General features: G+C 39.5%; 3 protein-coding genes and 1 long non-coding RNA gene across 5 annotated transcripts; 1 reads left to right on the top strand and 3 right to left on the bottom strand.

Annotated features, from left to right (window-relative positions):
• Window positions 1-4,416: 4,416 nt before the first annotated feature.
• LOC105022990 lies at window positions 4,417-6,927 on the bottom strand. Its single transcript, XR_828946.3, has 3 exons — window positions 6,806-6,927; window positions 4,694-4,833; window positions 4,417-4,573 (listed from the first exon to the last, which is right to left on the bottom strand). It is a non-coding gene; the product is annotated as an uncharacterized LOC105022990 (long non-coding RNA).
• A 23,559-nt stretch (window positions 6,928-30,486) lies between these two features.
• Window positions 30,487-37,317, top strand: si:dkey-8e10.3 (serine/threonine-protein kinase SBK1). The gene is made up of 4 exons (XM_010891818.3): window positions 30,487-30,692; window positions 31,872-32,052; window positions 32,229-32,431; window positions 34,861-37,317. Exons 2-4 carry the CDS (start codon window positions 31,890-31,892, stop codon window positions 35,515-35,517), a joined length of 1,023 nt encoding a protein of 340 aa, XP_010890120.2. The 5' UTR covers window positions 30,487-30,692; window positions 31,872-31,889; the 3' UTR covers window positions 35,518-37,317.
• Window positions 37,318-46,134: 8,817 nt separating this feature from the next.
• On the bottom strand, window positions 46,135-68,474 carry LOC105023005 (scavenger receptor cysteine-rich type 1 protein M160). 2 transcript variants are annotated; one of them, XM_020051429.2, is made up of 18 exons: window positions 68,404-68,474; window positions 66,727-67,041; window positions 58,283-58,402; window positions 57,685-57,888; window positions 56,929-57,153; window positions 56,425-56,736; window positions 55,946-56,254; window positions 55,438-55,737; window positions 54,790-55,086; window positions 50,891-51,190; window positions 50,113-50,400; window positions 49,545-49,814; window positions 49,161-49,448; window positions 48,761-48,889; window positions 48,303-48,410; window positions 47,926-48,087; window positions 47,675-47,831; window positions 46,135-47,371 (listed from the first exon to the last, which is right to left on the bottom strand). In XM_020051429.2, exons 1-17 carry the CDS (start codon window positions 68,459-68,461, stop codon window positions 47,677-47,679), a joined length of 3,840 nt encoding a protein of 1,279 aa, XP_019906988.2. In that variant the 5' UTR covers window positions 68,462-68,474; the 3' UTR covers window positions 46,135-47,371; window positions 47,675-47,676. The 2 variants fall into 2 exon arrangements, with proteins under 2 accessions (XP_019906988.2, XP_012991778.2); XM_013136324.3 differs by having other exon boundaries at window positions 46,135-47,831.
• Window positions 68,475-71,932: 3,458 nt separating this feature from the next.
• Window positions 71,933-121,542, bottom strand: kcnd1 (potassium voltage-gated channel, Shal-related subfamily, member 1). Its single transcript, XM_013136392.4, has 7 exons — window positions 121,365-121,542; window positions 118,472-120,374; window positions 85,575-85,737; window positions 85,257-85,340; window positions 74,994-75,089; window positions 74,520-74,767; window positions 71,933-74,012 (listed from the first exon to the last, which is right to left on the bottom strand). The coding sequence occupies exons 2-7, from the start codon at window positions 119,584-119,586 to the stop codon at window positions 73,811-73,813; spliced, it is 1,908 nt and encodes a 635-aa protein (XP_012991846.3). The 5' UTR covers window positions 119,587-120,374; window positions 121,365-121,542; the 3' UTR covers window positions 71,933-73,810.
• Window positions 121,543-125,667: the final 4,125 nt, after the last annotated feature.

A 125,667-nucleotide genomic window follows, 5' to 3' on the forward strand; every position in this document is an offset into this window, starting at 1 on the left:
CCTTTTCCAGATTGTGTGGCATGAAAGACCTCGTCTGTTTAGACTCCAGCTGGAGGCAGGACCAGTCAGAAACAGAGACAGCGCAGGGAAACACCAGAGTTGCACTCATACTTCAATGAGGAATTATCAGAACGGTGTGAATTCAGTCATATGTTACTGGAATGTGACATCATGAGGAAGCAAAAATATGTTCCAGTTCTTTTCTGAAAATGTGTATTTAAAAGCATGTGCATGTCCTTACATTACTCAGGAAAGAACAGTTATCAGTCATCCAGTATTCCTCCTTTGAAACCAATTAGCTAGTTACATCTTAACTTACCATCTACTTATTTCAGTAAATACCGATTCCAGAATTATACAAAAGAATGTCAAACAGCCATGATTGCAAAAGGGCGACTGTTAAGCACAGGTTTGTTTTACCTATTCCAAATAACTCAAACGTGTAAAGGTAGTATGATGCAAATGACAAGACCAAGAGAGCATGTTTAGAAAGGCTTGGTTCAGGGGGTGTTATTTTCTATTCAGCCATGGCACACACACACACACAGCCGATATACTGAATAATTCAAGATGTCTATCTAGATGGCTGCAGCTCTGCTTTGTTCCACCAGTGGACCTGAAACTCTGACAGTCTGTGTGCTACGAGGGGATTCAGGAGACCCTCCTTTTAGTTAGGATCAGTGGGAGTTCTGCTTAAAGCGTTTAACATCGCATTAGTCACTAGTTTAAGTGTCTTAGTATTTAATGATACCATAAGTGGTGTTCTTTCCATGTAGTAAATCATCTGGACGTGGCTCGGCCTTACACTAGATAGCTCTGATGTAGGAAGGAATCCAACTGCAGCCCAGTGACGTCTAAGCTCTGGTTTAACTGGGTGAGTATGCAGCTGTCCACTTCTGCACTTACTGGAGCCCCCAAAAACAACAGAGGATCCAACCAGCTGAGTCAATGCAGCAGTGGGTCTGAGAAAGCATTACAACAGAGGAAGGGGCTGTAGTTTTGAAAACCACCGACCAACCACAGGCTGAGGCCGAACAATAACAAACCTGGCTCAGCAACTGTTGGTATGTCGACCGTGGAACAGGTGCAGAAACCGTCCGAAGTTGATTAAGGTAGTTCGCTACCTTGAATTAAACAACTCCTTAAAATGGGAAAAATCTTCCCAGTATAACTCACTTCAGTAGTGATCACAACAATGTCTTAAAGTAGCACAGGGTCAGGACGGTATCAACGATATGTTTGCATCTTTTTGCAACAGCAGAGGCAACATCAGAAACCACACAGCCAGATAGAGGAAGTGTTTCAGGCCAGGAACCACAATGGGTTGTGTCAGAGTCAGCCTGCTCGTCTCCATGACTATCAGCCCTCCCCAACCTGCAGCCGGACACACTCACTCCCCATCTCTATATATAGACCTTCCTGCCCTGCCTGCCTGCCAGGACCTGCTAAAATTAGCCATAGTCTGCTCTTCCTCTCCTTTCCTGTGGTTTCATGACACTCTGAGAGCCCATCCATTCCTCCCTCTCAGTCCGGCTATCTGAGAGCCAGGTGAGGGGGTCTGGGGGTGAACCAAGCAGATATCAGCACCGGGTTACACTGGTCCTGCACAATAGGAACAATACTTCTACATAATAGATGGACATTTTAGTAATTTAGAAGATGCTCTAATCCGGAGCGGCTTTCATTTAGGGCATTCTTCTTAAGACACGCAGATAGGCCAATCACAGCTCTGTAACGTAAAAGTCTGTTCATAAGGTTATTCACAACTCTACGACAGAAAGATTGTTTCTAAGGGCAGATAAAACTCTAAAACATAAAAGACTGTTCATAAGGTTTGGTAATCTACCAAAGCATAAGATTGCATTTGCCACACTATAGATTTTTTGTGGATATGTGTGTGAACAGTATGATTATACAATTAAGAGACCACTGCACCTTTTTCTTTCCTTTTAACCCTTCTGTTCCTCACTCAAAACCTTCCTTTTCAACTTTTTTGGAAAGGAAAGAAAAAGGTGCAGAGGTCTCTTAATATTTTCCGGAGCTGTATATTAATGAATTCATTGAATTATGTACTTACTATTAATGGGTCGTGTTACTGGTCCACCTAGATTCTTAAAATGTATGCATTAACGGTTAGTTGCTCTGGATAACAGCATTGGTTGAATGACTATATTGTAAATAAAGCCCATAACTAGAATTGTTCTCATTGTAAGTATATGATTTGACTTACTGCTATATGATCATAACAGTCTTGTAGTAATATTACAATAAGGGAACTGCTTCCCTAAGTTTAAATAGATTCTGGAGTCCGCCCACATTTATTAATTATTACAATTGTACTCTTAATATGTTCAGCCGGCACAGCCAGAAGAGGACGGGTCACCCCTTTAAGCCTGGGTCCTCTCTAGGTTTCTTTCTACATTTTGGCATTTTTAGGGAGTTTTTCCTAGCCACTGAAATTCAACACTACTGTTGTTTGCTCCTCGGGGTTAATGCCAGATGTTTTGTAAAAGCACTTTGTGACAACTGCTGATGTAAAAAAGGCTTTATCAATAAATCTGACTGAACTGAGACGTTCTGCTAAGTTCAGAATGTAGACATTGACTCTGTGTTAGCTAAGAATGTAGGGAAATATCTTTCTCCAGCTGCTGAGTATTACATGAGCTGGGTTACAGGAAAATCACTTGCAAGATAAGTCTCCCTTGGTATCAAATACGGCTAAGAGACAGCTTGCTCTAACTCCATCCTCATCATAAAATAATAATGCATCTCTTCTACCAAGACGGTAATGAAATGTCTTCATCATTTGAAATAATGACAAATTTACAGGAAAAGATCTACATTCTATTCTATTCATTATTGTTTTTAACCGTCCCTGTGTATACGATAAAGAACAGTACAAATTCGGAGCAGATGAAATTGAAGGACATCCTTCATTATGCTGTAGCGGTTTCTGTGAGAGTCGAGCTCCAGGGTAGGATACAGTTCTATGGCGGTAAGTGTGTGGGCAGATGGGTGCTAGGGCAGCAGGGAGGATAGAACATTCTTGGGTGTGAAATGGAAATGAAATAGAGCCTCTAGCCGCAGTTGTCACTTGGTCAGCGGGGACTTGTAGGGCAGTAGGTTATGGTAGACAGCTACAAGCATAGCTGAGTGAACTCAGGCCCCATCTCTATAGACTACAGGAGCAATGAGTGTATGCAAACTGAAGCTTTGATGTCATATGCCATTTGGTTTTTTAATTATAGCATTTCGGCACCGAAAGAATATCCCACACCGCACCTTATCAGTGCCTCGGCCTGTGCTCTTGGCCGGCCAGCTTAGTTTTGAGGAAAGGCTGAGAGGATTAGGTGTATGCACGTGCTAATCCTTAAGCCAATTTTGTCAGAGTAGAGCGTGGTTTATGAATTATTTGCCATTGCGGGAGATGTTAGCTGCCAGGTCAGAGCATTGTTCCCCTGCCTCAGTTTGCCTCCAGGATATGGGATCTTGTCAGGGTATAGGGTCCTGTCAGGGTATGGGTCCAGTCAGGGTATGGTCCAGTCAGGGCATGGGTCCAGTCAGGGTCTAGGGTCCAGTCAGGGCATGGGTCCAGTCAGGGTATAGGGTCCAGTCAGGGCATGGGTCCAGTCAGGGCATGGGTCCAGTCAGGGTATGGGTCCAGTCAGGGTATGGGTCCAGTCAGGGTATTGGTCCAGTCAGGGTATGGGTCCAGTCAGGGCATGGGTCCAGTCAGGATATAGGGTCCAGTCAAGGCATGGGTCCAGTCAGGGTATTGGTCCAGTCAGGGTATGGGGTCCAGTCAGAGAATGTGGTCCAGTCAGAGAATGTGGTCCAGTCGCTCCGACTAGCAGTAATATTATGTGGGGAGCTTAGAGACAAGGATGGACAGAAGGGAAGAGGTAGATATCGATCTAATGAGAGTCCCAAGAATAAACTCCAGGATGTAAAAGTCCCATTAGGATCTCCTCTGGGCTATTAATAACAATAAAAACCTCTACAATCAATAACATGACTTCCTGAATCAGAATCCATTTAACATGGCCAGGCCAGAGGGGGCTGAGAGCAGTGTCCTCTTGATGCAAGGAAAGTGATCACATGGAATATCTTCCTGAACCCATTAGCTGAGTAGGAGAGTCTTCGACCTCTGGCTGCAGAAATCAAGAGCACTCCTTTAGGAGTAGATGGTATCATGGTTTTTTGAAGCAGATGCTCACATCGATCTGTAGACAGAGGTTGTAGACCCTCCTAAGGACAGACAACAAGCACACATTTTAGTTTTATATATACAAAAAAACAGGATTTAATGAGATTGTCACAGATCCAACTAAAATTGAGAATGCTCTTCATACCTCTAAAATTAAAATAGTACTGGGGTTAAGTGGTAACCCACTGATACCCCTTTTTAAGGCCAACTGTTTCTATAAGTATACTCTGTGAGGCGGTGTTGGTTGTGTTTGCTGGGGGAAGCGGGACCCTGTGGCGTTATCTCACATCATCCATTTCTCTATGCCTCCCCAGTCTCTCTGGCAGCCTCCCCAGATGTCACATCACCCCCTGGCTCTGAGCACACCTGGGGAAAAAAAAGAGAAAAATACTATTGGAGACTTTGAGCACTGAAACTGTGTCATTTGAGATAAGGGATCCCCCCCTGTCTTTGCTCAGGCAACAAGAATCCTAAAAGTTAAGATACCTTTCAGATGTGGGTATGTCTCAGGGATGGGTTTTGCTGACATTGAAGCGCGGAGGCTTAATTCCATCAGTGTGGCCAGTTCCGCGGTGTCTCTATGTCCATTATCTCCAGGGTTGTAATCCGTTACAGTTACAAGTTACCTGTCCACATTTGTAATCAGTAATGTAACTTTTAGATAACTCAAAACCAGTAACGTAATCTGATTACTTTCATATTAAGAGGCATTAGAAAACTAATAGGAATAGCCTATAACCAGTTGAACACCCTTTGCGGGAACAGTAAGTGTAAGAGTTTACATAGCTGGCCAAAAACGGAATTTACATTTTAAATGATGGGTTTATACAGCACCTTTGGAAAGTGTTTCCAAACCATTGCTTTCTACTTCAATATGATTGGGCTACATCTCTACATTACACGCTAAAGGTCTGTCAGATATTCAGTTGTTCCAATTAGTCCAATAACCCTCGATCTTCCAGAATATGGCTGTTTATCTGAACATAACCCCAAATCGAAGGATGTGTTAACATTTTCTGTTATTTGTTTTATTCATGTTTCTAATTTGTTTAAAACATTGTTGAAAAATAAATGGCAATTTCTCAAAAAGGGTATTGACATCATTGTATATAAAAATCAAGATATCCGCAGCTTTTCGCCCATACATTAATACAGTAGTCTGATGTTTTGCTCCACAACCACCAACCTTGTCAAAACGTTGCAGGAACCCCAGGCACACAAACACACGTTTGCAATTGTGAACACCCGCACACAAATACATTTTTACCCGCGCAAACGTAACATGATTAATAGATATAAACTGTGATTATACACCTGCACTCTTAGTTTAAAGTCAATATTGTCAGCAGCCAATGATAACCAATGGATGCAATATTCTGAGATGCAAAGCAAGCAGAATCACATGGCCTACCTGTATGGACGGAGTGGAGGTGGTTGCATCAAATGCACATATCATCCTTTGGCAGAGTGAACACACCTTTTCTCCTTAAATATAATGATTAATTACATATAATGTTTTATGTTGAAGGCTGCCCATACATTAAAGCTATCTAACAAATAGTTGCCTAATCTTTAAAAACATTTCCTGTCTGAGTTTTTCAGGGCACCTCTTCTTGGCTGTGTTGTTCAGTGCATTTGACAAATAAACCTTGAACGATATAATATATAACACTTCAACTAATATTTAACACGATCGAGATAGGCCTGTCAACTAGCGCTACGTCATTCATTAAATGCTTATGCGTGTCCATGTTTTTGTGCATGATGATCACACAACAACTGAGGTGCTCAATTGTTATTTTGGTTTGAATAACAATGTTTTTAAAGCATAAAATTAAAAAAAACAAGCATGCAGCCTGTCATAATTATTTCGCACACCTATTCTTTTCAATTGAAGTAATCCAAAAGTAATCTTTTTTTTCCTCCAAAAGTATCTGTAATCCGATTACAATATTTTAGTTGGTAACGTAACGGATTAAAGTTACTGTTTTTTTGTAATCTGTTACTCCCCAACTCTGATTATCACACACTAGCTAAAGCACCTTAACAGCCAGTAGGAGAGACAAACGAGTCCCACTACACTGTCATCCTATCTTACATATAAAAGAGAAGAAATAGGCAAAGGAAGGTGTCCAGTTAAAACACCTGTCTTTACAGCACTTCAGCCCACCAGCCATAAGCGACCACTGTCTCAGTGGCCATGGGTAGAGGATGACACTGTAGTGGATAAACCATGTACCTGTCCTGAGTGGTGCTGCGTTATGGAGTATAGGAGTCTGACATGTTAAAGTGACTGCATACCCATATAAATTAAAATAATAGAAATTCGGAATGAACACAATAACATATAGAAATGCTGCTCAAACGTATATGCATATGCATTCAAACACACACACACACACACACACACTCCCACACACACACACACACCTTGAGTCCTGCCAGTCAATGGGCTTGTTGTCAGACTGGAACATAAAGACTGAGGGGTAAATGACTGTAAAATTGATTTTTAATAGGTTTCAACCCATTGCATTTTCTGTGGCAATAGATGTCTATAAACAATGGCTTCCACACCCTATAATCCACTTTCTGTCATACCTGGTCACAATCCAGTGGAGGAGAAAGTTGAGGAAACCTCCATGGATTGGGTTTTCTCATGCGGTGGCTTCCTGGCCAAGTAAGCCTGGCTACACAGGGAGAATATTCCTAATGACATGACAAATGACATGCCAACCTTGAGAGAAGAGCGAGTGATCGAGAAAGCAAGAGTATGGGAAACACAGAGGAAGTAAGAGGAGAGAGAAAAGGAGAACTGGGAGAGGAGAAAGAGCTGACTCAATAAATGTATTGTCATTCAGTTTAAGTTAATGTGGTTGTTGTTGCTGCGTGTGAAACATTGTATGGGAACCATGTTAATGGGTTTGTGACAGACTACATTGACCACAACGTGCCTTTTCCCTGTGATGGTTCCTCACTGCACTGGCCAATATGATGTATTAACTGTGCCTGCCTTGCAGCCTGTTCAGATATGTATAGTGCTCTGAGTTTTGACCTTCAGCTAAGAGCCCAGAGGTCAGCGGGGAATGCCGCACTTCCTGTCTTCTGCTTACCCCTCCCTCTCAATGGAAAGCACTCCCCTGCCCTGGTTCATTAAGAATTCACACAAATGCCTGAAAGGCCCAGATGTGAAGGTCCTCGGTGGTAGAGACAGGATCATCATGGGAACATCCTGTGCTGTGTTATTAGTACTGATCGTCCTTTCTCTATTGTAATGGAGTCTGTCTTTCCTGTCTGTCCTATTTGTTCTATCTGCACTGGCTGTCTGTCTGCCCTGTCCTGTCTGTCTTCCCAGTCCTGTTTTCCTTTGTCTGTCCTGGTTTGTTGATAATTGCCTGTCTGTCATGCCTTTCTTGCCTGTCTCAAGCTGATTGATCGGCCTTCAGTATAATCACACAGACAAAACACTTTATACTGACATGAAGAATAGAGCGCAGCTTAACTTGGTACAGCATACAACATGCAGTGTGATACAGTATAATCAATAGTCTGCAGAAAGCATCCAGCGAGAGGCATTATATAGGGCGTGTTCGCTCGATGAGAACAGTTTTATTGTGCCAGTGTGTGATTATGCTGTGGTCTCTGCATAGTGAGTTTACTGGAGGCTTACAGCTCCTCACAACAACACTGTCCACACAAAACCACCATCATTAGGGGAGAATGGACAGAGCAGAATGTAACGAGCGTCACAATCTGCCCGTCTACTCGTCTGTCTGCCTGCAGCCAGCAGCCATGTGTGGAGAGAGGATGACGGGGGGGGGAGGGTGGGTGGGGGGGGGGGTGCAGCACTGCGGAGATGCTTTCGTAAGAGACTGTGATGCTGATGCAGAGCAGAGGCTGGGGAGGGTCGGCTACACCGAGGAATAACCTCACCAGTCCACTCGGTTCTGCCGCAGAGGGAGGCGCGGCAGACATGGGAAGGGCAGCAGAACACCAGGGTCCCCCGATCAGAGGGGCGGTGACGCAGAAGCTGCAGGCGCTGGGCACGATGATGACGCAGACTGTCGACTCGAATTTGGCCCGAACGAGCTCAACAACAATTGCAACAGATGTAAGTGTGGAGGGTGACAATGATTTAACAGGCTGACAGCATTATGAGAGTGGTTACGGAGGCACACTGTGTTCCAGGCAATTCAAGCTGTATGACTCTGTTTGGGCTGGGGGGGGGGGGGCTGCATTAAACATCTGAATCACTCTCCATGTGGGTTAGATTATGCCCTGCCCTCCTCTTCTTTAACCATGCACTCGGGAAGGGCGGAAGTGGTGGAGGGGGGAGGGAGAGGGAGCCCTGGGGCTCCCAGCGGTGACCCAATTCCCCACCTTCACCCCACCACATTGCTAGTACCACCTACAAGTGGAGTTTTAGAAGTTGAGTGGTACTCTTCTAGGTCCCTGACCACAGCCTCTGACCCCTGACCTCAGACCCTTTAGCTGTCAATAGCAATGCCCATCTCTCTATCCGCAGTGCCGTTAAGCCATTTTCTTTATTCTTTTTTTAGGAAGCTAATAAGGGCTTAATCACAGGGTGACCTTTTGCTCTGTTGCCCATCCCCCACCCCATCAGGCAGGCATGTTAACTCCCAGGAGTAACGTCTGAGGAGAGGCACAGCAAGGCTGAAATTTGCTCATTATCTCCTGATTTCTCAGAGGGTAGGCAGGACACATTCCAGGATGCTGTGATATCAAAAAGGGGGCAGACTGAATAGGAACAATGATGGAGTTGTCTTTTATGGGTTCATTTTAAACCCTGTGCCACTGGAGACAGCTTCATTTTCTGGGTACACTTAAAGTGGAATATGGCATGGTATTTTCTTTCATAGGTGAGGAAATGTTGTGGAGGCTGATCATTGTGATTCAGTAGTTGGTGAATGTAATCCCAAATGCCACAACATCATTCAAACATCAGAGTATGTTGTCCCACATAAACAAGCCAGGGTGAGGGTGACAGCCTAGTAGATGGATGAGGTCTACAGCCATTGAATGGGTAAGGTCTACAGCCTAGTGGATGGGTGAGATCTACAGCCTAGTGGATGGGTGAGATCTACAGCCTAGTGGTTGGGTGAGATCTACAGCCGAGTGGATGGGTGAGATCTACAGCCGAGTGGATGGGTGAGGTCTACAGCCTAGTGGATGGGTGAGATCTACAGCCTAGTGGATGGGTGAGATCTACAGCCGAGTGGATGGGTGAGATCTACAGCCGAGTGGATGGGTGAGGTCTACAGCCTAGTGGATGGGTGAGGTCTACAGCCTAGTGGATGGGTGAGATATACAGCCTAGTGGATGGGTGAGGTCTACAGCCGAGTGGATGGGTGAGGTCTACAGCCTAGTGGATGGGTGAGATCTACAGCCGAGTGGATGGGTGAGGTCTACAGCCTAGTGGATGGGTGAGGTCTACAGCCTAGGGGATGGGTAAGATCTACAGCCTAGTGGATGGGTGAGATCTACAGCCTAATGGACGGGTGTTCAGTGGCGAGAGGTAAACCACATGATAGTACCTGGGATTCCCTCTCATCCTTCACAGGAACAGTGTTCAGTTTTAACTCCACTAAATTATTGACCAGAGAACCCCCTAAACAACCTACAATTTTATAAGGCTAATGATAACCCAGCGGAAGTGTTATCAAGCCATAAAACCATTAGATTTCTGTTGCCTCTTGACTAAATGAGCACCAGCAGTCAGGGATGTAAGACTTCCAGGTGGTTACAAATATCTTCCAGTTTCAGGTATACCTCACCCAGTTCTATACATATGTATACACAGCTCCGGATAAAAATAAGAGACCACTGCATATTTTTCTTTTCTTTCCAGAAAAGTTTATTTCCGTTCAATTTGCAGTGGTCTCTTAATTTTAACCCCTCCATTCCTCACTCAAAACCTTCCTTTTAGACTTTTTTGTAAAGGAAAGAAAAAGGTGCAGTGGTCTCTGAATTTTTACTCTTCCGTTCCTCACTCAAAACCTTCCTTTTCAACTTTTTTGTAAAGGAAAGAAAAAGGTGCATTGGTCTCTTAATTTTAACTCTTCCGTTCCTCACTCAAAACCTTCCTTTTTGACTTTTTTGTAAAGGAAAGAAAAAGATGCAGGGGTCTTTTAATTTTAACCCTTCAGTTCCTCACTCAAAACCTTCCTTTTCAACTTTTTTGTAAAGGAAAGAAAAAGGTGTAGTGGTCTCTTAATTTATTTTCCGGAGCTCTATATATATACATATTGGCTATGCTTTCCTGGGGTAATATGACCTAATGGACAGCTGTTCACTGTAAGCACTTGGTCAGGTTTCACTGTGCAGTGGCTGGAGCTGAGCTTAGCTCTTCACAGAGGGATGACTTATTTGGCTGAATGGGAGGGTGGGGGATGGGGTAGGGGAGAGGCTTCACTTCTTTATCCCAGGCAGGGTGACTTCAAACCTGGCACAACTGGTGGCCTCCAGAGGGTCATACGACAAACAACCAGCAGACATGAGCAGAACAATTGTGGAGTCAGAACTCTGGGTTTCTATAACATATTTACATTTCTGTAATGGCTTTGTTAAATATTTTTGATATATATTGAAATATATTACATCAACACAAGGTATTATTAGTTAGGAATTTCTAGCATGTGACGTCTTTATATCACATGCGGTGCCTGCATCTTACTGAATGCGCTTGTCAGACCAAAACACCGCTTATTTTGGTCTTTCGCCCTAATGCTGAGTGAACTGAATATCTCAGATCAACTTTCTCTTCCTGGGAAACCAGTCTTACTAATAATAACAACAAGACTTGAATGAGAGAGTTCCTTATATGGTTTTGAAGAGGAGTCACAAAGCGTGGAGCCCGTCATTGCTTTCAACCTGACCTTCAAACTGAAAGGCTGACTGTTAACAGTGAAGGGGAGTCACGAGCCAGGAATGATGTGGTCAGAGTAGAGCGAGCAGCAAGGCTAGGCTGGTGGCGAAGCCACAGAATGCTACCCTGGAATGCCGGGAATGAAGGGAAGTGGCATGAGGGACACGTGGATGCTGTCGGCTTTGATACGATCATGCGGAACTAAGGAACACTTATTCTGGCCCTGATCGGCTGCTTTCGCCCTGTGATTCCTCTGGTCTCCTGACCACATGGCAACAGCCGTCAGACCAGTCAGGAGAAAAAACTGAACCCAGAAGGAAGCATTTGGTTACAATGCGTTTGCATTGTAACCACTGGCATGCATGTCCTTTAGCAATGTGCAAAGCACCCTTGAGTACCTTTCTGCTTCCGGATAATAATGTTCTCCAAAACCTGCCCACAGTATATTACAACAACATTCCATGTATATAAAATCATGTGCTAGTGATTGACAATCAGTGCTTGGGATAGACAACATGGATGGAATACACTAAATCTACAAATACAAAGGAGACATAAATGGGTGGTGATCATGTAAGATAATGTCATATGACCTGTGACTTTGTAATTATACATGAATTTAAAGTTTTAAGTGCAGTTAATTGAAACTATTTGGTTTACTGAACCTCTAGAACCGAACCTCTAGAACTCACATGATCCAGAGCCGATTAACTTACCTGTTAAGTCACCTTGAATAAAATAACCTAGGCGCATGTTGAGGACCAATAAAACCATATTGTGTACCTCGATCAAAGATTGTGTCATCCTGAAGTGCAGTTAAAGCATGAGCTAGGTAGATGTAGCTGGATACGTAGAACACCCTTCTGGACTGGGCTTTTTACCACAGAATCTACAGTGGATATAAAAAGTCTACACACCCCTGTTAAAATGCCAGGTTCTTTTGATATAAAAGAATGAGACAAAGATAAATCATGTCAGAGCTTTTTACACCTTTAATGTGACCTACAATGTGAAAAACAAACTGAAATCTTTGAGGGGGAAAAATAAAAAACTCACAATAACCTGGTTGCATAAGTGTGCACACACTTAATCTAATACTTTGTTGAAGTACCTTTTGATTTTATTACAGCACTCAGTCTTTTTGGGTAGGAGTCTATTAGCATGGCACATCTTGACATGGCAATATTAGCCCACTCTTCTTTGCAAAAGCGCTCCAAATCCTTTAGATTGCACACCCCTCTTCAGATCACCCTACAAATGTTCAATTGGATTCAGGTCTGAGCTCTGGCCGGGCCATTCCAAAACGTTTATCTTCTTCTGGTGAAGCCATGCTTTTGTGGATTTGGATGTGTGCTTTGGGTTGTTGTCGTGCTGAAAGGTGAACTTCCCCTTCATCTTCAGCTTTCTAATACCTGAAGGTTTTGTGCCAAAATTTCCTGGTATTTGGAACTGTTCATAATTCTCTCAACCCTGATTAAGTCCCCGGTTCCAGCTGAAGGAAAACAGCCCCAAAGCATGATGCTGCCACCACCATGCTTCACTGTGGGTATGGTGTTCTTTGGGTGATGGGCAGTGTTGTTTTTGCGCCAGACATTCCTTTTGGAATTATGGCCAAAAAGTTCAACGTTTGTTTCAGCAGACCATAACACATTTTCCCACGTGCTTTTGGGGGACTTAATGTGGGGACTTAACTTCAGCCGGGCTTGGATGTTTTTCTTTGTAAGAAAAGGCTTCCGTTTTGCCACCCTACCCAATAGCCCATTCATATGAAGAATACGTGATGACAGGTATGTAATGACTTATATTTAACACGAGTTTGAATGTGATTGGTTAATTCTGAACACAGCCACATCCCTATTTATAAAAGGGTGTACACACTTATGCAACCAGCTTTTTGTACTTTTTTTTTTCATTTTCGCCCTCAAAGATTTCAGTTTGTTTTTCAACTGAATTGTTCACATTATAGGTCACATTAAAAGTGGAAAAAGTTTTGACATGATTTATCTTGCCATTTAATCAGGGGTGTGTAGACTTTTTATATCCACTGTATGTCCTAGATAGTGCCCGGTCTTGTGTCCTAATTCAACTGGAACACGCAGGGTTCCGAGCTGATGTATCGCACTACATTGGGAAAAGGGTGACATTTGTAACACGATCCCTTTGGATGGGGCCTAATGGGCTTCTGAAATGACCGTCCCACCTTCAACAACTCATGCTTCAGCATGCACCACCCTTTTCTTACAGGTTTAAGGACATATATAATTTCTGGTAAAATTACAATTAATGACATGGCAAATTGTGGAGAGGCTGTGAGGGAAAGTTGTTATCTGTCCCCTAGTTGTGTCCACTTTGGGACAGGTAAACCTGGAAATAAGTGGTCAGGACAGAATCTACCTTTGTTACATGTGGTTGAATATGAAAAATGGAATGAAAATATCCAGATAATGACCAAGTGAGTTTGACTGTGGCCTGCAGATGGTAGTCTGTGCAGCTTGTATGTCGGTAGTAGTACCTGACCACGTGTGGCTGGGGGCAAGGCTGTATTGTTATATGTTGTTAGAGAGCCTGATAGGCTCTGGCCTGATTGGTGAACATAAAGATCAGCAGGTGTAAATGATAAAACCCAATGGCAGTAGACGCCTACTGTAGCTAAGTACATCATTTTGTCATGAGCATGGTAGACTGTAGCTGGGAAATGGACAGAGGGACCACTCTGCAAAACACACCAAACGCACAAAATGATACTGACAGTGTTGCCTTTCACACGCCTGAACCAAAAATGTTTTTTCTCAAATGTGCCCCACAAATCCATAATGGCAACCTCAACTCGTGGCTAACATTTGGAGGGAACTGCTGATCGAGAGGCAGGCACTGAGAGTGGGCCTGCCTCTGAGCCACAACCACTGTCAACAGTTTGGATGTACCACACGGACTGAGAGGCTTTGTACCACACATCCACATGACTGCTGCTGAATGGGGGTATTTACTGACAGTGATACCCAAGGCTCGTCCAACACGTGGCACAGGACACAGCTCTTTAACGCCTTGTGCCAAACACTGGTGTTATACTTTGAAGGCCCAAAATGTTCATGTCCCCATTGACATGGACCAGCGCCAGTCGGCTAGTCAGCCATGGCTTAGTAGCCCGGCTCTCAGCTCTTACCACCCCCCCATTAACTAGGTTGTACAAGTTCATTTGTCTTCTTTTGGACATATTGAGTGTTTTTCCCAGTTAAACAAAGGGATCACCTGGATTGGAATGGAAAACGGCATGGTATGTGGCCCTATCATTGCTGTGCCTGAAACTAAACTCAAATATTGTGTGGCATAAATAAAACCACTTCATACACTAGCTAACTATTACACCAACTATTTTATTTGTGGTAATTATCCTTAGTTAGCTACCATGATACGAATACACAGAAGATACATTCAGTTGTATTCAAATTTGTATTTTCTGTTTGTTTGTTTCTGCACTTGGTTCATACAGATTTAAACAACTGTTGCGGTGCTCTGAAATGATTGTCTGGTAAATTACTACTGTAAAGCTCTAACACATTTTTTGCGGAACCCATAATCCGATGCAGACAACTTTGATGCTGAACAGGATCTGCGGCCACCAGAACAAGTTACAACGAATATTTGTCTATGCTTTTGTGACTAACAAACCTCTGTGAGTGGTTCATAGCCTGCAATTTGAAATATGTCTATATGTCTAAAATGTAGATCAGGTTCTAACACTTTTTGTTATATATATTTGTATCTGAAGGAGAGGCAAGGCGAACTGTCGGAAAGAAGGTTGGAGGCCCAGCTGACTACCACACAACAATACTGGCTCCAAAAGCAAACTACACAGCCCCTAAGCAATCGCCCTTACCACTTTCCTTAGAGGGAATCCCCCTCAAAACTGGATGGAAGTTTGACATCCATCTTAAGTGCTGGTCCAATTCACAAAAGCTTGATTTAGCTTGAGGGGATGAGTGAACAATTTTGCCCACTTGCAGGGTTCCATCACCCCAAAATCCAATGTGAACTATACATCACATCTCTACATGTACACTCAGATGTGATGACGGAAAACTACATTTAAGGGCAGAGGGTTTAGGGGTTGTCTACTATGCTTTTGGAGTACAGCCACTGTATATATAGGAGATGGATGCCAAAAAGGAAAAGGGGCATCTTTGTTTGGTTCTCCAATCCTTCTCCTGACCTCTATAGCCACAATGGTAACCAGCAGACAGGATGCGAGTTAATGGAGTGTAGAGGTCCATAGGGTCTGTTCAGCTACCAGACAGGGTTCATTGGACCAGTCTGCCCCAGACTCTCTGGGCTGATGGGATGACTGACAACAGTTGCAGGGCAGCAGAAGGTCATACTGTAAAGTCATGTGCATGTTGGGTGCATGCGGTTGTAAAGTTCTTTCATCCAGCTATGATAACCGAAATGCATTAACTGTAACTCACAGTTGTTAAGAACACCTTGCTAAATGTTTCTTTGTTTAGTATGCACTCTACTCTGTAATGTGGCAGTGTTTATTAAAAGCCTTATTCTAAAATGCATAGAAAATCTACAAATCATTATCTCTGTGCCATTTACCTATCTATCACTCTGAATATTAATTTGGCAATGACAACAGATACACAGTAGATGGATTGATGGGCTTAATTAAACTGGATGGACTTGAAATCCCTTTCCTGTTTTTTGCCCTTTCCCTCCCCCACCCACTGGAGTGAACCCTCTGCTCTCTTTTTGTCACCCCCCACCTTTCATTATGGCGTGAGGATTACAACTGCAGCATCACAAGATGGAGGAAGACTAAATACAGTCACCGTTACTGTGCCAACCAGACAACACGTACCCATCCGTGCACACAAGTAAATACTTAAGAGATTAACTTATTAATGCATACCCATTCACTGCATTAAAAATGGCACAGAAACAAACCTATTGTATTTACACATAGATTCACCAGAAACATTTTTATTCACCAGAAACAAGCTAATTGGTGTTATTGCACTGTGGTAGCAGTTTCTATTTGAGTATTTCTGATCATATTAATAATACCTAGAGTATCTACATTAATTAGTGTATTTTTTTTTTTTTACATTTAATAAGTAACTGTATATTCCTATGTACACAACTGACAGGAATATTTTGGTCATTTATATACATGTTTATATGATGATTCCTTTTTTTAAACATGCTATTATGCTCCCGTAACTCTTTATATTTTTGATAACAATATTGAATTTCTTTTGCATGTCATTAAACCCTCGTTCAAACACATCTCTTTTTCATCCACTCTAAGGAAAATCATATTTTTCCCTCAATATGCACTTGGCCTTTGCATTTGCCTGTCTCACCACATTATCACTGATGGGCACTCCTTGGGGCCCCAACTTAGTGGTAGTTAGGGCTTTATTACTGACAGACTTTAGAAGTCAAGGCCTCATTACTGACAGACTTTAGAAGTCAGGGCCTCATTACTAATGGACTTTAGAAGTCAGGGCCTTATTACTGACAGACTTTAGAAGTCAGTGCCTCATTACTGATGGACTTAAGAAGTCAGGGCCTCATTACTGACGGACTTCAGAAGTCAGGGCCTCATTACTGATGGACTTCAGAAGTCAGGGCCTCATTACTGACAGACTTTAGAAGTCAGTGCCTCATTACTGACGGACTTCAGAAGTCAGGGCCTCATTATTGATGGACTTCAGAAGTCAGGGCCTCATTACTGACAAACTTTAGAAGTCAGGGCCTCATTATTGACAGACTTTAGAAGTCAGGGCCTCATTGCTGACGGACTACAGAAGTCAGGGCCTCATTACTGATGGACTTTAGAAGTCAGGGCCTCATTACTGACAGACTTTAGAAGTCAGGGCCTCATTATTGACAGACTTTAGAAGTCAGGGCCTCATTACTGACTGGCTTTAGAATTCAGGGGCTTATTACAGACAGGAGGCCCCAAATGAATTTACTTTTATTCCCGGCAACAGGTGGAGAGACCTCTAACCAGACCTAATTTGATAATATCTAACCATTAAGCCATGGCAAAATGTGTAGGAAAGCAGGCCATTTGCTTTAAAACAACATCTTCTCTCACAAGCATATTATATTTAGTTATACATATACAGGGGACTTTTAAATGTCTGTAACCCTCATTCCCTAAAGGAAGGAATGAGGCACAACACCTTGTTTGTCACATGCCATCTAGACGAGAAAAAAGGTGGGACTGAATCAGAGGTGAGGACTGACTTGTGATTATATCACTTTGAAAGCGAGGCTTCCTCAGGGCTCAACTCCTCAGTGGCCTTGAAAGGTGTGATTGTGGTGTGTGCAGGTGTGCGTGTGATAAGAGAGTGCATTTCTTGCCATTTCTCCTTCACCGAATCAGGGTTATAGACCAAAACTGAAGTTTTATTAACTTGGGCTAGAGTCCAGGGGAAGCTGAGCATGGGTCTCAAGGCCAGGGACCCAAAAAGGCCCATAAAGACCATAAAGATCTTATATGGAAACATTACCTTTTTAAAGAGTACCTAAAATAGGTCCACATGAAGCCTTTCCTCCCGATGAAGACTTTGCCACCCCCATGAAAATGTATTTGTCCTTCCAGTACTGACTTTTTCTAAATACTAATTGAGTAGAATTGACTTATTATTAAGTTGTGCAGTTGTTCCACCATCGAAAAATGAAAGCACTAAAGTTGCTCTTGAAGACTATTATGTAAATGTAAATCTATGAACAACATTACCTAAATAGATTGGGTTTCCCCCTGAGATCTCTCAACATTTCTGTATATCACTACTTTTGAGCTATTATACAGCCCCATAGACACATTTTTGTCTTTAAGAGTTGAGTATCTTACCCCATTATGTAGCTGTTGCATTTATCAAAGCTGTGTCTTTAACCTTTTATCAAATTTGACAAGTTTTGCCAGTTCCCCCCTGCCCTCCCCCCCTCCCCCTTTACAGCTTGCCATTGAGACCTACTGGCTGTGAAACAAGATCGGGGAGTGAAGTGGCGGGAATACTGGTAGACAGTGGGGGCTATCAGGACCACCCTTCTCCCGCCACGGAGCCCCTCTCCCGCCTCTCCCAGGCAGCAGGGACTGGGGAGTGTTGATTGGTGGCAGTACGGTGCCATGACCACCTTAGCCTCCCAGTGCCAGCATGAAGGAAAGGCCAGCCCTTTCTGTAATCCCCATTGTCCTCCTGGTGTTGCCGATGTCCTAGCATCTCCCTCAGCGTGTCCTCACAAACACGACAAAGGAGCAGGTTCGTCAGCTCCACTGAGCAGCACCTTGTCCAGAGAACTCCTCACTCGCCCCAAGGTCAGCAGTATACACAGCCCCCCAGCCTGAGAGAGGACTGAGCCTCTCCTGTAATTGATTACCGGAAGCCCAAGGAACGCGTGTGGAAATGCTTTCCGTCCTAATGTTTCACCAGTCATTAGTAAAAAGTGGCCATGCCAAAGAGGATTTATTAAACACTCTGGATGCAGTTTCTGAGTGGATGTGCTGTAAGGCTCCTTTTGCTCAAGTTGTGTACAAATCGCATCTGTGTGTGAGAGAAAAAGGCAATCTCATTTCCAGTCTGCTCATGGAGATGATTCAATAAGAGACACTTATGATTCCAAGCCAGAGAATAATGCATCCTGGGCTTAACTCTTTGTTACTATTTCCAGAGGTTCTCTATTTTTGGGAAAATGTAATGGAACTTCATTTTTGGAAATAGCCATATAATTTGTATGTAAGCGGATATCTCAGTGAGTGTGAAAAGAAGTGGGGGTAGGAGGGTAAATTTGCACATTAACTAATTTGCATCAGTCCTTACCTGGGATGAACTGTATTTATATGCTTAACACGCTTTGACAGTAAAACTGCACATTCATGTGGAATATCTTGCTTGCATTAGCATTTTTAAACAAATGACTGGAATAATTAGTAAAGGTTTATGCATCTTTTGAATCTCCTGCATCATGTGTGAATCGCAAAATGCTGAAATATTCTTTCCAGCCCAGTTTTCCCTCCCTTTTTCCAGGGTCTTTGTGTCTCGGTGAATTTGCTTGACTTGGGTCTAATACAAAGCCCCTGAGGAGAATGGTAGCTCCTGCCACACACTTTGCCATAGATTCATTTTGAACCACCAATTTCCAATCAGAAGTCTCAACTAAACCCAGCAAATTATATACATTTAAACCTTGAATTAATGACCAGAAACATCCAATCATTGTTTCTTGTTGTTAGGGATATTGTGAGAGTCAGGGAATCAACACTACTGAATCTCACAATATTCCTCATATTGTATTCATCTACTGTCTGTTGAAATAGTGTACTGTATGCTATCATACCAATGGACTCCTAGACAATGCACTAATTCTAGTATTGGCTAGCATGATATAACTCAAACTTCCTTTATCCTTCACACAGAGACATTGACATGTTCAATGTGGTTTTAAATGACTGTCACTTAGTTTGTTTGCTGAAATGAATAAACAATAGCAGTGGAGGGCCACTTTGAGTAGTTTAAAGAGAAGGTTGTAAATAGAAGCTAAACTCTTTGAAAACCTCCTAGTTCACTTCCTTGCCTGTGACCTTGTTGAACCCCACCCACAATGCCTGGCTGGAATGTCTGATGAGTGGGCGGAACTCTGCTGCCGGCAGCATTCCATTGTTGGTATTCCGCCAGGAAGCTTTGAGAGATGAAAGGTGAATGGGGAGGGGGGGCTTCTGGTCTGGGTTACACCATAGAGTAGGAAAGAACTGGTGTTGCCAACCGTTTGCACCATGGACCAGAGCAGACATATTTTTGCTGCCCGGAATTGTTTTATAAACCATTCCTGTTTCTCACAGGTGTCACTTCTTTTCATCTGACATGTAAAGGTAATGTTTAGCTTCTAACAGGAATGCTTCATTTGACTTTTGGGGATTCATCTATTTTATTAGGACATTGTTGTGATGGCTGAACTGATTGATATTTGATGTAATCAGTCATGTGATCATGACTCAAACCGGGTTCTCAGTAATGTGACCAACAGAGTCATCAGGACCACCAATGAAACCAATGAAGTTCCAATAAGTTGACCACCTTGAAACGGTGGAAGCCCTTAATTATGATCCCTCTTTCACACTCTATGGGTTAGACAGATCTTCCCATGGCCTTTCTAGACACAAGACCCCACCAGGCCCCACACTCACATGCATCCGTCACTGCCCATTACTGCTGATAGAGGGTTCCCAAAGAAAACCAGATTGGAGGATGAAATTGGGGTCACAGCAAATTTAGAAGCATGTGGTGAAGGCCATGAGGTTGTTGAGTATCTTGTAGGGCACAGAACCACTGGAGACCATTGTCTGTCTTTTGAAACTTCGCACTGTGGTATACAAATTTGATTGACAACATTGAGTTGGAGGGAATATAGTTGTAAAAAAAATGTCTATGCCCTAAAATACAAATAATCTGAGCTGTAAAACATTATGTTTAGGATGTGCGAATAAATAGTTAAATACTTCTCTCTTACATGTGTTAAATTTGTCCAGACATTAAGAATGTCAACTGAACCTATTACAGGTTGATATTAATAACACAGAAACTTTAAAACACAAGTTGAATTTTGTACAGACACACTGTATTGATCTTTCTTTTAGCAATTCATTTCTATCAGTCTCTGAACTTTTGAATAAATATACTTAAAAATATGAACACTAGCGTTGGATCCATAGTATTACTGTGCTTTCCTACTTTTAATCAGCACTCAGACTCTGACCACTAGATGAGATAGGAACAATAACATGGGGAAACTAGAAACCAACAATCCCTTCTCTAGTTCTGAAGGAACTGTGAAACAAATACATATTGAAAAGATATTCAAGCAGGGCGTTATTTAATCAACAAATGTTAATAACGAGACGATGAATGGAACATCTATGTAACTTCATCAGAAAATTCTGAACGTTTTATAAAACCATTTAGAGATTCTGGTTGAATATAACAGATGGTTACAGAGTGATATATAGCTGCTGTATGGAACTGCAGACAAACGAGGGATGAGCATATTTGACTACCCATTATCTGTATTCTGATAACCTGATGAATGCTTCATAATCAACACTACCTATACCATTTTAACAAACAAACCCTCTTTTCTTAAGCCCACATATTGATTGGTTAAATGTAGATTTTTATTTGTGTGCATTTTACAGACAAAGTAAAATGCACATGGAAACATAGATATTACAATAAACTATTCTTAGAATTAACCTTCAAAAAGGCATGGTGGATTATAATAATATTCTGAACATTTAGGAGATGTAGGAGATTTGGAGGTGTGCTCCTGGTTGAAAAATCTCACTATCATGTTTTCCCTCATATTCTCAATGCATCTGTTGAATATAACACTTATTATAGTTATACATGGAAATGCCTAATGTTTATGTTTTTAACACTGAAGTTAACCTCACAGGTGTATCAAATGTCCCCTATTTTAACGTTCGAAGGTCCTGTTTTTTTTCCAAGAACTATGTTCTTTTTCTAATAGTAATAGATTTGTATAAGGATGTCTTGTGATTTGCTTTACTAGCTAACCTTGAGGCAGAAACTAGTGTGTGGGTTCTTCATGCTCAGTGGGCTTTCCCTGCTATGCTCCTCACTCACAAGGTTAAAAATAAAGGTTGTGAAACTGCATATGACACATCCTAAAACATACTTGTAGACGTCAGAGCTTTATTTTCAGGTCCTACAGCTAATGTCCTACATTATTCCAACCACCATCAGTCCATAGTATATACTGGACAATATTCACAGGACAAACCAAAAGTGTTCATGGGAATTATACCTTGCTTCATTTTCACATGAGATTTATAAGAGTAGTTAGAATTGACTGTTAAGTTGCTCTGGGACTGAATGGACATTTTATTTTGTCCTGTTTTAATCTAGCAACCTTTTGGTAAGAGGTGGGAAGCTGTTTGGCTTTGCCATTCAGAATGAAAAGATGATGAATGTCCATTTTCCAGATGAATGATACCACATACTCTTTCCACCCGAGACCGTCATTGTCCCAGATATTAGAATGACTCACTGGGCAGACCAAGACCTCCAGCACTATCACAGTACATTGTCTGGACCACACAAGAAGAAAACAATGAACAAGGCCTCTGCATTATTGATCATGGGTTTTCAATGTGCTACATTGAAGTAGATACTGTGTGAATATAGTTAGGCTGGTTTCTATGCCATGAAAGTCTGCACTGCAGGGTCTGGCTTCGGGCCAAATCTCTCTGTTACCTTGGAAACATGCTGCAGCCTGGCATCAGAGGGGAGAAACCCAGTTTTTGACCTGGCCTTTGTGACTGAATCTCTCCAAACTACATTACACACATTCTACTGCACTACACAACCACTCCTGTTAAGGCTGCTCTGCTTAGCACACTAATAAAGATATAAAATGATGTTCCTTGAAAATGTCCTTAATGTTGCGTTATTTGACACTACGCTGAACCCTAATGAAGTGTAATGTTATTTTACAAATGAGAAGTTGCTCAATCAGATAAGCGCAAAGTAAAACAGACCTCTATGTAAAGAGACCACATGCCTTGGAGGAGACCATAAATGCCATTGTATTTTATAGCAGAACAGGAAGTTATGTCTTTACCAAAATGCATAGGTTTCAGTTGTGTAGAACGTGCATTGTCAGGGTTAAAGAAACTGAGAACTGAGTTTACTAAAAGAATACAATAGTTAATGTAGTTCAATGCCATGTGGCTCTGTGTTGCTTTCCGAAAGACTTCCTAGGAAGTGATGTGATCAGTCCAATGGCTCAATAGGGAACTTCTCTGTGACCTTTTGAACAACAATAACAGCTGCAGCCACTGCATGAGTTATAAGAAACACATTTTTAGGCCCCTGATGTTTTCCTAGTAATCAGACTTCCTCTTTTCACACTAAGACCCAGAAATAGTTATCAAAAGCAGATTAAATCGTGACATTCCTCGCAAGTCTTTGAGGTTAATGTTTTTTTTTTATTGAAAGTGCATAATGATTATCTGATGTTAATGTATTTTCTTTGTAAGGGAGAGACACAGCACCATGTGCTGTTTCTGAATGACCTAGTAGTGCACCCTACTGGCAATATTTTACATTCACAGAGCATTGCATTAACCATTTCTCTAGGTCCTACAAATATATTGAGGCAATCCTTCCGAATGCTATGCAGGTCTGGTTTTATGAATGTACTATGAACAACACAAAAAAAAAAAAAAAAAAAAAGACACTATAAGGAAGTAGGTGGACCCTTTCCAGTAACCGACCCCAGGACTTCCTCTTTATTGTCAAGACAACCCTTCATATTTCACTTTCCAAATATGAGCATCCCACTTCCTGTTTTTACAATGTTTCACACCAAAACACACACACACACACATGTTTGTTTTTCTACCCTTGTGGGACATCAAAATCTTTCTTTAACCTCAATGACCTAAACTTTATACCTAGACATAACCTAGCACAAACACCTAGACCTAAATGTAAACAGTAATGCCCAAACATAAAAGCAATGCCAATTCTAACACTACTCAAAAATTATACAGATTTTTTAGGCTTTTACCCTGTTTTCTCCCCAATTTGATTGATCTAAATAGTCATTTCACACCCTACTTCATCGCAGCAACTCACAGAGAACCTAGAACTGGTGTCATGGTTGCATGGTAGGCCGGACACAAGGCGCAGAGCTACAATAAATCATTTTATCATTTACTGACGAAGACGAAAACAACAAAAGGAGAGGCACAACCGAGACTGAAGCACATAACACTAACAATAACCGAGACTGAAGCACATTACACAAACAATAACTGAGACTGAAGCACATAACACAAACAATAACTGAGACTGAAGCACATAACACAAACAATAACTGAGACTGAAGCACATAACACAAACAATAACTGAGACTGAAGCACATAACACAAACAATAACTGAGACTGAAGCACATAACACAAACAATAACTGAGACTGAAGCACATAACACAAACAATAACCGAGACTGAAGCACATAACACAAACAATAACCGAGACTGAACCACATAACACAAACAATAACTGAGACTGAAGCACATAACACAAACAATAACTGAGACTGAAGCACATTACACAAACAATAACCGAGACTGAAGCACATTACACAAACAATGAGGATGCTTTCTTTCTAAAAAAGGGTGACAAAATATGTATTTCTTCATGAATATTTATTTTTTCATTAATATATGTATGTATTTCTCTCTGTAAAGCATTTTTTCCTGTAACACTTATCGACTTGATGAGAGTTTTCATTTAAAATTATATATTTGACCTTTTGTATTGAATTACTTCACATGCTGTTGAATTGTTCACCCGTAGCTGTTTATTGGTCTGGTCTTCCTTCCATTAAATCACAGTGAGTAACCCCTGAGCTCTTAACCTCCATTGATTCGACAGCCCTAACTCTAATCCTAGCCCTGAACATAAAGGCTGATGATTAATCCTAAATGTAACCTCAATTCTGACACGTTACCCAATTGTACATTTTTTCATAACCCTACACCCCCAGCCCAGAAATCACATTTTCCTTACTTGTTGCCAAAAAACCCTGTTGGGACTGCTTAATTTTTAGGTTTTATAATTTTTGCAGTTCTCTATTTGTACACATAGACCCAAATTACTCACACACACACATATTTTTTGTTTTCCATTTTGAGTTTATGTTAAACCAAACCCTAACTGTTATTACCTAACCCTATGCTAACCCCAATTTTCAATGTGTACTTGCAAATGTCCCTACAAGCTCGAAATACCCTTGATTAACTATATTTCCAGTTATTTTTGGTCTTCGTAAGAAAAAGAAAACAAGGACAGACATATTCTTAAGGTAGACTGTATAGGTTAACTATAAAAGGTGACTGTGGTGAACGTGGCACCTCATAAAACTAACTGTGTCAGAGGACATAATGGCAGTCTGGGTGGTGTAGGTGTAATAGTCAGAGCTTCGGTCTTTACTTTAGATCCTTACAAAATAAGAAATACCCAGGAACTCCGTAGCAAGACCAGAAAAAAGGCACTGTTTTTACGGTACATCACCTCAGTCATCTTTGAATGGAACTCATCCATCCAAATAGAGATGAGATTGTCATCAAGAAGAGCTCTCCCTGCTGGAACCCAGGCAGGTCAGAAGACCCTGCCCACCCTGTCACTCCAATCAATGTAACTACTCCTGATAGAGTAGGGCTAGACTAGCAACAGTTGGAAACACAGTGAAGTTATATAGTGCTTATGCCTATGTTGGAGTATCATATAACATATAAAAATAAAATTGAATACACAATTGAAACAGAACGTCCAAATGTACTTGGACATAGAGCAACACAATCAGGAAGATACTAGTCTTGTTTTGTTTGAATTATAACAGTGTCATCACAGTGATCAACAATGTATTTTAAATCTTGACCACTGATGTAGGCACCAGTAGGTGAAGCGAGAGTCTAGAGTGATAGTGATGTATAAAGGGCTATGGCCTATTGTGGCCACTTCAGGTGTATCCTTCCCTCCTGCTTGTTCACAATTTAACAACAGAAACTCTCGTAGGTATTCAAGATTGTCCACATTTTATTGTGTTACAACAATTTATTGTGTAACAATTAATTACAAATTCCAAATAGAAAATAGTTGATTGCGTAAGCATTCAGCCCCTTTAGTCAATATCTGGTAGAGGGAGCAATTAGAGCCATAAGTTAATTGGATAAGTCTCTGCCAGCTTGGCACATCCGGACACAGCAACTTTTGCCCATTCTTCTTTGCAAAATTGCTTAAGCTGGGGGAAGTTGAATGGGGACCTTTGGTAAACAGCAATTTTCAAAATGTTCTCAATTGGATTAAGTTCTGGGCATTGACTAGGTAACTCCAAGATAAAGCAGAACAAAGTGCTTAGGCCAAAACGCTATACTTTGGTCTCATCAGACAGATTGACAATTGTGCCAAATTCTCTCCAATTGTTAATAATTTACCTTACTGTGGTACAGGGGATATTCACAGGGAAATTGACAGGGATACAGAGTCTATTTCATTGGGAACATTTTTTATTTAGGATATTGGTTAACATCTTGCAGAATTTAGCATGCTTCATTCTGCAAGGTTACAGATAGTTTGCTTAATGTTTTAATCTGATATGATCACTATGAACATGAGAATTTCAGAGACAGTTTGTTTTCAGTAGATGGCAGCATTTAACTGCCAATTTGATATGGCCTCTACAGTGAATAAGCAAACATTAAATTACTTTGTGTTGGTGTGTGTGTGTGTGTGTGTGACAGGAGCAGACATAATGTTGCAGATCAAAGCCAAAACATTGTTATTTACCAACAACATAATGTAGACATACCTGTTGTTACTGCTGTTATTAATGCTACAATTATTCTTTTAGTACATCCATGAAAATCAAGATTCAGATTAAGTATGTTGGGTGAGAAAGTGCTAACGCCATTGAAAAAGATGAACAAAATTCACTAAACAAAACAAATAATTAAATGAGTGTTTACAAAAAAAGGAAATTGTACTATTTTATACACAACTGCCCAAGATTGTTTAACAAAAAGACATTTCTAAATGTAGCGGCCAAAAATTCCTCTTCATCTTAATCCTACAATAGATTTTTCTGAAATGTGATAACACATTGGGAACACGTCGGGAACACAGTGGGGACAGAACTCATTGCTAAATAGAGTATTCTTCCAGATTCTTAATATACTTTACTTTGTCAGAGCTTATGGACAGTGTGTCATTAATACAAGTTTTCAAATGGGTTTCAAATACAGAGATTGAGATGTCAGTTGCTAAATGTTGATTCTAAGGGACAATTCTCCGTAAAGAGGGAGGGGAAGGCAGAAGGAGAGAGAGATTAGTATGTTTCTGTCGCCTATGTCATCTATTCAAAAGAGAAAGGCTGAGATGAACACAGGAATCAACGGTGTAAAGGATTAGAGTAGTTACCTTTGTTGCCAACATGTCACCATGACATAGGTCACAACGCTTTACACTTCATTACCAGTGCTTGTAAACTGCATCAGCTCAATGCTATAAATACTCACTTGAGCCACTGTGCTGTAGAAACGTGGAGGGATGTCAGTGACTTCACTTTGTAATGACCATGAATTGTAATTCATAGAATGTGTGTGCTATAAAAAGTAATAAAAGCAAGCTGCAATTGTCTGTGTCCTTTTTAGTGGCGAACACATTCAGGAGAGAGAAATTGAGAAAAATTGACTTTCTACCCAATCCATTTTGACTTTATTATTGTTTTGTAGTTTTTTATTATAATTATTGCATTGCTTATTCATTATTAAAACAGTGTAAATGATATTTTGACTGAACAGCAACAAGTGAAAATATCAAAAAATATTTTTTTAACAAAAGATCTCCAATCAACAGCCTACCACTGCTTTTAATTTACGCTGAAGTAAAGGCATAGCACATGCACTGAACACGATGACAGAGTACTGGGACTTTGACAAGCTATTCATAGAGGGGCTGTGGTAAGACAAGACTCTTCCGTAACGCTCTTTGTTGACAAAACAACACACGGTCCCTGTCACATGGAAGACAGAGAGGATTTATTTCAGATACGCTGGTGCCCCTGAAAACCCAACGGAACTCTTCAGCCACGCCGTCACTCAGGAATAACACCACAAGGCCCGGGTGCAGGAAGGCTCATGCATGACAATTAGCCCAATTAACGCTGCTACCACACGCCCGACTGCAGCAGGATTAGGTCTGTGGGGACTCTGGCATGTCAGAGAAACTGATAGTGGTCAGCAGCGACATGACTGAGGGCAGAGCTGTGCCATGTGCCACATAACCCGAATCCGGCCCGGCCGCGCTGGCTCCATCTCTGTTGTTTGATCTTTTCCTGGGCCGTGCTGAACACTTTGAATACCTTTATTAACTACCAAGATTTAACCCACTAGGCACTTGCAACTATTGTACGGTGTTTGGTGTTGCCGGACAAACGGACGGAAATATTGTTACTTCCTAGGTGAATAGACGCATACGACTATTCTGAACGTGTGAGTCCCAGGGGCCTAATGACTCCCTAGTCATTACAGGGCCCCTCAGAGGCCCAAATGGGCCATGCTCACTGGTATGAGTGGCATACCGGACAGATACTATCGGCTGTCTGTCTTCATCCACTCCTTCAGCAGTTGGCGCTGTGAAACCCATCTCCTTTAGAAAGGCTTTTTACACACGCGCCCTCACAAGAGCACACAGATCTGCTGCCCTCTTGAATTAATAACTGTTTGTCTGTCCTCATTTGGTGCTACTTGAAAAAGTATAATAATTACATATGACACATTGTCAGTAGCTCCATATTAACAGTAGTTGAGGGGTTTGTTCCAGTGATTTGATGATGCTGAGGTCTTGGCTTGACTAGTTCCTGCCGTAAGCAGCTGAAAGGCTCTGGGACGTGAGGTTGCTTCAGGATCTGTCAATGAGTGTGCTCTATGTAAGACCATGTGTCATTGACACTGGACAGTAAAGCTGCAGTTTATCACGATGAAGATATCTGACACCCTATATAATTACAGACAATTAATGCGTATTTTCTCCGAACAGCAGGTGGCCTGGAAGTGTGAGTGTATGTTTTGAGATGTAGGGAGACACCCAATAACCCAAAGGTCTGCTATCTAAGTATAAAAAACGATAACATACATTGTTCTACCTCTGAAGAATCGTGAACTGTAGAACCAAACTTAATACACATGCTGAACAGGCTCTGTGACTAATGTCAAGAACAGCTGGTAGTTATACACTTCTAGTGAAATGCATATTCGGGAATGTTAGCCTGATTGCAGCAGAGTTGATCTGGTTTTCTTTCTACACCACTCCGTAATCCCATTCCTTACTGACTCTGGGGATGGGTCAGCAGTTAAAGATCCAGAACAAGAGAGCCTGGGTCAACTCTGACAATTAAATATTCTGAGCATCAACCATCTAGACAAACCATGTAAACCGAGTTCTTGTAAGCAGATTAAAAAATCTAGCCCAATAGAGTTACTTCGTTGAACTTGATTTTTTTGTCCCGGACTGGGCTTAACCTGTATCTCCAAAACCGTTTGCCAGGGCCCACCAGGAACAATTACTGATGCTTTTACAAATTACAGCACATTTTAATTACATAACAGTTTTGCAGAAAAATGACATTCAGTACTTGATTAAATACACCTTCAAGAAAACATATTAGGAAATCAGATTGTATCAGCCATACCAGAAACAACAACACAGAGCATGTTGTGGAACCCAGAACAACAGGGGTGATGAGTGAGGACTCTGGAGACAACCAGACTATTCCAGGTTGCCCCATGAAGACCCTTGTTGATTTGTTTTTCTGTGTTTGAGTGCCACCGCTTGAGTGCATTCATGGCTAGCACTTCAGGATCTGCAGATAAGCCCCCTGTTGCGTTGGACCTAGATTCATTTCAGTTGGGACAATCCAGTAGAGACCCAGCTGGCCAAAAATTAATACAAAGCTGGATCCATTCGGCTGAGTGCAACACTAGTTACTATATATGGTACGCTATTTATGCATTTTTATTTTTGTAATGAATCAATTTCTTATCAATGTTCATGTCAGAAATGACAGTTTAACCACACCATGTGTGGTGTGGATATCTAGTCAGCTCAGGGATACGTGGTCTCTTCAAACAGCAAATAATCAGGGTGCTTACGTAGGCTTGGTTACAGAGCGACAAGGACTTACATACAATGTGGTGGATTTTTTTTTTTTGTGGTTTCAACTGTAAAAATGGGAAAAAAAGTGAATGCATGCTTTCAAAATCATTGCACAAATACATTTCATTTATTGAAAGCACATATTTCTATTTTATTTGTGACTGGACAGTGATAGAGGACAAACTCACTATTCTCTCTGCACTATGCTCAAGTCTGCATTAAAGATAACCCTACATTGGTGGAATGTTTGGGATTTCATAGCTGCAGGCCTGACAGTTTGGGATTTCATAGGTGTAGTCCTGACAGTTTGGGATTTCATAGGTGCGGTCCTGACAGTTTGGGATTTCATAGGTGCAGTTCTGTGAGCATTGAGTACATGAGAGGTTACATTAGAATGAGCCCTTGTACTCTTAGTTCCTTGGTGTATATTTGTGTGAGTGTGTAAATAAGCCCATACATGTATCGTCTGTACAGACAAAACCTTTAATCCTCTCACAGCAGTTACAGTGCTTCTGCCTTATAAAGCTGTGTGTGTGTGTGTGTGTCTGTGAATGCCCTTTGCAATAGCCCATTTGTAATCAGCTGTTGAAGTCGACTAGTGCCCTAGTAGCTATAACGGTAGCTAAGCAGTAGCAGCGCTGTCCTCATAGCCTGGTCCAGTCCTCCAGCCACACGGCACTCTGATCCACATCACAGCTGCAGTAAGGTGACAGAGGGACGGGAGAAACTCGCTAAACCTGAGCTCCATTACGCTAATTAGCACATGTATGCAAGTCGCATGCCAGTTGTGTATATGGTGTAGTTAGTGTGAATGTCTGTTGATCACGGCTAGTGTGATACTCTACTGAAGAGGTAAGGCAATTAATGAGTCCGTTTTCCTATGAGCTTTTCGATTTAAGTGTTTTTTTTATGATTAAGATTAATGTAATTTCAAAAGCAATAGATACATTACATATTTCTGCAACAAAAAAAATATTTTTTTTATCATATGAGTATAGGATTTGGCAATGTCCTGAGGTACCAATTTTATAATTAATGTATGCAAAATGTGCATTAATAATTCTAGCAGAAAGGGCTTGTGGTATTTCAAAACAGGATTATTTGTGATGATAATGCATAATACATAAAAAATACATGAACAAAAACACAATATTTTGTATAAATTGTTACATTTACAAATTACAGTATCAATATTAAATGTGTGCCTGTCAAAATGTCCTTAATGATTGTAAAATATTGAAAATGTCAATATTATGCTCCAACTTAACTATAAATATAAATTATTTTATAGGTAGAATTTGTTAAATGTTTGGTGTGAAATAAAATACACATACATCCATTTCAAATAAATAGCTATAAATGTTAATATTTTAGCAATAAATTGGCAATTTTAAAATAGGATGTCTAAAATAAATTTTGTTGCATAAATTCAATATATGTTGATTTTGAACATTCGGTTGTCACCATTAAGTTTGTAATATTACATTTACAATATTAGGTTACTGCTACAATTACAGCTGCAAATATCATGTTGCAACCAACAGTGAATCTCAAGTAATTTTCGGCAGACTGTGTCATTATTTTGGTATTTTATTTGAACTCTGCCTACACAAAACAAACATCTTGGAGAAGTATTTAGGCTGTCAAAGATATGCTAACATATCCAGGCCATACAGAATGCCTGTTCTGACACCCAAGTAATCCACCCTGTCATAGAAATATGCACTGATAATTCAGAACACCTGCACCATGTCTACCAAACTCAATCTAATCCCAGCAATGTTTCACGCCATGTAATACAGTAAAATGGTAGGTTTCGTAGCGAGTGCAGTGTGTCGTGCACACTGTACACAATAGAAGTAACTGTGGGATAGTGGGACAGAAGCAGTGCCGGCTGGCTGGGCAAGTGATTCTTAGCAGCAACAAGTCAGACAGAGTTGGGTAGATTCCTTATCAGGAAAGGCTTGAAAAAGAAAAGTATAAATTGACATTAACAAACATTAACACGTGGATCTCTGATTGTTTGATTAGTGACAGACAGACCGGGAGATGATTGAACTGGGCCTTGCAGACGGGAGTCTGATTGATGAACTGATGGAGCTGACAGCCCAGAGTCTGAGCCACCTGGAGATCAAAGAGCACTTCAACATTATCAAGGAGATCGGCCGGGGGAAGTACGGCAAGGTACTGCTGGTTACCCATCGTTGTAGGGGTAAGTAGCCCACTCGTAATACTGTAGAACGCAGACAGAACCAGGGCTTTTGTTTTAGTTCAGTTATACCATACATCCTTCATTGATTTAATATCACTTCAAAACATATCCTGTCACCTTTTGCTCATGAATTACGCCAAGTTGTTATGAAAATAAAAATGATGCATGTCTTGCAGGAACACCGATGGCTTTGAAAGTGATGCCAAAAGCCTCCACCAAACTCCAGGGATTCCTGCGGGAGTACTGCATCTCCTTGCATCTCTCCTGCCACCCCTGCATTGTAGGTCTCTTCGGAATTGCCTTCCAGTCCAATGAGCACTACGGCTTTGCCCAGGAGCTTGTAATTGGGAGGGACCTTTTTGCCGTCATCCAACCAAAAGTAAGATTATTATACAATACATATCTGACCTACTGTATTTATAAAGTGTTTATATCGTCAATGTACACCCGTTTGGAATGTCTATATGCATAAAACCTTTTGCAATAATAAATGTTATAATAAATGTTTCTATATGCAGTCTTCTAATTAATGTTAGAATGGGCATAATGACACCAGAGCTGTTACAACATGCTCAAATAGACAATTATTTTAGTTGGGTGGGCCCAAAATAAAAATGCACACTAAAAATATGTTGTACATATTTTTTAGAAGAATACAATGACCAGTGGCTAATAATTAAGATTGTATTTTGTGTGAATAAGATTTTGTGTGAACTAACATTTTTTGGGGCTAACTTAAACCTTCATTTGGTTAGAGAAGTGAATTATCCTTATGACATTATGAGCCAGTCTAATTAGAGAATTATCCTTATGACATTATGAGCCAGTCTAATTAGTGAATTATCCTTATGACATTATGAGCCAGTCTAATTAGTGAATTATTCTTATGACATCATGAGCCAGTCTAATTAGTGAATTATCCTTATGACATTATGAGCCAGTCTAATTAGTGAATTATCCTTATGACATTATGAGCCAGTCTAATTAGTGAATTATCCTTATGACACTATGAGCCAGTCTAATTAGTGAATTATTCTTATGACATTATGAGCCAGTCTAATTAGTGAATTATCCTTACGACATTATGAGCCAGTCTAATGAGTGAATTATTCTTATGACATCATGAGCCAGTCTAATTAGTGAATTATCCTTATAACATTATGAGCCAGTCTAATTAGTGAATTATTCTTATGACATTATGAGCCAGTCAAATTAGTGAATTATTCTTATGACATCCTGAGCCAGTCTAATTAGTGAATTATCCTTATGACATTATGAGCCAGTCTAATTAGTGAATTATTCTTATGACATTATGAGCCAGTCTAATTAGTGGCAAAATCTGAGAGCAGCCAGAGTGTCCTGTGAGAATATGTCATTAGGGGAAGCACACTTGAGATGAAGCTGTTGATCAAGATGAAACATAATTCATTGAGCAAACACTGAGTCAGGCACACAGACATTTTGGTTGAACACCAAGTCAGGCACACAGACATTTTGGCTGGGCTGCACAGAGCCACCAAAAGGTGTGCCCAAGGAACAGCGCGCACAAATTAAACTCGCAAATGTTACTTTGAAAGAAGAGAATATCAGGGCTGCACAGTAAAACATTTGCGAGCAGAACATTTCTCCTCTACTTTTTTCTAGCTAATTTATTTTGCTTAGCTTAGATCAATGTCCTATTTCCTACTTTCTTGTTGTTAACTCTTTTTCTTTACTTTCCAAGCGTCTTTCCTCCTTTACATTTTTGGATTTACTCAGATTCTGGCACGCAGTTTTCTTCTTCCTATTTCCTATTTATAGTTCCCTTTTAATTAGGAAAGAACTAAAGTAAGTTAAGAAAGAAGGAAATATAAACATGAAAATAAAGGATCAAGGGAATGTAGAAATGGAGGACAGGAAGTGGAGTTAAGAATATAAAGGAGCCTTGATGTGTAGTAGGTATTTCCTCAGGAAAACAAAAATCTTTGCTCTCAATTGTGCTACTCCCTTCCTTATTTCGTAATATCTAATGTGTGATTATGACCTAGGTTCACTCATGCAACTCAGTTGAAGATCTAAATGTTTTCACAGATGCAAATATTGCAACGCCGTTACATTTCTTCTCACACAACTTGCCCAATCAGGATGTATGTGCTGGAACCTAAGTGCCCAGAGTAGGGTATTCTAGTTTACAAATGAGCTTTCCATAAGGAGCAGCTAGACCGGGACAAGACTAGACAGACATGTCCGTCATCCACTCTTTCATCCCTGTATGGTGCTGAGTCAGTCTCTGATCCCCTAGTTCTTAAAGAAGGGTGAGTTTGTGACCTTTAACCCTGTCAGTTAAAAAATTATTATCCACAACAACCCAGCAAAATTGGAGATGTGTTTTCGCCAAGTCTAACTCTCAAAAGTAGGATGAGTCCGACTGAGTTGTGCGGAGGCCACAAAAATGGGGGCAGTGGGCAGTATGCGCCAGTTGCCCATGGTTTTGTTAGCGTATAAGCCTTAAGCGATCAAGAAGAGAGAAAGAAAAGACCAACAGTCACAGCAAAAGACGATGCTAAGACAGATGCCACAACAGTGAATCTAGCTAAATAACTACAACAGCGGCACACCATTGGTGGTGAGTTGAATCTCCAGAGGTGATTTATTGTGTTTGTTGTAAATATGAGCTGTTAAAACAGAGTTGAATCAAGTTACTCCACCAGTTGCCAGTCAGGGGGACAGAAATGTTGGAACAATGTGATGTCAGTTGGTGTTGTGGATTATATGCCATGGACAAACTGTGGTCTCGGTCTTCCCACGGTTCCACCTATTTATCCCCAGGTGGGTATCCCGGAGTGTGCGGTGAAGCGTTGCGTCCTGCAGATCGCCAGTGCCCTGGAGTTCATCCATGAGCACGGCCTTGTCCACCGCGACATAAAGCCTGAGAACATCCTGCTGCTGGACAGCCACTGCTGCCGGGTCAAACTGGCGGACTTCGGCCTGGCTCAGAAGAAGGGCACACTGATCCGCTTCATCTCTGGCACGCTGCCCTACATGGCCCCGGAGCTGTGCGCCGTGGCTTTGGAAGAGGGCCAGACGGAGGTGACGGCAACGCCGCTCAGCGTGGAGCCCAGCCTGGACACCTGGGCTTTTGGTGTGGTTATCTTCTGCATCCTCACTGGTTACTTCCCCTGGGAGCGCTGCATGGCCTCCGATGACTTCTACCAGGAGTTTGCTGATTGGTGCCAGGCACCCAATTTGGAGGATGTCCCACCGCTGTGGAAGAGATTCACCCCTGATGCCATGGAGATGTTCAGCAGGCTGTTGGCGCTGGATGCTAACAAGAGGAGCACGGTAGGAGAGGTTAGGTCCTATGTGGAAAAGGACTGGTTGATGCCGACTCTAGTGGACGCCAATGGACTGCAACCGGAGAATGGCAAGTTCAGCGCAACCTACTCCACCTCACAGAGCAGTTCTGTCCAGAAGGAGATGGAATGAGCTCTGAGACACCTGTGTAAATCACCTCCGGTTCATGGAATCAACTTTAAAGGGGCACAATGTGTGCATTTGACCCCACTCTTACAATGCACCGATAAAAAAAGGACCTGAATTACACTCATTGGCCCTCATTCATGAAATGTGGGCACAATCAAATTTGATCTTAAAATGATCTTAGGAACATTTCACCGACAGCTGGTATTCATCAATATTATATTTGTCGCTTACGATCAAACCCACGTCTGGTCGGAGACCATGTAAACCAACGTAATAAAATAAAATCATGCTTGATTTGCAATAAGACTATCATTATCACGAAAAACAACAAACAGCCACAGTAACAAACATAATAATAATAGGTATGCCTAATATAAAATAAGATGATGATTAATATAACACACAAACGTACCACAATATTAAATATTGCATCACCAACGTACGCTAATATTGTATTATTTATTTCACTTTATTCTGCATTTTCCATCTGTTTGTCCCTGGTAAGCTTCGAAATGCCTTAGTGTATGCGCTAGACAAATAAACTTGCTTGCCTTGTTTTCCCAAGTCACTCAGGCCGTATCGACATATTTGGAGATCATAAATACTCGTTATAATTTCGGTGGCTGGCATCTTGATTAGCTAAATGGTCTTAAATTGACCAGTGAGATGATAAATAAATCAGTGGTGGAAAGTGCTCAGTAACTGCGCCGATTTTGTCATGGAGAATGATAAATGGTTAATTAGCTGTTTCAGGCTACAATTTATGCTGAAATCTGTCCATTCATAGGCTGCTGATCACCACACCCAAATAAATTACAGGTGTTATATGACAGGTGCAGGGCGTTCTCGCGTCCACGGCTTTATCCGATTTACCAAGACATCTACGCAAATTTCAACCAGGTGCGACAGTTTCATGAATCACACTTAAAGATCACCGTAAATCTCTCCCAACGTTCGAATCTGAGATCTTTTCTGAGAAGGTTTCATGAATGAGGGCCACTGTCTTATGTCAGTCCCGAGAGTCATGTGAAGTGAAGGGGGAGAGCTGTGTACTGAAAGAGTTTACTGAAAGGAGAAGTATTTAATTGGGATTGAGCTCAAACCAACTCTGAGGCTGGACTAAAGTGTGTGTATAGCGGTAACCTGAGGAATGTAATAATGCAACATAAATCACAAGCATTCATACCTGCTGTGACCTGAGGAATGTAGGAAAACACCAGTTATTTATAACAATGTGTTGATGTATTTTAGAAGATCTCACCGCACTTATCGAAGTAAACTTCTCCCTCTATAATTTATATTATAGATGGAGATTGTGCAGTGCATTCAAGATGGCAGAATTAAGACGTTCACTGTGCCAGTATTCACTGAGTGTTTTTGTAGTGTTTCACATGTTTAGTTTGTTCTTTAAATCTCAGTTTGACCATGCCTGTGCTTTGATTATTGACATGACCTTGATAAATGCACACTTAAAAATATATATACAGAATATAAATCTACAGTGCAATGAATGCCAACATGAAAACAATTATGAACAGATGTCGATAATCCTCTAGTGAGACATTTTCACGTTTTCGGCAAGCCCCAGATCTTTCCTAGTTGTTTAAATTGAATTACATTTAAATTAAAGCCATGAAATTAGGAGCCATTACATAACAATGAACTATATAAATGAATCTTTGAAATCTGCTTTTTGTTTTTGTGGAAATTCAAAGACATTATTGAGTAGGGGTTGCATTTAAAGTTGTTGACAGTGTTTGGGTCTGGTTTTGGTATGAACAAATAAAGATTATTTATGTCTTCTGTCTGCTTCTTTTCATTCACCGTGAAGGGTATATCATTTTTCCTTCTTTGAATCTCCATCTATAATGTAACTGATTCATGGTCACACCACTTTCATTCCTACCCCCCCCTCCCTCAGCCGTTCCTCTCACCTAACACCCCCTCCCTCACCCCTTCCTCTCACCTAACACCCCCTCCCTCACCCCTTCCTCTCACCTAACACCCCCTCCCTCACCCCTTCCTCTCACCTACCCCCCCCCTCCCTCACCCCTTCCTCTCACCTACCCCCCCTCCCTCACCCCTTCCTCTCACCTAACACCCCCTCCCTCACCCCTTCCTCTCAGCTAACACCCCCTCCCTCACCCCTTCCTCTAACCTAACACCCCCTCCCTCACCCCTTCCTCTCACCTAACACCAACTCCCTCACCCCTTCCTCTCACCTACCCCCCCCTTCCCTCACCCCTTCCTCTCACCTAATACCAAAACAGGCATGTAGGCCTTGGTATTAAGTGAATGTCACTATGCCACTTTTCACTCCCTCACCCCTCTGTCCTACCATCCTCTCCCTCACTCACAGCCCCTCGCCCATCTCCAACAACCCTGTTCCTTCTTTACATTGAAAAACCCCTGGTATCTTCTGCAGCTGGCCGTCAAATGACGGACGCCTGGCCTTTGTTAGGTTAAGAGTGGCGCTGCGCGGCTGTCTCAGAGAAGGGGAAAGATCTGTCCTGTGAGCCGGTGGCAGGAGGTTACTTGGCACTAGGCCTGAATCAGGCAGCCCTCATGCTTTGCAGCATATTTAGGGTGTTACACTAACTAGGGTCATCTTTCACTAGAGCGCAGAGCTCCCGTCACACAGACACGGCCAATGTAAACACCCACTACGGTTCATAGCATCACATTTGACACCTCAAAAATCCCAGCTGCAATTTGTGTCACGTTGAAAAACCCCTTCAAACTGCACAACCTTTATTACAGCATTTCATACTTGTGTTTGCTGTAGCCAAATCTATGTCGATTTTACGATTTTCTAAGGCGGCTGTCTTGTTTTTCCTGCACAGTACACAGCAATCTGATAGCAAACTATGTGGCTTCAGATTGTGGTTTTCAGACTTGCAATGCAACTTGTACGCATGTGTATGTTCACATTGCATGGTAAACAGAACACTCGCAGGAAACTACAGAGATGAATCATCAGTCTTTTCATCATTTAAAATATTAAGCTGACAAAAACACTAATACCTGCTGTTGTGTACTAGGCTGTTTACGCCACAACATATTCAAGTGTTTTTTTTTATTGAATCAGACCAAACCTATAAGTCTAACATAGAAGTATGACCTATTGCAAATGTGTGCATTATACTGCCACCTATTTCAAGGCTGTTCTTGCTAAATATTTCATTGACATAAACAGCAATAGCAAGAGATTTGTATGAGCTGTACACAATTTTTTTGTGTGGTCTGAAGAAATACCAGAACAGGCATGTAGGCCTTGGTATTATTTGAATCTGACATAAGACATTAATGTATTTCATTGCCCCATTTGCTGTGTAGAGTAAATAATTCTAGAAAAAAACAGAAAATAAATTCCCCAAAACAAAATAGTTCAGAATTGTTGACGGTTGTTTTCACAAAGAAATAGTGCTTTGCATAATTTTTGGCACTAAGAACTGAGTAGAGTCATTGCCAGAGGCGAACCAGAGGTGGCTCTTGGTGGTAGCAGATTAATCTTTATTTCAACAGACTTCCATCCACTAGTTGCTGGACTGCCAAGCCTTTCCCAATTCCTCGTTGTCCACACAGTCTGAAAATGAAATTTAAAAACTCACTAACATGATTATGTACAAGCAGTGCATGTTTCCTGTAGTTCCTGACCAGGTTTGCACACACTGCAGCAGGGATTTTGGCCCACTCCTCCATACAGACCTTCTCCAGATCCTTCAGGTTTTGGGGCTGTTGCTGGGCAATACGGAATTTCAGCTCCCTCCAAAGAGTTTCTATTGGGTTCTGGTCTGGAGACTGGCTAGGCCACTCCATTACCTTGAGATGCTTCTTACGGAGCCACTCCTTAGTTGCCCTGGCAGTGTATTTCGGGTCGCTGTCATGCTGGAAGACCCAGCCACGACCCATCTTCAATGCTCTTACAGTGGGAAGGAGGTTGTTGGTCAAGATCTCGCGATACATGGCCCCATCCATCCTCCCCTCAATAAGGTGCAGTCGTCCTGTCCCCTTTGCAGAAAAGCATCCCCAAAGAATGATGTTTCCACCTCCATGCTTCACTGTTGAAATGTTGTTCTTGGGGTTGTACTCATCCTTCTTCCTCCAAACACGGTGAGTGGAGTTTAGACCAAAAAGCTCTATTTTTTGTCTCATCAGACCACATGACCTTCTCCCATTTCTCCTCTAGATCATCCAGGTGGTCATTGGCAAACTTCAGACGGGCCTGAAAATGCACTGGCTTGAGCAGGGGGACCTTGCGTGTGCTGCAGGATTTTAATCCATGATGGCGTAGTGTGTTACTAATGGTTTTCTTTGAGACTGTGGTCCCAGCTCTCTTCAGGTCATTGACCAGGTCCTGCCGTGTAGTTCTGGGCTGATCCCTCACCTTCCTCATGATCATTGATGCCCCACGAGGTGAGATCATGCATGGAGCCCCAGACCGAGGGAGATTGATTGTCATCTTGAACTTCTTCCATTTTCTAATAATTGCGCCAACAGTTGTTGCCTTCTCAACAAGCTGCTTGCCTATTGTCCTGTAGCCCATCCCAGCCTTGTGCAGGTCTACAATTTTATCCCTGATGTCCTTACACAGCTCTCTGGTCTTGGCCATTGTGGAGAGGTCAGAGTCTGTTTGATTGAGTGTGTGGACAGGTGTCTTTTATACAGGTACTGAGTTCAAACAGGTGCAGTTAATACAGGTAATGAGTGGAGAACAGGAGGGCTTCTTAAAGAAAAACTAACAGGTCTGAGAGAGCTGGAATTCTTACTGGTTGGTCGGTGATCAAATACTTATGTCACGCAATAAAATGCTAATAAATTATAAAAAAATCATACAATGTGATTTTCTGGATTTTTGGAATCCGTCTCTCACAGTTGAAGTGTACCTATGATACAAATTACAGACCTCTACATGCTTTGTAAGTAGGAAAACCTGCAAAATCGGCAGTGTATCAAATACATGTTCTCCCCATTGTATGTCAATTGAAAACATGAGCCAGCTTGTCTTGTAATGTTTGTATTACTTTTTGTAAAATGTTACCTGTTGATACAAGACCAATTTCCATATTTTCATATTGTTTGTCTGTTTAACAAAGTTACGTTAGTGTTTTGAAAATAGAGCAATTTTTCTGTATGATCTCAATTCGCATACTTTTTCAAAAAAAGTTTCATTATCCAAGGTATCTCTGTGTTTGTCTTATAAGGACATCAGTACCATATTTACTGTTTTATTGGGACATAACTGCTCTTATTTATTGCCCCCTATATACTGTCTTTAATCCAGACATAACAAATTTAGGCCCACGTTGCTCCAAGCCTACATCGATTGAAATATGAATTTTTCTTAGCAGGTTAGGCTAACATTACACATCAGTGCTTAATACAACAAGCTCCCTAGTAGCACCATAGTGCTGACATTTGTCTTTATGAGAGTAAATAGCTGATTGGTTTTGAAGTGGCATCAAATTGCATTTCTGGAGACTTGATGGTGACCCAAAGCTTTAACCAGATATAAAACTGCAGCAGAGAATAAAAAACAATAAAGAAATAGGACACATGAAAAGCAAAACAAATATTCGAATAAAAATGACTGGAGCAGATTAAATGCCAATACAGATAAATGCACATTCGGTCTGAAATAAATCGGCCATTTATTCTACTTTTTTGCCTATAATAAGCAGATTTTTGTGTAAATTCAAGCTGATTAACAACAATACATTTTTTATACCTTTTTTTGCTAGTCTTTACCAAGGGTCCAATAACTCTAGGAACAATGTGTTGTTCAATACGAGCCCATCACAGCATTAACAGATCTTAACTGTCGGTAGGGAATGTCCAGGATGTTAATTGACTGTCTTGTCTGTGGTCATCCGAGGTCAAATTAGCAGAATATTTATTTCAAGTGCATAGAATGTGTATATTTTTTCCCCAGTGTTACCCCAATGTCTGACTGACTGGACTCGCCCTTGATTCAATACTTTATTATTTCAGATGTATCTTTTCCAAATGGTTGTCATATCTGAAGTAGTACAAAGCATGTAAAACATGATCAAAATATGCTAATGTAAATTGACTTGCCAGCTAATTATTGCTCTGTCAATTACATAATATGTGGATTCCAATGTAGACATAGTGTTGCAAAAACTTGAATCTTATATATACTTAACACAACCTAATTGTGCACATGATTCAGTTATTCAATCATTTTGCAGGTTCCTTAACCATTACAACATATTGTATATCAACTTACTGTACCTCGTATACCAAACAAATGCTATAATAGGCAATAGGCAATGTGCCGGAATGGCTGATAGGAGCCATCTCCTGTTTATGTAGCGCCAGGAAGTATGAGGTACAAGTACACTCTCTGGTGCTTAGTATATCACAAGGCTTTAGCCAAGTGTAGCTTGTTACAGTAGACATAACTTTTTGTCATTCAATTTAGCAAAGGTGAATGCAAGAAATAACACAAAGAATTAGTCACATTTAGGGCTCAAATTAAGGGTTAGCGAAAACAAACAAAACATTTTTTTGATTAGAAGGATTTATTTCTGCATAACTTAGGTTTCAAAAGTATTGGCACCCCTTCTGTGAATATTTTGTGGAGCCTCCCCTGGAGTAGATAACAGCACTGAACCTCATCCTGTAAAATCTGTTGGCACACATTTTTGGAGGGATGTTTGTCTTGTTGAGAGGTCTATCACAGCCTTAATCTCTTGGTAGAGGCAGAACAAAAATATCCTGGTACGAGCCCCTGGACAACTAGTGGCAAAACAGACCCAAAGCAAAAACGATTCACAACCATATTTTACTATGTATATCAGGTGCCTTTCTTGTGTCCCCTTTTGTTACAAGACCTGCTGATGGCATGAATGGGCAAATCTTTTTTTTTGGCTCAGTATCAACTTCTTTCATGTGACCCTTACAAAGACCTTGTCGATGTGGAAATCACATGTACCTAAAATACACAATTTATTATTATTATTTTTTTTTTAATTACAGATTTTGGATACAACCTAAGCTATGCCTAAAAAACTACAAAAAAACTATTTCCAGACATTTTGGAAAATTTGGTGAATGTGGTAGAATTTATATTTGAACTTTGGAGTACATATCTTACAGTACCCATATGCTACAGTAACACTAGTATTAGATGTTTTGGAGATCATTTTTGGCTATGGCAGAAATCTCTTGCAAGATACAGTGGGAATAAATCTACACACCCCTGTTAAAATGCCAGGTTCTTGTGATGTAAAAGAATGAGAGCTTTGTCAGAGCTTCTTCCACCTTTAATGTGACCTATAACGTGAACAATTCAATTGAAAAACAAACAAAATCTTTGAGGTGGAAAGAAATTATAAAAAACTCACGTAAGTGTTGCATAAGTGTGCCCACCCATAAGCTAATACTTTGTTGAAGCACCTTTTGATTTTATTACAGCCCTCAGTCTTTTTGGGTAGGTGTCTATTAGCATGGCACATCTTGACATGGCAATATTTGCCCAGTCTTCTTTGCAAAAGCGCTCCAAATCTGTCAGATTGCACACCCCTCTTAAGATCACCCCATAGATGTTCAATTGGATTCAGGTCTGGGCTCTGGCTGGGCCATTCCACAATGTTAATCTTCTTCTAGTGAAGCCATGCTTTTTGTGGATTTGGATGTGTGCTTTGGGTCGTTGTCGTGCTGAAAGGTGAACTTCATCTTCAGCTTTCTAATGGATGCCTGAAGGTTTTGGGCCAATATTGCCTGGTATTTGGAACGGTTCATAATTCCCTCCACCCTGACTAAGGCCAAACATACCTTTTGGAATTATGGCCAAAAAGTTCCACCTTTTTTTCATCAGACCATAATACATTTTTCCACATACTTTTGGGAGACTTGATGTTGGTTTTTGCCTTCAGCCAGGCTTGGATGTTTTTCTTTGTATGAAAAGGCTTCCCTCTTGCCACCCTGCCCCATTGCCCATTCATATGAAGAATATGGGAGATTGTTGTCACATGTAGCACACAGTCGGTACTTCCCAGAAATTCCTGCCGTTCCTTTAACCGTTTGACGTGTACGGTCACACCAGTGTGATCAAGCTAGAGTGGTTCCTGAAGCGTACAATCACACTGGTGTGATTAGAACGTCTTGTTTAGAACGCACCATTAGGATGCCTAGCTACAAGTAACGTAACAATGGCTGGTAAAACCGCGCTATTATTTACTCACATTTAGCTCAAACAGTGTTTATAACTTTATTTCCTGATTGTAATTGTTTCAAGACCATACTATGATATTAACCAGGTAGAAAGCATTCAAATCGGGAAAAGAAGTGTTACTTACGTACCAACAGACAGCCAACACTAATACACATAAATTATATTAGCGACTACTACCGATCAAAACCATTGCAAAAACTTTCTAGAAGTTAAGTTACCCGTTGCATTTTATATTGTTTATTCATTTTCACTGCACTGAATTAATGGTCAGGATTTGTTAGCTAGCGGGTAGCTGACGTTTGCTAGCGGTTAGCTGACATTTTCTAGCTAGCTACAGGGGGTCGGTAAGGAATATTTACCCCCACGCTGGGGGGTCGGTAAGGAATATTTGAAACTCATGCATGAAAAGGTTAATGTTGCTGTAGGCCCTTTGGTAGCCTCCCTGACCAGTTTTCTCCTTGTCTTTTCATAAAATTTGGAGGGATGTCCAGTTCTTGGTAATGTCTCTGTTGTGCCATATTTTCTCCACTTGATGATGACTGTCTTCACTGTGTTCCATGGTATATCTAATGCTTTGGAAAATCTTTGGTACCCTTCTCCTGACTGATATCTTTCAACAATAAGATCCCTCTGAAGCTTTGCAAGCTCTCTGTGGACCATCGTTTTTGCGCTGAGATGCAACTAAGAAGATGTCAGGAAAATCCTACTAGAACAGCTGAACTTTATGATTAATCAGAGTCACTTGAAATGATGACAGGTGTGTAATGACTTCTATTTAACATGAGTTTGAATGTGATTGGTTAATTGTGAACACAGCCACATCTACAGTTATAAGAGGGTGTGCACACTTATGCAACCAGGTAATTGTAAGGTTTTTATTTTTCATTTACCCCCTCGAAAATGTCAGTTTGTTTTTCAATTGAATTGTTCACATTATAGGTCACATTAAAAGTGGAAAAAGTTCTGACATGATTTATTTTTGTCTCATTCTTTACATCACAAAAACTTGGCGGTGTGTAAACTTTATATCCACTGTATGTGGCTTCTATGTGTTTAGAAAACAAAGGAAAGTTTGCATTTAGCAATTATATGTGGCCCATTGAAATTACATCATCCTCCAGGGTCTCACTGAGCATTCAGCCTAACAGATGCTGTACATACAGTAACAGCAGTGAGCCAAAAGAGAAAAGATTGCAAAGGGCCCTCTTGATGAGACCATCCACTGGGGAGCAATACCTATTAATAGATCTCCTCTGTTATGGAAAATCACCACAACTGGGCCTTTCTCACAGCCACAGGCTACACAGTTGCACCAATCAAAAGGCACGTATGATGAGGTAAGGACACATTGTGATTTCACAGCAGTTAGCTACACCAACCTCGGTCCATGGCATACAAAGCTAGGTCTATGAAAACCCCAGCATATGGCTATGGCAGCCAAGTGATGTTAGAATACATTTTTGGAATATCTAGCAGATGAGGTTATGAACATTCTGTCCAATAATCCACGTTTAGGTGAATGACAGTGCTGCAGTTAAATGCAGGAATGTGAAGGAACCATGAGACAAATAAAATAAAAAATCTTAATAGGGTTTCTATGAATTGCACTTTAAACAAGTTAAATTATGTTTTTCACAAGATTAATTATTAAATTCCCCTCAAGCCTAATCCAAGTATTTTCAACACTTACCGTTGGCATTTGTGATGCCAGACAAAACGTTCAATGTAAAGAGATGTTATGCACTGTCAATAGCTTTAAAGAGCATGTTTATGCAATCAAAAGCAAAGTAAAATATGCATTTGCACTAAGAGATGACAGGATTGCAGAAGAGGAATTTCTGTGTACTATGGGGACTCTAGAGTAAAATCTCAAAGCGAATTAACATGTTATTCCTTCACTTAACTGTTGGTCTGTACTCCATTCGATTCCCTCCAGCAGCCTGTGTAATCCTTTCAAGAGCACCCTAGTAGGTTGGGAGGCAGGGTGTGATGTAACATGAGGACCACTATTTACAAATTAGTCCCGCTGGGTATATCCTCAGTCCTCAGACCTCAATGGCCCCTGAATAACTCTTGGCAACAAATGTCAAGCTCTCTAAATGTTGACACATGCTTGGTTACAGGATGCTGTTGTACTACTTGTCTCTCTTGTAGCGGAACATATATTAGTATTTTTGTAATAAACATGATTTTGCAGGTGTCATAGAAGGACTTCAGTTTATAGGAGTGGATGTGATGCGAGGGTAAATGGCTTTTTATGCTGTATATCAAACTATAGATGTTCAAAAACATACAGTTTAATACACAACACCAAAGCAATCTCCTCAGTGTCAGACAACTGATCCTTTTTTAGTCAGGGGGATAAGGATATACTCATACTCTTACCTGGGTCAGCATTGTCAGGAATACACAGAAACAGGTTGCAGATCCAAGCACAGCGTACTCTTAGATTTATTAACACGGTCCAAAAACCAACACAAAGTCAAAGGCACATTAAGGCAAAAACAGCAAAGGTACAAGAAGGGCTAAGTTAACAGAGGTGGTCAAAATAAGGAACAACGTCTGGTACACGTAAATAACTATTAACTTGGAATCTTAAACATGCTTAGTATGTTGCACGAAACAATCAATACCTCACACCTGAAAGGTGGAAACAAAACAGAATATATGGTGACTGAGTGAATACAGGTGGTAACAAACACAGGTGACTAGTATTCAGGTGATGAGGGGCGTGGTCAGACAGTTGGTGAGGTGGTGAGGTGAATGAGGGTAGTGACCCCGTAGAGGATGTGATACATATTTCCCTTCATATCACCCCTGTAAATTGCAATTTGTAGGGCACCGTTAACCTTAGAATTATGTAGGTAAGACCATTATAAAAAATAGAATGACAATAATTTTAATAATTTCATAATGTGACATTTTGTGTAAACATTACAGAATCAATAAAGGAATGAAAAACAGTCTCATTACAACACAGATGACATTGACACAACAGTATGTTTTTGTATATTCAAATTTTCTTAAAAAGTGAATTACATCATTTTAAAATGTAACACTGTAAAGCAAATAATCTGGGTACGTACTCTTACTAGTAATTCATTTTATCCCATTAACTTCTTTTTCTTTTTCTAATTTAAGTTGGTTGACTTTACATTTTGTATTTTACATTGAATGCGCCCCCGCACTCACATTTTCATAGAGAAAAATACTTAACTGAAACAAAATCCCTGAATGAATATTTTTTTTATATTAAATAGCATTAAAACAACATATTTCAGCTCAATGCTATTACATTTTTAACATATATAAAACTACAAAATAATAAGAAAAATGGCATAAAGGTTTTTTGAAAAACAGCTGTTGGCTTTGAAGATTGATGCAGAAAAAGAAATTAATAATTTCATGTGCATTTCCTAATGAAAGATCTGAATATTAACATTATGTTTCAGACAGTACTGATTTTGTGGTACGTCAGGTTGGCTTTACAGACAACGACAAAATCTAATACTGAACTTTTTTGATAACAATATCAAATGATATAGACACATTTTTTTTAAGTTATTCTAAGAAATTGATGTTAATGTGTATGCCATAAAAAAGGTAATGAGATGTTGTTCTGTAGGTACAGTTGTTTTTCAGAACAATTGTGAGATCCTAAAAAATAATTGAACAGTGAGACTGGATTCATGTGATGTCACTGACAAGACTTTTTAAATGACACGTTTAATACATATTAAATATCTTAAATTATTGTGTGAGAATTTTCTTTTCTATTTTATAAAACTCAATAAACCATGAACATTTCTAAAATTACAAGCTAATTCCTAAATGCAAATAACGTTTATTTCGCTCATACATAAGAATGCATCGAGCCAATGTACTAACATATATTGAAATTCATACTTTCCCTTCAATAATTCTGTTTAACAGATTATTTGAAGGCTCAACGTTGCTTACCCCTAGCCATCAGGCTCCAGGTAATCCTCATCATCATGTATCTCTAGGTCTATGGGTTTGGGTCGCTCGTGGACATCTGCAACCTCCTCTCTGGTCTCGGACAAAATATCATCGTAGCTCTCTTGTGAATCTTCCTCCACCTCATAAGTAACATGTTCTACAAAAATATTCAGTATACAAAAGCAGACATAGGAACCAAAGCGTTAAATAATGTAATGTATTCCATTAAATGAGCTTAGTCTTTATCTCACCATTGCAAGGAGCAGGTCCTGCTTCTTCGACTGGGCTACCAGTTCCATCTCTTCCTCTGGTCGAGGGTTGAGTTACGGCTCTCTCCTCCTCAATGTCATCGTAAGACTGGGATGATGCAACACTTCGCCGGCCATTCTCCTTTTCTCCAACAATGTCTGATCCTGCAGGAAGTTTTTTTCAGTATTACAAATAAGTAATAGTATGACACAATAAGACAGTACTGCACAGCGGCCTGGCTGGTCTTCTGATGATGCCTACTGTATCTGGATGAGTTCAATGGAGCCTATAGCTACTTGACACAACCTTTCTACATATCTTTCAGTATCACACTCATACTAACTAACTGTTCAATAAAGTGAAAAGTGATTGAACCCACCGTGTTGTTTCACATCTCTCATTTCCATTGATCCTAACATTTCGTTGGTCTCAACATCCTCATAGTCTCCACTCTCAAAAGCAGACTCTTTTCTCTTTGAAAATCGTGCTAGATCAAAAATATTACTCAAAATCAAAAACATTTTACAGTATCAAGAAATATTCCTTAACATTTAACTCAATGCCACGTAAGAATTATGGAGTATGCGGTAAAAGTGCTTCCTGACTGCCCTCTGGTGGCATCTCAATTATACAGCTGAATTTGTACTGTGTTTTTGATTATATTTATGCCACAGTGGGATAATTTTACATTCAATTTACAAAAATCATAGCTACACAGATCAAAATATCAACATATTACAAAGCTTCCTTTGATTTTGCCAGTATACTACAGTGGCAGTAGCTTGTAATCTCCCACATTATTATAGTCAGGCGCAGAAATGACACAAGTGCACTCACACATGACCCTGTTTACAAAGCGTTGTCGTAGGAACAGAACAAAAATAATGATCATGACCAGAGCAAATGCCGCAAGGGACAAGCCTATGATCAAGTTGTTGGGGCTCCGTGAATCTGGAAACGTATACCCTGCAATCAAAGGAAATGATACAGTAGACATATCACAAGACAATACACAGCACACATTTGACGCCCATGAAATAATTTAAGGAAAAGAGTTTACAAAAATGACAAAATAATTCTGTCCAGTGAGGACCTTTGTTATTCTCTTGCTAGATAAAGGCCTAGTGAGATCTTTGAAAGGATCTTTGAAAAACACCAACATCAGGTGTTTAAAACATGAAACATCTGAAATTCCAGGAGGAGCACATTGAACAACTGATTTAGATAATTACATTACCTGAACAGTAGATTTCAGCAGATTCTGTTTCTTTACATTCAGTCCTCTGTAAGCAGAACTTCAGAGATGTTTCATTATCATAGCATTTGAGAGTTGCCGGCTTTAGTTTTTCTTCGTAATACCGATTCTGGGTGATTCTTTGGGCTTTGCCACATTTCGTTTCTTCACAAAGCATTACAGCTTCTTTTGATGACAGGGTACTTAATGGGCATACATACTCCCGGATTCCTTTATGAAATACCTGAATTTTTCCTCCACACGTTTCAGTGAAATTAATGTGCACTGCATCTAAAAAAATACATTACAAAGTAGGACAGCTTCTGTTATGGCATTGAATACTTCTGCATTAACAGAGTGCTTTCATGTCTAACATTTAAATCTTACCTGTACAGGACACAGAAACCACTTTTTTGCAGGTTCCCTTTGCTGTTTTGCACTGTCCAAGGTAAGACTCAGTGCCCATGCAGCTGACAAAAACCTGCCCTCTACCGGTCTGACCAGGTGGGACTTCGGTGTATTGGACGCTGCTCCCACACTGACGATCCGAACATGTTATTTTGGAATGCCATTCATCCCAATTATCAGCACAGACCTCCATGCCATTTAATATTACCTGCCCAGTGCAATGGTAACTTTGTGTTACACTGAAAGCATCTGAGGGGAAAAACAGATATGCAAATATAAAGATGCTTTATATAGATGCTTCAGCCTGTACCATATCCAAACAAATATATAAAGGGGAGTGAACAGGTTTAGCCTTTGGAAGGAAGGGTACATAACTAGGGTGTGTGTATTGAGTGCATTGGCTGCCAAGTGTATACTTAACATGTTTCTATGGGACAAAAACTAAGGTTCCTTTTTTTAAATGTTGATGATCAACCAAAGTGCAAATACATTATGCGGAGCGAAATTATGCGGCGGTTTATTGATTCATCTAGTTACCGAGTCTTACCATCACACTCAACATAAACCATCATGTTCTCAGTGGGTTTTTCATTTATCTCACAGTCCCAGTTGTTTCTTCTGTTTGGTTTGTATTTACAGCTGAACTCAATGTCACCAGGATTTTCTTTAGCTGAATGGTTTTTGTAGTCCCCACAGCCCAGAGATCTGCACAGCACCCCAGCCTCTTCCTTAGTCCAGTTATGAGAGCTGACAGCTGCAACAATTGTGCTGTCGTACATAACCACCTGCCCTTCACAGGCCCCCTTTCCTTTAACCAACATCATTCGTTTCCATCCTGAGAAAGATAACAATAGGCACAGAAATTGTTGGGAAGACAAAAAGATCAGTAAATAATATATGTAAGTAGCTATTAGGATGGCATATGGGCTACAGGATAAAGAATGCAACTGCCCTACACTAAGCTTTTACAAAAAGAAACAAAGCATTTATTGCATAAACAATTATGAATTATTGAGTGTTATTTACTTCTATTTGTTTGAAGTTCCATGTTGGTCAAATTACTCAATATTTATTACTATAAACTTCAAAGTGCTGATAGTTTTCTATTCTACCTAGGAGTTCATTTCATTCACCAGCATTGTCCCATGTCCAAATCAGTCCCGGATTACAAGGCTAGAATGAAAACCAACAGTACTCTGTATATGGAGATGTTAAAAATCACTTTTAAAATGTAATTCTCATTAGAAAAATAGATATCATTATATACTTGAATGATATATATATATTCATATTCATTATATAAAACGTAGAAACTACCAACATACCAGAGCATCTGAGACCAATACGCTCACATTGGGTTTTCTCAACTATCACTTTGCACTCTGATAGAGAGTTAGTTTCACAGGTGAGACTTGCCACATCATTTCCAGTCCATTGAGCAGGAGAATTAAAAAAAGGTATTAAATCTGTAGCATTTCCACAACCCAATTCCTGGCAGATTGTGTTTTTGACATTTTGGTGCTTAAGAGCATTATTACAGACAAAGCGCCAGTCTCCTTGGTAGAACAACTGTAAGTTGCCTGAGCATGTATCTCTGTTGTCTTGTAGCATGGCCTTCACACTTCCTGCATTAGAATAATGAAATAACAATCATGGTTCAGCAACATTGTGAGAAAACACACACAAAAAAGACAAAATTATACAGTACCCATCAAACATTCAGATACACCAACTCATTCAAGGGTATTTAGTTTTATGATTTTCCACATTGCAAAATAATAATGAATGCATTAAAACTATGAAATAACATCTATGGGATCATGTACAAACCAAAATAGGGTTAGACAAATCAAAATACATTTCATGTTGTAGATTCTTCAAAGTAGCCACCTTTGCATTGAGGACAGCTTTGCACACTGTTCGCATTCTCTCAACCTGCTTCATGAGGTATAAACTGGAATACATTTCAGTTAACAGGTGTCTCTTGTTAAAAGTTCTTTTGTGAATTTTATTTTCCTCTTAATGCGTTTGAGCCAGTCAGTCAATGAAGAACTTTGAAAGTTTCTTCAAGTGAACTCGCAAAAACAATCAAGTGCTATGATGAAACTGGCTCTAATGAGGACCGCCACAAAAAAGGAAGACCCAGAGATATCTCTGCTGCACATGGTAAGTTCATATGAGTTAGTAGCCTCCAAAATTGGCAATTAACTTCACCTTAGATCAAAGCCCAAATAAATGCTTCACAGAATTCAAGTAACAGACACATTTCAACATCTAATATTGAAGGACAGCAAAAAGAACAAACAGGCTTGGGCCAAGAAACAGGAGAAGTGGACATTAGATTGGTGGATATGACTGGTGGTATGATGAGTCCAAATGTTTTGTTCCAATCTGCTCTGTCTTTGTGAGATGCAAAGTTGGTTAAGAGATGATCTCCACCTGTGTGGTTCCCACCAAGAACCATTGAGGTTTGATGGTGTAGGGGTGCTTTGCTGGTGACACTTTCTGTAATTTATTTAGAATTTAAAGTAAACTCAATCAGCACGACTACCACAGCATTCTGCAACGATACACCATTCTATGTTGTATGCACTTTAGTGGGACTATTATTTGTTTTTCAACAGGACAAACCAAAACACACTTCCAAGTGTGTAAGGGCTATTTGAGGTTAGGATTGCTGCATCAGATGACCAGGCCTCCACAATCATCCAACCTCAAACAAATTGAGAGGGTTTGGGATGAGTTGGATGGCAGAGTGAAGGAAAAGCAGCCAACAAGTGCTCAGAATATGTGGGAACTCCTTCAAAAAGCATTCCATGTGACTACTTCATGAAGCTAGTTGAGAGAATGCCAAGAGTGTACAAAGCTGTCATTAAGGCAAAAGGTGGCTACTTTGATGAATCTGAAATATTGATGTATTTTGATTTGTTTTACACTTTTTTGATTACATGTCTTATTTCATAGTTTTGATGTTTGCACTATTATTCTACCATGTGGAAATTAGTAAAAATAAATAAAAACCCTTGAATAAGTAGGTGTCTAAACATTTTACTGTTACAGTATATGTGTATATACAGCTCTGGAAAAAATTAAGAGACCACTCCTTAAATCACCATCTCTATATGTATGGCAGCCATTCCATTCCAGTGTCTGTTAAATTCCAACACAGGCACACCTCATTTTACTTAATGAGGTACTGATTAGGTGATTACCTGAACCAAATCTAATTTAAAAGGAAAAGTATAAAAACCACTGCTGTGGTCATCACTATCCTCTTGCAATAGGCAAAAACAGTGCCAGTAGTACCTCAAAGGTAATTTGAATTACAGAAAAACTATTCCGCATGACAAAAGAGTTGAAAACAAAAACTTTGAGTGAGGTAAAGAATGGTTAAATTCTAGCTTTACTGGCAGAGGGATACAGTGAGCGTCAGGTTGCTTCCATCCTGAACATTTCAAAGTCGGCGGTTCATAAGAACAAAAGAGATTTGGGACAACAACGCTACAGATTGGCAGAGGGCGAAAACAACTGTCCACTGATCGAGATGTCCGTCAACTCATTTGAATGTCACCCAACAACCGTAGGATGACATCAAGTGACCTACAAAAAGAATGGCAAACAGCAGCTGGGTTGAAGTGCACGGCGAAGATGGTAAAAACAGGTTCCTAGGGGCAGGGCTGAAGTGGTGCAAAGCTTTTCATCAATGAAAAGCAAAGAAGAGCCATGCTAAAGTTTGCAAAAGACCATAAGGATTGGACTTTACAGGTATAGAGTAAGGTCATCTTCTCTGACGAGTCCAATTTTCGGCTTTGCCCAACACCTGGTCGTCTAATGGTTAGACGGAGACCTGGAGAGGCCTACAAGCCACAGTGTCTCACACCCACTGTGAAATTTGGTGGAGGATCAGTGATGATCTGGGGATGCTTCAACAAGGCTGGAATCGGGCAGATTTGTCTTTGTTAAGGACGCATTAATCAAGCCAAGTACAAGGTTATCCTGGAAGAACACCTGCTTCCTTTTGCTCTGACAATGTTCCCCAACTCTGGGAATTGTTTTTTCCAGCAGGACAATGCTCCATGCCACACAGCCAGGTCAATCAAGGTGTGGATGGAGGACCACCAGATCAAGACCCTGTCATGGCCAGCCCAATCTCCAGAACTGAACCCTATTGAAAACCTCTGGAATTTGATCAAGAGGAAGATGGAAGCCATCAAACAAAGCAGAGCTACTTGAATTGGATGGAGAGCATTGGTGGAGAGCATGCCAAGACGCATGAAAGCTGTGATTAAAAATCAGGGTTGTTCCACCAATATAGATTTCTGAACTCCTTTTAAGTTAAAACGTGTATTTTGTTGTTAAAACATTTATATTATTTTGTTTTCTTTGCATTATTTGAGGTCTGAAAACAATGCATCTTGTTTTGGTTATTTTGACCAGTTGTTATTTTCTACAAATAAATACTCCAAATGAAAAAAACATTTTTTGGAATTTGGGAGTATCGTTGTCACTACTTTATAGAATAAAACAAAACTGTTAATTTTACTCAAACACATACCTATGAATAGTAAAACCAGAGAAACCAATCATTTTGTAGTGGTCTCATAATTTTTTATGAGAGCTATAGATATATATATATAAGATAAACACTATTGAACCAAAACATTATGACCACTCACAGGTGAATTGACATTTTTTTATCATCTTCTAACAAAGGCACATATCAAGGTCTGGGTAGATTAGATGGTAAGCAAACAATCAGTGTCTGTATTTAACATGTTGGATAAATGGTCAGGAATAAAGACCAGAGCGACTTTGACAAGGGCCAAATTGCTATGGCCAGACAACTGGGTCAGAGCATCTCTGAAATGTCAAGGCTTGTGGGGTGCTCCTGGTCAGCAGTGGTGAGTACCTACTGACAGTGGTCTGAGGAGAAACAAACCACAAATTGTCGACATGGTGTTGGGCACCAAAGGCTCATCGATGTGTGAATGCAACGAAGGCTGTCTTTAAGAATCTGTTGCTAACGTTTTGGTGCCAGATACCACAGGACACCTTCAGGGGTCCTATAGAGTTCATGCCTTGGCGGGTTGTCGCTGTTTTTGGGGCCAACAGCATATTAGGCGGATGGTCATAATGTTTTGGCTTGTTAGTATATAAATAGATACATACATATAACAGACTGTATATACATCTAGGGGAGAAAAGGACAGATACATGATATTACCTGAGCAGAAAACATAGGCTGGCCTGTCCTGACAATAAGACCCATCATTTCTAACCATGTTGGACTGATTTGTAACCTTGTTCTGGGGAATGTGTATGCTGCTGATGGTCACCCCGGGTTGTCTCTTCAGGTCCGACGGAGAACCGACTGACACACCACAACCCAGTTCTTCACACAACTTGTTGGACCTAAATTCGTCCCAGGCGTCCTCACAAACGCCTCCACACTCTCCCTCGATGCACACTTCCACCTTCCCCCAACATTCCCCTTTAGGTATGAGGCCTACAGTTTTATAACCTATTAGGGCAAAGCCAAGATAGGAAGGTCCATCGTAAAGATGTATTATTATCATTATTATAAACATCATGAAATTATCTTATATATACAGCTCCGGAAATAATTAAGAGACCACTGCACCTTTTCTTTCCAAAAAAGTAGAAAAGGGAGGTTTTGAGTGAGGAACAGAAACGTTCAGTTTGCAGTGGTCTCTTAATATTAACCCTTTTGTTCCCTTTCGCCTTTTTGGAAAAAAAAAGAAAAAGGTGTAGTGGTCTCTTATTTTTTTTCGGAGCTGTATATGTATTTGTATTAAACATACAGCTATACAGTCGTTTTAAATAATAAATAAAGAAATGAGAAATGTTCTACCTGAGCATTCGACATAGGCCATACTTTTGCCTGCACTGCTTGACTCTTTGCATTCAAAGAGGGACTTCTCAGTCGACGAGCAGTCGTAAGAGTGATTCCACCTATTAAGGATTTCTTCAGCAGTATCAACATTTACAAAGGCAGCTTTCGTAGCGTTCCCACAGTGCATCTGTTTACACACCACTGTAGCAGTTTCATGATGCCATGTGTCATTGGACAGCCAATAACCTTTTTCATTTTGTTCTATGCCCACCGTCCCGGAGCAGGAAGAGTTACCCATCAGAAACACCAGCTTATGACCTATATCATCAGGACAGAAGCAGTGAAAGGAGGGATACATGAGTACGATATCACACACAAAAACCATACCAGCATGCCACTCATCAAAGCAGAAATGTTTTCTTTTTGGGTAAACAATTTACTTCATTAAACCATAGCAAATTATGTTATTTTATATGTACAACTTTGATATATTCAAAGTGTAAGACATGGAGAAAAAAGCAGATACCTTCGCAGACTAACATCTGATTTTTCACATTTTTCTCATTTTTCTTGGTTTCCTTTTGCTTGATGCATTGAGAGATTGATTTTGATGTACTGTCACATGTCAATTCCTGGGTCATTACTGGACTTTTTCCTTCAATGAATTGGTCTCCAGGAACCTTATCATAACCACATCCAAGATGACTGCACATTACTTTAGAATTCTCAGCTTTCCAGTTTGACGTTTTCACACTCTTCCATGTGTTCTCATACTGAATCTCGACTCTTCCCGCACATCTTCCTGGGCCATCTGACAACCGCACGTCAACACTACCTGGAGAACAATGTCAGAACAAAATCCAATTCAAATCTATATTTTACAAAGCATCAATACATCTAGAAATCCAAATATACACAAAATGATTAAGCCAAAAGTAGACTTTCTGATAATAGTTTACCACATATTGTCACATTGATGTTGATGTTGTGTGTGCTGTGTAGTACCTGAGCATATGACATATGCTGTTTTGCATTTCTTTGGTTTGTGCATGGCCAGACAGTGCCACAGTGAAGTGTCAGATATTTTGCAATCTACTTTTTGGTACTTTCCATCCTTGTATTGATAATCCTCTCTGAAGGATATAACTTCTCCACAACCGAGCTCTTTGCAGACAACGTTTGCATTCTCCTTATTCCAATTATCATAACATACAGCCTCCATGGTGTTTGTTTTGTTTCTACTTATGTTGAAGTGAACTGATCCAAAACACTTGCTCTCGACATTACCGTTAACTAAGAGGACTGTGCTTATTTGATCTGTAACACATTAAGCAATTATTCTCAAAGGTTTTTAGATAGAAAGGCTCCCAAACATGGAGCTTTAAATAAACAAGTATTTCTAAAATATATTTTCTCCAAATGTTTTAGACTTTCAACATATACACAAACCATTCACAAAACCTGTGAACATTTGTAAGTGCACCCAAAAAAAATCTGAGATGGCTTTACCTGAACAGTTCAGTGTGATATTTTGGTTATCAACACATTGTATTTGGTCATTACTTAGGGGTGTGCCACACCCCATGTTCTTGCATATAGTAGCCGGCGTGAATTCCGTCAGTATTTGGGTAGCATTTTTGCTTTGGCATACAGGTATCCAATCATCGTCAACCTCAACCTCCAAATTTCCAACACAGGCATTCCTTTCACCTTTTAGACGAAGGTTGAAATGTTCTGTTTGGCATAAACCATACGGTTTAGTTATTTGAACTACAAAGTTAACAGTACATGATTTCAGAAATGAATGTGATAACACAATTGAAACATTTGTAAATTCAGGCAAAGACCAAAATATTTACATTGATACACACATGAAACATCTTAAGCTGTGTTTTCTGACTGCCCAGGAGTGACCCAACAGCTTACTGCATACCAACACTACCATACTGTAGGTGTTGATGAAAAGAAAATATATACAGCAACATCTTGGAATCCACTCAGAATAAGACGTTTCCACAGTGTACAATTGCCAGCCCTCATAGAAATGAGGTCAGCAACACTGAGTCGTAAGGTGTCTCCATTTTAATGTTCACTGTTGATGCTGTGTGCTGGAGGACCATTAGTAACTTCCTGTTAAACTAAGTCCTCCACTTGCTTTGCCTCAAACATGAGGCCGTGCCTCAGCAAGCATAGAACTGATAAGGGGTCTTAAAAGGTATTAGGTAACATCTGAAAACAATCGTTAACAGATGTAATGTAAAATACCTGAGCAAATCACAGCAACATGTTCTGTGCATTTTACATCATCCTTGAGGTCACACTGCCAGAGATGTTCCGTATCGTCGCCACTGCACTGAATTCTTTTTGACTCTGCATTATTATCACTTTTTGAAAACGTTCCAGGTAGTGGGAGACGCTTAGATTCGCCACATCTGAGATGTTTACACACACTGTTAGCATGTTTTTTATCTGTCAGAAGAGGGGATCAAACATGTTACAACCATCACTGGATTAGTTTTTTAATGGTTGCGTATTACTGCGAAAGGCATACATCAGTGACTATGTAAAACAAACATAAGATAGAAATTGCTGTTTCAATATTATTACTTTATTAATTTTATTGAGCATGTACTGTATGTTCAAATAAATTAAATAAACCTTATTAAAATATATCATTTGTAATTTAACTGGGCTGTATTAACCATAACAAAAAAAAATACTAATATTATAAAAAATCATTGGGTATAAAAACATTTATTTACACATCCATGTGAAGAGAAAAATGTTTTAATTAATTTAAATTGTACCTCCCTGCGATAACTTCACTAATTAAGAGAGAGATGTTTAAAGATGTGTCTCTTACCCCATTTTGAATGACAAAAGTAGCCGGTTGTTGTTAAGCCTGAGGTTGAGGTTCTGTTATATTTCACAGCTCCAGCACATTCATATCCAGGTTCACTCTCAAGGTAAAGATCAATCTTATCTGGTGATAATAAAAATACAAATTATATATATATATATATATATATATATATATACACTTGCAAGTAAGATTACACTTGCAAATACGTTCTATATATATAGAACTTACTTGCAAGTGTAATCAATTAAAATGCTCAATTTTGTCCTGTACTTTGAGAATTAAATAATGCAAATCCAACACAAATAGGAATAATAATAAATCAGATTATGTTAAAGACCGCTTGGACTTTACACAAGGTGGTGGCTCCCCGATAGTGTAGCTAGCACAGGTAATTTATTTCAAGTTATCAAGCTTACCATCTATTCTAGGCAAGTTAGCTGTTGTTGGATGAAAATAGGATAGAAAGTAACAATGTTCTATAACTTAAGAAGAAAGTTAGTCAGTCAAATAACTGTTTTATACCCTTAGGTATATAACATGTACTGCAAATGTATATTGATATCTTGTTCAACTTGTTTATACATTCAACTTAAAACTAATATAGCTTTAAAATTAGTAAAAATCCTAAGTTGCTGTCATTTAGAAGGCACATCACAATCCTACTACAATAAAATGAAGAAGGATACACCATATGTTTCTGTTTTGTGGCTTCAATTAAAATTCTCTACTTGCCCAGCTATAATCTCTTCTAAATGTTTTATTTGATAATGCTTCACTCTTATTTCTTCTTTGATCGTTTTGTACAGATTTGCAGACTGACATCGTTGTACAGCATTTTACAAACATGAACATGCAGCATCCATTATCCTACAAACAACATTGACTTGTTAGGACTAGCCATTTTTTCTTACATTACACCTAAAAGGTCTCCATTCTACCTGCTAAAAATTTTATTCACCTGGTGTCCCAGTGCTGAATATCCCTGATTTGAGTAGAAAAATAGGAGAAAGCAGTTGAACCGGTTTTACGGCCCAGAGTTGAATTGAAGGGGCCTCATAGAGTAACTTGCCGATGTCAGGTTTCAGGGTGGGGGACAACCACATGATGGCTGCTGCTAGAGTTGTATCTCAATTCGTATTTTTGTGCCTCCAGATATTTACTGTTTACTGTGAATACGGTTTTCATAGGCCAGTGGTTGGAACTCTAGCACTCCTTGGGTTGGAAGGAATTGCTCAGACGGGGGACATGTCATGGAACTCTCTGCTGCTAGGTGCATTCACACATTTTTATTGAAGCCTCGCTAATCAAGGCCTCCTGGCAACTTTACAGAAACCTATTGAAACACCCATTCTTTCTTAAACAATCTATTAATAGAGCAAAGTCTAACCCATTTGAAGTCAGTCCTTTGACATTATATTCTTACAATAAAACCCATCTGAAGAATGACTCCCATATCAGACTTGATGGAAATGGGTGTGTCAAGTTTATCAAACCATTTCTGTCAGGGCAAGAGGGGTGGCAATTTATATACGGAAGGGAACTCTCTTCTAGAACAGGGACATTACTGCCAATAGGGATGTTTGCTATTTATTTAATTAGAAGGGGTCCACTTATCCCTAATTACCTGAGTTAATATCTGTAGCCAAAACATTAACCCAAACATTTTCTATTCAGAGATAACTGGTATCAGACATATTGCTTGCCAGAAGAGGACTGGATATATAACCCTCTAGTTCTAGTAAGACAATATTCTAATATTTAACCAGAAAAGCCAAGTTCAGCCAGACCACAATTAGAAATATAAATGTTTTTGCCCTCACTGGATTTAAACCTGGGTCTCGCACATGAAAGGTGTCTTTAACCACTACGCCCCGGAGCTATAGCCTACGTGGTCTCACTAGATCATTTTGTCACGCATTAACATCATGCAAAGTCATATTCTGCTAGACACCATTAAGCAGTGCGTTAAACTGACTAACGTTTCTTATTAAGTTTAACTCCACGAAAATTAGCATCTATGAACTTTATGGCTTTGATAACTTACTTTTTAGTCAAGTGAAAAGACGAGCGTCTAGCCAGCACTGTTTTCCTCTATCCTGAACAAATCCTATTTTGCCACCGGCCGATAACTGACTATTTCGTCAAGTGAAAAGATGAGAGAATCGTGTAGCCAGCGTAGTTTTTGTCTATACTGAACAAATCCTAATGCATTATTCTATCTGTAGCCTGCATCACTAACCATTACCCTGTTTAACAAGGGGCAGTTAACCAGTCACTCCCTAACTCAGTAAGATACATTTGCTCTTTTAGACCAGCTCCGCTTACGCGGTCCGGCAAAAATATATAATAAGCTTCATTAATTTGGGCGCCCCTGGATGGACAGCGCCCCTAGCATTTCCCTATTCTGCATATGCCACGAGCCGGCCCTGCACTCATCATTGTACAGAATTGGTTCATTCAACGACTCGGAAATGAATGCAACATTTGACCAATTGGATATCTTACAGGTAAAAGATATAGGACAATATTTAAGTAGTTTCTTTGGGATACACTGGACATTTAGCGTTGAGTAAGTTAGCCAGAAAAATTGCCTGTGTGGAAAAATTATAACTTAAAAAATATTTCTTCTGAATTGTATAAAGAAACTATTCGTGGTCCAATATACACATTACTTAATAGACGAAAAACATGTTTTTGCCGAGCCCTAATGCGACTCGATGTACTGCAGGCTGACGGTACATTCACACTATTCGCGATGGGGCGATGGCTCACTTCATTTCAATGAAGGGAAGCATGGCGAGCGAGTATGGCAAGCCGTTTTAACATTTATTCGCAATACTTGACTATCCGGAATTAACATGACAGATATCAACACCGTAATTTTGACTAGGCGTAATTACATTGTGACCAAGCGTGCCGCACAAGCCCTGAAAAGTGAAGCCAAAACGTCTCGATCGCCCCCTGGTGAGTGGTCCCAGTATAGGTCATAAACCCCGCCCTCCCCATGTTATTCAATGGGACGCGAGACCAACTAAACAATTAAATTACCCTTCACATATATTTTTTCCGAAGCTGGTTTCTGTCATTTACTGTAGTTTGTATCACCCTAATGTAAATTCAAGAGTTTGTTTTTAAAATAAGTTTGTTTTTAGTTAGTTATTTAATGCTCTAAAAACGGTGGTGTGACGTCGTGATTCACAGGTGTGATTGACAGCTATCTGAGCCGAGGAGCCACTGAATCTTCGGAGGACTGAGGAGATTGGAACTTTACATTTAATCTCTAAATTTCTATAATTTCACACGGACATAATGGGTTGTTCTGCAGTACATTGTGCTAACCGATCTGGCATTTCCAATCGATCTTTGAATTTTTTTCGGTAAGTTAAATGTATAAGCTATTTAATTAGTAAATAAATGTAATGGGCTAGCTAACGTTAGCTATAAGACAACAAGCCTCGTTAATAGCCATGTTAATAGCTAGCAGGTGATCGTTAGCTAGAAGTTACCAATTATTTTTGTATTATGCCTATTCTAAATTAAGGTTACACATGATGTAAGTTAGGCTATAACATATCGTCTAGGTTTAACAAGCAAAGGTTGTACTGTACTTGGACTTGCGATTGATTACGGTATGCGCATTCTGCGAGGGAGAGTGAGGGCGGGGCACAGGGGTGGGGCCGTTGATTTCGCGGCTTTAGGGCTTTACTTCCTTCTCGCTACTGCGCATAACTACTGCGCAGAACTGGTCCCAAGATCGCTATCTGCGCAGACGCAAGTCCAAGATGTCAGCGCCGTATCAGGACACTGGTGGCTTCATTTTTCACCAATGGAAAAGAGCGAAAGGGCGTCGTCCATTATATATACAGTCTATGATTGTGACTAGTCAGAATTTGTTTTCAAGATATCTGTAACGTCATTCTGACTAGTCAAAACTACAGTTTTGTGACCTCGCTGAAAACGACACTCAACTCGTTATACATCCCAAATGGAAAATGAAGATATCTGTAATTTAGTTTTGACTAGTCAATATAATAGTAGCAGATATCTCAAACGTCATTATGACTATTTCGAATTGTTTTGCATGACTTTTCGCATACGAGGCATCAGATCATATTGGCCCAGCAACGCATTTCTGTTTCAGTTGTGGACAGAATATTTAAAAAATTTAATGAAATAGAACGGGGATTTTGTGGCTAACAATATATTTTTTATTTTTTTATAATCGACTTTTGAAATAAAGTAAATCTAGAAAACTACAACTTTGGCCTCACGCAGGTCTGACATGGCGTTTAATGATTACCATACGGTGGAAGAGTAGTAACATATCAACCCGTTACAAGCAAGCAGTATCGTCGTTAGCCCTGGGCGTCCGGGGCTATAGACCCGGGTCTTTTATGAATGGTCCCGGATCTCAAATGGAACAAAAAATATATTCGGTCCGTTTGAGATCCGGGGCTATTCATAAAAGATCTATAGCCCCGGACGCCCAGGGCTAACGACCCCACTGGGCAACAGGACCCATCGCAATTTATGTTACTCAGAGGAAAATAGGGGAAAGTCATGCTTTTTTATTTTTGTCTAGAGGAGGGTTTCATTTTTATATATCTAGTTAAGGGAAGGGTAATATAATTTGTAAGCAATATTTCTTAGCTTTTTAGAAATAGTTGCTAATTCTATTTCAATGTGCGTGCAATCTTGAGCTCGTCCCCTATTTGCGAAGATAGGCGGTTCATGTTGGGTAATCCAGGGCGCAACATTTCAGATCCAAGTGCTGCTGTTGCTATGGTGTGAGTGCAAAGTGCGTTCGTCTCAATACAGCCCCGGATCCACACTTAATGCACAATGTGTGCATAATCGTCTGGTACCGAGCTTTCTCTGCGGGGTAATTCTTCTACCTCCGGCTAATGTCCACGTGACATGAAGCAGCCTATACAATTATGTGCGCCAAAAAGGAGTGCGTGCGTGTAGGCTAGCCACTTTGTGCCTGTGCTGTAATGCTATACATTGCAAATAAAGAAAACAGGAATTAAAACTCGCCAAGACTTCGTAAAAGAAGGGAAACAGGCTGCCATGTGGATATGATTTGATCTAGTTTTGACTGGCCAAGTGAAATGCGATTTAGAAGAATGACAGAAGGAGAACTTGCTGTCATTCAGAAGAAGGCCGCCATGCAACAGCAGCAAATAGCATTTGGGAAAGAATTGCATTTTTACTCTCTTACCGGCCAAAATATGTCACTGATCATAGTCATTTGTGTCGTTTTCTGAGAGAGGATCGGCCATTTAACACGTTTTAAGGGGTTCAGTGAAGCTTGGGGACCCGTACACCAGAGTAGAATTTGACTAACTATTAAAGTGACAAGACTCAGTTATGTTATGATAGCTAAACCCATTGGACAGAAGAGTTAACCTACAAAAGGTTTTTTACTTACTTGCTGCTTATGGCTGCTGTGTCTAAATATTTATTTTTTTCAAATAATTAATACTTTTGGACAATAGTATAATTATGTGAGTTTGTTTATCTTACTGACAAAGCTTGTAGCCTCTGCCTCCATGCCCAAATATTGTTGCTTTCGGATAGGCTTGGTTATAAGTGGTTGAGGAATCCTGCACAAATAGTTATTTGAATATTTATTGGTAGGCTATATGCTGGGTCAGAACAATACTGAAAGCAATTTTGGGCAGCTTCAGAGGACAGTACAAAATAGTAGGACTATTTAGATGGCACCAGGTTTTGATTTCCCCCGGTCGGGAGGGCGCATCACTTCGGTCTAATTTCCACTTTGTTTTATGAGAATATTTAGCAAAAATAACACTGGACTGGTCGTAGGAAGGTTGCAAGAATAGTGCACCAAAAGTAGCTATGTATCTTAGGTTTTCCGTTTGTCGGTATTGCTTGACAGTTTGATAATTTGTGCCGTATTCAACTTGTTTTTAGTATTCAGCCATGTAAAATGATGTAGGCTAACAATGCATGAAATGCATTTACAAAAAAGGACACACTTTCCCCAGACCCTACGTGTGCAAATCCTAAAAACACATATGACACCTGGCAAATTCGATGCATTTAAAAAAAATAAAAAGACCTCGGAGACTCTCGCCCCGATTTACTGTTTGTTCCTTTGTCTCGCGATTTACAAATGAAGCACTGATTCTAAAATGTATTTTAGTAGAGCCTATTGGGCAGGGTTACTTGTTTTTTTGTTATGTGGTGAAGGGAGGGTCATGTGAAAATAGGCTTTATTTTGATGAAGGGAGGGACATTTATTTTAATTTGAAAGAGATCCAACTTAATCAAGGTATCCCTAATCATAAATTACGTACACCCCCTAACCAAAACAGGTTGGATAAAGTACATTATGTCTGTCTGTGTCAATGCAGTAAATACAAATTTCCAATCAAGACTGGGAGTAATTTCAGAAATGCTATTTACTTACAGGCTAACAAAAAAATGTATGTCACCAACTTTCACAAAACATTAATGATTTGGAATGATTACACTAAAATAAGCAATATTTAAAAACTGCTGATGGATATGCTGATTATTACTATCTAGATTATTTATGGGATAAACTTGATCTTTTTTGTAATATAGACCTACAGCGGTGACTGGCAGAGCAACTAGCCATGTGGCCTCGATACATTTAAAAAATATGTATATATAGTTTTTCAATTAAGACAGATTAATAGAGTAAACAATGAACAACAATAAACAAATGACAATAAACAACCATGTTATGCATCGGCATTAGCCAATGCCAGTTGAGTTAGTATAGATTTAATAATAGCTATCCGAATTTTGTTAATAACTGTTATTCTGACTGACGGCAACACTGCCATTTATCCTTGATCAAGAGCAAAACAGTACTAGTAGGCTATCTAAAGCACTTGTTTAATGATGTCATGTTTTCTCTGATAAAAAAAAAAGCCAGTGTCGAGCTTTTATATAAAATGCATTTTAGCAATATACTGCATCATCTTCAAAATAATAAATTATGTTTTGCTTTTATTTAAAGAGTGTACATTTAACTGCTCTGTGAGTTGGCTGTACCTCACATAGACGATAAATGTCTCATTTATTATTTTTTACATTTGTTAAGTCTTTGCTCGAAGTGAGCTGAACTTTTCTCGAACTAATCTAAATTTAGATTTTATAAGTAGGTCTATAGCCTAAGTAAAATTTGGGAGACTAAAAGTTCAAATGGTTAGATATGTTTCCACACTCTGGCTGGTTTACAAAATTAATTACACATTGCAAGCCAACAAAAATCAGCTTGTATGGTACTTCATATTTTTTTTCATATTTAATATATTTGTACTTGATTGCTACTGACTGAGTGGATTCCGTTCGTCCTGAAAGCAGCCTACAATCCTGCTGACAAGACTGACTAACACATTTTTGTGTTGTAAAACGCAGTTGAAGTTTGTGCATGTGCGTTCACATTGGGTTTTTAAGTATTTCATTTTGGGGAATCGGGGCAGAAAGTTCGAAACATTGGTTCAATGTACTAACAGGCTACATCTCTGATGCTTACCCTATATAGCCATACCTCTTTATTCAGATCTTCAATAAATGGCAATCATATTGCTTCCTTTTTTTACTTGCGACTTACTGATTGTGGTTATGAATACGTGGTCAGAAATCTGTAAATGTATCCAATAATGGTTACACTAAAAATGTGTCCTAAACTGTCTATCACTATTTTTTGTGATGTGGGCACCCAGTAAAAAATACATTATTGCAAGAGCAGCGTGCCCAGCACATAGGTCTATGGACAATTCGTACAACAGAGTAGCCTTTCTTCTATATTCCTGTGATGTTCTTCTTCACAAATCTGCCCTTCCAGATTAAATGTGCCCCTCCAGTTTTGTTTCCCGTAAACACTGCAAATGGTGTATGAATTAGATATGCCCCCTCATTTATATATATAAAAAAGTCTAAGTCATTTAATCTCGGAACCGGACAATTCAATTCACTGGAAATCTGATAATTTTATTTTTAATGTAACGTTAATGCGATATAAAGGTGATTCTCACATGAAAACAGGGAAAGGCATATAAGACACTAAATATCGCATATTCACATGGCAGTAGTGGATATGCAATTTCTTTACAGATTTTCTTCCACATCTAGTCTAGTTGATTGATCAAATCGGAAGCATGTTCTCCAACAATTACATTACTAGAATTAATACGTAGTTTTGTTTAGACATTTTAGTTCGTTAGACATTTGTCAACAAAATGTAAAAAAACAATCCAACTGTAATTTGAACAACAGCATTGTGAAAATAGTAAGTTAAAAAGAAATGTGACGTTCAAGTAATCAAAAGTTAATTATTAGAATTTAGACTGTAACTATTAACTGTACGATTACCTTTAACCAACCCAGTTCTGTTATCAAAACACAAGCAAACATGTTAATATGGTGAAGTAGACTACACTTACCTGAACATGTGATTTTCTTTGTTATAAGCGTTTTATGGGTTGCGATTCCCCACCCTGGAAACGCGCAGTCCCATAGATTTTCCTCATTTCCTTTGCATTCCACCTCGTCCATCCACACAGGTATTTCATTTTTCACCTTTGTAGAATAATAGTAATCTATGGAGTGTTTTGATTCCCCACAGCCGATGCTCTTGCAGATTACGTTTTCATTTGTTTTGTTCCATTTCTGGGTACCGACCATACCCCATGCACCTTTGTAGATGGTAATCTTGCCCTCGCATGGACCGGACCCATTTCTCAGAACTAACCTTTGCCCTGCACAGTGAATACACATATACTATTTATTTACTGTCATTGGGCAGATATGGGACTGAAATGTATCCTACATACTTTTCTGAATATTGCCTATAGGCACCTTCCTTCACACATTTGTATTGGATTTTCAACATGGCAAAATGGATATTAGGCTAATATTAAGGAGATAATTATTCACAAGAGCTATTACTTGGTTGCAACTTGCTCAACCCTTGGCCAAGATAATGACTGGCAAGCATTTCTTATAGCCATCCATAAGTTTGCCACACCTTTTTACTTTCTTAATTTGTTCCACATTTCAACTGTAAACTTTTGCAATACAACTGCAAACTGCTTTTCCAATGATTAAGGGGTGCCTACCATCAAACTGCAGTTTTCAGTACTTGCCTCATGTTTTTTAATTGGATTCAGATTTGGACTCAACACTGGCCACTCTGTAACAATCAAACATTCTTAAGCCATTCCTGGGTGCTTTTTCATGTGAGTTTGGGGTTGTTGTTCCACAACCTTAGGTTTTCTTTTGATTTCATGATGCCAGGCGCATAAATTCAAGGCCCACATTTCCAGAGGAAGCAAATTGCCACATGTTTGATTGTAGGCTTCAAACTGAAGTAAGCTAATGGTGTTATTCTCTTGGGATGCTTCATATACAGCTCCGGAAAAAATGAAGAGGCCACTGCACCTTTTCTTTCCTTTCCAGAAAAATCGAAAAGGAAAGTTTTGAGTGAGGAACAGAAGCGTTCAATCTGCAGTGGTCTCTTAATTTTAACCCTTCTGTTCCTCACATTTTCGACTTTTTTGGAAAGGAAAGAAAAAGGTGCAATGGTCTCTTGATTTTTTCTTGCGCTGTATAGTGCAGATCTGTATTTGTCCACCATTTCTCCTATAATTCTTAGTTGTTTTTATCTGGGTTTCATGGGTTTCTTTCAGCAGTGAGATCCCCCGCATTTACACAAACATACATTAAAATTAATTCTGGAAGGTTTCAAGAACATTTTCAGTATTTGACAAGCAAAACTTCCCAAATCAGATCTGAATACCACTGAAAACCATTGGCAACATCTGAAACGGACACTCTTTAAACATTGCTAAATATGTGCTGTTTTTAGCCTACGTCTGAGCCAAACTTCTTCTACTTATCTTGGCCAAAGAATGTTCTGATAATAATTCCTTATTTCTACCAACATTTTGTTAAATCGCAATTGTGCCAATAAACTATAACTGGCCACAACTGTATTTACATAACGTATACAATCTGAATCTGCTCATAGTACAGCACACAATAAGAGGGCAGCACATCTTTAATATATAGTACTTGTAATTTTCTATTGACTTTCAATGTTAATAAAGGTTCATACTTGCCTTGAATGGCGGGCAGCTGTTTGGAAGAAGCATAAATGAGTAGTAGGAGGAACCACATAGTTACAGCAGGACTACAGAATGAGGCAGAGTAAAGGTCTGTCTGGTTTATAAGCACTGGTGTATCATGTCAGTAACACAGTTTGGTTGCATTTCCTTTACATTCAGGTCATCTTTGCAACTGCACTTAAATAAAAGCAAATAATAAAAAGTAGGTCCAGCAATCCCACTATTGGTTATTACATTCTACTTCTAGGAATATTGTGATGGATTTATATTATAAGTACAAATATAAATACAATAGTATTTTACCATCTTTTTTGTAAATGAAGTGGCCATGCATATTTAGAGTCGCCAACCACACTAGATAACCTACTAGATAAATGTTACAGCTACCCTAAACTAGGTTTGTATGGTCACACATACCCTAAACTAGGTTTTTATGGACACATTAATGTGTTCATTTTCATGACACTGCAATAGAAAAGTTAGATTAGCAAGGTGAATATATTTATAGGCACATTAATTCATGTCACGTAGTGCTTAGAACTGTTAAAGAAATTGCAAGCCTACAAGTTAAGTATTAATAAAATAAGTATTCTTTAAAACTAAATATGAACACCCAATACAACATATATTAGCCTTAATTTATGCATATTAAATGTACTTTTAAACTTTAAATTTATAAATGCTTTTTTCAACATTTATATATAGATTATAGAATTTTAACAACTACACTCACCTAAATATTTATTTTGACTATTTGGTGTCATAATTGAACAATGTGAATTTGAGATTTGATGTTTTTACAATATGAGGTAATAGTACAGAATTTCACCATTTGCATGTATCTGTTGGTATATTTTGTGCATATACACCACTGTTCAAAGGTTTGGGGTCACTGGTTCTGAAAGAAAAGCTAATGTTTTTTCCATTAAGAAAACATGGCGTTTATCGGAAATACTGTGTACACGTTGTTTATGTTGTAAATTACCACTGTAGTTGGAAACGTCTGATTCTCAGTGGAATATATAAGTAGGTGTACAGAGGCCCATTATCAGCAACCATCAGTCCTGTGTTCCAATGGCATGTTGTTTGCTAATCCGAGTTCATCATTTCAAAAGGCTAATTGATCATTTCAAAACCCTTTTGCAATTATGTTAGTACTGCTGAAAATTATTGTGCTGATTAAAGAAGCATTATAACTGGCCTTTTCAGACAAGTTCAGTATCTTCATCATCAGATTTCTGGGTTCGATTACAGGCTCAAAATGGCCAGAAACAAAAAACCTTCTTCTGAAACTCATCAGTCTATTATTTTTCTGAGAAATGAGGGCTACTCCATGTGAGAAATTCCCAAGAAACTGAAAATCAAAATAAACAATGCGCACTGCTCCTTTCACAGAACAGCGCTAACTGTCTCTAATCAGAATAGAAAAAGGAGTGGAGGGCCCTGGTGCACAACAGAGCAAGAGGACGAGTGCATTAGAGTTTTTAATTTGAGATACAGACGCCTCACAGGTCCTGGCAGCTTCATTAAATAGTACCTGCAAAACAACAGTCTCAATGTCAACAGTAAAGAGGTGATTTTGGGATGCTGGCCTTCTAGACAGAGTTTCAAAGAAAAAGCCATACCTCAGACTGGCCAATTAAAAGAAAAGATAAAGATGGGCAAACGTACACAGACACTAGACAGAGGAAGAACTCTGCCTAGAAGTTTTTCAATGGTAGAATCTGCTGCACACCCAAAGATAAAAGTTGAAGGCGCTGGGAACAAAAAGGCAAAACTGGAAAGATAGTAAATCATTTTTGCCCGCATCCATTCAGATGAAAACTGTTAAGCTTTCAAACATCTTTCACCACAATACAAAAATAATAATAATGTATAATAAGTTATTTGAACAGTATACATTAATTTGTCCAAATAGATATGACACCTTTAAATTGGGGGGCAACGAGATGCATAAAATACCCTGAAATAAACTGTGAAATGTTGTCCTGTCGCATCATATGAATCTTCACATATCCAAAATGTACAGTTCTAACTTCACTGTATAGCATTGTTCATGAGAAGCTGTTCTGAGGTCTGCAGCTAGATGTCAGTGTTTCCAGTATGTGTCTGATAATAGTATATGGGAACTGTCAGCTATGTGAGAAGGTTATGCGAGTTGTGGCTTTGTGGTCTGTCCGCTTACTGAGAAAGATGCATGCAGGTTATCTCCCACCATCTTTGAAGAGAAAGTGGTAGGGCTGCTTTTATCAAGCTCTTCAAGCATTTTCACTAATGCACATTTTTCTATATGTATGAAGGGGATATTTTACATTTCTACAGAGGAGGGCACAATATAATCTGCGCCAGGTTTTTCAAAAGTTGTTTAGCTGGCTATAGCATGTCAGATAAGATTTAATGCATAGCCATAGAATAAATAGAACACACGTCCCCATTCAAGTCAAAAATGTGTCAGTTTATTCATTTTATATATATGCATTTATCCTTCAGTATCCCATAGGAGAAATCCAGATAAATAACATAGTAGTTTCCCCCTAGAGCAGCATTAATATGGCAGTCATCCACATGTGCTTTATAAAAAAGATAAAAGTACTGTAACTTCCCCGTGTAGCAACATGACTGATGATAATCAATGAATGCAACATTACTATATTATTCATTACTCACTTTGGCTAACTTAGTGAAAACACGTGTTAGAGAAATGCTTGGACGTCTGCCTGGGAGATTACCATAGAACTCTTGTGCAATGAACAGCTTGCTCACATTTCATGAGAAAAGCCCGACCACAGAGATATCTCTACTAACAGAAACCACAGCTTTCATCGAAGTGAGCCCATGCACTGACTGTTGTTCACATAGATTTGTCATCTCCTTAAATTAGACTTGTGCTTTAGATGTACTCTTATTACACAGTCTATGATACATCTCCACCTCTCTGTTGTTTCTAATTCATTCATTACATTTAAAAAGCATTCGGTGTCCAGTGAAAAACAAGGCTTTATAAATCCAGCTGTATTGCAAGGTTTCAGAATGAATATAGTGACAGTGAGGGATAATAATAGAATTAGGATGAAAAACCCAGGGCTAATTCTGTCAAGGAAATGCAATATGAATGAACAATAAATCTCTGCATGGAGAGCCACTCAATGCCACAAATCATATTGCTGATATCATTTTGAACAGGTTAGCGTCACTTCAAAGGTGAGTGTCAATGTCAGGGGGATTAAGAGGCAGATAGTAATAATTTGTCAACCATCTTTTTAGCATGAAGATGTAACTGACGGAGGGGAAGGTTTTATAACACAGACAATAGCCCCCCCTACTGGTGTCAAATGAAATCGCACCAATAATGATAGAATGGGTGAAATACATATGTATATACAATTGTGCAATAAATTCATATTCCACCATAATTCAGAGGTAGAAGCAATAGAAACAAACACATTGATAGCAGACACATTTAAAGATGTCTTAGTTGGGGTAATAAAATAAAAGCAACACAATGTTCTGCATTCTGCTTTCTTTATTTGTTTCTTTATTTCGGTGCTTTGAGTTCGTTCAGACTACGGCCGTTACGAAACGAATGCAACTCTGTTGCTGACATGACACCTCTCCTGAATCTAAACATCTGGTCACTTACCATTAGATCTCTGGATGCCGCGTGTCTAAAGCCACTTATATAACCACACAAACCTCCACTCAAATGAGTCGTGTTCATACACCACACCTATATACACCACAACACAACTTTACCCACTGTGTATCACTTCCATGAGAAAATGTAAATAATGTGATTCATATAGCTATTTTTATTTGGAAATGAATGTTGGCAAATATGTGTGAGGTTGCCATATGGTGCTCGTACTCCTACTCTAGTCTTATCTGAACTGTGTAACGTAAAATAAAGTGCTAATGAATAATTACTCAAGTAACTTCAGAACAGCTGTAGTGCACAGTGTTAAAGGTCAATGTTTCATTGCAATGTTATGCAAATAATAAACATTGGAGAAAAAAGGTTGCATTGTCAAGGTTTGCAGTTAAATAATCACAACAGTTATTGCAAACCCCGGAACTCATAAATAGAAGTAAAATAAAGTACATTATCAGCACTGATATATGAACAACGTGTCGTTTTGCATTACAGAGCCTTCAAGGGGCTACATCCACCTACATTTCAACCATTTAAAGTCAGTCTTTCAACAGGGTCTGTACTGAAGGACAATGTGATGATAAGAGAAAGCAATGAAAAGTAACTGAACTCAAAGACAGATAGATTGGTTTTCTTACTGGTAATCTCTTCTCCCTTTATTCATCATTGTAAATGGATGCTGTTGAATCTCTCCTATACATTTTAAAAAAACAAACACGTAATATACCTATAACGGTATCCATGCATATTGTGATCAATCAAAGGAAGTCCTCCTGACCTACCATACAGACTATACTCACCCACTCTGCATTATGGCAAGGAACATGCCTGAATGTTTTTTTTTTTATTTATTACTGATGTACATTTCTGGTGGAGCACTTGCCATCATTATTACTTTACATGTTGTTGGTAGGACAAATAAATAAAACAAACTGTTCTGAAAGAAAGAATAAGGTCCCATGCTAAATAAACAAACAGAAAAACTGATGAGATATCATACCTGATATAGCTAATGTCAGAAGTTCTATTCTTCCCCATCTACTCTGTACAGGAACATGCACTGCATTAAGCGAGTCAGCACACTGACATTTGTTTGGTAAGGTTTGAAGATGCATGTGATTTAGAGACATATGGTTGAAAATATGTTACATATTTACTACTTCCTAACTCTCACTCAATTCTTTATTTTCAATGAATTTGTGCGAAGAAATCTATTGCAGAATACAGTATTCATATTTCCATTGGTAAAGATGTATTTAGATATCAATATAATTGAGCAATTATTTATAATCTCTCCCTGACATGTCTTTTTACACATTATGTAGATTTGTTTTTCCTGCTTGTTCTAACATTGCATATCTTGAAAAGTAGAAGGCTTTTGATGCCACGGTGGGTATATTATAGTCGAAAAAACTCTTACCAGCCACACCATCCAGCTGGGTCCTCTGAGTCCGCACACTGTCATTTGTTCCTAGTCAGTTCAGTGTCTCTGTCATTCTTGGTTCGCTACCTAGGCCGAAAGGTCAACCCTACCATAACTGTTCCAGGACATCAAATGGATGTTAAAATATATTCACATAGTTTTTTTCCACTCACCCTACTTCGACTATTCGGTTGGCATTACATTTGTTTTGGAGTGAAGCATTTGCAAAGAGCGTGTAAGATATCAAGTCTTTCTTTCCAATGTTCTTCTCCAATAGACCTAATTCCTCCTCTTTTGTGCAATGGGTCCAGCTCGTGCTCTTCAATGGGTTATAAGGAAGATATCTTGACAGTTTCCTGGATGTTGTATGTATTGGAGCGAGAGTTGCGCAGGATGCCGGGGATGGCAGGTGAGTTGGGTAAGCTCTCATCAGGCGTGTTGGCTGGGGGAGTGGGGATACTGATGATGGCTGCTGTGTAGTCATCACAGTTCAGCTTCAGGTCTTCAGTCCTGGCATTAAGACTCGAACGACTGGATACACACACACACAAACACACACACACACACACAGGAAGTTAATCAATGCACTAATCTGTGAATATTTGTCTACAGAATAAACCCACTTGTCTGTTGGAAGTAGATCAGTATGTTCTAGACAGATAGTTTGTTCTTCCACCCTCTGTGAAGTGGTAAATTAATCTACAGCAATTACGCATAAAAATGCAAGGCCAAAACAAAGCATCTATCACCATTAACTGTCTTTCCAAATAATAAAATATGATTAGTAATGCTACAGTGACAAATGACATGTATTTCCCCATGGTTCTAAGCTACATTTCTCATTAAACTCTTGTTTTGACATATATAAATAGCAATAAAAACATGGAAAATGTTCGCCTCCACTTTTAATTCAGGTTTAGCAGGAATTTCTTTACAATAAAATTGGCTTTGATCACATTTTCTAATACGATCCACAGTCTGTACATGTGATTCGGTGATGAGGGTTCCCTGAATCAGGTGAGTGTGCGGGCACAGCACCTCTGTGGATACTGGGTACCAGCGGGAGTCTTGGTGATGTGCAGCGTGTCCAGTTCCTGCACGCTGCCTCGGCTGACGGAGACGGTGGAGTTGGCGAGGCGGATGGCCCTCCTCTTGGCCCTGCGGGAGCAACAGGAGGTGGTGGCCCCTTGCTGGCTGGACAGCGAAGTGCTGCGGCTGGTGCGGAAGCCGACGGAGTCGGTCATACACACCTCGCTGTAGGTCACTTCATCAGTGAACTCGTGATTCTGTTGAAACGTTAAAGAAAACACCTTGTAAACTATGGTCCCAGAGCAGCCTTACTGGTTTGAACTGGCTGTAGGTCGCTGAATGTATGCAGTATATTAAAACTGTAGAAATTGTGAAACACCTATAGTGTAAGTCGGATGAGTGTGTAACTGTGTGCTGTAACACATCAAAGTGACTGATGGTCATATCCGACAAAAGGATCCATGAGAATGAAGCTGCACTCACTGTGGTTTTTTCCAAGCAGTGCAATAGATGATGATGTTGGTGCTCAAAGGCAGACCTGTTCTTCACACAAAGAGCTGTGCTGCCACTATCGCCATCCTAAAAGACATAGCAAGACATTTACAAACACAGTGAAAATACAATACAAATCACATCAACATTTGAACTGTGTTACTGTGTTTGATTGTAAAGTAAGTTAGTGTTCTTACATCTCTCTCCACCTGTACAGAGAACCAAAGGGAACTGGGGCAACCTTTCCCAAAAATAACTTATTTTGCGTTCGATAACATCCAGGATAAGATGGGTGGTAACCATCATTTCTGCTACAAATGGCCAAAAGCCTTTCCGGGTCATTTATATTCTGGTGAGCTGATCTTTAGGACTGACAGGGTGGGGTGTGCCAGGCAGGAGAAAGGGAGTAGGTAAACAGCTTTATTTGTCGCCGCTCTGGAGACCTACGGCAGAGTCAGCCAGATGTCATATAGAACATTACATTGTCCCTAATTAGAAATATAAACAATTACTTTTCAGATATGGATTGGGAAATAGTGACTTATAAACTTTGTGTTGATTAGTGTCAGAAAGTCCAGATTAGATTCAGTTAGATTTTATGTCGTAACACAATATAATGTGTCACATTGTAAAGTCCAAGGGGGAGGCATCCATCTTCCCAAAGTTGGGGAGCATTGTCAGAGCAGAAGGTGTTCTTCCAGGATAACCTTGTACTTGGCTTGATTCATGCATCCTTCACAAAGACAAATCTGCCCGATTCCAGCCTTGCTGAAGCATCTCCAGATCATCACAATCCTCCACCAAAACTCACAGTGGGTGTGAGACACTGTGGCTTGCAGGCCTCTCCAGGTCTCCGTCTAACCCAGAGGTGTCAAACTGGTTCCGTGGAGGGCCGAGTGTCTGCAGGTTTTCGCTCTCACCTTGTACTTGATTGATTAATTAGGTCACTAATTGGTTAGTTTCAACCCTCACCTGGTTGTTTAGGTCTGAACTGGGAACCAATTTAAAGGAAAAACCAAAAACCTGCAGACACTCGGCCCTCCATGGAACTGGTTTGACACCCCTGGTCTAACCATTAGACGACCAGGTGTTGGGCAAAGCTGAAAATTAGACTCGTCAGAGAAGATGACCTTACTCTATACCTGTACAGTCCAATCCTTATGATCTTTTGCAAACTTCAGCCTGGCTCTTCTTTGCTTCTCATTGATGAAAAGCTTTGCACGACTTCAGCCCTGCCCCTAGGAGCCTGTTTCGAACAGTCCTTGCCATGCACTTCACCCCAGCTGCTGTTTGCCATTCTTTTTGTAGGTCACTTGATGTCATCCTACAGTTGTTGAGTAACACTCGAATGAGTTGACGGACATCTCGATCAGTGGACAGTCGTTTTCTCTTTTGTTCTTATGAACCGCTGTCTTTGAAATTTTCAGGATGGAAGCAACCTGACGCTCACTGTATCTCTCTGCCAGTAAAGCCAGAATTTAACAATTTTTTTACCTCACTCAAAGCTTTTGTTTTCAACTTTTTTGTCATGCTGAATATATATATTTTTTAATTCAAATTACCTTTGAGGTAATACTTCACTGTTTTTGCCTATTGCAAGAGGATAGTGATGACCACAGCAGTGGCTTTTATACTTTTCCTCGTTAAGTTAGATTTGGTTCAGGTAATCACCTAATCAGTACCTCATTAAGTAAAATGAGGTGTGCCTCTATTGGAATTTAACAGACACTGGAATGAAATGGCTGCCACACATGCAGAGATGCTGATTTAAGAAAAAGAACGGAGTGGTCTCTTAATTTTTTCCAGAGCTGTATATGTGCAATATACAATGTAAAAATATACACTTAACATATTTAAGTCACTAACAATAGAAATAAATGAACGTGATGTGAAGATGCTGGATCAGCGCAAACTCCATAGCCAACTAGTAGGAAGGAAGTCGAGAGTGGGAGATGTGGCGTCAAGGCAAGAATGTACAATAAACAATGCAACAAGGCTGTAAGATGTACTGCTCTGTTTCAAGTTAAATTAACAAGAGCATAGTATAACAACGAAAATAGACAAAACATTATATTGACTGTGATTAAATACACTCACCTAAAGGATTATTAGGAACACCATACTAATACTGTGTTTGACCCCCTTTCGCCTTCAGAACTGCCTTTATTCTACGTGGCATTGATTCAACAAGGTGCTGAAAGCATTCTTTAGAAATGTTGGCCCATATTGATAGGATAGCATCTTGCAGTTGATGGAGATTTGTGGGATGCACATCCAGGGCACGAAGCTCCCGTTCCACCACATCCCAAAGAGGCTCTATTGGGTTGAGATCTGGTGACTGTGGGGGCCATTTCAGTACAGTGAACTGCTGGAAGTAGCCATCAGAGGATGGGTACATGGTGGTCATTAAGGGATGGACATGGTCAGAAACAATGCTCAGGTAGGCCGTGGCATTTAAACAAAGCCCAATTGGCACTAAGGGGCCTAAAATGTGCCAAGAAAACATCCCCCACACCATTACACCACCACCACCAGCCTGCACAGTGGTAACAAGGCATGATGGATCCATGTTCTCATTCTGTTTACGCCAAATTCTGACTCTACCATCTGAATGTTTCAACAGAAATCGAGATTCATCAGACCAGGCAACATTCTTCCAGTCTTCAACTGTCCAATTTTGGTGAGCTCGTGCAAATTGTAGCCTCTTTTTCCTATTTGTAGTGGAGATGAGTGGTACCCGGTGGGGTCTTCTGCTGTTGTAGCCCATCCGCCTCAAGGTTGTGCATGTTGTGGCTTCACAAATGCTTTGCTGCATACCTCGGTTGTAACGAGTGGTTATTTCAGTCAAAGTTGCTCTTCTATCAGCTTGAATCAGTTGGCCCATTCTCCTCTGACCTCTAGCATCAACAAGGCATTTTCGCCCACAGGACTGCCGCATACTGGATGTTTTTCCCATTTCACACCATTCTTTGTAAACCCTAGAAATGGTTGTGCGTGAAAATCCCAGTAATTGAGCAGACTGTGAAATACTCAGACCGGCCCGTCTGGCACCAACAACCATGCCACGCTCAAACTTGCTTAAATCACCTTTCTTTCCCATTCTGACATTCAGTTTGGAGTTCAGGAGATTGTCTTGACCAGGACCAGACCCCTAAATGCATTGAAGCAACTGCCATGTGATTGGTTGATTAGATAATTGCATTAATGAGAAATTGAACAGATGTTCCTAATAATCCTTTAGGTGAGTGTACATAGCTGAATGAGTGATTTCAAACTTTTTAAAATAATTTAATGATTACCTGAACCAAATCTAACTTAACGAGGAAAAGTATAAAAACCACTGCTGTGGTCATGTAATTAAATATATAGCTGAACAAGTAATTTCATGCTTTCTTTAATAATTTCATGCTTTTACTGTAATAAACATAGTTTGATGGTCAATGGCAAAAAAAAAAATGGGTGGCCTAGACATAATAAAGAGGGTATGATATACACTGCATGCTAAAGGCAGTGGAGCCAATTTGTTTGGGGGCTAAGGAAACAGCCAAGCAGAAACTAAAGGATGGATGCACTTAAGTCCAATAAAATGTCCACGAGTTCTGGGGTCGTATTCACAAAACATTTTATCTAACCACTAGGAGGACTCCTAAACAGCACTAAAAGTTCCTAGCTCGGAGTTTCCTCTTAAAACCTGTTCACAAAGCTGCTAAGACCAATTTTTACTAAGGAATGGGGAGAAGTCTTAAGCTAAGAGGAAGGGCGGGGTTGACCCCGTTGCTATGGATGATGTCGTGTTCCAGGAACAAGCTTACTTATTATGCCCACAGTGTTTGGCTGATAGGGGAGGGGTCTCTGTCAGTAAATTAATCATAGCAATACTGTTGAAGTATGTAAAGTACAGATATTCAAATACAAATGTAATCTAAGTGTCACTGATTAAACATGAAACCAAGAATGATATACTGACTAGTAAAGATATGTTCAGCTAATTGTCAGACACATTTTCTGGCAGCTCGTAAAGAAATGCTCATGTTCATCTTTTGATGGTGCAATAATTAGTGCAATTATGTGTCCAATGTATAGCACCAACTACCCCGGGTGGTTGAGCTATGGCCATGAATTTGTCTTTGTTTCTTTGTAGTTGTCGAATTTGGGGTCTGGATAGGGCATTTATTGATTATTTGATGTAATATTCTACAGACAGATGACTGAGATATAAGTAGTTTGTCTGCACTGCATAGCTGCATTTTCCCTGTGGCCAAATAGCATATAGTTGTCACAACCCTGATGTCTGATGTTATTGGGTTGTTTCTGTTTGTTTGTGAAGTGACAGCTTCCCTGACTATGATAATACCCTTGTGATTAAGACGATACCTTGCACAAACTCAGTATCAATAAATGTTTCTAAAAGGTCGACCTGATTACGAGGTGGATTCCCAGCAGCAGCCCTTTTAGGATTGTTTGTGACTTGGTCTCAGTGACTTAAGAGTCCTCTTGACTACTCTTAACTTTTCCAAGTTTTGGGAGCTGGTTTTAGCGCTAAAACGCTTTGTGAAATACTCTTAAACCAAAACTTTAGGAGTCCTAAAGTTAGGACTGACACGCCCATTTTTTAAAGTATTTCTCATAAATCAGCAAGTGAGGACCTACTTTTAGCCTTAAGATGTTTTGTGGATACGGCCCCAGGACAAAAGCTAATTATGTAAAAAAAGATATATAATAATTGTAGCATGCATTAGCTGCTTAAGTTGACATGGAAAATTGGGCAGATCTAACACTATAATGGTATTCTTTTTCAGTTGTATAGCCAGGTATTATTATATATATTATTATATAAAGTATATGAATGAGGGGTGTCCGGTGGAGCGTGGGGTAGCGGGGGTTGGGGTACCACCTTTGCCTAATTTTGTGTCAAGAAAAACCCTGTAAATGAAATGATTTTGTAGGGAAGCACTATGGTTTGTAAGGAATGCAACAGTGAGTTTCAGGAACCAGACTTGAGATGATAATTACTGGACATTCACAGGTTTGCTTTGCCCTTGTGCTTGGGATTCCTGCCAAGCTTCAGTTTCTTTGGTGGACGGAGGCAAGTCCTCTTGCGGTATCTCCCTTTATTTTGGCCATGGCTGGAAGGAGCATAGCCTGTGTCAAAGTGTCAAAGCATTGTCAGTTGAAGTTAGTTATCCTGTCTATCAGGTAACCGCAGCCAGGAGCTCGTTAAAAGTGTGTAAAAACAAGTTCAGTTCTTTCAAATGGGTGGGCGATACATACTGTTAATGCCCCAAGGATTCATAATGTTGGTGTGAATGACCAAAGCACCATGTTGTCTGTGTATAGTTTGGGTTGTCTGTGTATAGTTTGGGTTGCTATGGGAACTTTTCACCAGGCAACGACATTGACCATGCATCTTAGAAAGGCTATTGTGTAGACAAGAATAAGGATTACAAGGGTGTACATTACTATATATGATGTTTTGAACCATAATACATCGTTTGTATTATAAATATGATATAAAAAAAAAAAATTGTCAACATAGTATGGGGGTGTTCTTGAGTTTTTGGGAAGAAGTTGGTCATTTTTCTGAGTTTATAAATTATAGTCCAAACGTCTAGGGCTTTTTGCGTCATTACACCCCAAAAGAAGTGATTTAAAATAATTATTTCTCATTTTATTGTACAATACAGTGTAATTTGATAGTAAAGGCATGAAAATGTGAGGGAATACCATTGATTCAAAACCTTATAATGCTTTAAAAAAATATATCATTATGCTGAATGGCAGAAATGTTTACAGATTATTATTTTTTTGCCTTTCCAATAGATGAGTTTTTAAAATGGTGACCCAGAAGTCTGTTTTTATGTGTTTTTATTGTAGCCAAGGGGGTTGTGATTACCAGGGTACATCATAATAGGTTGTATCTGTAACAGAAATGAATCTAGGACCCAAAATGTCCAAGTACTGAAATCCGGCCGAAATCCCCACCGACTGCTTTTAATGTCTAAACCGCTGGCAACAAAAGTGAGTAGTCCCCTAAGTGAAAATGTCCAAATTTGGCACAAAGTGTCAATATTTTGTGAGGACACCATAATTTTCCAGCACTGCCTTAACCCTCTTGAGCATGGAGTTCACCAGAGCTTCACAGGTTGCCACTGGAGTCCTCTTCCACTCCTCCATGATGACATCACGGAGCTGGTGGATATTAGAGACCTTACGCTCCTCCACCTTTCGTTTGAGGATGCCCAACCGATGCTTAATAGGATTTAGGTCTGGAAACATGCTTGGCCTGTCCATCACCTTTACCCTCAGCTTCTTTAACAAGGCAGTGGTTGTCTTGGAGGTGTGTTTGGGGTCGTTATTATGTTGAAATACTGACCTGCGGCCCCATCTCCAAAGGGAGGGATCATGGTCTGCTTCAGTATGTTCCAGTACATGTTAGCATTCATGGTTCCCTCAATGAACTGTAGCTCCCCAGTGCTGGCACCCCTCATGCAGCCCCAGACCATTACACTCTCACCACCATGCCTGACTGCAGGCAAGACACACTTGTCTTTGTACTCCTCACCTGGTTGCCTCCACACATGCTTGATACCATCTGAACCAAATAAGTTTATCTTGGTCTCATCAGACCACAGGACATGGTTCCAGTAATCCATGTCCTTAGTCTGATTGTCTTCAGCAAGCTGTTTGCAGGCTTTCTTGTGCATCATCTTTAGAAAAGGCTTCCTTCTGGGACGACAGCCATGCAGACCAATTTGATGCAGTGTGCGGCGTATGGTCTGAGCACTGGCAGGCTGACCCCCCACCCCTTCAATCTCTGCAGCAATGCTGGCAGCACTCATATGTCTATTTCCGAAAGACAACCTCTGGATATGACGCTGAGCATGTGCACTCAACTTCTTTGGTTGAGCATGGTGAGGCCTGTTCTGAGTGGAACCTGTCCTGTTAAACGGCTGTACGGTCTTGGCCACCGTGCTGCAGCTCAGTGTCAGGGTCTTGGCAATCTTCTTATAGTCTAGGCCATCTTTATGTAGAGCAACAATTCTTTTTTTCAGATCCTCAGAGAGTTCTTTGCCATGATGTGCCATGTTGAAGTTCCAGTGACCAATATGAGGGAGTGTGAGAGCGATAACACCAAATTTAACACACCTGCTCCCCATTCACACCTGAGACCTTGTAACCACCCGGTTCGAATGTAATCATTGGATTGAATGGGCGTTATCAGTGGTTATCAGCCTCAATGATATGGGTCAGAAGGGGCCTGCTACACCTACTGGTAGGCTCAGAAGGCTGTTATCATCCATTCGCATGGTTAATCACGGATAAATACCTGAGAAGACTCCAGATCCAATCCCAGACGAATTCAGGTCGCTGCTACAGGTAAGACCATTAAAATGGGTTAAGGTTAGGGTTAGGGTAAGTCTACAGGTAAGACCATTAAAATGGGTTAAGGTTAAGGTTAGGGTAAGTCTACAGGTAAGACCATTAAAATGGGTTAAGGTTAGGGTTAGGGTAAGTCTACAGGTAAGACCATTAAAATAGGTTAAGGTTAGGGTTAGGGTAAGTCTACAGGTAAGACCATTAAAATGGGTTAAGGTTAGGGTTAGGGTAAGTCTACAGGTAAGACCATTAAAATGGGTTAAGGTTAAGGTTAGGGTAAGTCTACAGGTAAGACCATTAAAATGGGTTAAGGTTAGGGTAAGTCTACAGGTAAGACCATTAAAATGGGTTAAGGTTAGGGTAAGTCTACAGTTAAGACCATTAAAATGAGAGCTTTTAAACTGTGATAATTTTGTCAATACTAAATTATCTAAATACTAAATTAACCATGCGAATGGATGAAAAAAACCTTTTGAGCCTACCAGTAGGCTAGCAGGCCCCTTCTGACCCATATCTATGAGGCTGATAACCACTGATAACGCCCATTCAATCCAATGATAACATTCGAATCGCCTGTTGTAACACTAACGAGTCACATGACACCGGGGAGGGAAAATGGCTAATTGGGCCCAATTTGGACATTTTTGCATAGGGGTGTACTCATTTTTGTTGCCAGCGGTTTAGACAGTAAACTGTGTGTTGAGTTATTTTGAGGGGACAGCAAATTTACACTGTTATACAAGCTGTACACTCACTACTTTACATTACAGTAAAGTGTCATTTCTTCAATGTTGTCACACAAAAAGATACAATGAAATATTTACTAAAATATGAGTGGTGTACTCACTTTTGTGAGATACTGTCTGTGTTTCATAGGTCTATAAATAGCCCTGCAGTCCTATTAGTAATGGGCGTATAGATCTGTGCTGAAAAATACCCCTGCTCTCTGGGACTTGCAAATATTTGATTAGAGTTGCTTTCAGTTGCTGAGGAGAAACAGAATAAAGATTACTTAGGACCCCACCTGCTGCTTTATTACGGATGACATTTCACTATCTCTTGACGTCTGCCTCCTCCTCTATTAATTCCACTAGTTAAATCAGCGTAATGTGCATCTTCTCATATTCTTGTCTGACCAGTGGAGTGAAGAGATATTAGTTTAACGACATGCACTTCTTTACCTAACTAAAGCAACTAAGGGAAGATACAGGAGATGCTACATGACGCATTGTTGTCTTCAGTCATATTTAGCATCATAGAGTCTACAGTATACACTGATGAGCCAAAGCATTATGACCACCTGCCTGATGTACTGTTGGTCCTTGGCGTGTGGCTATGCTGCCTCATACACAGAAGGGTGCGATGCACTGTGTGTTGTGACACATTCCTCCCGTAAACATCATTAACATTTTCTGTGACTTGCGCCACAGTAGACCTTCTGTGATGGGATAGCCTTCGTTGCCCTCGCGCATCAATGAGCCTTGGGCGCCCAACGCCCTGTTGCCAGTTTGTGGTTTGTCCCTCCTCGGACCACTGTCGGTAGTTACTCACCATTGTTGTTTGCTTTGTATATGTAGGCATGTGGAGTTGCAGTCCGACAGTAAAGGTTCAACTTTTTAATAATGTTTTCTTTAATGCTTTACCCACCGTCAGGCATCGGAACCCTGGACCCACATGGAACAACCTCAGGGAGGAGTATGTGTTTTACTGATTTAAAGTACTTACTGCAAGTCACTCTGGATAACAGTGTCTACCAAATGAATGAAATGTCAAATGAAAGATGAGCAGCTCAGTATGTGGTGAATCCAGAAATCTATAAATTACAATTCGCCATCTTTTGTAAAAGTCTTTAACTGTTGTGATTCCTATTGATAACACCATTAACTCTGTATATCTATAAACCACTTGTCCACAATATCCTCTTTCTGACATGATTTCTACATGGTTCCACACCTCAGAACTTACAGGAACGTAACATCTTTGAATCAGAATCTTCCTCTTTGGCTAAATGGAATGCATATTTGATTCCGTTGTGATGTAGCAAGTTGTCCTTCATTACAGCTGAACTATTGGAGCTGACTATATTGTATAGATTTAATCAGGAAGTTTGAGATAAAATATTAATGACTCAATGTGACTTTTGGTTATTTTAAGCAGCACTCAAACTGAAGCTGCCTAATCCCTTCAGTTTGTTTCATGTTCCTGGACAGTAGCTTTATTCACATTTTTTTTTTTCATTTTAAATTGGCAATTGAAAGAGAGAGAAAGACACAAAGAGATAGAAAAAAACAGCAATCTGACGTAAATACATACATCAATAGCCAAGAACAAGCTATAATTGAAGAAACAATGAATGATGCCATGACAACAAACTGTCTCCAGAACAGAAAAAAAGCTTTAGTTCTATTTTTGTTTTATCACAAACTCAACTCCAAATGAATGGTCTTATCAGTTCATCCAAGCACTTTGGAGTCTCTGTTAAACACATTAAAGCCTCAGTGTCGTCAAGCACTGTATTTTTTATTTTCTTCATAATATTTCAACCAAGTAAGTGTAAAATAACAGTAGATAACACATTTGTGGGGGGGGGGGGGGGGGGGGGGGCACTGCAAATTGAACGCTTCTGTTACTCACTCAAAACTTTCTTTTTAAAAAAGTTTGGAAAGGAAAGAAAAAGGTGCAGTGGTCTCTTAATATTTTCCGGAGCTGTATATTCCACTGATTCTTATATAGCTAATTAAACATTTCCATGGTCCAAATGGTGTTTAAAAAAATAAAATACTGCTTAGGGGCTTTCATGTAGACATTTATCAACTCAGTTGAATACTGTATGCACTACATAAAAAATCCAAACATTTGCTTGTGAGTTTTGCTTACCTGCAGTCCCCCATCCTCTTTGTGCTGCAAGAATGCATTGGTGGCCCCTTTTTTGGCCATTCGAATCCTTGCCTGGCGCACTTTCTAGAGAATGGAAAAGAATTGGATGGATATTCCTGTCAGCACTTACAAAAATACAACCCAGTGAGCAATAACTGGCGAATAAATACAAACTCCCATTTCACAAGACAGATTTCTTGTAGCATTACAAAGCTTTCTCCTGACATTGGCACCTACAGTCAGAATCCTCCTACCAATTCCTCCCCACCTGCACAACACACTGACATGCCAGAGGATGAGAATGCCTCACTCTCTTACCTGCTGTGCCCGCATCTTATCTGCCCTTTGGTTCTGGTGGTAGATTCGGCTGAAGTTTGAGACTATAACGGGCACAGGTAAAGCAATCACCAGCACACCACTGAGGGAACAGATGGAGCCAAATATCTTGCCTGCTATGGAATCTGGAACCATGTCTCCATATCTGCAAACAGCAACAACAAGCCAGTGGGGGATTAAAGTGAGGAATGCTTCTCGCAGGTCATTACTGTGACTAGTGAAACAGAACTGATATCTTTCAACATCACAGTGTATATAAAGGTGCACACCAAAGACTGTGAGTGTAAACGTGTCAATCATTTGGCCTTGCATTTCAAACAATTACATTTTAAATTGTTATGAAAGAAAAAAGCACATAGATTCAGACTAATAAGGTGACCTTTGAATGCGAGCATATGCCTTACCCTGTAAAAAGTCGCTTTTTGTTAAATCTGATGTGCTTTTAACTACAGGAATGACAGAAATGAGGCTTTGGCTTGTTCTACACATTCTATCGAATTCTACTGAAACATGTTTTTGTCCCCCATGAGGAGATCGGGGAGAGGACTTTGTCCATCAGTCACACGAGATGCCTCAGACACCACTGGGATGATTTTAAGGAAACTCAGGGGAATGATGCAACAGGCCATAGAGATCTTGCAGTTACAAAATCAGATGGTTGCTCTATAACTACAATAAAAAAAACTACTTTGCAAGGTCACCCAATTAGACATTTGACATTTGATATGTAGGTCTCTACCCACAAGGAACCAGTTTGTCGCAGAGACCCATAAGGTCTGCCATGATGCCATTTTAGACTTGCAGGTTTATCTGTTTTGATTCAATGGTTTTGTTGTTTTCAATAGTTCATAGTGGACACCTTCACAAAACTCTTGATCTAGATCAGTCCTGTTGTTCTCAACTGCCTGTTTGAGACAACTCCAAAGACTCCCTCTATTTTTTACCAGGTATATTGACTGAAAACACATTCTCATTTATGCAACAACTTGAATACTTTCGGGAAGATATTGCAATGCAGAGGGCGAGTTTTCACCTTGCTGGCTCTGGGATTTAATGAAGCATTTTTTAGCAGAGACTCTTTTCCAGAGTGACATAAGGTTACTTAGTGCATATACGTTTGATTTCACTTTTTCACATTGGCCACCCATGGAAATCAGACCCACAATCCCTGTGTTGTTACTGGACTAACCACTAGGCTACCTGCCACCTCTAATTGAGCTGAGTGGATGGTGTCATGGATACAGCCACATCTAGTTTAATGATGTTGCCAACATCAGCCAGGCACTAACAATTGCAAAATAATGTTTAATTCGATGTAGTAGGAATCAATTGCTTGTTAAATTGAACCTTCTGGGTGTCCCATTGACTAACATTGTAGCTGATGTTTTAAAAGCTGACATTACTGCACTCCACAGCGATCATTTGGTTTGACCGACATGACAAGTTGATCCCACGCCACTGGGAAACAGATTACCTCTCCCACGGAATATGGTTGTCTAACAGCCTTCAAGAGAAATTACTTATAAAGGACATTGTCCAAGAAATTGGTTGTTACCACCATTATACAGTCTTCTAATCAATTCAAACATTGCACGACAGGAAGGATATCAACAACCTTGTTTGATTTAGGGTGGGGAAGTATTGCAGATATTCTTTTTAATTCCTAACTGATATTAACCTAATACTCCCAGTGGACCTGGAAAACAGCTTTCCAACAAGTCTAGAAAGTACACTTTAAGAGCAACAAAAGGGTTTCATGAAGAAACCAAGGCAGGTAAAAAACAAGAAAACAGCAGGCAGACAAAACCACAGACTGGTAGCAGGTACATACTGTACACAAAAGACTAAATGACCCAACAAAGAGCTAATAGAATAGGGCCAAACTAAATAGGGTGCTGACAAGGACTTAACAACAGGTGAAAACAATCAGAACAAAAAAGACAGGCCATGTTAACAGCAAAAACAAAACAGAACCTTACACGTACAACATTGAGTATCGGGGGATTCTTGGAAATCTTTTTTGTCACAGATTACAGATGGTAGCACTCAAGTAATCAAGTAAAATGAAGTTAATTGGTTAAAGAACACACACAGAGATGCTCAAATTGCCTACTTATTGCATATTATCTCTATCTAGTTCTCAAAACCCAAGGTCAGAGAAGAGGGACCTCTAGCTACATCATCCAATGTGATTTATGAACTAAACAAGAACAAAATATGTGAAGAGTATGAAACTGAGATATTCTGCTTCTAATACAATAGACAGCTACATCAAACCATACCCTGAATCCAATTGTCCTTGGATTTCAGTCGTTGGCCATCAGTTTTTCTTATTTTTAATAACAACTTTCGAAATTAAGCCTAAACAAGTTCAGCCACTCATTAATGTTCTAGGCCAGGGGTGTTCAACTACTACCCATGAGGTCTGGAGCCTTCTGGCTTTCTGTTCTATCTCATCATTAATTGCCCCCACCGATGACCCAGGTCTTAAGAAGTCCCTGATTAGAGGGTTGCAATATAAAATGGTGGTACAGGCTTTGAGGTCTAAAGTTGAATAACCCTGTACTAGGCACATGTTTTCTTAGAATGTGGCACATCATTTCTACAGTGGATACAAAAAGTCTACACACTCCTGTGAAAATGCCAGGTTCTTGTGATGTGAAAGAATGAGACAAAGATAAATCATATCAGAACTTTTTCCACCTTTAATGTGACCTATAACATGAACAATTCAATTGAAAAATAAACTGAAATCTTTGAGGGGGAAAAATTTAAAACTCACAATAACCTGGTTGCATAAGTGTGTTCACTAATACTTTGTTGAAGCACCTTTTGATTTTATTACAGCACACAGTCTTTTTGGGTAGGAGTCTATTAGCATGGCACATCTTGACACTCTTCTTTGCAAGGGTCGTTGTCGTGCTGAAAGGTGAACTTCATCTTCAGCTTTCTAACGGACGCCTGAAGGTTTTGGGCCAAAATTGCCTGGTATTTGGAACTGTTCATAATTCCCTCCACCCTGACTAAGGCCCCAGTTCCACCTGAAGATAAACAGCCCCAAAGCATGATGCTGCCACCACCATGCTTCACTGTGGGTATGGTGTTCTTTGGGTGATGTGCAGTGTTGCTTTTGCGCCAAACATACCTTTTGGAATTATGGCCAAAAAGTTCCACCTTGTTTTCATCATACCATAATAAATGTTTCCAAACCTGGCATTTTAACAGGGGTGTGTAGACTTTTTATATCCATTGTATGTGCATGGACATTTACAACACATCATCGGAAATTCAATCATGGTCCCCTTGAGGTTTAGGTCTAGTTCCCAGAATCCTGCAGGGACAGCATTATGTTGCTTGGTGGTCTTTGTTAAAACATGCACTGGACAGTGTAGGCAGTCATCTTACCATCTTAAAAAAAAATTTAATAGGTTCTATCTAATGAAATGCAACTTTTTCTAATGCTTCCATCATGTATGGACTAATTCTGATCTGCATACCTTACAGTCAGACTCTGTTACAATAGTATATTGACCTGGAAAATATGGATAAACAAGTCTAATAAGAGGTATATGACATTTGAGTGTAAAGGACAAAATATATTGTAAATGTTATGTCTTGCATGAAGAAATAATAACAACCCTGTCCGACAATCTGATTTGATTTACTGCTTCATTCTGCAGTTACTGATGGACTCTTGAGTAATTGCATGGAGAAACAGAGTTAGATTTCTCTCTAGTTGATGGGAAAGCTAATGGAGTTTCTCGTGACTGGGGACATTTGTAAACCACTCAAGCCCTTTAGATCGACACTATCGTGAGTAGTTTATTGTGCCTCATTCCGGAGTTATTGCAGCTCAAGCACACTAGAATAGTGCTGAACAAGCGCCTTTCCATCTGAGTGTTTGTAATTCCACTGAGAAAGTAGAGCTGTGGTCGAGGTACGGACTGTGAAGAACAATTGTTTGGACCCAATCATTCCTAAATCACATCGGCCATTACTTAGCATAATCTATCTATCCCTGTCTGTTATAGTTGCACGTTTTAGGCTTTAGCTTTTAGGGGTCCCCAACAGGTTGACTGCAAGCTTTGTGCCATGAATCATGAAAAAAAAAACATCTTCCATTGTAATAGTGTAATAAATGTAATTATTCAGAAAGCATATAGTGGTTCCCAAAAGTATTCATGCCCCTTTGAGGTTTTTGCATTTTATTGTGTTAAAACATAAAAACTTCTTTTTTTTCCCACTGATCACAAAAAAGTCCATAAAGTCAAAGTAAAAACTTAGATCTGCCAATTGTTCTAAATGAATTACAAAACAGAAAATAATTGATTGCATTAGTTGTAGCGTTGCATATCTAGACACATTCTTTGCATAACTGCTCAAGCACTGTCAAATTGAAATGGGAACTTTGGCGAACAGCAATTTTCAACTCTTTCAACTTAATTCAATTGTGGTCTGGGCTTTGACGGCCACTCCAATACATGTATCCTAGTTTAAGCCATGCTAGTGTGGCTTTGTCTGTATGTTTGGAGTCCAGCAGGTCTCTTGCAGACTTTGCTGCATCTATCTTGCCCTCTGTTGGCACAAGCTTTCCAGAGAGAGAAACGCATTCCCAAAGCATGGTGCTGCCACCACCATGCACCTTAATTGCACACAGGTGTACTTTATGTACAAATATTTACGTGATTTCTAAAGATAATTATATTTGTTATTAATTTAAAACAATTTGCTGATTACATTTTTTATTTAGAAATTATGGACTTTTTTGTGTTTATCAGTGGGGGAAAAAAATCCTGATTAAATCCATTTTGTTTTCATGTTGGAACATACTAAAATGTGGAAATGCCCAATCGTGGATGAATATTTTCAAGAGCCACTGTATTACTCCACAACTTGGTTTTTGTTTTATTTATTGGCTTGTACTCTTTACTATAAACTGTTAATATTCTTTATTTCATGGCAAACAATGTTGTTTGCTTATCCTTGTTTACTTTGTATACTTGTACCAGTGTTTGGAAAAATGCTAAGTCAATGCGAAAAATGCATATGACTATGGCACTCAGATGGAATTTGTACAAATTAGCATAACACCTATCATATGAATGCCCCTCTTGGCAGCCTGGCCTAGATGTGGGTCAAGGTTCAGAAAGGGGTCAATGTTGATTGTCACTAGTTTAAAGGGATAACTGGGTGGACAGTGAACTGAGAAATCACATAAAACCATCAACCCAATGCTTCACAGTTTGTGCCATAGGTTGAACATACCATCAAAGATTGAAACTCATTGGGTGTCTCACCTATTTAATACAGACGGTCACATAACATTTCTAACCGATGTATATACTGTGAGTGGGATTGTTGTGACAGTATGGTTTGCTGAACATTAATCTACAAACAGCTAATGCAAAGTGACAGCCCCACAAGCACGACTTGACATTCTATCAAACCTAATGAAGAGAATGTTCTCATCAGTGACTGCATCAGGTAATGTTTAACTTCCTAATGAACAGGGAATTACTAAGTGCCTGGGAATTACATTGTGACGATTCTCCCATGGTTAGCCAACAACATAAATAATGACAGGAACACACCACTGGCTTCCACAAGGATAATGCTTTTTATTTACTGAGTTTTGGTTTTTTGCAATGTGAATCATATGGCAAAACTAAAAAAACATCTGGGGCTTAGGATGACCAATGACCTATTGACAGAAATCGTAATTCCATCCATCCATCCATCTTCTACCGCTTATCCGGGGCCGGGTCGCGGGGGCAGCAGTCTAAGCAGGGATGCCCAGACTTCCCTCTCCCCAGACACTTCCTCTAGCTCTTCCGGGGGGACACCGAGGCGTTCCCAGGCCAGCCGGGAGACATAGTCCCTCCAGCGTGTCCTAGGTCTTCCCCGGGGTCTCCTCCCGGTGGGATGGGACCGGAACACCTTCCCAGGAAGGCGTTCCGGAGGCATCCGAAAAAGATGCCCAAGCCACCTCAGCTGACCCCTCTCGATGTGGAGGAGCAACGGCTCTACTCTGAGCTCCTCCCGGGTGACCGAGCTTCTCACCCTATCTCTAAGGGATCGCCCAGCCACCCTGCGGAGAAAACTCATTTCGGCCGCCTGTATCCGGGATCTTGTCCTTTCGGTCATGACCCAAAGCTCATGACCATAGGTGAGAGTAGGAACGTAGATTGACTGGTAAATCGAGAGCTTCGCCTTGCGGCTCAGCTCTTTCTTCACCACGACAGACCGATACATCGACTGCATTACTGCAGAAGCTGCACCGATCCGTCTGTCAATCTCCCGTTCCATCCTTCCCTCACTCGTGAACAAGACCCCTAGATACTTAAACTCCTCCACTTGAGGCAGGCACTCTCCACCAACCTGAAGTGGGCAAGCCACCCTTTTCCGACTGAGGACCATGGCCTCGGATTTGGAGGTACTGATTTTCATCGTAATTGTGGAGTTTTAATTCGTCAAAGATTTTGTCATATTTGTCATTCCAGGTTAAATTCCAAAGTTATACAAACCATGCAATAATTTCTAATTATTAGTTTTTTGCAAAGAACACTTACTGTAACGTTTCTAATTAGAATAACAGCCAAATCCCTCTCAGATTTTTACTGTATGTATGCCAGTACAAGGGAGGACAGTAGTAGGGGACCCAACCTTCTCATAGCCATGAGGAGGAAGGTGTAGGGGGTGCTGCAGCCCACACTGACACACAGTTACACAGCCTCACCCCCTCACCCACCCCCCCCTCCCCATTTCAGCCAATTCAATTCCTGTGAATTTCTGTTATTGTAGAGTTTTAACAGAATATCATATTTTAATCAATAAATCATGAACAAAATAGTTACATTTGATATAAAATGTCAGTAAAAACTATTAAAAAAGCATATTTATTGGTAGGTCTAGCTGTACTTTTCTAGTTTTGCAAACAGTCATAATCCTCCATACTCATAACTGAAAGGACATACAAAATACTGTATCTTAAAATGTGTAATTTTTGTAATAATGACAACCACTCTAGTCCTGAAAAATTAAGGACCCTCAGAATGTTTCTATTAGTTAGTTTACCCTTCGCATTACTGTGTTATCATGTATTTGTAATACTGTTTACAAAAATGTTTGGTAGATAAAAGATTGCTTTTCCACTGCTTGACCAGAAATCACAGCCTTTGCTTATTCCTAGTTTTAAGATGGCAAATGGCTGAAAAATATAGACTTTAATGTTACGTCTAATTTGATATGCTCCTGTGATTTTCCCATTTAAGTGTCCAAGGGCCATTTTACATGGAATTGTCTATGAGTGATTCCATAATGATGGGCCATAAAATATCTCCATTATCACAGCATGAACATAGGCGCTGAAACAGGAAGAGGAGTACATTAAATCCATGAAGAATACTCTGCATTGCGGGAGTCTTAAAGGTTGAGAAGTAAGGTTGGTTTGTGATGTTGGGGGAGAGAAGGTGCAGAGCAGGTGTCCCATATAGATAACCAGACTATTTACAGCTCCCTGTGCCCAGGAACTGTTCAATTTGCAGCGATGATCATGAAAAGACGATCTATACCTAAACACAAAGCTAAGCCAAACAGGTATTGTGAAATATTTTGTTAAAGCTTTAACCTGTTTTTTATTTTCAAATTTCAGTGTGTGCTAACATTTGCATTTGGTATTTTCACAGAAAAAATTTGAAAATGTTTTGCACATGACATTGCGATAGTTTTCTGGTGGTTGACTAAGAGATGAAAGGCAATATATTTTTCTTTTCATAGAGTGGACACTGATTCTGGACATGCTGGTTATTGCAGTGTTGATGCCAAATACTAGATAGTTAGTCAACGGTAATTCATTCAAAACGATATTCCTGATGTTAAAACTGTGAAGCTACACATTGAGGAAGAACATTCAGCAATGGCTCATTGGAAAAGTCCACAGAGGAGAACTGAAACTATTTGTTATGGCCCCCTTTGGACATGTTCTTTGTCATGTTGGGCAGAGGCATACATTGATTACTCTGAAATATATAGTTGCCATGTGTGACACGGATAGAATACAGAATACATCTGTGTCCTACTGTGAAAAGCTTGGCTTGGCATTCAGAGTCACACGAAGCATTACAATGAGGTGTCCCTCTATTTACACCAACATTCCATTTGAGGTCATTCTTGAGATACTCTCAATCCATTGCAAACGTCACTCCACAGGGAAGGCAAGGAAGGATTTCAAACCGTTATTGTAAAATAGCATCCTTTCATAATCTCAAAATAGAACAGGCCCTCTACTGGTGTTTCAGTTTTAAACTTAGGGAATAACAGGATCTTATCATCAGCACTCCCCCTCCCCCTGCTCCATCAGTTTTGTTTAAAATGTGATATCAATAATATTGATAGTGGTTTTAGAAATAAGTCTTTGCATTTAATATGGTACTGTATGCTTGTCCTGGTCAAACTTTTCCAACACTGTACATTTACATTGAATCATACCAATTACCCAGGTACTTAACTGCTCCATAGTACTTTTGACTGTGTACCTGCACGCCATTATGGCTTTAATCATTTCAGCATGCAGGCAGTTATACCATATTTGTATGGCTTTAGACTTGCCCTTCAAGGTACCTCCGTTTAAAAAGGGAAATGCAACCCAAGCTGACTGCATCTATTGGCTTCAAGCCCAGGGCTAGGGACTGAAAGACTGCAGCATCGCTGTCAGACTATACCAAACCAATAAACTATTTCAGATGATTGGAAATCACATGTCCTACTTAAAATATCTTAAAAATATGAAATCCAGATGCTGAAAACTATACCACCAAATAAGTCACTGAAAATGTGGTTGTAACAAACACATTTAATGGAGTTTATTTTAAGGCTGAAATGTTAATATTTGATCAAGTATTTTAATATTTAATCTTAGATTTTCATATTTTCTTGGCTAACCCCGAGCACTAAAACCAAAGTTATAACATTCCTACGGATACAATCCTTCTCTTTTTGTAATTTAGGTAAATTGCATGTTTTCATAAACTTATGTCAAGATTTATGAGGATTAAAATTTATTTTGAGGAACTACTTATAACATAGCTGCATGACAAAGTAAAAAGACATGTTTGTATTGACTGTAGATTGGCAGATAACTGTCTTTCATCTGCATTTACTGTCCTTCTCTGCTTAGCCAGACTCAATCATCTCCAGCAGAACCGGCACCTGCCTGCCACCTAGTCCAAACATCATGATGCGTTTGTTAATTTTGACCTAACAAAGTTTCTATTCAGTGTGACCAAACAGAGGTTGGTAATGATAGGAAAAGAGTTGGGAGTGCTGGCTTGTCAGGGAGCCAAAAGTTGATGAGTAGATGAGATGGGGAAAGGACAAATATGAAGGAAAAGAAGAGGAAGGACATGAGAGGTCAAGGAAACAAGAGCAGTGTGGGGGAACAGGCTGATGACCAAGAGGACACTCCAGTGTCATGCTGATAGAAGAAGGGCTTTGAGAACATAAAACCTCCACACAACCCCCAGAGAACAGGTTGTCTGGCTGTGACCATGCCAAAGAGCTCAGGTGTGGTTCTATAAGCAGGCCTTTTTAAATTGAGAAGGAGTCTTATGCCAGGAGTTTTGGCTGTCCAGACACAGTGCCGACAATGTGCAGACATTGTGTGCATTAATTCCTCAGTGTTTGATTGAATACTCTTATGGAAATAACAGAAAGCCTCTAACCAAGAATAATGCTGATAATTAATTAAAGAAAAAATATATATATATTTTATCTTGGCATAGCACGTTTTCTATTCTTCTTATGAGAGTTGAAGTGATCTGGCCCTTTGAGATACACATACCTTTCAGAAATATTACAAAGCAGGCCAATTGAATTTAAATTCAAACTGGCACATTAGATACTAAACAGAAGTCATTAGGCTTTAATGTAAAAATAAAGATCAGAATCAGAATCACAGGAAGAGAATAGTGTCTGCCCAAAGATGATGTCAAAGGGAATATACAGAAGGTCCTTGGCTGGTTGTGCAAAGACAGATTGAGCAGATATCAGCCCATTTGTGATGACTAAGGCAGAGAAAGGCATTCATTATCAACAACATCTAAAAAACAACCACATCTACTAAACTGATTTAAGAAGTAGCAGAGGAAGGGCAATTAAACTCAATGTTTATCGCATCTACAGAATACATTTGGACTGTTTGTCTTTACCAACAGATAAGATGTTAGGGTCAAACTTGTATATATATTCCCTCTTTTTTATCCTTTCCCAATATCATCAAATGTTTCTCTTTGTTACAACTCCAAATGGATTCAAGAGAGTTGAAAATCACGGAAAGCCTCCCTTCTAGGATTTTTTCCCCCATCTATCCATTCTGCTGTTTTCCACACTGCACATCCAATAAGGAAGTCATGCAAATCAAGATGAGCAAACCCCCACCAGACAACTTTTGACAGTTTTGCTGGCTGTCAAACTGTCTGAAGAAGTCGCTAGAGAGCAATGAAACAAGGGAATCTCTGAGCTTGTACTTATTAGTTTTTTCCAACCACTAACCCCACCAGGCCACCACCTTCTGGTTCTGTGTTTTTTTTCTGCGGGGGGGATTAGTACTTGCTCAGTAACTTGCTCATTGCCATGAATAATATTACAGTTTTAATGTTGTTTTAAGTAGTATTGTATACACAATCATGTGATGGTGGTGTGCTACCCCAAAGAAACAGAGCCAAATGCCAAGACGGTGTATAAAATTCAAGGTGTCATATTATAACTGACAATCCATTCTTCTTGGAGACTTTGACACTTAATTTAAGACAGATACTGAAAGTAATTTCCTATTCATGGAATGCTATGCTTCATGGATCAAGGTGTTGAAGTGTACTATATCCTATATCTGACAGGTATTAGAAAAAAACTATTTGATCCCCATTTTGTACCGTGTTACTGTTGTAATGCATATATCTGCAATTGCACCACTGCATTCAGAAGCAACATCATTTGTTTACCTCTGAACCCTGATCACATCATAGAGAAATAAACTACAAAACATTTTAGAATCCTTTTAACATCCATTTGAAGAAAAGTCACAGCTCACGAATCAAGTGAAAGTTACAGCCAAAAACAAACAATGCCATGTTGTAGCCCAGACTAAATGCATGGTGCCTGTTACTCAATGTTATTTTTAGTCTTGTTTCTATAAGCAACACGCAAGAATTAAATGATGGTAAATGAGGGATATATCACTTTAAGTCATATCCTAGTGCACCATTATCTCTTTTGGAATACTATATTATTTTGTTGCTCGTGAACTTTTGTCTTATTACCTTACATATTTGTCTATATTATATGGCAAATAAATTAGAAATCGTAAAGTTATTAATAAGTTAAACAATCACAATTGCTTTATTAAATCCAATTATCATAATTGGATTTGTGGTACTCCCCGTGTTGTGGTACTCCCCATGTTAAAAAACAGACCAAAGAGCTAATTGTGACAAGATTGTGAAATGTCCCTCCCTACTCATCTACAGGGTGGGTCACTGGAGTCAAAAGCTTCATGTTCCACTGTGTGCACACTGAGGACCTGAAATCAGCCCTTTATGGCTCCACCCTGAAATGCCTTAGGGGGCACTTTGAATTCATGGATATGCAACAAGTAGTGCCCTTTAAAAGTCAGAGGGCTCCTACTGTTTAGATGTAGAACAGGATCTGAAATGGATCTGAAATGTAGCAATACAAATCCACAACCATCCTTTAATACAAGAAAGTTGTGTCCCATTAAGAAATACAAGCACTAATACTGAGAGCAACATACCAACACACCCACACTGTGTTGTTTTTATATTGACATTTCATCTTAGAAAACTGTAATGCAGATGGATAATAACTGAGGGGACGTCTGTGGTAGGCTACACAGCATTGGTTCTACGGCTACATATGAAGTGTAGTGAAAGGGGAAATATGACCAAATATACAACAACCTTCATCTAATGCTCAAGAAAGCACACAATGCTGGGGAGATTCATTGGTCACTGTCATTTAATTCATTAAATAATGCAAAGCCATACAAAACCTTAGGCACATAATAATAATAATAACTTTCACGTCTCTTTCTCAAATGCCAGTCAAACAAGCAGCTTTTAGTAGATGAAACATACAGCACATTTGTTCACTAAATAGGACAACGTTCTTTAGGGTGGACATTTACGTTGCTGTAGATGTCCAACATGTTAATCCATGTTGTAGTGCCAACAACACTGTCTGCATTGCTGACAAAGTTCCCCCAATTTGAAGAACAAGGACTGGTTACCATTTGTTGTTGCAAGTTGTCCTACAGTGCCTTCAGAAGGTATTCAGACCCCATCAATTTCTTCACATTTTGTTGTGCTATAGACAACATTTCTAATTGATCAAATATATACTTTTTTGCCATCAGTCTACACACTGGGCTGGGAAACTTGACATATTCTATGCATTCATATTCATCAAAACGTAGGCAAATAGCCACTACTAGGCGGTAACTGATTGGCAGAGGAATTCCCCTCCCAGCGGATTCTGACAAACCTCTAAAGCTGCCCCATCTAGAGCTTAGTCTCAGGCTGCATTGCCAAACTACTCCAACTATGGCAGCATGGCTCATGTGGGTGTTGAGGTCAGTCCAACCCACCATTGAGAGTACAGTGCCCAACAAAAAGTCAATGTTCACCCTCTTCCTACCCCACACTACTCCTCCCCATGCAGTCTAATCTATGCTGTGACTTTTGCACTTCAACAATGCATGTGCACGAAAAAAGGCAACAGTGATGGATCCTTGATAAGTGGCATGGCAGTCAATGAGGGCAAATGTTGCAAATAATGTTTTGCAAATAATGATGTTACAAATAATGTTTTTGCCATTTGTAGTCCACAAGAGAAAATATAACCATTTTAAAAACATCTCAGGGAAATATCCAGAGAGCACTATGGGCAATTTTGTCACATTAACTTTTTGGGGAATTCAATTTATTTTTACTTTGTTTATTTTGTAACAGAAGTGATATAAGGAATCATACTGATATTCATCCACTGGAGTTGGAAGGCCTTACGTGTTTAAGTGAATGGCCTTCATGAAGATATACAAGTGCTCCTAGATTATATTCTAGTCTTCAGTTATTACATACAGTCAAATCAAACTACTGTACTGTATGTCCCTACTGCATGTTAACACTGTAGACCCCAGAGGCAGTGGTTAAGATCGCTAGACCACCATAGGCCATTGAATATTAACATAATAAAAAAATTCTCAGTAACAATGCATTACTCAAGTGCAAGAGCTGTAGAATAAATTGACTGACCAACCGTAGCCTTCGCCATCAGATAATATGGTTCTGAATTACTGTGAAGTATGTTTTGCATAATGTACTCTATATGAATTAAAGATTTAACAGGCTCTCAGTTTAACTGGATATAGAAAACAAATCACATTGGCACTGCACTGTTACTCATTAGAAGGTAGAAATTGCTGTGCATGATTTTGTAAGCTTTAATTTGACTAGCTTCTAGTATGTTCTTTTCAGTACAGTATAACATTCAATAGATAAAATACAATTTAGGCACATCTCCCCTTCTAACAGTTCATCCAAACAGTGTAGTACTTAGTAATTACTTATTGATAAGAAACATATAAAAGTTTCAGGAGGAAGGATTGGTATTTCGTGTTCCTCTGCTAGCCCATGATATTTCATTGTTTACACCGCCTAGCTTCACCTTCCTGCTGGGATGTGGTGGTATGCAGCTGGCATGAACGTTTTTGTCCATTGAAATAACATAAAATGTATCAGAAATACAGTGTAGACATTGTTAATGTTGTAAATTACTATTGTAGCAGGAAATGGTTGATTTATAATGGAATATCTACATAGACGTCCAGAGGCCCATTATCAGCAACCATCACTCCTGTGTTCCAGTGGTTGGTTGTTTGCTAATCTAAGTTAATCATTTAAAAAGGCTTTTGCGATTGTTAGCACTGCTGAAAACTGTTGTGCTGATTATAAAAGCCATAAAACGTCTTTAGACTAGTTCAGTATCTTCAGCATCAACATTTGTGGGTTCGTTAACAGGCTCAAATTGGCCAGAAAAAAAGAACTTTCTACTGAAATTTGTCCATCTATTCTTGTTCTGAGAAATTAAGGCTATTCCATGTGAGAAATTGTCAAGAAACTGAAGATCCTGTACAACAATATGTACTACTCATTTCACAGAACAGTGCAAACTGGCTCTAACCAGAATAGAGAGAGAAGTGGGAGGCCCTGGTGTATAACTGAGCAAGAAGTCAAAACATTAGAGTGTCTAGTTAGAGAAACAGACGCCTCACAGGTCCTCAGCTGGCAGCTTTACCAAACTGGACCCGCAAAACACCAGCCTCAAAATCAACGGTCAAGAGGCGACACCAGAATGCTGGCCTTTCAGGCATCTAAATGAGACAAGAGAAAGTGGCAAGCTACTGACATACATGCATGTATCTTAATGACACTAAATACTGTGTGTCTATTCATGTTGAGCTACTGTTCCCACCTAACCTCTCAGTATTCTCCACTAGTTTCAATGAAACCAGCTCAGTGAGCCCAGAACAGTGGGATGGGCTGGTGTAATGGCAGAAAGTTTAGGTAATGCATCGCCACAGTGCATAAAATGTGATAAATGCAGCACAGTGAGAGGCTGTGCTGTGAATGAATATGTTCCTCTGAACAATGCAAATGATCACATCACAAGGAGATAAACACAAATAACATTTTCATTTGGATTATTTATTGGAGCAATTTAAAGGTTATCAGTAACTTGTAAACACTGTAAACTCAAATATTAATATATTAAGTTAATATCTTTTCATTGTATATTACTTAAATTATTCAGAAAGCATTCACAAATATTTTAGTTGAAAGAATGTATCTTTTTATGTGAACATAAGTAAAATGTTTTGACTATCTAGATTTGAGTCCTGTTAGCTTAAATAAAATATGTTATATACCAAGCCACACCTCAAATATAAATTCTCAGTATGCATTTCCCTTTCAAGTCACCTCTAGAGTTACCATGGATGACTGTATTTGTTAATGTGACATGGTGTTTGTACTCATTCATTTCAAATCCTTTGGCCTTTATTTGAGATCCTTGGGACATTCATTTTTGGACAGTAAATATCTAATCAGACCTTATTTTGAATTGTTGCTTTGCAAATTAAGGTGGCCAGAAAGTCATGATTTCTTATAATTTTCCCAAAATTCCCTGATGTATCCCCAAAAAAACACAGCATCTAATGGAATTTCCGGAAAACGTGGGAACTTAATCAGAATGGTAATTTACCACCCAAATTGAGCTAAATATGGCTGCTAAAACACCATTCTGATTATGTTCCCAGGAGAAGAAACTGTGAAAGAAGTCAGCAGGTCTGTGATGTCTGTTTCTAAGTATTTTATTAAAGATTGTAAAACAATGTTTGTTGCATTTTATCAAATAAGGAATAACTTTTGTTTTGGCTCGATAATACATTTGGTAATACTATAAGTTCAGAACATGTTACATGATATAACATACTGCATCTGTAGCAGTTATAAAAACAAATAGTTCAAGCCACAATCATTACAGTTTGCAAAGAACATGTGGGATGCTGTGTTTAATTTGAAACGCTTCTGGGAAACAAATACTAATGTCACTAAACATCTGAAGTACCTCTAACATTTGAGTTACAGATAAGTCAGTAAAATAGGGCACAGAATCCTCTTGGTTTTCAGTCATGGTCACATTTGTGGTTCAGGGTGGCTCATAATATATTTTATATATATATATATATATATATATATATATATAGTTATATATATATATATATATATATATATATATATATATATATATAGTTCTGTCAAACAGTTAAAGTTGACAATCATTGGCTTAAAATAATCACAATTTAAAAATGTATTCAAATGTGTCCATAATAAACAGTTTTCTGTTTAAAAAGCAGTGTGTTTTGTATTGAAAACTATGTCTTCAATCCCATTTAGAATCTGTGCCCCTATTTGAAAAATGCATCATCCAAGTAACCTGAACAACTTTGAGCAAATATTTCAACAGTGGGCCAAATCAAAGCTGGTAGAGTACATATTTACCGAAAGACTTATATGAATATAAATATGTAGGGGCTGAATACTTATGCAAGCAACATACAGTGAGGGAAAAAATAAATTATCCCCTGCTGATTTTCTGCGTTTGCCCACTGACAAAGAAATTATCAGTCTATCATTTTTATGGTAGGTTTATTTGAACAGTGAGAGACAGAATAACAACAAACAAATCCAGAAAAACGCATTTGTCAAAAATGTTATGAATTGATTTGCATTTTAATGAGAGAAATATACTTGACCTTTTCAATGTTTCCCGAGCCTGAGTGTTCCCAAACAGACAAAAGAGTTGCTGAGGTAGACAACTGCACCTATCCTTGTTAAACATGATGTGTTGCGTTTGCTTTGCAGCAAATATTGTACGGTGAGTTAAATGCTTGGATGTTCAAGATTATTAGAGGCATCCTAAACTATTTTACTGAAAGATTAAAACGACAAGATGAGATATAGTGCAGAGAAATACATAACTGTGGTTTCCATTTCTGTCATTCTGATTAATGGCTGAGAGTTAAGAAGCAAAAACATTTTGAATGTCTTCCTGTTTGTCTATTTTCAGTGTGCCTCAGGGAACTGCTGGCTTCTGGACATGGGGATAATTCATCATCAGAACAAAGAGATCCTCAGGTGATAGCTGTACTACAGGTAGTGCCATATGTGACACCTGTTCTGTAGGTGATATCTGTACTGTAGACAATAACTCAAAATGTATTAAAATTAAAAATTATACATAACATATATATAATGCTACATGTGATACCTATACTGTACGTTTTGCCTGTACTGTACATGATAACAGTAATATAGATAACACTGTATGTGATACCAGTACTGTAGGTGTTGCCTGTGCTGTACATGATAACAGTAATATAGATAACACTGTATGTGATACCAGTACTGTAGGTGTTGCCTGTACTGTACACGATAACTGTAATATAGAAAACACTGTATGTGATACCAGTATTGTAGGTGTTGCCTGTACTGTACATGATAACAGTAATATAGATAACACTGTATGTGATACCAGTACTGTAGGTGTTGCCTGTACTGTACACGATAACTGTAATATAGAAAACACTGTATGTGATACCAGTATTGTAGGTGTTGCCTGTACTGTACATGATAACAGTAATATAGAAAACACTGTATGTGATACCAGTACTGTAGGTGTTGCCTGTACTGTACATGATAACAGTAATATAGATAACACTGTATGTGATACCAGTACTGTAGGTGTTGCCTGTACTGTACATGATAACAGTAATATAGATAACACTGTATGTGATACCAGTATTGTAGGTGTTGCCTGTACTGTACATGATAACAGTAATATAGATAACACTGTATGTGATACCAGTACTGTGGGTGATACCCATCGAGAGAAAGATGTTTTGATCAAGGGGTGCTGATAATGGTTGAGTTGGAATGGTATCTGGAATGGACAGGGACATATGCCCATCAGGGGTAATGACATGTTTCACAATCATGACGGCCGAGGCAGCACTGGCGCCCTTCGCCAACGGACAGATGAACATGTATCAGTAGCAGTAAACCGCCCAAAATTCATGCTGTAGTGATACTGTAGGTGATTGTTGTTTATTAATGGGAAGATACATTTATTACATTTGGTTCATAAGCAATTCTACGGGGTGGCAATAAACTTACCACACATGCTTTTGAGAAAAATAAATATTGCTTCATTAAAAATACAATTTTTCTTTGAAAAATTCTACCTAAACATTTTGTGTCATATTCTGAATATGTGGTAGGCTGACCTAAAAAATTTTAGGTCATGTTTATTTTTCTCATATTTAGTAACGATGCCTATCATCATGGGGGGAACTGTAGCGACAGTATACTAACAGACTTCGGGAACACTGCATTATGAAGGTGAACCCTAGGCTATTCACTGATCATAGCACATCTTATGGACAGATCATCTCTTTTCAGCAGTTTGGAGCTGCTTTCCAAATGGTAGCCTACATTTTCTAGCAAGTTTTGGCAGCCTCAACATAACTGACAACCTCAACCAACCATATAAATGCAATCCCTAGATGGTCCCTAAATTGCAGTTTTCTGTCAAGTCAGGACTGGAAGCCATTGTTGGGGTACACTGCACCATGAGCTTAAAAGAATGTGGCAGCGTAAGATATCTGCCTAAAATGGGGATAAGGGTTGGAATTAATTAATTAATGTTAATCTTTCTGTACAAAAATGGAACTATAACAGAGTAACTACGATTTCACCTTACTTACAACATTCAATTAATATCATACTTTGTGACAGTACAGACTGAACAGACAGTATAGACTCAGTTTCACATGCCTAACAGAAACCTTTCTGCAAAACATCTCATCAGCGATGAGTCACAAAAAAAGTGCTTTGGCATAGTTTAGTTGGTGTTGCCCAAATTGAAAACTTCCAATCTGTATTGTAGGTTACAGCAAATAATACAGATAAGAATGTATATGCATCTCTGGGCCCATACGGGCTTGGGACCAAGGGCTTCGGCCCTGTTAGGCCCCGGCAGAAATCCACCGCTGACAACAGTTGGACGATCTGGATCTCCATTCCCAGTCCCGCCAACGGATAACCAGGAGGCTGAATAACAGGGGCTTGGTGATGGCTCTCTCATCATGCACCTCCTTTGTGGAGTAACAACACTGATGATCCAGACACACTGGACCTTTGGCCTGATAGGAAGCCATCCGATCAAGAGAAATTCGCAAAGTGGTTAAAACTGGTGAGATTGAAGGGAAGGACTTTGTCCAACTTTTTTTGGGAGGACAGCCCCTATTATGCTGTCTTTATCCAGCTCAGGCTTGACGATCTCTAGGAGATAGCAGCAGGACATCTTGTAACTCTAAACCCAAACTGTGTGAGGTACTGGATGGCACTTTCTTCAGGTACGTTGAAGCTTTTCCACCATTACTTTTTACATTAGAGGTGACATGTCTGTGTTGCTCTCCTCCAGATGGTTTCAAGATTGGTGGACAGGGATCACAATGGCAGATGTCCGTGCCTTAGGGAACGATAGGTTAATTGCAATGATAGGTTAATTATCTTAGTAATTAGAGTTATTAGGCTGTCTCTTTTTTTGAAATACAGTTTCCAGTAACCATACACATCCTTTGCCTTAGAGCATGAGAGCTAGGAGAAGACTTTATTGTAATTTTCCTCACGAGTGAACAGCAAATCAAAAACAGTTTGGCTGTTGTTGCTGGGGATCATTGACGGGTCCCTTGGGGTAAAATTGTGGCCCAGTTCTAGGAATAACTCGACAAAGTAGTAATTAAAGGCGGTAGCAATGACATAGCTCTCATCTTGAAAGCTTAAATTGACTTATACTGTAGTTCCCATGTAGTTCAATTGGCATGAGCTTCTAATAAGTGTGTTGAAGTGTAATTCCAATACATACATATATTAGACACATACAAAATATACTAGGGAAAAAATCTATTTGAATCTTTTTGTATAATTCATATATTCACTTAATATGTTCAATGTTTTCACTTGGGAGGCAGGACAGACTTAAACCTAGGTTGGTAACGACAAATTGTACAAATTGCTACATGAATTGATGTCTTAACACTAAGAAATTACAATACAAACTGTGTGTTCTCGCAAAAAGCAACATGAGTTTATGTCCTGTGTCAACATGAACGAATGACACTACAGTACACACTGTTAGTTAAGACCTTCAATGTATTAAATCATTAATAATGTAAGGGTTATCCTCACTGACCGTTTGTTTGTGTCTTTGATCATCATTCGTTCACAGTAAGAAAGTATTTGTTAATGGGGGTTCATGTACCCTTATCGTAAAAGTGTTACCAGCCGGGTAAGGCAGCTACACTGTTTTGTTCACTGCTCGTTAGTTAATGTGTGTGTTTCTTGAACTTTAGAGCACAACAAAAATCATCGTTCTATCATCATGCGACAATTTACAACATTAGACTATAACAGCAACAAGTTGGATTTAAAGATGTGTCGAAGTGACTGAGAGGCGAGGACAAAAGGGGAATAAAGTCAGGACTCTAGATCACTTTAGGATGATAGGGGAATAAAGTCAGGGCTCTGGATCACTTCAGGATGAAATGAGAATAAAGTCAGGGCTCTGGATCACTTCAGGATGAAATGGGAATAAAGTCAGGGCTCTGGATCACTTCAGGATGAAATGGTAATAAAGTCAGAGCTCTGGATCACTTCAGGATGAAATGGTAATAAAGTCAGAGCTCTGGATCACTTCAGGGTGAAATGGGAATAAAGTCAGGGCTCTGGATCACTTCAGGATGAAATGGTAATAAAGTCAGAGCTCTGGATCACTTCAGGGTGAAATGGGAATAAAGTCAGGGCTCTAGATCACTTCAGGATGAAATGTCTTCTATTAGTCCTCCCTGGTATTATCCTTTCAAACATTTGCTCAATTAGAAACAAAATGGCAGAGCTACAACTACCAATGAATACAAAAGTACTTCTACCTCTTCCTTTTGCTTCACAGAATCCTGGCTAAATGACTCCATTCCTGACACTGCACTGGCATTAATTGGAATCAGGCTTAAAGCTGTATGGCGCTGATAGGGACACAAAACTATGTAATTCCAAGGTGTCAGACTGTTTTTAAGGTATTCAAGGTTGGTGCAGGAACATCATTGTAATATCTAGATTTTGTTCTTTTTCAAATTCTACTCAGTCATTTATACATTGTTCCAAGTGCTGAATTATCAAACTCCACAAAGTAGTACTAAGAATCTTGCTCAAGATTTGATATCTTATTACATCTTCTTACAGTAAAATGGGCTTAAAATCTAATGAAGATTCAGGTTGGAAAAACATTATCTTGTCTGGTGCAGTATGGGCAAGAAAATTGAGATGGTGCTAAGGATTGTTGGAAAAAGTGCCGGAAGACTCCCCTGTCCAATTGTGTAAGTTGATACTGAATATAGCCATGACTTGAATCCCTGTATTCCCGCTCTTAGGACATCCCACTTACAGATGCAGTTGGATGCTGTTCATTTTGAACAAATGCATGTGGATCTCTATATTTCCTCAGAGGGTCATCCTTGTTATTTTGTGTCTCTGTGCGTGCATGGAATTGTTCATATTCTTAATTAACTAACACAAAAACATGGAAACAAAAGAATAATTTAACCCAGTTAAGCCCAGTGAGGATTTCAGGCAATGTAAATATACACTGTGGTACATGAGGTTTTAGAAAGCATTTAAAATTGCATAGAAACGTAAAAAAAATTAATGATTTCAGTGACTGTGTGTTCCGTCTTAGTGAGAGAAATATTCATAGACACAGGTTGTATCTACAATGTGGCTTGCCTATTAATGGCTAAACCTGCATACTGTGTACTAATGGCATACTATTCAGAATGTAGGCTACTGTTTAGCAAAAACTGTCGCAACAAATATGAACATATTGTATCAGGCTCCTCCATAGTCAGAATGGACCATCTAATGAATGATATAATTGAGTATCCGTCACAGCTGATAATCACACAGCTGTTGTTTAATTATCTTCCTCATTAGGGTGCACCTAATTATATAATTGGCCTCTGCAATTTCCCTTGCACCGTCTGTGCAAGGAGAGGGCAGTATTGGTCCTGTGTAAGGTTATCAATAATAAGCGGTGCAGCTTGGGGGAGCATGGTCAGATCTGTCTTTATCTTTTTCTATCCCCAAGCCCATATGGCGGTAAATACAACGTTTGTCACGTGACTGATAGAAAAGTGGCTAACTTTGGATGTAATTAAATGAATAGTGTAGGCCCCATGGTCTGGTGGTATGAGCTCATACATGGCATAACATGTCTACTCTTCTCCTTCCATTACCAAATAGACCGGGAAATATCCTACAAATATCATTCTTATATCGCATACAAGAAACGTGCCCGTACCCATTTCAGAGAGCTACACAGGGAGAGGTGTGATGTGGCCAGTACAAAGGCAGATATGTCATCACTCCACGTTGTCAATGAACACAGAAGATCAGGCCTAAAGCGACGGCTTGCCCAAAGTGTGGTTACTCCAATTACTTCTAGATAAAGTCAACACAAAGCTACATAGAGTATGGAAAGTAGAAAACAGGAAGAGTAGCATTGGATGTATTTTTTATATTTTTTCTTTACTAAACCTTTAGTTGCCCATTTACTTACGTACACAAGCGAAATGTCATTCAATGTATGCAGAATGGCAATACTATATAACTAAAAAGATGTCTAAGGTAACATAAACATAATACTGATCAGCAGTGTGATTGTAAAATATACAGTACAATACCATTAAGGCCTGATGGGGCTATTAGGTGCATAGTACCCCCCCATCTATTCAATCTCTATTAAGGTTCCTGAGTGCAGAACAGAGGTATATCACTTTATTATATCAACCATGACCAGTGGCCAAGGGCCATTACCTCAGCCTGTTGACTTTTGCTTCTGTTGTGTTCTTCGGAGTAAAATGCATTATGGAGTTAGCTCTCCACACTTCGCTTTGTTGTTAATGTGATGATAATGAACGAAAACAAAGTCAATGAATCTAGTTCACTACAGACAGTCCAGTTGTGGGCTTTGGTATTGTCAAGACCCAGAGTGCTGTAAAAAAGTCAGCAAAAGCATCATGTAGTATTTAAATTGGCTTACAAATGCCTCCATGAACAAATAACCCTTGCAAGACCTTAAAAAATGTTATGTCCTATGAAATATTAGTGAATACTGAATCACTGCTTTGACACAGGCTGCTCTATTCCCACATTCGCCTCTCTCTCAGGAGTGTTGACTCCTGGGAAAACTGTGTCCAGTGGACAAGAGTAATTTGGGAACAAAAGGTCAGACCAATATGAAATCATATGATACTGTACATGGAATGTGATTCTTCAGCAAAAAACACAATACATTTTCAACTGACATGTAATCATCTCCTTGATGTCCAGCAGTAAAACTCATTCAAGACAACCACAATCCGTTTCCAATTGACATGTAATAATCTCCTTGACTTCCAGCAGTAAAACAAATGTTAAAAGTCAAACCCAAACAGCTTCTAAATAAGGATCTCTTCTACCTGAAGCAGCAATTTTAGTACCCACATCAGGTAGACTCAACATGACATCAGGTACAGAAAAATATCTACAGTAATTCTAAGTATTGCATAAATCAGAAATAAAAATTAAGCCACATTACATCACAAGATATTACAGTTCATAAATACTCAACCTAATCTCTTGGAAAGAAGCTCATGGTCAGAATTACAATTTGAGATCCAACAGTTTGTGGTACAGTATGTTCACTCAGTCATAAAACATTTTGGTATTGGTGATAGTGAGCCTAGTATGTCAGCCTCAGTTCAAGGACAGTGGTGGTGTTCCCAAAAGACACTTACATAATGTGATAACAGATGGGGACTGATGTGTATTGAGAGTGAATTATTCTAAAGAGGGAAAAGTGATGGAATGGAAGCAAAGAGGCTTGTCCTTTAACCGTGGGTTTAGATTAAAGACAATAAGGTGTTTAAGATTTTATAATGTATTTCACCTGTTTCTGATGAGATTAGAATGTTTTCTCAATTAACAAGTGTGCAAGATCTTGAAGTACTGTACTCTATGCTGTATATAACTTCTTCAAAAAAAAATGTTATTCAAAGTTACTACATAAATGATTTGCTTCAGAAAGTATTCAGACCCCTTAACTATCTTATACTTTTGTTGTGTTACAGACATAACTTATAATCTAAATCAAAAACTTTTTTGCCATCAATCTACATACAGTACACCATAACGAAAAAGCAAAAACACATTGTTATAATGTACACTGATTAATTGAAAATACAAAACTAAGATATTTCAAACACATAAGAATTCAGACCCCTTATTCAGTTATTTGTAGATGCCCCTTTGACAGCGACAACAGATTTGAGTCTTCTTAGGTGGGAGCAGATGATCATATTCTTCTAGCAGATCCTTTCAACGTATGGGTCGGGAGGGTCAGTGAATTGGGATCTTCAGGTCTCCCCACAGATGTTCAATGGGGTTCAAGTCCAGGCTTTGGCTGGGCCGCTCAAGGACTTTCACAAATTTGTCCTGTAGCCACTCCAGCGTTGTCTTGGCTGTGTGAATATTTGCAGTAGTCTGAATTCCTGTGCACTCTGGATCTGGATTCTTCACAAGCCTCTCAGTATTTTGCCCTGGTCAACCTTTTCTCAATGACCAATCACTGGTCCTTGCCATTGGGAAGAATGGACAAAGGTCTTGGTTGTTCCAAATGTCTTCCATTTCACAATGACCGAGCATATAGCTCTCCTGGGAACTTTCAGTGCTTACATTTTTTTATATAGTGTTCCACAGATCAATGCCTTCACACAATTCTAACTCATAGATCTATGTAGATGTCCTTGGACACACTGTGAAGTGTGGGAACCTATAAAAACATTGGTGTGCCTTTCAAAATCGTATCCTATCGTATCCAAGTCAATTTATCACAAGTGAACTCTAAGCAAGTTCGACAGACATCTTCAAGATGATACACAGAATGCATCAAGCTTGTTTTGGAGTACAATGGCAAAGGCTCCCACTGCTTATGTCCATGCAATGTTTCAGCTTTTCATTTTCAATAAATACATTTCTAAAAATGTGTTTTTGCTTTGTAATATGGGATATGTGTAGGTTGAGTGCAAAAAACATGTATTTAATCGATTTAGTGAAAGAATCAATTAAACAAGTAATTACAGAACACAACAAATTGTGGAGAAAGTGAAGGGCTCTGAATATTTTCCAAAGTCAACGTATAATGTTGTGACAATGTTGCTGTGACAATGTTGTTGCTAGGTTTATACTGTTAGTTAGTTCCTACAGTTCTATCACTAATCTGCTGGCCAGTGTGTTGGATGGGAATAGGCCATGGTCAAAAGGGAAAGAAAAAAGGTAGATCTGAATTTCCATTAATGAGGAATCAAGTTGTTAGTCCCAGAGATATATAGTAATTGCAAGTAGAAATTGCAAGTAGACTTATTGAAGCCTCAATATGTCTCAGAACATTATTTTCCCTCTGTTTTGATTAGCATATATTACTTGTAAGCTTTCTGCAAACTACTGTAAGAATAAAGCACAACGTTTAACGTTCATCAGCGGGCATAGAACATTACCCAAAGTCTGGCCTGAACTGATAGAGAATACATTATGAGAGATTTTATAACCATGCCAGCATAAAATAGGAAATGCACACATTTATTCAGTCTTTCATTCAACTATTTTTCATTACCATAAATTACAGTCGAACTTTCTACTCTGAGCAGACATGGTTCCTTAGAAAATGGTGGAATAGTTCCATCTATTTAGAGTTCTTGAGCAATGCCCCCTCTAACAGCCAAGTCTCCTTGGCAGGCTGAAAATTAGTTTTTAATAGTGTTCAATTCTTCTTAAGTATTCCCATTCAGTCATGGAACAGTCCTGTGTTTTCTAATATTTTAGAAAAAAACTAAGTCCAATATTTGAGACTAGGAGTTCAAAAGAAATCTGAACATGTCTGTCAATATGAACTCTGATGTTAAGAATGCTAAGATCATTACAAGAAAGGTTTTAGTATAAAAAAAAGGAAGTAGTATTGTCTGTAATATTCTAACAGTTATTAGAATGTCGTTTTTCCAATTGTTTATATATGACCTTTTCCACAGTTCCCGAGGGGGTATGGCATAAATGATGGATGTCTTAATTTTGGGATGTTGGTGTCCAGTATCCCAGATACTGTATGCAGCAAACCTGAGAGGATCTAGTGGGTGAATGCAATAAAAACATTGGGACGGCAATGCAAGTCTTTTGATGTAGGAAGTGAATCCTCACTAAACACAAGCAAAAGGCCATGATCTGTTGGATATGAACAAATTCACCTTAGTAGTATTATTGACATATATTGGACATATATGTTATATTAACAAACATAATTAAGAATGAATTAAAATGGTCATATTTATGACTCTGGCCCTACCTAGCACAAGGTAAAACACAATAATTGTTCATCTATACAGTGGATTACTAAACAAAGACAATCCTGATGTAGTGTTCAGTGTAGTGCATTTAAGAATTCAATATGTAAATGTAGTTTCCAATTAAGAAAACATGAACATGAATATCTCAGAAAAACTCTCATACTTGAATTAAGGCTTCCAAACTTAATAAGTGGTATCGCATCAATGCATGATGTTAATCTGTGTATATTTTTTGACACTATAAATTAAATATCTCTACCACAAGGAACCTTTTGCATATATGTTTCAGTATGGATGCTGGACCCTTTGAAATGCTGAACACAAAACCCTAAAATGTCAAGGTCAAAAAACCCTCAAATAACATTGACATGGCTAATAACTGTGCATTTAGACAAAATCATTGATTGTGCGCAGTATATAATATAATAGTTGCCCAAACAAAATATATAAAGGTGGCTGATGTGTGTCTGGAAAAAGAGTGTATAGTCCAACCAAATACCAAGAGACGTGTAGACGTCCTCAAAAACCCAGACTTTCCGGGAGATGGGGAAACCTTACTAATTATATTAATGCACATTGGTCTTATATGTTGCAAGTTAGCCATGCAGTGCAATCGTACGACAACCTAAAGGGGATGGGTTTGAGTGCTTGATAGGAGTGTTTTATGTTCATCCGTTCATTGATTAAGAGTTTCAAATCAACTCTTTTCTTGAATATTTCTGTTTCAGACTTGAAACTAGAAACTTCATCTTTACCAAGTTGAACATGATACGTTTTTAACTAAAATATTGCATACTATTGAATATTGCAACATTACAACCAATTTCGTGTGTATTCATAAAATGACAAGGGAGTAAATGTATTTCCTTTGTACTTCAAGGCAAGTAGGCAAGAGACATAGTGTGCCAAGATATTTTGATCAGGGGGTTCTGATAATGGTTGAGTACGTAGTGGTATTGAACAGATAACAAATGGACAACGTGTGTCCATTGGATTGATGTGGGTTTTGCTGACAGACTGACGGACGACAAGCTTGACGACGGCAGACATACACAAAAAGTCAATTTCGTAATCTCATCACAGGCTGCTGGGGCTCTAACAGGGGACTGCAACACGCCGAACCTCTTCACACGGCTATTGTTAGAGACGTTTATCTACAAACATTAATCACACCATTGAAGTTATATGTTAATTAAGCTATTAGAATATGTTTTGGTGGATGGACTGTTCACAAAATGAATACTTAGAATATGCTAGCAAAAGAAAAATTCTAACTACCATGCTAAAAGCTAGGCGTAAAAATTGGCTATGCTGGATTCATGACATTGCTCCCCTCTGTCAACAACTGCTGCTGTTTGAATCTGGACCAGTGAAATGTTTTACAGAAGTTAAAAAAAAGTACTGGTGAAAGACTCATGATCATTAGAAAAAACCATAAAGTTCTGCTTGACTGTTGGGATCTTAAAACATGGAACAATGCATGCTGCACAATCTCTATAATACCCAGTTGCAGATCACTGGGCTTTGGAAATATGATTGAACTGTCTAGCATGATCTAATACAAAAAAGTAGTAAGTTGCAATATTGAATCGCAATACATATAGAATCACGAGAATTGTGAGAATTGCAATGTGTATTGCATCAGCAAGTATCGTGACAATATCATATCGCAAGGTCCCTTGCAATTCCCAATCCATGTATATGTCCCATGTCATCAAATCCACTTGCTTACACACTTAATTCCAAGGCTCACTGAGGTATGATAGTGATTCTATTTGTAAATTATGCACATAAAACCAACATATCAAACATTCATCCTAAAATAGAAGGTTTGCATCTTTAGGAGTTTTCTAAATAATCCTGTCCCTAAAATAACTCAAAAACAAGTAACAAGCCTTACATGAACCAACACGGCATCAGACGTGAATGTATACCATACAACATATATGGAACAGTTACAGTTCAACAAAGTACCTCATTGAGTCCCTTGCCTCTGTCATGTTCATTTGCTTTTGAGTTGGCACAGCTTGTGACCTTAAGTGGTTTTAACACTGCACTGCTATCGACTGCCATCGAACTGTCCATCAATTCCTGAAAAGCAGATAAATGTCACAGCCAAAGAAACTCCATATATCTTCAACAGTACTGTTCTTGGTTTCATCTGCTCAGGCAGCATCCACACCATAGGAAAAAAACAAGGTCAAAATAGGTCACTTGACATGTGTCAAGTGATTTCTGAGGAGGGAGAAAATAAGGCATGGAAGCACTCCCTTCTCTCCTCACTTTGGGTCTAACTGTTTACATGCTGACAGAGAAACTGGCTCATCAAATGGAAAAAAGGTATGCTGTCGCAGCGATAAGCAGAAACCTGGAGCAGTTTTCTCCATTGATGAAACAGAGCACATTTCTCAGTTGATGGCAAGGCTGCTACACTTCAGTAGACTCCTCAAGCGTCTTTTCCTACATCATTACCAGAGGGGCAACTTACAGTAATAGGTCAGCATTAGGCAACGTAATTCAACATGAGATAAGCTGGAATCACAGACAAATATTAGAAATCCACTTTATGGGCACCACGTTAGGCATCCATTTTATAATCCATTTAAGAAGTGCTAAAATGTATGCAGATATTATACAACTGGATAACTTTAGAACTATACAGAGAAAATCAACAAAATCACACAGTTTTATGCCATAATACTGCATTACATTCCACACTACATGAGTTATGATAAGTGGCTAGGAAAAACTCCCTAAGAAGGCCGAAATTTAGGAAGAAACCTAGAGAGGACCCAGGCTCAGAGGGGGGACCAGTCCTCTTCTGGCTGTGCCGGGTGAGGTATTAAGAGTCCAATTGGAATAATTTATAAATGCATGTGGGCTAAATCCAGAGTCTATTTAAATTTAGACTAGGTCAGAAGTATGACCAGATGGACAAGGACAGGGACAGCAACGGGCTCCCCAAACCAGGTACTCCACAGGTGTGGACCAGGACCTCATGTCCTCCTAAAGTTTAAAACGGGAGGAGACTGGTAAAATTCAGAAAATGCATTCCTCATATCAACAACGATTTATAGTGGAGAAGGAGAACTGACCATACTCCCCCAGCACGACCTTGGGACTGAGACAGGGGGGGTCCGGCGACACTGTGGCCCTACCCAGGGGAGTCCCTGGACAGGGCCCAACAGGCAGGAAATCAATCCACCCACATTGCCAGGCATCAACCAAAGGGACACCCACTGTTGTGGAAATTCTTAAACTGATGTATTCTTGGTCCTATGCATGTATGAATGAGTAACTAGTTAAAGTACGGAGTCCCCATGTTTAGATAGGTAGAGGAGCGTTATTTGCAAATGATATTAAAATGGTGCCAAGAGAATTTTGTCTCTGTTTCTTACTCCTTTAAGAGTGTCGATCGATGGAATTACCATCACACCACCAACCACAACCACCCTGAATGAGGGCCAAGTATTGCCAGCAGAGTACAGCCCAATTGCACAATTGCGCAACAGAGAAACATCAACAAGCCAGTGACTCTTCCCCCGAAAGGCATTGGAGGGAGGGCATCCCAGTGGCGACGAGAGCCCACCTGGCAAGACAGCAAGGGTGGACAGTATCAAGCCTACTGGTCACCTTCACACCCCCGGGCCAGGCTACACCTAATTATTAACCGTGCTGTAGAGATTCGTTTTTAGTAGACACTTGAAAGTTTGCACTGAGTTTGCATTTCTAACCTTAATTGTCAGATCATTCCACAGTAGTGGGGCTCTATGAGAAAAGGCCCTGCCGCCAGCTGTTTGTTTAGAAATTCTAGGTACAATTAAAAGCCCTGCATCTTGCGATCTAAGGTTACGTGTAGGTATGCATGGCTGGATCATTTCAGCAAGGTAAGTAGGAGCAAGTCCATGTGTTGATTTAAAGGTTAACAGTAAAATCAGCCCTAACCCTAACAGGCAGCCAGTGTAAGAATGCTAGTACAGGAGTAATGTGTTCAGTTTTTTTGTTCTAGTTAGGATTCTAGCAGCCGTGTGCAGCACTAATTGATTATTTATTGATTTGTCAGGGTAACCCGGAAAGAAGAGCATTGCAGTAATCTAATCTAGAAGTAACGAAAGCATGAATTAGTTTTTCTGCATCAGTTTTTGATAGAAAGTTTCAAAGATTAAAATAAGCAACTCTTGAGACATATTTTATACGGGGTTTCTCCGTGCTTCATTGATATATATAACTGTGTGTCATCAGCATAACAGTGAAAATGTACATTGTGATTTCGGATTACATCGTCCAAAGGCAGCATATATAGTGAGAACAATAATGGGCCCAGAAACGAGCCTTGAGGAACACCAAATCATACCTTTGACTTGTCAGAGGATACGCCATCCACACATACAAACTGATATCTTTCAGATAAATAAGATTTAAACCAGGCTAGAACATGTCCACGTAGGCCAATATGGGATTCCAGTCTCTCTAAGAGAAGGGAGTGATCAATAGTGTCAAAAGCAGCACTAAGATCAGGAAGCAACAGGACGGATGCGGAACCTTTGTCTGAGGCCATTAGAAGATCATTTGGTACTTTCTAATCGTTTACATGCTGGAGACACAGACTGCAATGTGTGTACAAACACCTGTTGTTGCAAACCAAAGGTTACACAGGAAGCAAGGGAAGTAAGAGCCTATTTTGTTTGTATTTCAATGATAACCGAGCTAATACATGCTTTTTGAACACATGTCCAATTTAAGTGGTACAGTACAAACAGAACTTCCTTTGTTTATCCTATGAGAGCTAACTAGAATACACAGCTAGCTTGGCATTTTAGGCAATGTTTTACGATGTGTGGTTCGGATTCCTTATTTTATAGTCTATCCTGCCCAACAGCTCAATATTTAGGTTTATATCAGCCTGTGTGCTCCTCCATCTTTATTTTAGTTGTTTCTAGAGATTTATCACAACTTTCTGACACTAGCAATGCACAACCAAACCTAAATAAAGAGAAAATCATCAGGAAGATGACAAATATATTTATGCAATTACACCAACTATAACAAATTAACTATAACATATTTCCCATTACCTTGTGTATAATAATCTGCAATCTGCATTTCTATGGTGAAAATCTGCATTTGTATGGTGGAGAAATGGCTCACATAAAGGATAAATCATAATAGCTGCTGAAGTTGAAATAATAATGCGAACTGAAGTTGAAATAATAATGGTGGCTGGAGTTTCCAGAACAAAATGGAGACGGTAGTAAAAGCAACATCTATGCTGCGTTGCCAGAGCCCATTTAGTGCTTGGACACATACTGATTTGAGTTTAATGGACTGGGGGATTTCCATCAAAACAAACCGGATGACTCAGGGGCGTGGTGGAGAAAGAGGCCTGGGGAAGACAGAGGCAAGTACCAAGGCTCACTGGGATTCTGCTGTTCCTGTGTCCCAGGCGCACTTAAAATAATCCAATGAATGAGTCCTCAGTCAACATAACAACATACTGTGTCTGCCGCAGTGGTAGTTTGATGAAGGACGGTTTGAAACAGGGTGCAGCTCATTCTGGGTTCCCTAAATATCTATGTTCCTGCACTCACTGCATATTTTACTACACTCTCCTCAAGAGCATGATATGAATCACTCCTCTACTGTAGTTCAGTTGTGACTTTATTTTGTTATTTTATTTATTGATTCAAACCAAAATAAACAATGTCCCCAGATTAGACTGTAATACACACTTGGTATCTTTGTACAGCAGATTTCACCGCAGTGTTTCTGTTCTGGGAAAGAGAGAGCCCTCTTATTAATAATAGAAATCATGTAAAAAATTGTACTATTCAAATAGCTTGCCAACTAAATGACATTGTTTTAAAACCCTGATTGTCATCTATGCCAAGTGTTTGGCGAGCCTGTCAAATCATTTGAACCCCATTAACTTCCCATTCAGAGCACACATCCATTCACAACAAACCTGCAGAGAGGGTTGGAGAGTGACACATAAGAGTAGCGTCGGACTGAGAGGACGACAGGGGATTGAAACTATAAAATGACTCATTCCCAGTCCAAGCTATTTGTCAGTTGATTCTATTGAGAGTACTAACACAATTTAATATACAGACTAACCTACATATATCCTGAAGCTTATTCAACTCTACAGTGTGTATGGTAGCAGACGTTTATATGGAACTGATCTAAATGATTCATTAATGGCTACCTGGACTATTCTGTTAGTACGCTTTCAGTGCACACCCACTGCCACTTCACCCGAGCACACGCTCATTCACACATAACAATTATACACTAATGCTGCACACAAAAACACACACAGGATGTTTTATTATCCTTCTGGGACACACATGCATACTGACTCCACACACACACGCAAATTTTTACATGTATTTCATACACCAACGCTAGTGTTTATTGTCTACCCTGTTGCCTAGTTACCTTACCACCACCTGTATGTAGATTAACCTCAACTATGTCACACCCCTTCACATGAACGCAAATGTTTCACCCTGTATTTGGTTATGCCATTGTCATTCTTTACTGTTATTCATTCTATACACACTGAATTTCTTGTCTTTTCTTTTTATAATTTTTTTATTTTTAACTCTGCATTTTTGGAAAAAGACCCATAAGTAAACATTTCACAAATATGATACACCAGTTGTTTTTTAAATTATGTGAAATACAAATACAATTTGACTTGTTTTTGATATGGTGATGTGAAAGGTTAAGTAGTAACCAAAACCCAAGTACTTACCCTAGGGTAGTCATGGTGACAATGGTGTACCAGAAGGAGGCAGGAATGCTGGTGAAATTGGTTCCCTTGGTGCCTTTCTCAGCGTAGAACATGACAGTGGCGAAGATGATGACAGCCATGGTGAGGGAGAAGAGAAGGAAGCCCAGCTCAGAGGCACAGCTCTGCAGCGTACAGCCCAGGATGCGCAGCCCCTGAGAGTGACGGGAGAACTTGAAGATACGGAATACCCGGAAGACTCTTAGGGTGACAAAGGCCCCACTGACTTCCTCGTTCTCGGGCATGACAAGGCCAATGTAGAAGGGCAAGATGGCCACCACGTCTATCACACTCATCACTGAACGTGCAAAATCACAGCGGCTGGGGGCAGCATACAGCCTCATGAGGTACTCAAAGGAGAATATAAGCACACAGGCTGTGTCCATACAAAAGAAGGCCACAGAAAACTTCTCACCACATGGCAGGTCCTTTATACTCCCTTTGATTGGTCGGCAGGGAACCGTTTCCACAACGTTTGCAATAACAGACACAGCAATGAAGAAACCAGTGACATAGTAGAAAACCAGAGCCATGGTGCTTGTGTGAGGGTTCTCAAATGCCCTCCATAGCCTCTCTCGTAACGTGGCGCCTGGGGGCAGTGGAGCGTCTCCAGCATTCTCTGCCTCTGTGTCCTCAGCCAAACGCTCCTGGTTCTCCTTCTTGCGATCCCGGTACTCTTCCATACAGCAGTCACCTATGATCTCAGGTATTATGCCATAAAAAGCTAGTTCCTCCTCGAAGGCTTGAATGCATTCATGTCGCGGGTAATGTAGCTTGCCTGTTCGAAAAAAGTTTAGTATATGGCGGAACATCTCTGGATCCCTGTCAAAGAAATATTCCTGAGTTTCCTCGTTATAGAAAAACTCCTTTTCCGAGCTGCCTAGAAGGGTGTCAGGGTAACGGTCCAAGGTGTTCTTCCATGTCTGAAAGCGTAGTCCGCTCACATTCACAAACAGGATCTCATCACTGCGGCTCTTCTTGTCCACAGGAGGCTTGGGCATAGTCTTTTGGGCAAGTGGTAGCCAGCCCACGGCTGCTGCCCTAGCAAAGGGCAGCCATGTCGCAACTCCAGCAGCCATTATTGTTTTTGTAGCCTATGTTACAGGGGTGAACAGTGATGATGAGTGATGGTGCAGAGTGTCTCTAGGTTCTTGAAGGTTATTTCTGGGCCTTTTTCCTGATCAAGAGGAAAAGGATAAGTATATCTAATCGAATCATCCGAATTGAAGGCCTCAACAACCAGACTGGCTTGCCTCTAATCCAAGTCTGTCAGTTTGTTCATTGGCTTCAGTAGGAGAGAGAGACATTAGGCAGGCAGAGAGATGATATAGTTGTCATCATTTTAAAAGGTAAGGCAGCTGGGGACTGAAACTAAAGGTCAGGCAATTGGAAGTTTGGTAAAACAGCTAGGTCAAATTCATCCACTGACAACGGACCTTTGCTGTATAAATAAAATCCCAGTATTAATGTAAAACACTGTGTATGGCTTGTCAGTAGTATTTGAAAAGACTTCCAGAGAACTAATCGTTGAAGTCCACGTCCTTCGCTCACTGCCTTCCCACTCAGACAGATTATTTTGCTGCACTGTGTTCTTTCAAATTCTCATGAAATTGTAGACAACGATCACCGAAGTTGAAAGTTAAACACATGTTCCTCTGTTGCTTTCGCTCTCTCCCTTTCAGTGTTGCCGTCCAGCCTTGATTATGGTTGTCTCTCTCAGTCCCTTTGCTTCTTTCACCATCTCTCTCAAATGCATAACCAAACCTAAAACTAAAATTGATTCCTCCGGTGTCTGAGAAGGCCTTGTGAACTGAAAGATTTGAGTCTTAGGCGTTTCTATTCCTTGTATGGCCGTCCCTTTTAATACCTGTCAAGGCACACAACACACACTACTTAGATATTGAGCAGCACATGCAGTAAAGACGTGGTGTGTTATGTCTACTGTGTTGCTGCTTGGGTGAACTCACAGGCTAGGCTTTGCATCACAGTCTGTTTAAAAAGTCTGAGCTTGAATGTGCAAACAGAGCTTTCTCACATAAATGAAAATTTCAGAAGCACATACTGGAATAATATTTAAAAACCAAGACTAAACAGATGTACCTCTCGAAATACCACCATTGTACCTTAATGTCCATTCTACAATGATTGTTAATTTGTTGAGATTACCATCTCTAAACACAAATAATATAATCAAGACATAACTACGTCTTCGGTAGAAATCCACAAATAAACAATATTGGGTGTAATAATCTGTGCAATAACACAAATAATGTTACATTGTCTAAAGATATACAGATTTCATTTTTTAATTGTCAGTTATATAAAGAAGAAATGTGTTAGGGTGTCTCCATGAAGAGGGGAGATACCCTGACCCTAATCAACCGACAGGTGACCCAACCCAGATGCATTACAGTGCATGGCATGCTCACCCAATCAAAAATCAATAAGACACTATAACACAGCATTCCTGCTGCAGTGGATGAATTACATCCAAAACATCAGAGAGTACTAACACAAGTAAACAAAAACAGACCAATCTCATATATCATTCAAACTCTATGTCACTCAAAATGTACAAGTAAAATGAGGCACATTCGGTGTAATGTACTCACCATGTTACTTAAAACCACAATATCACTGTGTCAATAGAAAATGAAATATGAAATAGGGCTATTAAAAAGGTATTGTTTCAACTACATCTTTACACTGGCACTTAAATTCAGATGTGTCATAAAAAATGAATGGAAATATGTACAACAGATATTAACCAAATATCATCCAATGAAGTTATGTATGTGTGCTATTAAGAACGTTAAATGTGTTGGACTGTTTTTGGAGGAATTTAAATTAGACTTACCATGCATTAAAGCCGAAGACAATATGGATGAAGGGTCCAGTGTGTCGGAAAAGCAAAAGCAAAGGCATTAGGAGAATTATAACCAGGCATGAACGAGCCCCTCTCCTGGAATCGAACCATATCGAACACTGGATGGTGAGGGAGTGATTGCCATGCTTAGCCTTAGCTCTTTGGCACTCTCTCCTCTCACTCAGCTCTGTGCCTCCGCTTGCTCTCACTCTCCAACTCCACCTCTCATTTGCTTGCTCGACCTCCCCACGCTCTGTCTTTCTCTCTCACTCAGTTGTGCTTCCCCTCTCTCCCGTCACACACACATACACATGCACACAGGTCCATGCTTGTTGAAAACACGGAACACCGTACATGTGGAAATAAATGTTATGTTGTATCATACGCAAAAAATCACACGCGCACAACGCATGTCGCTCAGTGTTTTTGCATGGTTTATGAAGTTTGACTCAGCACTTTTACTGGGGTAATACACTTCAAATTTTTACTTGTCTTGACCTGTTCATAAAGATTCCTGTTTTCCAGTTGTATTCATATAGGGCAGCTAAGTTTGAAGCTGTAGGAGTTATATTTCAAGCAGCATTTAAGCCTAAATAACCTACACCAAGACCACGAATAGACAGGTATTCCTTAAGTAATTGGTGAAATGATGTTACATTTGCCCTACCACTTATAAATACAAACAGAATATTTCAAATGCTTTTACTAGTTCATACCTGGATGCTGTTCCTGGACTAGTCCTAGATTGTGTAAATAGATGAAAGTATGGCTGAGGGGAGAATATGGTGAAGATCAATCACAGACAAACCAAATGAGGGGCATAGGGTCCTCAGTACCATAAGAAGAATATATAAAGACAGTATACAAACACAAGATGTGGAGAACCTATTCCCTCACTTGAATTATTAATGTGGACAAAAAGCTGCATTCAGCACTGTGACATTCATTCAACCGACCATTTATAACCAGCCAAAGAGCTTTGACTGAATCAAACACACACACACACACCATTGCTTATGAATAGGATAAACATTTAAATTAACCATTTGGTACCTTAAAACACTTAATATAATGTTTTTCTTCAGTAAGACAACCAGCTACAGGCCTAGCGGCAAGATGGCGGCTCGTGTAAATAGCGAGGCTCAGTGTCTACCCAGTTTTTGCAAATTAGCAGTTATTTACTTAATAGTTCTTACTTGCAAATTACCTGCCCTCTTCTATTTGCACTTCTGGTTAGATGTAATTGCATTTCGTTGTGCTGTACTTGTACTTGTTCATTTACAAATTAGTTGAATCTATCGATCTATTTATCTATCTACTGTAGTTAAAACATTTTATCCGACGAATGAGTCAGTTCAGTATCAAGACTGACAGCTGTAATGTTCACTGTCCCACAACCACTTTGAAACACAACAATTGATGCTTGGGTTCACAAACCACATGAGGAGAGGTGTTATGGGAGATGATTGGTTGGTAGAGTAAGCCAATTAAGCCAAAGCACAAAACATTTCTTATAACTTTTTTATTGGTTTAGTTCAGTCCATGACAGATTATTATATCTGATGTTCCCTGACAGTTGTGTTTTGGTAGTTCTCATTTGGTCCCAATGATGACCCCAAGAAAGATTATTGTCAGGACATTGTGCCATGATCTACTGGACATTATATGTAGTGCCAGGTTGATCACAGGGACATTTCTATAAATGTAGACACAATTCTTATTATTAATGTCAACATGGCCAAATGCATTTAATTGCAAGACAAGACAGTACACAGGACAACATACTGTTTAAATAAATAAATGCAAATGAACAAATGAAGAACAATATAGAAAAACAGACAAATAGACAAAATAATTACTCTAAATACAGAGGGACACATATACCGATAGGTTTAGGGGATTCAGAAGTTGCAATTAACGGATAGCAGCTCGATTATTTTATTGATGGGAATGACGTGAGACAAAGTTGTCAACCTTAAAAATCTACTAGTACACAACTTTAGCTAATGTTCTTTACTTAACTATCAAGTGGCGGCAGGTATGCAGCAGTTAGCCTAGTCTTATGGCATATGATTAGTGACCAAAAGGTTGCTAATTTGATTCCTAACATGGTAAAACCAAAAATCTGTATTTCTGTCCCTGGGCATTGCAGTTACCTATAATTCCACAACTGTGTCAGCTTGGAAAAAAAATCTAGCAATTTAGCTGTCTTTGTGTAGCTAGTTGTATATTAGCTGCCTATCTTAGGGGTAGAGTTAAAGTTTTTATAAGTGTTCTTGTTTCTGGAACCTGCTTGCACAGTTAATATTCGATTTTTCTGCAGAATAAAGGACAAAGTTGCTTAAACCTAGGAGTGACGGTTGCTCCGTGTGGCGCTGCATGCTCTCTCTGTCTCCGGCATTCCACCTGCTGCCTTCGCACCTCATACTAGGCAAAGGCTTAAACATCTGTCTGCGAGGCAGCAGTCCCTCTTACTCACATTCCTTTGTCAGATTGCCAATGTGGCACAACGGCACAATGCAAATATCAGCACACTCCCAATTCCAAAGTTGTGAGGTCAAATCCCGGATAGAGACGTAGTAAAAGTTAGTACTGAAGTGATCCTCTCCAATGTAATCATATTGTAACAGACCACCAAAACTCACATGTTGTTCATTAGTTAGTCGTAAAAGTGTAGGACATGGATATACCATGAAATAATGTAGTTTAATATTTATTTAGGAAAACATAAGTACCCTTCATCAAAACATGATATGCACTGGTAGCCTATGACAAAAAAATCCAGCATTCTCCAATTTAATCAAAAACTGCTAAGAAAACTCATTAGCATACATTGTGTGATAGTATGAATGACATTACAATATGTTTACACATTATTATTTATTATTATATTGGTTATAATCCAATGTCATAAAGACTTCTACAATTAAAGTTGTGAGACCATCCTAAAACGACACGATCCTCACTTTTTTTTTGGGGGGGGGGGTTGTTTTTTGTCCCTTTTTTGACACCATTGAACCAATCTAGTTTATTGTACATCTTTGCTCTGCTTTTTAGTTTCTGTAGTTCTATTCTCAGTTTGGTTCTTCATTTAGTTTGATAATTTTCACCTGCTGCTCATAAGCAAACACCTTATTTATTCAGGTTTTTTCTGTTTCATTGTTTGTGGCTACACTACCTACTAAGCCTGTGATTCCAAGTACTGTGATAGCGTTTCCATGTTTTGACCGTCTAGCCTGTTTTGACCCAGCTGACCGGTTCTTGACTGTACCTTTGCTCTGTTTCTTGTATATTTTTGGCTGTGACTACCAGCCTGACCACAACTCCGATTTGTGCCTTGCCCTTGTGTACTTTTGCCTTTTTAGTATCCTGGTTTTGACCTCAGCCTGTCTGACATCCGAGTTTGTCTTCTGCCCTCTGCTCAGTAAAGAACCATTCTGCGTAAGGAACCATTATTCTGCCTCCCCATGTTGTGTTCTGACAAAAAAACTACAAACTACAAAACGCTCCCCCAGGGAACATTAATTTGGAACCATCACATTAAATCCTAAAGAATGAAATTCTTTGAATGTTCAAGAAGTCCTGGGAATTATTATGTTTTATAAAGGGAGTTAAGTAGTTAAGTTTTAAGGGTAGTTACGTTTTTATGAATTAAAAAGAAACTACATAAAGGTTCCATGAAAAAAATTACCAGGTCATCCTTATACAATGGTCGATTGATGGTCAGGAATGTACCTTAGATAACATAGTAGAAATACATTTTGAGGGACGTAATATGAATGTTCATGTTTTCTTTGGGATGTCACCAGTTTGTGGGGATATTGAAATGATACTATGTTCCTAGCATTTGAGAAGAGTAAATATGGTCCATCCAACTTACTTGCAGTAAGCTTGTAAGAGATTGAATAGTACATCTGTCGGACATAGATCTGTTTGCCTTTGATAGAAAGGATGAGGAGCTAGATGAACTATTTTTGGGAATCCTGTCATTCTATTTTCATGCCCACTTGTTTATTCTCACTGAAACCAAAGCCATTCCTGGTCTAATTTCATGATTCAAACATGGAAATGTGTTGCTCAGGGCACTAGGTAATTATGACTGATACTATAAAAAGGATCACACGACACACAACATGGATTCTTGACTGGATTAAGAATTGATTTATATGGTGTCAACATTCCTGTATTCAACAGTGAATAGAAACCCAGCATACACTGACTGAATTGTGTTAAGGTGAATGAGTCATTACTCATAATATTGGTAATGGCAATCATAGGTATGGCAGTTACTCAA

Source organism: Esox lucius, chromosome 12 (genome assembly GCF_011004845.1).
Source record: "Esox lucius isolate fEsoLuc1 chromosome 12, fEsoLuc1.pri, whole genome shotgun sequence".
In the NCBI taxonomy this organism is placed as follows: Eukaryota; Metazoa; Chordata; class Actinopteri; order Esociformes; family Esocidae; genus Esox; species Esox lucius.

What these genes read in the sequence shown, in the direction of transcription:
- si:dkey-8e10.3 (XM_010891818.3), top strand. Translation starts at nt 31,890, where the DNA reads ATGATTGAACTGGGCCTTGCAGACGGGAGTCTGATTGATGAACTGATG. An exon ending in GGTTACCCATCGTTGTAGGG is followed by an intron (nt 32,053 to 32,228) that starts GTAAGTAGCCCA and finishes CATGTCTTGCAG; the next exon opens with GAACACCGATGGCTTTGAAA. An exon ending in TTGCCGTCATCCAACCAAAA is followed by an intron (nt 32,432 to 34,860) that starts GTAAGATTATTA and finishes ATTTATCCCCAG; the next exon opens with GTGGGTATCCCGGAGTGTGC.
- LOC105023005 (XM_020051429.2), bottom strand. Translation starts at nt 68,461, where the DNA reads ATGTGGTTCCTCCTACTACTCATTTATGCTTCTTCCAAACAGCTGCCC. An exon ending in GGTTTATGTTGAGTGTGATG is followed by an intron (nt 49,815 to 50,112) that starts GTAAGACTCGGT and finishes TTTTCCCCTCAG; the next exon opens with ATGCTTTCAGTGTAACACAA. An exon ending in TGCTGAAATCTACTGTTCAG is followed by an intron (nt 48,890 to 49,160) that starts GTAATGTAATTA and finishes CTTTGATTGCAG; the next exon opens with GGTATACGTTTCCAGATTCA.
- kcnd1 (XM_013136392.4), bottom strand. Translation starts at nt 119,586, where the DNA reads ATGGCTGCTGGAGTTGCGACATGGCTGCCCTTTGCTAGGGCAGCAGCC. An exon ending in ATAAGATGCGGGCACAGCAG is followed by an intron (nt 85,341 to 85,574) that starts GTAAGAGAGTGA and finishes TCCATTCTCTAG; the next exon opens with AAAGTGCGCCAGGCAAGGAT. An exon ending in GGTACCCAGTATCCACAGAG is followed by an intron (nt 74,013 to 74,519) that starts GTGCTGTGCCCG and finishes GTGTGTATCCAG; the next exon opens with TCGTTCGAGTCTTAATGCCA.